Source organism: Pristiophorus japonicus, chromosome 4, assembly GCF_044704955.1.
Source record: "Pristiophorus japonicus isolate sPriJap1 chromosome 4, sPriJap1.hap1, whole genome shotgun sequence".
Classification (NCBI taxonomy): Eukaryota; Metazoa; Chordata; class Chondrichthyes; family Pristiophoridae; genus Pristiophorus; species Pristiophorus japonicus.
In genome coordinates, this window is record NC_091980.1 from 118,324,723 (window position 1) to 118,468,901 (window position 144,179).

At 43.2% G+C, this 144,179-nt stretch overlaps 2 protein-coding genes and 1 non-coding gene across 6 annotated transcripts; 2 read left to right on the forward strand and 1 right to left on the reverse strand.

Annotated features, from left to right (window-relative positions):
* Positions 1-3,362: 3,362 nt before the first annotated feature.
* trnaa-agc (transfer RNA alanine (anticodon AGC)) lies at positions 3,363-3,435 on the forward strand. The gene has a single exon. It is a non-coding gene; the product is annotated as a tRNA-Ala (tRNA).
* A 313-nt stretch (positions 3,436-3,748) lies between these two features.
* kif20a (kinesin family member 20A) lies at positions 3,749-71,093 on the forward strand. 3 transcript variants are annotated; one of them, XM_070878527.1, is made up of 18 exons: positions 3,749-4,057; positions 24,815-25,105; positions 28,830-28,949; positions 36,422-36,560; positions 36,679-36,863; positions 46,036-46,153; positions 46,891-47,088; positions 47,815-47,926; positions 48,980-49,048; positions 51,400-51,543; positions 51,991-52,156; positions 53,480-53,638; positions 54,835-54,974; positions 56,537-56,693; positions 57,409-57,607; positions 62,938-63,029; positions 66,595-66,732; positions 69,338-71,093. In XM_070878527.1, the coding sequence occupies exons 2-18, from the start codon at positions 24,839-24,841 to the stop codon at positions 69,659-69,661; spliced, it is 2,727 nt and encodes a 908-aa protein (XP_070734628.1). In that variant the 5' UTR covers positions 3,749-4,057; positions 24,815-24,838; the 3' UTR covers positions 69,662-71,093. The 3 variants fall into 3 exon arrangements, with proteins under 3 accessions (XP_070734628.1, XP_070734627.1, XP_070734629.1); XM_070878526.1 differs by lacking the exon at positions 3,749-4,057 and adding an exon at positions 4,083-4,436; XM_070878528.1 differs by lacking the exon at positions 3,749-4,057 and adding an exon at positions 4,735-4,756.
* Positions 51,609-112,090, reverse strand: cdc23 (CDC23 (cell division cycle 23, yeast, homolog)). Of its 2 annotated transcripts, XR_011593028.1 has the most exons (19): positions 111,947-112,090; positions 109,566-109,638; positions 108,870-109,007; positions 107,143-107,185; positions 104,259-104,364; positions 101,890-102,022; positions 96,652-96,829; positions 94,113-94,210; positions 89,825-89,906; positions 88,563-88,716; positions 87,387-87,506; positions 86,001-86,076; positions 80,679-80,740; positions 75,580-75,658; positions 74,158-74,277; positions 72,736-73,123; positions 55,258-55,440; positions 53,468-53,738; positions 51,609-52,847 (listed from the first exon to the last, which is right to left on the reverse strand). XR_011593028.1 is itself a non-coding variant. In XM_070878530.1 (16 exons), the coding sequence occupies exons 1-16, from the start codon at positions 112,048-112,050 to the stop codon at positions 72,956-72,958; spliced, it is 1,734 nt and encodes a 577-aa protein (XP_070734631.1). In that variant the 5' UTR covers positions 112,051-112,090; the 3' UTR covers positions 72,566-72,955. The 2 variants fall into 2 exon arrangements, 1 of the variants encoding a protein (XP_070734631.1); XM_070878530.1 differs by lacking the exons at positions 51,609-52,847; positions 53,468-53,738; positions 55,258-55,440 and having other exon boundaries at positions 72,566-73,123.
* Between the last annotated feature and the right edge of the window lie 32,089 nt (positions 112,091-144,179).

Genomic DNA, 144,179 nt, shown 5'->3' on the forward strand with positions numbered 1-144,179 from the left:
GGGACAGATTATAGAATAGTATAAACCAGGAGGGGAAACCCCACCTAGACAGCGAGAACCTAGGCAGCGAGAACCTAGGAACCACCCGCGAGAGAAGCTGGACCTTAAGCTAGGAGCTTAAAGCAGGACACAAGAAAAGCTGGACCTTAAGCTAGGAGCTTAAAGCAGGACACCAGTGGCAGAGACTGATCACTTCTGTTAACGGGTAATACGAGCACAAGTAGTGAGGCTTATGTGCTATTCTATACATTGTTTGTACTTTAATTCTATTTTGGAAAATAAAGTTTATTTGGCTTAAATGTAACATTTGTCAACAACTTTCTTTCAATACTCGAAGTCCCACCAAATTGTTGTGACTGTAGTGACTATACGCACCGGGTAAACTGTCTACAAACCTACAGTGAATTTTGGGCAACTACAGCACTGAAGGAGGCCTTTCGATCCATTGTGTCTGTGCCAGCCAAAAAAGAGCTATCCAGCCCAATCCCACTTTCCAGCTCTTGGTTCATCGCCTTGTAGGTTACAGCACTTCAAGTACATATCCAAGTACTTTTTAAATGTGAAGAGGATTTCTGCCTCAACCACCCTTTCAGGCAGTGAGTTCCAGATGTCCAGGTGAAAAAAGTTCTCTTCAACTTCCCTCTAATCCTTCTACCAATTACTTTAAAGCTATGCCCCCTGGTTATTGACCTCTCTTCTAAGGAAAAATGACATTGCTATTCACTTTATATCCCTCATAATTGTCTATACACCTCAATCAAGTCTCCCCTCAGCCTTCCCTGTTCCATAGAAAACAACCCCAGCCTATCCAATTTTTCCTCATAGCTAAAATTCTCTAGCCCTGGCAACATCCTCATAAATTTCCTCTGCACCCTCTCTGCAATCAAATCTTTTTTGCAATTTGGTGACCAGAACTGTATGCAGTACTCTAATTGTGGTCTAATTATTGTTTTATACAGTTCAAGCATAACCTCCCTGCTCTTATATTCTATGCCTTGGCTAATAAAGGGAAGTATTCGTATGCCTTCTTAACCACCTTAGCTACCTGTCCTGTTACCCTCAGGGGTCTGTGGACATGCTCTTCAAGGTCCCTCTTCCTCTACACTTCTAAGTATTCTACCATTTACTGTGTATTCCCCTGCCTTGTTAGCCCTCCCCAAATGCATTACCTCACACTTCTCAAGGTTCAATTCCATTTGCCACTTTTCTGCCCATCTGACCAGTCCATTGATATCTTCCTGCAGTCTACAGCTTTCTTCCTCACTATCAACTACACAGCCAATGTTTGTATCATCTTCTTAACCATGCTCCCTAAAAATAACCACATACAAAATTCAAGAATACTGAAAAACAAATATGAAACTTGATAATACAGTTACTTTCCCATTACATACATCAACCAACATCCCCTTTCACTGGTCTTTACATTTTCAACAGACTTAATCTTACTATGTGCTCTGTTCCCAGAGCTTCGATTCTCTTCAGTCTTACCTCGCTGGCTAACTCACTGTTTCTCTTATGATCATTCTATGTGCTGTTTTTCCCATTCCTGCCCCTCATGCTCAATTTTTCACTCATCTGTGCACGTGACATGTCTGAAAAAGGCAACTTCTGCAAATCAACTTGATCTTTTTATGCAATGCAGTAAAGCTTTTCCCATACAGCATTCCAACCCTACAGCCTCTAGCTCTACCACGAATGTCAGCATGATCCCACTCTCTGCACTCTGCTTAACCACTGTTCTTAAGAAAACAGGAACGTGCATTGTTCCCTACAGACAAACAAAAATTATATGTTCTTTTAGCACTTCCCTGATTTTTTTTCTCTTATAATTTCCATAATTTGGGTTCTTTCTGATTGACAGAACCAAGATGGGCAGTACGCCTTTCCTCACCTGTAATTATCTTGTGATTCTTGAATAGCCTTTCTAAATCCTATATGCTATGATTATTTTTTTTTCATCAATATATTTGTCTTTCTCACAGTACTATTCAATTCTTCTCTTTCCTACATCACCCCACATTGTCTTCTTCTTTCGACAGATCCCACATTTTACTTTTGTATTTATATTTTTTCCATACAAGGACCAATGGAGTATAAAATGGCCCATGTTCTCAGTGCTCCCACATGCGCCGTCACGCGTTACAAATCCTAATTAATCCTGCGGATTTACGCTATTTAAATAATGCTCTCCACATGTTTTCATATGGGCAGCGATCGCGGGCAGAGAATGCAGCAGCTCTTAAAGGGAACACAAACTTATTTCTCCGTCCATTTGTCCACTGCTTCTGGACTTTATAGTGACCTCCATCATCGAAACCATTTCCTACAGAGACTGTATTCCCTGTTGGATTGTCTTGATTCTAGAGTTTATCCTGTTGCTCTTCTCTGCCGGGAAATGTTTCACTCTGCGCTGAGCTAGCTCTGATCTCTTTCTGCCGGTTTGCATTACTGGACCGAGAGCTGGAGAGTGGGTTCCGGCTGGATAGCTCTTTTTCAGCCAGCAGACACGATTGGTCGAATGGCCTCCTTCTGTGCTGTACATTTCTATGGTTATATATGTTATATAAATATGTACTTGGGTGAGCAACCAAAATACCGCTGAAAAATATCTGGGAGATCTGTGGAAAACGCTCAGACACAAAGAAGTTAGGTGTTTCTTTGTTGATTGGCTCCTGGGAAATTTGAGCCAATACACTCCAACTTCATGAACACGTTAAAAATGCTCCTGTACCTTACATGCATACCTTACAATCGAGCTCGCAATTTATAAAAGATTTGGATTTAGGAGAGACAGATAATACATTTATTTAAAGCCTTCTTAAGAGTGAGAAACACAAACAAATAGATATAACTTGATAAGTCTGTATTTTAACTCCAAGAGTTCATAATTTTGCAGTAAAATAACTCGCAATTCACGGACAGAAACAGGTAACAGCATAATTTAATGTCTAAATACTTGATCAACGGCTACATTTGTAACGTAACACTTCATTTATCATGTACTCCGTCATTTTTTTTATTTCAAAATATACTTTATTCATTAAAAAAATCTGTACAGTACATTCAAAGGCATTTCAATACTTTTAGCTGCGGTCAGCATTCCCGTCATACTTAATCACACACGTGTGTGTATGTGGGGTATTGAGTTAACTGTTACTCTCCCTTTGATACAACTGCTTCGACCTTCAGGTACTGCTGTGTTTGTACTGAGTGACAACCAGCTGCACCAATCACTAGGATCGCTGTATTGAAGACTCGCCCCTCCTGCCTACTTCCAGTTCTGATTGGTTTACACGGGCCGTACTGACTGTCGTGGTTATGATCTTCTAAAGGAAGTATCGGCAAGCGATGTAACCGATGGGGAATTAGCTCAAATGGTAGAGCGCTCGCTTAGCATGCGAGAGGTAGCGGGATCGATGCCCGCATTCTCCAAATTTATGCTTTTCTTCATTTGCTTTTAATTGTGTATATTACTATAAAATTACTTTAACCGCCTGCGATTGCTAACATTGGATTATTTTTATTATAACATTTGTGTCTGGTTTCAATATACTTTTAACATCTATAAATTGCAGGTTTAGTGTGTAGTGTTGCTGAAGCTTGTGCAAAAAACAGCGCACTGTTACTCATTTCAAGCATTATTTTGTAGAAGTTTACAAGATCTCTCAGGATAGGGTTTGATGCAGAGCGGATGTCATCAGCAAAACATTTATCACATGATTACTGCTTCCTGTAGATGTGCCATGTTACCCTCCATAATTGCTGTTTTTACCCCTCAAGGATACAAATTGCACTACTTCCACAATTTTTCTATGTAAGTCCAGTGCTGACATACTGGAAAACATTTTTTAAAAGCTGACCACCAACTTCCAAAAAGCTGCTACAGCCTTCAAAAATGCGGGCACCTCAAGTTCGCCCTGAGGCATACATCTGGAGACAAGTTGCTGCATGCTGTTGTCATTTACATTGTCAGCATACCCAACATGTCTTTATTGTACTGGAGCAAAAATGATAAGCCGAGGAAAGCCTGGAGGGGGAAATCCAGAAGCTGAAGGTATAAAATTGATGGTGCCCATTTCTAGGTGCCCATGTGTGGCTCCGGGATGGCGGGGGGAGGAGGGGGCGATTTTCAGGGTCGGCCTCCAGACTTCGTGTCCGCAATCGCAGCGCCGCAAAACTTGAGGGAGGCTGGGGGTTTTTGCCTTCACGAAATATGGCGGCACACATTCTCAAATCGGCACAGCCACACAGTGCGCATGCGGCAGAGTGAGGTCACTGGAAAGTGGACGGCGATTGGAAGGTGTCAGCAGCGGCGCGATGTTTGAAAAAGGCGAGTCGTTGGCGAGCAGCGCGCGAGGGTGAAGGACACGGGCAGAGAGAGACAGACAGACAGCCAGCCAGCCAGCGACAGCGACTGCGACTGCGACTGCCAGGTAGGTCGATTCCAGCTCCTCGTGGGAGAGAGGGGTGATGTTGACGGTTACCATCATAGGCAGTCCCTCGAGATCGAGGAAGACTTAAACCGGACAAATTGTACCCCGGCCTCTGCCCCCCAACTTGTGCCGGGGGCGCTATTTTATCACCTGCAGGCCGCCGCTCCAATACCCCGTCAGGCAGGAGGTCCGGCCCGGCAGCTCATCGCGCAGCGCCTCCCTACAACTGGGCATCCATGAGGTGCAGGTTCACAATGTGACTCGCCTTGAAAGGGAGGTAAAAAGCAAGTTGCTGCAACAGTATGCAGACTGGAAAACAGGTCAGTCAACATCTGCAGGAAGAGCAGGCAACATTTTTCAGAAGGGGTTGAGGTATTTGATCCTTTGTTTACCCATCTGCGGTAGCTGCTGCTTTGCTTGTCCATGTGGGGTATTTGATATGTTTGCCCATTTGAGGTTGCTTAACTCACCATTTCAGTGAGGGCTGGGATACTTTTAATATATTTTCAGTTTTTGGATGTGGGCATGGCTGGCATTTATGCCCATCCCTAGTTGCCCTGAGGTGATGGTGTTGTGCCTTCTTGACCCGTTGGGCAGGTGTTTTGATATAAGTGAGTTGCTGGCTCGTCCACTTCTGAGAGCAGTTAAGAATCAGCCATGTAGGTGTGGGACAAAAAAAAATGATTCAATTATAAGTCAGACTAGGTTTCCTAAACAGCATTCACAAACCAGTTGACAATCTGACTTTTTTATTTCCAGTTTTTGAAAACTGAATTTAAATTCTCAAACTGGCATGGTGGATGGTCTCTAGATTACTAGTTCAGTAACATAACCACTGCGCTATGATACCCTGTATGGTCTGTTGAGGTGTTCTCTGGGATATCTGATTTTTTTAAAAGTTGATCATATTTCCAGGGATTCTAGTTTTAAAAGCTCCAAAATTAGTAACTGCAAACCGCACTGGAGGCGATCTTCACAGGAGCAGGCAATATGGAAACATTTTGACAAAGAGACCACTACAAGTGAAGGGGAAGGAAGTAACCAAAAATAGAATTCAATTAAGTTTAACCATTTTGTCCTGTGGCAGTGCTTTCATTCAGGGTAAAATATAAAGCTGATTTTCTGAATCTGTGCTACTTGTAGAGAGTTTTGCCTGCTGGCTGTCCATATCAGCAAATCTTGGGCATGCTGCCTATGTTTTCTGAACATTAATTTTAATTGTCTGGAAAATTGTGGGCAGCATGACTGCAAAATTTCCTGATCTGTACAATTGATTGGTGAGATTACCTGCTGATGGTGTGCATTTGTAATATTGACTCTTAAATAATGAAAAATGTGATTCTCTTCTGTGGCTGGCTACACAGTAAGAATAGCTTTAATTTTGGTATCTGAAATATGCTTTTACAGAAAGGGAGTTCAGGCTACTACAGAACCTGCAGGGAGAATCACAAACAATGTGCTGTTAAATTAAGACCCTCTTTCAGACAGACTGTTTTTCAGCAAAGTACATGAAGTTGGTCTGCTGCATTTCTCCTCACTTCTTCCTGTTTTGTAACTGGGCCCATTATCATGACAGAGACTCTCATCTGATGCAAATGTTAAAAAGCCAGAATGACACATGGAGGTCACTCTCCTGATATTTTTTTTTAAAGTGCAAGAGTTCCTAAAATCTATTACATTGTTTATGACTTGAATTCATCTGTTTTAAGTGATGCAGCATCATTGAATAATTTGATTTGATGTTTAGCTGTAAGAGATGAACTAAAACAAGTAATGTCTTGTTGCACATCTTGTCCCTTCCTGGTGTTATTCCTTGCATGTTTCTGTGTTTTGATATTAAAAATTACCTATTGGGTTTAACTCCTGTGGGATTTTTTTTCAAACAATTTAAGTTTACCATATATCTGTATGCTGTACAGATTGGGTGTTGCAATAATTAAGTTTAATGAAGCTCATTTATATACAAGTTCTCATTGTGCTTGGCTTTATTTTCAAGAATCCAAGCCATCCCAGTCTATCAATCATGGACTTTGTAAGCAATTTTTTTTGTGTGCTGTGCAGCTAAGATTAGCTTCAGATTGTAGTCGGTTTATACTATCTGACATCCTTTGTGGAATTTTTGTATTTTCCTGCTGTGCCTTTCATGCTGCCATTGAGGAATGTGGAATCCAGCAGCAACTTTTGACATGGGGAAGGCAACCGAAAGGGAGTATTAAAATGATGGTAATGCACTCTATTCTCTAGTAAGATACCTTTGCTTTAAAGTAAGGAGGACAAGCTCCCTGTTCTCTCTAGGAATGAAGAGACAAATTGATTTGGGATGGTTTAATTCTGTTATTATTGGAATATATCTATTCTTGAACATTAGGACTGTTAATTTGACTCCCTGATGGCTCTGAGTTTACCTGGTAAGCAGCTGAATCACACACCAGGAAGATCCCAAGTTTTAGCCTGTGTGTCTGCTGAGTTGGAGAATGGAATGTATTTCCATTGTTTTCAAACTGCCTTTCAGTTTCCCTCCCCATGCCAAAAGCTACTGCTATATTCCACCCATCATAGGCAGTCCCTCGGAATTGAGGAAGACTTGCTTCCACTCCCAAAGTGAGTTCTTTGCTGGCTGAACAGTCCGATACGAGAGCCATGGACCCTGTTACAGGTGGGACAGACATTCATTGAGGGAAGGGGTGGGTTGGGCTAGTTTGCTGCATGCTCCTTCTGCTGCCTGTGCTTGATCTCTTCACACACTTTTTGTGTTGAGACTGAAATAGCACAGTGCCCTCCTGGATTGCACTTTCTCCACCTCGAGCGGTCTTTGGCCAGGGTCTCCCAGGTGTCAGTGGTGATATCGCACTTTACCAGGGAGGCTTTGAGGGTGTCCTTATAACATTTCTGCTGCCCACCTTTGGCTCATCCACACCACCACCATGGCAGCATGTAAGGCAGAAAAACACACAATTCCATAAAGGATGTCGGAGTATAAACCAGCTGCAGGTTCTACATATATACTGACGACACCCAGCTCTATCTCTCCACCACCTCCCTCGACCCCTCTGCCGTCTCAAGTGTCAGACTGCTTGTCCGACATCCACTCCTGGATGAGCAGAAATTTCTTCCAACTAAATATTCGGAAGACTAAAGCGATTGCCTTCGGTCCTTGCCACAACTCCATTCCCGAGCCAACGACTCCATCCCCCTCCTTAGCAACTGTCTGAGGCTGAACCAGACTGTTTAAAACCTTGGTGTCGTATTTGCTTCTGACCATATATCTGTGCCATCACTGAGACCACCTACTTCCACTAACGTCGCCCGACTCCGCCCCTGCCATAGCTCATCTACTGCTGAAACCTTCTATGCCTTTGTTACCTCTAGACTTGACTATTCCAATGAATTTCCGGCCTGCCTCCTATCTTCCATCCTCTATAAACTTAAGGTCATTTAAAACTCTGCTGCCCGTATCCTAATTCCCATTCTCCCATCTTCAATGATCTGCATTGGCTCCTGGTTAAGCAAGTCCTAGTTAGTTAGTTAGTTAGTTATAATTCTCATTGTTTTCTTCAAATCACTCCATGGCCTCGCCCCTCCTTATCTCTGTAATCCCCTTTAGCCCGACAACCCTCCGTGATATCTGCGTTCCTCCAATTCTGACCTCTTGCGCATCCCTGATTTTAATCGCTCCACCATTGTGGCTATGCCTTTAGCTGCCACGGTCCTAAGCTCTGGAATTCCTTCTCTTAAATCCTCTGCCTCTCTACCTCTCGTTCCTCCTTTTAAGATGCTTCTTAAAGCCTACATCTTTGACCAAGCTCCCCTAATATTTCCTTATGTGGATCGGTGTTAACTTTTGTTTGATACGCTCCTGTGAAGTGCCTTGGAATGTTATACAAGGAACTACATTAAAGGCGCTCTGTAAATACAAATTGTTGTTGAGTTGGCTAATCTTGGCTGGGCTGGGGTGGCGATACGGGTCCTATAATTGACTTCAGTGGCAGGAAAAAAAACCAAGCCAGGATTCCCCCTCCTGATCACTACCCCATGTGGATATGGATGTCTGGTAAGAATGAAGAAGAGCCACTTGGGTAAGGTACCAGAGGTGCTTGTGGAACTGTACAAGATTACATTGTTAGGAACAGGACTAGGCCATTAAGCCTCAAGCTTTTCCACCATTCAATTAGATTGTGACTAATCTGTATTTGCATTTCCCTGACTTGGTTCCATTTCCCTTAATATCTTGCCTAACAAAAATCTATCAATATGTTTTTGGGGGAGAGAGTTCCTGATTTCCACTACCCTCTATGCTTTCATTGTCAGTTTGGTTTAGACGGTATCACCCACCTGAGTCAAAGGTTGTAGGTGCAGGAACTGGAGCTTATAATCTCGGTTGAAACTTCCATGCAGTACTGAGGGAGTTTGCATTGTTAGAGGTGCCATCTATAATGGTTCTCCAGAGCAAGGAGATGTCCACATCTGCGTGTTGCAGACTGGCGCAATCCAAGATCCAGGATTACGTGCTGAGGGACGCACTTAAAATTGGTGCAGTCGCCGCAAAGGCACGGTGGGGAAGGGCCACAGTTTAAAGCCCTTCTGCCACGGAAAACCCAGGGGGCAGGGATCAGTACAAAACCCCCCTCGGGCTGTATTTGAAATTTATTTTTTGTGTACATGGAGCACCATGATCTGTAAACACTTATGTAGTGCCATGTACAATGCAAGGTCTGTTGCGAAATGCATGTTGAAAAGAAAAAAAAATGTAAATGTACCGTGTACTGTATAGTGACACATGAAATGTAATTTGTTTGCATGTATTACAAGGTATCCCGCATTGGACCGAATTGCACTTGAACTGGAAAACAAGGAAATGTAAGGAACGGAACTGCCGTCAGCACCCAAATAATAGTGTATGGGAATGCTGACCGCAGCTCAAAGTATTGAAATGCCTTTGAATGTACTGTACAGATTTTTTTTATGAATAAAGTATATTTTGAAATAAAAAAAATCTAAGATTAGATATTAAATTGACACTGTCTGTTCTGATAACTCGGGTGGACATAAAATATTGCACTTAAATGGCATTATTTAAAGAAAAACAGGGCGTTCTGTGTTGGGCAACATTGCTCTCTCAACCAACACCCTAAATGGATTAACTGATCATTCAGCTCATTTGTTTGTTTCACAAAAGGTTAGAGACCCCACTTTCCTCCATTACAGTTGCTGCCTGACCTGCAGAGCGTTTCCAGCATTTTCTGTTTTTACTAATGTTGTTTGTGGATTTTGTGCACAAATTGCCTGTGGTGATTTGGCAATTTAACAACAGTGGTTGTAATTTCAAAAGGAATGCATGGCTTGTGAAGCACTTTGGAACAGTTTAGAGAAGGAAACACACAGCTTTTCATATAAATATAAACAGATTATAATGATATAAAAAATGTTAACATTAAAAATTAATCATTTGGCAAATGTGAGCAGAACTCTGGGGTGTAGACAAGTATAATAGGGATTTGGATAACAAGAGATTCCATTGGGTTTTGAAAGCCCTGATGGCGTTCAGGGATCTTTTAATGTTTTTTGTTCAAATTTAATTGCAGGTATTTTCAATTCTATCTCAAAGCACACAGTTATTTTGTCATTTGTGGATGGTCTGTTTTCCTATTGAAACATTTCTGTCCTGTAGCATTGGCATTAGTTAAATCAATTGTCAAAGTAGTTGTTTCTTTTTAACCAAGTGCAGCCATTTACTGCTTCGGAGAGATCATTAGATAAGAGTTAATGACCATCCTGCACTGTGGATAAGGGGCAAAGCTCCAAACACCCCAAACACATTTGTATGTAATCACAGCAGGCAGTGTTACATGTCCTGGTGATTGAATTCTACTAATGAACTTTGCAGAACAGCAAATTACTGCTTCCTCTTTGAAATGTTTTTATTGTGTGGATAAAACAAAATTTGTTGCTGGAGCAGTGCTCAGTGTATCAGTTAGCAGTTGCCTAGAGCCTGGACCCCTTGGAGTGTGTGATGATTGATCTGAACAGAAACCGACCAACATCTGGTTTTACTCCAAAGACTGTTGAATGTGAAGTCATTATATTTAGTGCCTGGAGTAACTGAGCGCGTTCTTGCATGTATTTTGAATGTAATTGCTGTTTGGATCACTGACGAATGGGAAGCCTGGTACTGCCCACTTAAATTCGGTGTCCGCTAGATGAGCTTTTGAAGAATGCAAATAAAATTCATAACAGCTAACATCAGTGCCATTGTTCCCTTTTTTCATTTTGGCTGAGAACTGCAAAATTTCTACATGTATTTCTGTGCCTTGTGTGTTAATTATTCTGCTGACCTCTTGGTCTTTAATATAACTTCAGCACTTCTTGTAATAATTGACATTGTTCAAATTGAGTTCACTGAATGTCTGAAATGATGAGTGGAGCAGCGTGTGTCTTTTAAGTGGGTTTAGATTATGTGCTTCACTGTTGCAGTTGTATTTGTCTGGTCTCTTGGAAGTGTTGTGTTCTGTATGGCAGTCTGATCTCTCTCTCCCTTCCTCCCCCTCCCCCAGCATTTTCCATTACAATTCCACAGATGCTAGCAATCCTCCAGTAACTCACTGGCTATTTTTCATGTGCAAGTCCAAATGGTGAATGATGGATGCCACAATAGTCAAGCTCCATCCTGTGTTTGCATAAGAATTAAAATCTTGCAGTACAGAAGTAGGCCATTAGACCTGTCGTGCCTGTGTCTGCTCTTTCAAAAAGCTGTCCAGTTTAGTCCCATACACCAGCCTTTTCCCCATTACAATAACAACTTGTATTTATATAGCGCCTTTAACATAGTGAAATGTCCCAAAGTGATTTACAGGAGTATTATGCGATTAAAAATTTGACACCGAGCTGCATAAGTAGAAATTGGTGCAGGTGACCAAAAGTTTGGTCAAAGAGGTATGTTTTAAGTAGCGTCTTGAAGGAGGAAAGAAAGGTGGAGAGGTTTAGGCAGGGAGTTCCAGAGCTTGGGGCCTAGGCAACTGAAGGCACGGCCACCAATGGTTGAGCGATTACAATTAGGGATGCTCAGGAGGGTAGAATTAGGGGAGCATGGGGAGTGGGAGGTGTTGTGGGGTTATTAGAGATGGGGAGGCGTGAGGCCATGGAGTGATTTGAAAATAAGGATGAGAATTTTTAAATCGAGGCTTTGCTTAACCAGAAGCCGATGTAGGTCAGTGAGCACGGGTGATGGGTGAGCGGGACTTGGTGCGAGTTAGGACACGGGCAGCTGAGTTTTGGATCTCCTCTAGTTTACGTAAGGTAGAATGGAGGCCAGCCAGGAGTGCGTTGCAATAGTCAAGTGTAGAGGTGACAAAGGCATGGATGAGGCCTTCAGCAGCAGATCAACTGAGGCAAGGATGGAGGTGGAAATAGGCGGATATGTGATTGAAAGCTAATTTCAGGGTCAAATATGACAACAAGGTTGCGAACAGTCTGGTTCAGCCTCAGACAGGAGTTGGGGAGAGGAATAGAGTCAATGTCTGGGGAATGGAGACAATTTCTGCTCGTGTCTGACAATTTAGAGACTGTGGAGGGGGTCAAGAGAAGTGGTAGTGAGGTAGAGCTGGGTGTCATCAGTGTACATGTGGAAACTGACGCTGTTTCCGGGTGATGTTGCCAAGGGGCAACATGTAGATGAGAAATAGGAGGGAACCAAGGATAGATCCTTGGGGGACACCAGAGGTAATGATCCAGGGGCGGGAAGAGAAGCCTGCAAATAACCCTGCAAATGAATCCTCTTAAAGTACATGTCCAATTGCCTTTTGAAGGTTCCCATGGAATCTGCTTACATCACCCTTTCTGGTAGTGTGTTCCAGATCATAACAACTCTCTGTATAAAATAAAAATAAACATTGTCTCTTCATTTCCTCTCTCGTTCTTTTGCCAATTATTTTAAATCTATCTCTTCTGGTTACTAACCCACTTACTAGAGGAAAGAATTTCTTCCTACTTGCTCTACCAAAACCCCTCCTAATTTTGAATACCTCTTGGGTTTCCCCTTAACCCTCTCTGCTCTAAGGAGAACAATCCCAGTTTCTCCAAACTCTCCACATAATTGAAATCCATCATCCTGGTAAACCTTCTCTGTACCCTCTCCAAGGCCATGACATTCCTCTCAAACCAGATTTTTACATAATACTCCAGCCAAGGCCTAACCTGTGATTTGTAAAGGTTTAGCATGATTCTCTTATTTTTTTTGTATTCAATGTCCTTTTTACAAATCCAAGTATCCAATTCACTTTCTTAACTGCCTTGTCAACTTGCCCTGCCACATCAAAGATTTGAGAATATGCATCCCCAGGTCCCTCTGCTCTTGCAACCCTTCCTCACAATAGTGGCATTTAGAATATACTGCCTTTCTGTGCTTTCTCCCAAGGTGCATTATTTCACACATCTGCATTAAATTGAGTCTGCTATGTGTCTTCCCATTTCAACAGTCTCTATGTATTCTTAAAGTCTGCTATTACCCTGCTTATTACTTACTACATTGCCATGTTTTGTATCTTCCTGAAACTTCAAAATTGTACACCCTATACTCAAGACTAGGTCATTTATATACAACAAGAAAAGCAATAGTTCGAATACCGATCCCTGGGGGGGACACCTGCATATTTCTCGCCAGTTAGAAAAACATCCGTTCACCACTACATTCTGCCTCCTATTCCTTAGCCAATTACATAGAAACATAGAAAATAGGTGCAGGAGCAGGTCATTCGGCCCTTCGAGTCTGTACCACCATTCAATATGATCATGGCTGATCATGCAACTTCAGTACCCCATTCCTGCTTTCTCTCCATACCCCCTGATCCCCTTAGCCGTAAGGGCCACATCTAACTCCCTCTTGAATATATCCAACGAACTGGACTCCACAACTTTCTGTGGTAGAGAATTCCACAGGTTCACCACTCTCTGGGTGAAAAAGTTTCTCCTCATTCTCTGTCCTATATGGCTAACCCCTTATCCGTAGACTGTGACTCCTGGTTCTGGACTTCCCCAACATCGGGAACATTCTTCCTGCATCTAACCTGTCCAGTCCCATCATAATTTTATGTTTCTATGATATTCTCTCTCATTCTTCTAAATTCCAGTGAGTATAAGCCTAGCCGATCCAGTCTTCATATGTCAGTCCTGCCATCCCGGGAATTAGTCTGGTGAAACTTCGCTGCACTCCCTCAATAGCAAGCATGTCCTTCCTCAGATTTAGGAGACACTGCACACAATACTCAAGGTATGGTCTCACCAAGACCCTGTACAACTGCAGTAAGACTTCCCTGCTCCTATACTCAAATCCTCTTGCTATGAAGGCTAGCATGCCATTTGCTTTCTTTGCTGCCTGCTGTACCTGCATGCCTACCTTCAGTGACTGATGTACCATGACACCCAGGTCTCTCTGCACCTCCCCTTTTACTAATCTGTCACTGTTCAGATAATCTGCCTTCCTGTTTTTGCCACCAGAGTGGATAACCTCACATTTATCCACATTATACTGCATCTGCCATGCATTTGCCCATTCACCTAACCTGTCCAAGTCACCCTGCAGCCTCTTAGCATCCTCCTCACAGCGCTCACTGCCACCCAGCTTAGTGTCACCTGCAAACTTGGAGATATTACATTCAATTCCTTTGTCTAAATCATAATGTATATTGTAAATAGCTGGGGTCCCAGCACTGTACTTTGCGGCACCCCACTAGTCACTGCCTGCCATTCTGAAAAGGACCCGTTTGTTCCCACTCTTTGCTTCCTGTCTGCCAACCAGTTCTCTATCCACATCAATACATTATCCTCAATACCATGTGCTTTAATTTTGCACACTAATCTCTTGTGTGGGACCTTGTCAAAAGCCTTTTGAAAGTCCAAATACACTGCATTCACTGGTTTTCTCTTATCCACTCTATTAGATACATCCTCAAAAAACTTGAAGATTTGTCAAGCTTGATTTCCTTTTCATAAATCCATGCTGTCACTGCTTTCCAAATGTGCTGCTATTACATCTTTAATAATTAATTCCAGCATTTTCCCCACCACCGGTGTCAGGCTAACCGGTAATAATTCCCTGTTTTTTTTCTTTCCCTCCTTTTTTAAAAAAAAAAGTAGGGTTACATTATATTGTGTTCCTAATACAGATGAGACTGCACACAGGGAGGTTAAAGTAACAGTGACTTCAGTCTTTATTAAGACACTCCAGAGTGAGGAACAGGCCTTAGGGGGCCGGCTTATATACAGTGCTCCCAAGGGATACTGGGATCACTTGGGACTTCAGGGGATGAGCTCTCTGGTGGCAGAACATGGGAGTGCATGCTTTACAGATACACAACATCACCCCGCCCCCCCCCCAACCTCAAAGTCAAAGTGAAAACTATTTACAAGGTGAGGCGGTCAGGAGCCTTTCTTTCCCTGGTGGACCGCCTCGCTACAAATGACTGTTCTGGTGTGTTGGCTGTGCCCTCGCTAGGCTAGCGTGTTGTTGGCTCTGCAGGGCTGCTAGGTGAGCCTGGCCTTGCTGGGCTGTTGGGCGTGATGGGTTTGATTTCCTGGTCTGGCATGGTGTCGTTGATCCTTTGGGTGTGTATTGTGGGCTCAAAAGGTGGTGTCTGCTGTGGGTTGTTCAGGGCAGTCTGTGAACCACAGCCTCGTTTGGTCCACGTGCTTTCTGCAAATTTGTCCATTGTCTAGTTTGACTACAAACACCCTATCCCCGTCTTTAGCTATCACCGTGCCCGCGATCCACTTGGGACCACGTCCATAGTTTAGCACATACACAGGGTCATTCAGATCAATTTCCCATGACACAATGGCGCGACCATCGTTTACATTGTGTTGCTGCCGCCTGCTCTTTACCTGATCATGTAGGTTGGGGTGAACCAGCGCGAGTCTGGTTTTAAGTGTCCTTTTCACGAGTAGCTCAGCCGGGGGGCACCCCTGTGAGCGAGTGGGGTCTCGTGCGGTAGCTGAGCAGTACTCGGGACAGGCGGGTTTGGAGTGAGCCTTCTGTGACTCGTTTAAGGCTCTGTTTGATGGTTTGTACTGCCTGCTCTGCCTGCCCATTGGAGGCTGGTTTAAACGGGGCCGAGGTGACATGTTTGATCCCATTGCGGGTCATGAATTCTTTAAATTCGGCACTGGTGAAACATGGCTCGTTGTCACTGACCAGTATGTCAGGCAGACCGTGGGTGGCAAACATGGCCCTCAGGCTTTCAATGGTGGCAGTGCTTCCCGACATTATTTCACATTCAATCCATTTTGAAAAAGCATCTGCCAACACCAGGAACACTTTACCGAGAAACGGGCCCGCATAGTCGACATGGATCCTCGACCCTGGTCTGGAGGGCCAGGACCACAAACTTAGTGATGCCTCTGGGCGCGTTGCTCAACTGAGCACATGCGCTGCATTGCCATACACAGGACTCTTAAGTCAGAGTCGATACCATGCCACCACACGTGGGATCTGGGTATCGCTTTCATCATTACTATACCTGGGTGTGTGCTGTGGAGATCCGAGATGAACGTCTCCCTGTCCTTTTTTGGTAGCACTATGCGGTTACCCCACAACAGGCAGTCTGCCTGAATGGACAGCTCGTTCTTTCGCCACTGGAAAGGCTTGATTGGCTCTTGCATTTCAACGATGCTGGCCCAGCTCCCATGCAGTACACAGTTTTTTACTCGGGACAGCAAAGGATCTTGGCTGGTCCAAGTCCTAATCTGGCGGGCCGTGACCGGTCATTTATCATTTTTCAAACGCTTCCATGACCATCAACAAGTCTGTGGCTGCACCACCATCAACAAGTTTGCAGGCTACGCCATTTCCACCCCGTGGTGGGCAATGGTAGCCGACTGAGAGCATCCGCACAGTTCTCGGTGCCTGGTCTGTGGCGGATGGTATAGTTATACGCTGATAGCGTGAGTACCCACCTTTGTATGTGGGCTGAGGCATTAGTATTTATCCCCTTGTTTTCAGCGAACAGGGATGTGAGGGGCTTGTGATCGGTTTCCAGCTCAAATTTGAGGCCAAACAGGTACTGATGCATTTTCTTTACCCCGAACATACACGCTAATGCCTCTTTTTCAATCATGCTATAGGCCCTCTCGGCCTTAGACAAGCTCCTGGAAGCATAGGCGACAGGTTGCAACTTCCCCGCAATATTGGAGCATAAAATATTTCTGGCTTTCTCAAAAGCAATTACTTGTTTTTTTTCCCCCATACCCAGTTCTCACCTTTGCGCAATAACACATGTAGGGGCTCTAAAAGGGTGCTTAACTCCGGTAGGAAGTTACCAAAATAGTTGAGGAGTCCCAAGAACGACTGCAGCTCCGTGATGTTCCGTTGCCTGGGCGCGTTCCTGATGGCCTCTGTCTTGGTGTCTGTGGGCCGAATGCCGTCCGCCGCGATCTTTCTCCCCAAAAACTTCACTTATGTTGCCATGTAGACGCATTTCGACCTCTTCAGCCGCAGCCCTATGCGATCCAGTCGCTGGAGGACCTCCTCCAGGTTTTGTTGGTGCTCGGCGGTGTCCCAACCCGTGACCAATATGTCGTCCTGAAAGACCACCGTGTGTGGTACCGACTTGAGTAGGCTCTCCATGTTTCTCTGGAAGATCGCTGCAGCCGACTGAATTCCAAACTGGCATCTGTTGTAGATGAACAGTCCCTTGTGTGTGTTGATGCAGGTGAGGCCCTTCGAAGACTCTTCCAGCTCCTGCGTCATGTCGGCCGAAGTCAGGTCGAGCTTGGTAAACGTCTTGCCTCCTGCCAGCATCGTAAATAAGTCGTCTGCCTTAGGTAGCGGGTATTGGTCCTGTAGCGAGAAACGATTAATAGTTACTTTATAATCTCCGCAAATCCTGACCGTGCCACCACTTTTGAGTACTGGAACAATCGGGCTGGCCCACTCGCTAAATTCCACTGGGGAGATGATGCCCTCGCGTTGCAGCCTGTCCAGCTCGATTTCCACTTTCTCCCTCATCATGTGAGGTACCGCTCGCGCCTTGTGAATGGGTCGTGCCTCTGGGACCAAGTGGATCCGCACCTTCGCCCCGGAAAAGTTTCCAGTGCCTGGCTCAAAAAGGGAAGGAAATTTGTTAAGAACCTGGGTACATAAGGCCTCATCAACATGTGATAGCGCTCAGATGTCATCCCAGTTCCAGCGGATTTTGCCCAGCCAGCTCCTTCCAAGCAGTGTGGGGCCATCGCCCGGGACAATCCAGAGTGGCAATTCATGCACCGTGCCCTCGTAGGTGACCTTGACCATGGCGCTGCCCAGGACAGTGATGAAGTTCTTTGGTGTATGTTTTCAGTTTCGTGTGGATGGGGCTCAGGGCTGGTCTGAGTGTCTTGTTGCACCACAGTCTCTCAAACATCTTTTTACTCATGATGGATTGGCTAGTGCCAGTGTCCAGTTCCATGGTTACGGGTAAGCCATTCAATTTTACGTTTCGCATTATAGGTGGACATTTCGTTGAAAATGTGTGCACCCCATGTACTTCAGCATCTGCCTCCTCTCTGAGACTCGAAATTACTTTGATCCACCATGGACCGATCTTCCTCTGCCACGTGGTGGTTAGCAGATTTTGCAGAGCTTGCAGCTCATCTGCAAGCTCGTTGGAGGTGCCCCATTGTTCCACAGCTCTTGCAAACATACCCTTTGAAGTGGCATGAATAGGCTGAATGGAGGCCTCCACAACGCCAACGAGGTGTGAATTGCCTTGCATTCATCCTTTGTTGAGGACTCTGATTGATCTGGGTCACCTGCGGCCTGCTGGCAGTTGCAGACTCGTGGGTTCTGCCCTGTACAGTTCTGTTCGCAAACACAGTTCTAGTTAATTTATGAACATTGTTAGCACGCGTGTGGTGAGATTTGTTTGGTGTTATCATTGGTGGACATAAACGCCTGTGCTATCGCAATGGCCTTACTGAGGGTCGATGTCTCTACAGTCAAAAGTTTTCGTAGGATGGTCTCGTGGCCAATGCCCAGTACAAAAAAAGTCTCTGAGCATTCGCTCCAGGTAGCCATCAAACTCACATTGTCCTGAAAGTCGCCATAGCTCGGCGACGTAGCTCACCACTTCCTGACCTTCAGATCACTGGCACGTGTAGAACCGATACCTCACCATCAGCACGCTCTCCCTCGGGTTAAGATGCTCCCGAACCAGTGTACACAGCTCCTCATACAACTTATCTGTGGGTTTCACCGGAGCCAGAAGATTCTTCATGAGGCTATAGGTCAGTGCCCCGCAGACTGTGAGGAGGAGTGCACTCCTTTTTGCAGTGCTTCCTTCTCCGTCCAGCCCATTGGCTACAAAGTACTGGTCTAGCCGTTCGGCATAGGCTTCCCAGTCCTCGCCCTCCGAAAACTTCTCCAGGGTGCCCACACTTTGCTGCATCTTTGTGTTGGATTCGTATTCTCGTCGCCAGTTATTGTGTTCCTAACACAGATGAGGCTGCACACAGGGATGTTAAAGTAACAGTGACCTCCAGTCTTTATTAATATACTCCAGAGTGAGGAACGGGCCTTGGGGGCTGGCTTATATACAGCGCTCCCAAGGGATGCTGGGATCCCTTGGGACTTCAAGGGATGAGCTCCCTGGTGGCGGAACATGGGAGTGCATGCTTTACAGATACAAAATACGTTAGCTACCCTCCAATCCATAGGTACTGATCCAGAGTCCATGGAATTTTGGAAAATGACCACCAATGCATCTACTATTTATAGGACCACTTCCTTAAGTACTCTGGGATGCAAACTATCAGGTCCTGGGGATTTATTGGCCTTCAGTTTCCCTAACACCATTTCCTGACTAATAAGGATTTCCCTCAGTTCCTCCTTCCAGCTAGACCCCCTGTCCCCAGTATTTTCGGGAGGTTACTTGTGTCTTCCTTAGTGAAGACAGAACCAAAGTATTTATTCAGTTGGTCTGCCATTTCCTTGTTCCCCATTATGAAGTCACCTGATTCTGATTGCAAGGGCCTATATTAGTCTTCACTAATCTTTTTCTCTTCACATACCTATAGAAGCTTTTGCAGTCAGTTTTTATGTTCCCTGCAAGCTTACACTCCCTCTATTTTCCTCCTCCTCTGCTGAATTCTAAATTTCTTCTCCTCCTCTGGTTTGCTGCTTTTTCTGGCCAATTTATATGCCTCTTCCTTGGATTTAGCACTATCCTTAATTTTCCTTGTTACACACCCAAGTTACCACCATCCCTTTAATCCCATGTGCTTCTATTTTTCGAATCATCATCATAGGCAGTCCCTCGATCGAGGAAGATTTGCTTTAACTCAATGAGTTCTTGGGTGACTGTACAGTCCGATACGGGAATTACAGTCTCTGTCGCAGGTGGGACAGACAGTGGTTGAAGAAAGGGGTGGGTGGGGAGTCCGGTTTGCCGCACACTCCTTTCACTGTCTGCGCTTGATTTCTGCATGCTCTTGGCGACAAGAGTCGAGGTGCTCAACGCCCTCCCAGATGCTCTTCCTCCACTTTGGGTGGTCTTGGGCCAGGGATTCTTAGGTGCTGCTGGGGATGTTGCACTTTATAAAGGAGGCTTTGAGGGTGTCCTCAATTTCCTCTGCCTACCTGGGGCTTGCTTGATGTGTAGGAGTTCTGAGTAGAACGCTTGCTTTGGGAGTCTCGTGTCGGGCATGTGGACGATGTAGCCCGCCCAATGAAGCTGGTAGAGTATGGTCAGTGCTTCGATGTTGGGGATTTTGGCCTGAGCGAGAACAGTGACGTTGGTGTGTCTATCCTCCCAGTGGATTTACAGGATCTTGTGGAGGCAGTGTTGGTGGTACTTCTCCAGCGCTTTGAGTGTCTACTGTATATGGTCCGCATCTCTGAGCCATATAGGAAGATGGGTATCTCTATTGCCCTGTAGACCATAAGCTTGGTGCCAGATTTGAGGTCCTGGTCTTCAAGCACACTTCCTTAGGCGACCGAAGGCTGCGCTGGCACACTGGAGGCGGTGTTGGACCTCGTCATCGATGTCTGCCCTTGCTGGTAGTAGGCTCCTGAGATATGGAAAATGGTCCACGTTGTTCAAGCCCGCAGCGTGGATTTTGATGACTGGGGAGCAGTGCTGTGTGGCAGGGTCAGGTTGGTAGAGGATCTTTGTCTTACGGATGTTTAGTGCAAGGCCCATGCTTTCGTACGCCTCGGTGAAGATGGTGACGATGGCTTGGAGTTTGGCTTCTGGGCGCAGACACAAGCATCGCTCACATACTTTAGTTCGATGACGGAGGATGGGATGACCTTGGATCTAGGCTGGAGGAGACAAAGGTTAAACAGATTCTCATTGGTTCTATAGTTTAGTTCCATTCCAGCAGGGAGCTTGTTGAGAATGAGATGGAACATTGCAGCGAGGAAGATCGAGAAGAGGGTTGGCGCTATGACGCAGCCCTGCTTGATCCCGGTCTGGATGTAGATTGGGTCTGCGGTGGATCCGTTGGTCAGGATCACGGCTTGCATGTCGTCGTGGAGTAGGCGGAGGATGGTGACAAACTTTTGGGGGCAGCTGAACCGGAGGACGGTTGACCATGTCAAAGCTGTTGGTGAGGTCAAAGAAGGCCATGGGCAAGGGTTGGTGCTGTTCCCTGCATTTCTCTTGTAGTTGTTGCGCGGTGAAGATCATGTCCATTGTACCTCTTGGTGGACGGAACCTACATTGTGACTCTGGGAGGAGCTCTTCAGCCACAGGGAGAAGACGGTTGAGGATTCTTACGATGACTTTCCCAGTGGCCGACAGCAGGGAGATTAGTCTGTAGTTGTCGCAAGATCGTCACGATTACGCCATCTTGGATCTCCTGGCATGCTCTCCTCTTTTCAGATACAAGAGATGAGGTCATGCATTTGTGCCAATAATGCTTCTCTACCATGCTTTAGTGTCTCAGCGGGGATTCCATCTGCTCCTGATGCCTTGTTCTTGAGCTGACGGACAGCCTTTTCTACCTCGTGCAGGGCTAGGGTTTTGCTGAGATGATGGCAGGTAACATGCTGCGGGATGAGGTCTAGGACACTCTTATCAACGGTAGAGTCTCTGTTAAGGAGATTACGCACCCAAATTATCACCATTCTTTTAATTCCATGTGATTCTATTTTCCGAATAACTCTATGTGGCACTCTGTTTTAAGAAGTTAAGAATCAGGAGTAGACTATTCGGCCCACCGAGCCTACTTCCCCATTCAATGAGATCACGGCTGATCTTCTACCATTCCTGCACTATCCACATATCCCTTGATTCCCTTAATATCAAAATCTATCTATCTCTGTCTTGAATATAAACAACTATGCCTCCACTGCGGGGGGAGGCCATTGTGCCCCATCGAGCCTGCTCCGCCATTCAATAAGATCATGGCTGATCTTCTACCTCAACACTTTCCTGCACCATCCTTCGATTCCCTTAATCTACAAAAATCTATCAATTTCTATCTTAAATATACTCAATGACTTGGCCACCATAGCCCTCTGGGCTAGGGAATTCCAAAAATTTACCACCCTCTGAGAAAATTTCTCGTCATCTCAGTCCTAAATGGCCGACCCCTTATTCTGAGACTGTGACCTTTGGTTCTAGACTCCCCAGCTAGAGGAAACATCCTCCCTGCATCTACCCTATCAAGCCCTGTCAGAATGTTGTATGTTTCAATGAGGTCACCTCTCATTCTTCTAAATTCTAGATAATATAGGCCCAGTCTACTCAATCTCTCCTCATCGGACAATTTCCCCAAACCAGGAATCAGTCTGGTGAACCTTCGTTGCACTCAATCAGTGGCAAGTATATCCTTCCTTTAGGTAGGAGACTAAAACTGTACACAATACTCCAGGTATGGTCTCACTAGTGCCCTATATAATTGCAATAAGATGTCTTTACCCCTATACTCAAATCCTCTTGTAATGAAGGCCAACATACCATTTGCTTTCTTAATTGCTTGCTGTACCTGCATGTTAACTTTCAGTGATTTGTGTACAAGTACACCCAGATCCCTCTGAACACCAACGTTTCCTAATCTCTCACCATTTAAAAAATACTCTGCTTTTCTATTTTTCCTACCAAAGTGGATAACGTCACATTATATTCCATTTGCCATGTTCTTGCCCATTCACTTAGCCTGTCTGTACCCCCTTTGCATCCTCCTCACAACTTGCATTCCTACCTAGCTTTTTATCATTATATATTACATTTGGTCCCCTCATCCAAATTCATTTGAGACAGGCTATGAATAGCTGGGGCCCAAGCACCGATCCTTGTGGCACCCCACTAGTTGCAGCCTGCCAACCCGAAAATGACCCATTTATTCCTACTCTGTTTTCTGTCCATTAACATCCTCGATCCATGCTAGTATATTACCCCCATTCCCATAAGACCTAATTTTGTTTAATGACCTCTTGTGTAGCACCTTATCGATTTGCCTTCGGAAAATCCAAATACACCACATCACTGGTTCCCCCTTATCTATTCTACTAGTTACAACCTCAAAAAATTCTAACAGATTTGTCAAACATGATTTCCCTTTCATAAATCTGTGTTGACTCTGCCCAATCCTATTATATTCTAAGTGCCCTGTTACCACGTCCTTAATAATAGATTCTAGCATTTTCTCTACGACTGATGTCCAGCTAACTGGTCTGTAGTTCCCTATTTTCTCTCCCTCCTTTCTTAAATAGCATCATTATCATAGACAGTCCCTCAGTTGAGGAAGACTTGCTTTCACTCAGGTGACTGTACAGTCCAATATGGGAATGACAGTTTCTGTCATAGGTGGGACAGACTGTTGTTGAAGGAACGGGTGAGTGGGGAGTCTGGTTTGCCGCAAGCTCCTTCCACTGCCTGTGCTTGTTTTTTGCATGCTCTTGGCGACGAGACTCTAAGTGCTCAGCGCCCTCTCAGATGCTCTTCCTCCACTTAGGGTGGGTCTTTGGCCAGGGATTCCCAGAGATTCTTAAATAGCAAGGTTACCGTGGCTACCTTCCAATCTGCGGTATAATAGTCATAATTGCTAGACATTAATATACCAAGATCCATTTAGTCCATTCTGATAGTTGCATGATGCAACAGTAATGGAGTTATTGACATCATAACAATCGATCTCAATCAGCTTTCACTGCCTTCCAAGGAGGCTGTTATATAAACTTACCACTTACTCTCTGTGGATTAGTTTTGAATGCACTGGAAAAACCGTGTAAAGATTTCATTCAAAAGCGCAATGCATGATGCACAGAAATTATGCAGCAATAATGTTTTCCATACTAGGTTCTCAATCGAATGCTGATTTATTTAGGATTAATAATAAAGTTTGAAGAAAGGCTTGAAAAATTTGGGAGTGAAATTGGGCTTCGATGTAGTGCAAAGCAGGCAATAACAATTTTCCAGCCTGTTTTACGCTTTGGAAAAGACAATCTAGCAAGCAGAGTGTAAAATAAGCTGCCGATTCACTAACTCCCATTTTGTGCTACTACCCAAGACCAATTTAACCCCCTTGGCCTTTTCACTGGATTTAAAATGGTCGATAACTTCAAGGGCACAGTAGATCAAAAAAATAGTGTGTGCTGTAAATTCCAGATTGAGTGTGACTGAAAACCTGTTCTACATCTTGCGTTGAATTTTGTGTATAATAGCCATAAGATTCGGTGATTTACTATGTGAAATTGAACTATAATTGGCTAATGCTACTGAAACTCAGAATCAGCAAGATCTGATAGATCTTCACGAGTTAGAATTGATATAGGTGATTTTATTTTTCTATGCATTGTTCAGCAAATGGACATTTTTGGAGGGCTAAAGCCCAAACACACTTTTTAAATTCAATGTAGAGGATTGTCTTATTTGGTATAAACATGTAGGCTGGATTTGTCTGAATTACCCCCTTTATCTAGTGGGTGGTTCACAAAAGAATAGGTGGGGGTGGGAAAGTGTCTGTCATCCTCTTTCCTCCTGCTCCAGCTATGTACTGATAAGTTTCAAATAAAAATAAAGGGAAATATCTGCACATGTATGTGATGTTTTTGTGAACAACTCCTCTGGTTTATTTCATTCAAAATAGTTTGTCTCTGAACAAGGTAGTTAACCAGACAAAATGAGCATCTTCTTTCTCCAAATGCTACATGAGCTTTTTTCTTTCATGTTGCTCTACTAATTTTTTGTGTCTTTTTTTTGTTCTCTCTAACTTGGCTTTTGTTGAGCCTCTGCTTGGTCACTTTGGCTCTTAGAAAGGTAGAAAATAAAACCAATGGTTGAGTCTACAATGCAAAACTGATTTGGTCTTCAAAGATGAGTTACATTTTGCTGGATCCTCTAACTCATTTAAGAGACAGCATGAAATGTTGTAAGCCAGCATTGTAATTATACAATTTTGTATTTCAGTGCAGGGACAGTGGCTGAAAGGAAATGGCTACAGGAATAATATCTCCAAATGCAATCTCCGATGATGAGGAGGCTGCCATTTGGGAATCAACTGCTGTTGATGCAGGGAGTGGTGCTGTTGTGAACAAGCAATTGCTGCCAGAACTCTCTGTCATCTCATCAGGAACCAGCACACCAAGTTGCCCTGATCAAACGCTGTCCTCTGCAGAGACTTCTACAGAAGACAGAGTGAAGATTTACCTCCGGGTTAGACCTTTCACCGAGACTGAGCTTGAGAAAGGAGAGTCACAGGTCAGTGGCAAACTGCAGAAAGTTTTTTCCTATTTAATTCAATGATGTTTCTTTTCATTTCATCGGTGGAGACGTTGAACTGAGGTCAGCTGTCCTATCTCTCATGTCCTGGGCAATATTTATCCCTCAACCAACATTACTAAAGCTGACTATCTGGTCATTATCACGTTGCTGTTTATGGTGCTTACTCTGTGCAAATTGGCTGCCGCATTTCCTACATGCAACAGTGAGGACCCTTCAGAAGTACTTAATTGGTTGTAAAGCACTTTGGAACATGCTGAGGTCCTGAAAGGCACTATATAAATGCAATTTCCTTCCTTTTTAATTTGATGAATTAAAAATATTGTAACTATTTCCTCCCAATTTATTTTTTCAAAACTTTTGTGTTTTTAAACTGCTGTTTCACTTGCGTTTGAATCGTAGAAAAACATAGTCACAATAGAAATAGGCTAAACCAATTCATGTTGGTGTTTATCCTCCACATGAGAAAATTGTTCTATAATATTTTACCCACCCTGTTCCCGATCGCTTCGGCCCCTTTCCTTCATCCACCTGTCCAACTTAATCTTGAATGTTGAATAGTTTCTGCCTCAACCACTAACCTTGGATAAATTCACAGCTTCACAATGCTGTGAAAAAGGTTCTCCTGCCCTCTGATCTAAATCTGTTACATTTACTCATATCTATAGCTTCTCAATCTTGACCCCTCAACTACTGGAAATAGTCTGCTTCTATCTACCCTGTCCTATCCTTTCATAATTTTAAACACTTCTGTTATATTGCCCTCCTAATCTGTGTTGTACTAATTAAAAAAAAAAATACCTAAGTCTATCTTTGTATTTGTATTTCCTCATACCAGGCAGCACTCTAGTGAATCTGCATTGAATCCTACAAATCATTCCACTTCACCTGCCCCATCCAGATGTGGTGCAGCTATGTACACAATGTACCCACCTGCGTAGTCCTTGGGAGGCAAATAACCGTAGGCCAATTTGAAGAAAAGGTGCTGGGAAATTTCTCTCCGACCCCTGAAGGCAATCTAAGGAACATTCCAGGATTCATGAATATCTCAATTACCTTTTATCTGTTTTTAAAAAAGAAATACTTACTAGCATTAACAATTCTTTATATATTTTGTATGCATGCCCCCTAGTTCTCCCATAGAATCTAATCCTGTCATTATTTAAAAAAAAACTTCATAGACTTTCTGTAGGCCTGTATTTTTCTAAAATAGACCTGACTTACCGTATCCTGATAATTAAGAGCCTTGAGACTCCATATCATTGTAGTTGCCCTCTGTATCATCTCCAAGGCCTTGGTTATCCATGCCATGCTTGGGGACCAACACTGGACTTTTGTTTTACTCCGTGGTGAGAATGTGGAACGTGCTACCACATGGGGCCCAAGTTTCCACATGATTTGCGCCTGATTTTTAGGAGCAACTGGTGGAGAACGGACTATCTTAGAAATCGTAATTCTCCACTTTTTTTTTCTGCAGTTCTAGTCAGGTAGAACTGTTCTACTTTGGAACAGAATTTTTTCTTCAAAAGGGGGCATGTCCGGCCACTGACGCCTGATTTCAAGGTTTCCACAGTGAAAACATACTCCAAACTAACTTAGAATGGAGCAAGTGAAGATTTTTGTAGAACTGAAAAATCCTGTTCTACACATTAAAAAATCAGGCGCAGGTTACAAATTAGGCGTAGGAAACGAGGGGGGGGAGGGAAGGGAAGTCATTAAATTCTACAATAAATTCTTAGTTATACTTATACAAATATTATACAAATAAGTCCAACCTGAATAAACATTTATAAGCAAAGAAAAGATTAAATAAACCATGTTCCTACCTGTGTGAAAGTTCTTCAGGCAGGCCTTTTGGAAGCGGTTTGCTGTCTGGACCGAAGGCTGAACGGGCCGGGCCCGAGATTTCGGGCAGGGCCTGTCCCCAGCACCAGAGGTAGGTGGCGTTGGTTCGGGTCGGGGAGAGAGGTTCGGGTCAGAGAGAGAGAGACAGAGAGAGAGAGAGGTCAGGTCGGATCCAGTCCGGGGGCGAGAGTAGAGTCGGGTGGGAGCGGCAGCGGCAGACGCCGTCGAGTCGGGGGGGGGGGGGGGTGGGGGACGGACGGAAGCAGGAACGGCGGGGAAGCAGGAGTGGCAGCGACAGTCGGGTCGGGTCCGGTCGAGGGGGGCGCAAGCAGGAGCGGCAGCAACAGCGACAGGCGGGTCGGGTCGGGTCCAGTCCGGTCGGGGGGGGGGAAAGCAGGAGCGGGAGTCGGCAGGAAGCAGGAGCTGGCTGTGGGAGGAGCCTTATTCACGCAGCCCCAGTGAGGCCATTCGGCCAGGGCTAGGGGCTGCGTGCTTCGGGCCTCTCCCACACAGTTTCGGGCGCCTGCAGCTACTGCACTTGCGTGCCCACTGTAGCGTGCATGTGCAGAGCTCCCGGCACTGTTTTCGGTGCAGGGTCCTAGCTCCGCCCCCTACAGCTCCTGCTGCGCCGCGCCGAGGGCCAGAGGACCTGCAGGGAGGTGGAGAATACGGAGGGTTTTTTTAGGCGCACTTTGTGGCGCGAAAAACGGGTGCCCAGCCCGTTTTTTATCATGTGGAAACTTGGGCCCATAGTGTTTTTAGTTTTATGTTGGGCTGGGTGCTCTTTGCCTTTCCGTCATTGTTCATAGGTTTATATGTAACCTTTAGGGCTGCTGACCAAGGGCCGTGCGGCTCTTTGTCGGCTGGCGTGGACACGATGGGCTGAAATAGCCTCCTTCTGCGCTGTAAATTTCTATGTTGTATTGTCTTAGCAATACAACCCTAAACTCTCTGACATACTGAATGTGCTGTCAAGTGATTTATCAGCTCTGGTCCCCAGGTTGCTGCTCTGCTCTGTAATCTTTAGCAAGAGCCTCTGCATTGTGTCTCCCAGAACCAAATGTATAACATTGCACAGACATGTTGATGGACATCTGCTACACATGTGCCCATCCGCTAATTTATCTCAATCAGCTTGGAACCTATTTGATCTAAAATCCCAACCCCTGTGCACATTTTTGTCACTTGTAAGTTTGTGGATGATTCAATGTTAATGTCCTTACCAAAATCATTAAGATTCTAAATAGAAATGGTCCCAAAACAGAGCCCTGCGAGACTCCACTTGTGAACTGCCCCCCTGCAGTTTATTCCCATTGATAACTATCCTCTGAGCTTGTCACCAAGTAAGAGGATCCTATACAAATTGAGTCTGGGGCTATCTCTAGCCAGGTACTGGTTTGAATGGGCCTGCAGCACGCAATTACCTATAATTCGACACTCATCCTCTGGGTATTTTCTGTCTCACCACCTCCATAATTATTCCAATTATGTATATTTTTTTGTATCTAGTTCACCTTCAAGATTGTATATGGCATCCATTGTACTGTTGACTAAGCTCTGTATGAATGTTATGATTTCTGGAGTTACTGGGCTAGTTCATCAAATGTGAAGCAGCAAGTTCAATGCTAACCATAGCACCAAGTCATATAAACAAGGCTTTGTTATCCAAGGGGAAACCAATTGGAACTGAATCAGTTCTTTCTTCCCTGCTTTTTTTCAGATTTGCCCTGAAGATCTGTTGTGCTGAAATAATGAAACATTACCATGAGTGAACCCAATCTAATTGAAATGTTAATACTTGTAGGTTTAAATTCTTAAAACAGTTACTCAATTGTGAATATTTCTGAATTCTCCACAGGGTTGTGTTCTCATTGAGGGTTCTGAGACACTTGTAGTGCGAGCTCCCAAGGACTCATTCGCTATGAGAAGCTCTGAGCGGGGGATTGGCCAGGCTGTGCACAAATTCACCTTCTCCCAGGTTTGAAATAGAAAGATGTTTTAATGAGCTGTGTGTCAAAGTCATCAGAAGTGAAACAATTGGTCTGTTGAATGCTTTTAGTACATTGTTGTAGTTGAATTGTGATTAACTTTCACGACCTTCTTTGTTTTTCCTGCCTTCTGTTTTTGATACATGGAAACCTCGTTTAGCTGAAAACACAGTGGGGGAATGAAAGTAATTGGGGTACATGGGAGTTCAGCAAAACAAGTGAATGTACTGTGTACAGTCCATTCGTTCTTTATTGCAGACTGGTCTGAATCATTCACTTGATGTGCTGACTTCACTAGAGAATCAGAAAATTAACTCTAAATATGCATCTAGTAGTATCTTCCCATCTGTCTCTCTAGTTGTCAAGGAACAGAGAGCAGGCTCCTCTAATATCATTTCAACTGCAATTTCAATTTTGTGCTTCTCGCCAATTCCTTGAGGACCAGCAGATCTTTAGTACCTACATAGCTGTAATTGGAGCTGCTTTCTGAAATTGACATAAGAACATAAGAAATAGGAGCAGGAGAAGGCCATACGGCCCCTCGAGCCTGCTCTGCTATTTAATACCATCATGGCTGATCTGATCATGGACTCGGGTCCACTTCCCTGCCCGCTCTCCATAACCCCTTCTTCCATTATTGTTTAAGAAACTGTATATTTCTGTCTTAAATTTATTCAATATCCCAGCTTCCACAGCTCTCTGAGGCAGCAAATTTCACAGATCCACAACCCTCAAGAGAAGAAATTTCTCCTCATCTCAATTTTAAATGGGCGGCCCCTTATTCTAAGATCATGCCCTCTAGTTCTAGTCTCCCCTATCAGTGGAAACATCCTCTCTGCATCCACCTTGTCAAGCCCCCTCACAATCTTGTACATCTCTAAGATCACCTCACATTCTTCTGAATTCCAATGAGTAGAGGCCCAACCTACTCAACCTCTCCTCATAAGTCAACCCTCTCATTTCTTGAATCAGCCTTGTGAACCTTCTCTGAACTGCCTCAAAAGCAAGTATATCCTTTCGTAAATATGGAAACCAAAGCTGCACACAGTATTCCAGGTGTGGCCAGGTGACATGCTCTTTAATTACCTGATGGCCACCTATGGGAAGCTTTTGATTATTTGTTGGCCTCCTGCAGGTGATCATTAACAGGATTTAAGAAATTACATCTTGCCAATCTGCATAAGTACTACTGGATAGATTCTAAATCAATACGCAGTGCTTCAATTACATTTATCACAATGAAGAACTATTTAGAGCAGTGACACGGCTCATATTTTTGGAAAAAGCTGCTTTTATAATGATCCTGAGTTACCAGCTCCCAATACATGGATCTTGAGCAGTTGCTGGCAAAATTGAACTAAACCTACTAAACTTTGACTTGTGGTGTGGAAGGTCTGTTATTTTTATTGGGTTTTCCTGATTGCTTCCATTTAAAATGCTCTGGCGTGTTCTCTGTAGTAACATAATGTCATACAAAAAGAAAGATGAGGAAAGCCGGTTTGAACCTTCCATCTGAGGGGGGTGGGCAGCTCCTGAGGAAATTTCTCCCCCACCCAACTTCCTAATGCAATCAAGCAAGCTTGGAGATTTTGGTTACCCATGACACATCATTGGACATTCTTGAATAACCCATGTCTTTCTCTTGTTCCTATCCCCCTCAGTTTCCCTAGGGATAGAACTATACTGGAACAAAAATGGCCATCTCCAACCATTGGGCTGGTTTGAACGGTTACAAGCTGCTTTGCACACTTTACTTCTGATGCCCTTCAATATCCCTGTCCATCAAACACTTATTTATCATACTACAGGCAACTCTCGATTATCCACACACTGATGTAACGGGAAACCGTTGTAACGGCATTTAAAATTCCATGTGTGTGACGTCACTTTGAAACTCTGATGTTTCTTTCGAATGTTGCCTGTTGAGCCTTGCTTTTAAGCGCTCCACCCTGCCTCAGCTCCTGCTCCTGCTCACACACGGGTCCAATGCCTCTATCGAGCCTGCACTTGCCGCACTGCTTTAAAGTGCTCTGCCTTGCCTCAGCTCCCACTGCTGCTCGCACACAGGTCCATTGCCTCTCATAATTCATTAAAATGCCATGAACAGTTACAGGAAGTAATCAACAAGCCTAATGGTCTTTAGATCTAGAGGACTAGAATTCAAGGTTTAGAAAATATGCTACAGCTATTGGTTAGAGCACACCTGCAGTACTGTAAGCATTAACTGTAATGTCAACTCGCTCTAACGGAGAAATCGTTTACCCGGCATAGCCCAATCCCCGAAGGACCTGGATAATCGAGAGTTGCCTGTATTAAAATTTCTAACTTCCTCCACTTCTGCATGTTTACACTCCTTGTTTAAAATTATGTATTTATCGTGCATTCATTATTTTCTCATTTGTTTAAATCATGTTGCCTTGTACTGTAGATTGTGTCAAGCTCACAGGTCCATAGTACCTTGGAGTACCCTTCCATCACTTATTATAAATTGGTATCACGTTTGCCTCGTGCCAGTCCATAAACTCCTATAATCAGCGATGCCAAAAGTGTCTGATTTCTTTTGCCACCTCCTTTTAAAGTCCTTGAAAGCACCCTCTCATGCTTGTGTGTGTGTGTGTAGGATTTCAATATTATCCATTTTGCTTTTCAAATTCCAATCATTTATGGGAAAGGCAATCTTCTACTTATATTGTAAATACTGCCACAAAGGAATTAAGAAAATTGGGACTGTCATTCTTGACTAAGTGGTAGACTCTTCTTTGAGTCAGAATGTTGTGGGTTCAAGCCTCACTCCAGAGGAATGAGCACATAATCTAGGCTGACACTTTAGTGCAGTACTGACCAAGTGCTGCACTGTTGAAGTGCCGTCTTTCAAATGAGACATTCAACCGAGGCTTTGTTTGCTCTCTGGTTCTTCCTGGTATTCTGGCCAATAGTCATCCATCAACCAATACCATTAATAGATTATCTGGCCATTCACCTTGCTGCGTACAAATTGGTTGCCACATATCCTACATTAAACAGTGGCTACACTTTTTTTTAAAAAGTACTTCCTTGGCTGTAAAGCGCTTTGGAACGTCCTGAGATCGTGAAAGGTGCTAAATGAATTCAAGACTTTTTTTTCATGTGTACTTGTGAACATTTGTATTTTTTAATCTAATGAGATATATTTGTACTGCAGTTCCCTAATTATGTCTCCGAATATATATTTCATTTACTCTGTACCTAACCCATCTCGCAGTCTATGCCAATCCATCATTCTTAATTCCTTGCTCAACCCATCTGCTTTCCTGAAGTTAAAAATTTGCATTGTATACTCTTTTTATAATTCATTTTATTTCTATTGCATGTCTTGGTGGCTAAATGTCCCAGAATTCCCCCTTTTTTCCTTACACCTTGATATATTTGACTCATCCTGAGCAAGTGTTATTTCGGAACATAGAATCGTTAGACGAAAAAAGACCTCGGTCCATCTAGTTTGCCTTCTATCATCCTGGTAATTGCATTGCAACAGTAATGGAATTGACTAACCAAGGCAATCAATATCGTGAGGTGAGGAAAACCCCATTGGTAAGAAGCTTTGGAAACTATGGCCCCAAGTTTCCACACGCGGCAAAACAGGCGCCTCTCCGAGCTGGGCGGCCATTTTTCGCGCCGAAAACGGCGCCTGGAAAAAAACGCGCTATTCTCGAGCACTTTGCAGCTCGATGTCTGCTTGGCGCGGCGCACAGGGGGCGGAGCCTACCACTCGCGCCGATTTTGTAAGTAGGAGGGGGCGGGTACAATTTAAATGAGTTTTTTCCGTGCCGGCAACCCTGCGCGTGCGCGTTGGAGCGTTCGCGCAGTCTGAAGTAAACATTGGCACTCGGCCATTTTAAAAAATGTTGCAGAAAAAGTGAAAATTTGTTTATTGAACCCTTGCAAAGGCTTGCATTTTAATTTTCTTGATATTTCTGTGTGTGAGGGTGAGGGAGTGCATTCTGTAATTAAAGATAGACTGTGATAAACACATGAACTTGTTTGAGACTATTCAAATTCTTTGTAGCTGTTCAATTTAAAAAAATTTTTAATAAAACCACATTGCCCTTCCATGATCAGCACTGAGGCTTCTTGCAGCTTTCTCCCCCTGCTGTCCGTCGGGCCCGACGGCAAACGGCTGCCTCAAGTACTGAGGCTTCTTGCAGCTTTCTCCCTCCCTCCTCCTGCCGTCCGTCGGGCCCAACGGCAAACGGCTGCCTCAAGTAATGAGGCTTCTTGCAGCTTTCTTCCTCCCTCCTCCTGCCGTCGGTCGGGCCCAACGGCAAACGGCTGCCTCAAGTACTGAGGCTTCTTGCAGCTCTCTCCCTCCCTCCCCTTGCCGTCGGTCGGTCCCGACGGCAAACCGCTGCCTGAAAGGCCTGCCTGAAGCACTTTCACACAGGTAGGAACATGGTTTATTTAATCTTTTCTTTGCTTATAAATTTTTATTCAGGTTGGATTTATTTGTATAATATTTGTATAAGTATAACTAAGGATTTATTGTAGAATTTAATGACTTCCCCTACCCCCCCCCACCTCGTTCCCGACGCCTAATTTGTAATCTGCGCCTCATTTTTTAATGTGTAGACAAGGTTTTTTCAAGCCTACAAAAATCTTCACTTGCTCCATTCTAAGTTAGTTTGGAGTACGTTTTCACTGGAAACTTTCAAATCGGGCATCAGTGGCCGGACACGCCCCCTTTTGGAGAAAAAAATTCTGTTCAAAAGTGAAACTGTACTACCTGACTAGAACTGCAGAAAACTTAAATGTGGAGAATTCCGATTTCTAAGATACTCAGTTCTCCACCAGTTGCTCCTAAAAATCCGGAGCAAATCATGTGGAAACTTGGGGCCTAATGTCACTTATTGCTCCCAACCTATGTCATGTCTCATATTGCGAGGCCCTTGGGGAAGAGTGACCATAATATGGTGGAATTCTGCATTAGGATGGAGAATGAAACCGTTAATTCAGAGACCATGGTCCAGAACTTAAAGAAGGCTAACTTTGAAGGTATGAGGCGTGAATTGGCTAGGATAGATTGGCGAATGATACTTAAGGGGTTGACTGTGGATGGGCAATGGCAGACATTTAGAGACCGCATGGATGAACTACAACAATTGTACATTCCTGTCTGGCGTAAAAATAAAAAAGGGAAGGTGGCTCAACCGTGGCTATCAAGGGAAATCAGGGATAGTATTAAAGCCAAGGAAGTGGCATATAAATTGGCCAGAAATAGCAGCGAACCCAGGGACTGGGAGAAATTTAGAACTCAGCAGAGGAGGAAAAGGGTTTGATTAGGGCAGGGAAAATGGAGTAAGAGAAGAAGCTTGCAGGGAACATTAAGACGGATTGCAAAAGTTTCTATAGATATGTAAAGAGAAAAAGGTTAGTAAAGACAAATGTAGGTCCCCTGCAGTCAGAATCAGGGGAAGTCATAACAGGGAACAAAGAAATGGCGGACCAATTGAACAAGTACTTTGGTTCGGTATTCACTAAAGAGGACACAAACAACCTTCCGGATATAAAAGGGGTCGGAGGGTCTAGTAAGGAGGAGGAACTGAGGGAAATCTTTATTAGTCGGGAAATTGTGTTGGGGATATTGATGGGATTGAAGGCCGATAAATCCCCAGGGCCTGATGGACTGCATCCCAGAGTACTTAAGGAGATGGCCTTGGAAATAGTGGATGCATTGACAGTCATTTTCCAACATTCCATTGACTCTGGATCAGTTCCTATGGAGTGGAGGGTAGCCAATGTAACCCCACTTTTTAAAAAAGGAGGGAGAGAGATAACAGGGAATTATAGACCGGTCAGCCTGACATCGGTAGTGGGTAAAATGATGGAATCAATTATTAAGGATGTCATAGCAGTGCATTTGGAAAGAGGTGACATGATGGGTCCAAGTCAGCATGGATTTGTGAAAGGGAAATCATGCTTGACAAATCTTCTGGAATTTGTTGAGGATGTTTCCAGTAGAGTGCACAAGGGAGAACCAGTTGATGTGGTATATTTGGACTTTCAGAAGGCTTTCGACAAGGTCCCACACAAGAGATTAATGTGCAAAGTTAAAGCACATGGGATTGGGGGTAGTGTGCTGACATGGATTGAGAACTGGTTGTCAGACAGGAAGCAAAGAGTAGGAGTAAATGGGGACTTTTCAGAATGGCAGGCAGTGACTAGTGGGGTACCGCAAGGTTCTGTGCTGGGGCCCCAGCTGTTTACACTGTACATTAATGATTTAGACGAGGGGATTAAATGTAGTATCTCCAAATTTGCGGATGACACTAAGTTGGGTGGCAGTGTGAGCTGCGAGGAGGATGCTATGAGGCTGCAGAGCGACTTGGATAGGTTAGGTGAGTGGGCAAATGCATGGTAGATGAAGTATAATGTGGATAAATGTGAGGTTATCCACTTTGGTGGTAAAAACAGAGAGACAGACTATTATCTGAATGGTGACAGATTAGGAAAAGGGGAGGTGCAAAGAGACCTGGGTGTCATGGTACATCAGTCATTAAAGGTTGGCATGCAGGTACAGCAGGCGGTTAAGAAAGCAAATGGCATGTTGGCCTTCATAGCGAGGGGATTTGAGTACAGGGCAGGGAGGTGTTGCTACAGTTGTACAGAGTCTTGGTGAGGCCACACCTGGAGTATTGTGTACAGTTTTGGTCTCCTAACCTGAGGAAGGACATTCTTGCTATTGAGGGAGTGCAGCGAATGTTCACCAGACTGATTCCCGGGATGGCGGGACTGACCTATCAAGAAAGGACTGGATCAACTGGGTTTGTATTCACTGGAGTTCAGAAGAATGAAAGGGGACCTCATAGAAACGTTTAAAATTCTGACGGGGTTAGACAGGATAGATGCAGGAAGAATGTTCCCAATGTTGGGGAAGTCCAGAACCAGGGGACACAGTCTAAGGATAAGGGGTAAGCCATTTAGGACCGAGATGAGGAGGAACTTCTTCACCCAGAGAGTGGTGAACCTGTGGAATTCTCTACCACAGAAATATATTCACTAAATATATTCAAAAAGGAGTTAGATGTAGTCCTTACTACTAGGGGAATCAAGGGGTATGGCGAGAAAGCAGGAATGGGGTACTGAAGTTGCATGTTCAGCCATGAACTCATTGAATGGTGGTGCAGGATAGAAGGGCCGAATGGCCTACTCCTGCACCTATTTTCTATGTTTCTATACTGTATCTCAAAATTCTATCTTGTGAAAGAAATCTGATTCAAATGACTTTTAAGAAATCTTGACGTGATAAGGCACTCATCAATACAAGCATTACATTTTATTATTTACACAGGTATGCAATAACAATGTAAAATGTTGTATTAAAATAAAATGATTAATCACCATGAATCATTTTAAAAACAAAATCTTTGAAGAATTGTTCTGAATAACATATAAACCCACATACCATCTATTTTGTTTGTTCCTTCAGATATTTGACCCTGAGACGACCCAGAAGGTGTTCTTTGATGTTGTCATGAAGAACCTAGTAAAGGAAACCCTGGAGGGACAGAATTGCTTAGTTTATACCTATGGTGTATCAAACTCTGGAAAAACCTATACCATTCAAGGTAAAATGCATTTAGTGTCTGCTTTAATGTGATTGGAGCAGCATTCCACTAACATGGAAGAGGTGCTCTATGGCACTGCACAAGAGGTAGGGTTTATTGGATCCTGTTTTATTTGTAGGCAGTAGGCATGATAATGGAATTCTCCCTCGATCACTGGCAGTGATTTTCAACAGCCTCCAAGGAAAGCTATATCCCAGGATGGACCTGAAGCCTAACCTCTGTAACGATGTAATCAAGCTGGATAACAAGATGGTGAGACACGAGGAGCTGAAGAAACTCTCGTTACTGGGCATTGTCAGAGAGGTCGGTGTTGAATTTCTACTGCATACGTAAAGTTACATTGCTTAAAATGAGGCTATGCCAATAGTGGACCTTGTAGGTGAGCCATTTAGTATGCCATGTTGAGCACAATATGTAGACTCATAAGAACATAAGAAATAGGAGCAGGAGTAGACCATACTGCCCCTCAAGCCTGCTCTGCCATTTAATATGATCATGGTTGATCCGATCATGGACTCTGGTCCATGCCCGCTCCCCATAACCCCTTATTCCTTTATCGGTTCAGAAACTATCTATCTCTGTCTTAAATTTATTCAACGACGCAGCTTCCACAGCTCTGAGGCAGTGAATTCCACAGATTTACAACCCACTGAGAAGAAATTCCTCCTCATCTCAGTTTTAAATAGGCGGTCCCTTATTCTAAGATCACGCCCCCTAGTTCTAGTCTCCCCTATCAGTGGAAACATCCTCTCTGCATCCACCTTGTCAAGCCCCTTCATAATCTTATACGTTTCGATAAGATCACCTCTCATTCTTCTGAATTCCAATGAGTAGAAGCTCAACCTTTCCTCATAAATCAACCCCCTCATCTCTGGAATCAACCTAGTGAACCTTCTTTGAACTGCCTCCAAAGCAAGTATATCCTTTCTTAAATATGGAAACCAAAACTGTACGCAGTATTCTAATTGCGGCCTCATCAATACCCTGTATAACTGTAGCAAGACTTTCCTGCTTTTATACTCCATCCCCTTTGGCCTTCCTGATCACTTGCTGTACCTGCATACTATCCTTTTGTGTTTCATGCACCAGGACCTCCAGGTCCTGCTGTACGATAGCACTTTTTCTCTATTTAAATAATAACTTGCTCTTCCATTTTTTCTGCCAAAGTGCATAATGTCACATTTATCAACATTATACTCCATCTGCCAAATTTTTGCCCACTCACTTACTCTATGTCCTTTTGCAGTTTTTTGTATCCTCCCCACACATTGCTTTTCCTCCCCTCTTTGTGTTGTCAGCAAACTTGGCTATGTTACACTCGGTCCCTTCATCCAAGTCATTAATATAGATTATAAATAGTTGGGGTCCCAGCATTGATCCCTGTGGCACGCCACTAGTTACTCATTGCCAACCCGAGAATGAACCAATTATCCCGACTCTCTGTTTTCTGTTAGTTAGCCAATCCTCTAGCCATGCTAATATATTACCCCCAACCCCGCGAACTTTTATCTTGTGCAGTAACCTTTTATGTGGCACCTTGTCAAATGCCTTCTGGAAGTCCAAATACAACACATCCACTGGTTCCCCTTTATCCACCCTGTTTGTTACATCCTCAAAGAATTCTAGCAAATTTGTCAAACATGACTTCCCCTTCATAAATCCATGCTCACTCTGCCTGACTGCATTATGCTTTTCCAAATGTCCTGCTACTGCTTCTTTAATAATGGACTCCAACATTTTCCCAACCACGGATGTTAGGCTAACTGGCCTATAGTTTCCTGCTTTTTGTCGGCCTCCTTTTTTAAATGGGGGATTTACATTTGCAGTTTTCCAATCTGCTGGGACCTCCCCAGAATCCAGGGAATTTTGGTAAATTACAACCACTGCATCCACGATCCCCGCCGCTACTTCTCTTAAGACCCTAGGATGCATCAGGTCCAGGGGATTTATCTGTCTTTAGTCCCATTAACTTACTGAGTACCACCTCCTTAGTGATTGGTTGTGTTCAGTTCCTCCCCTGCTATAGCCCCTTGACTATCCACTGTTGAGATATTTTTAGTGTCCTCTACTGTAAAGACTGATACAAAATATTTGTTCAGAGTTTCTGCCATTTCCATGCTCCCCATCACTAATTCCCTGGTCTCGTCCTCTAAGGGACCAACCTTTACTTTAGCCACTCTTTCTTTTTTTTTTCTTTTTTATAAACTTGTAGAAACTCTTGCTATCTATTTTTATATTTCGTGCTAGTTTACTTTCATAGTCTATCTTCCCTTTCTTAATCCTTTTTTTAGTCATTCATTGCTAGTTTTTAAAAACTTCCCAATCTTCTGTCCTCTCACTAGTTTTGGCCACTTTGTATGCCTTGTTTTTAATTGGATTCCGCCCTTTATTTCTTTAGTTAGCCACGGATGGCTATCTTTTCTTTTACACCCTTTCCTCCTCACTGGAATATATTTTTCTTGAGAGTTATGAAATAGCTCCTTAAATGTACAAATTGTTCATCAACCGTCCTACGCTTTAATCTATTTTCCCAGTCCACTTTAGCCAACTCTGCCCTCATACCTTTGTAGTCTCCTTTATTTAAGCTTAGTATGCTGGTTTGAGATCCAACTTTCTCTCCCTCCATCGGAATTTGAAATTCAACCATGCTATAGTCACTCATTCCAAGGGGATCCTTTACTAAGAGATTGTTTATTAATCCTGTCTCATTATACAGGACCAGATCTAAGATAGCCTGTCCCTGGTTGGTTCTGTTACATACTGCTCAAGGATGCACTCTATGAACTATTTCTCAAGGCTACCCTGACCAATTTGATTTGTCGAATCAATATGGAGGTTAAAATCACCCATGATTATTGCTGTTCCCTTTTTACAAGCCCCCACTATTTCTTGGTTTATACTCTGACCAACAGAGTTTCTACTGTTAGGGGGCCTATAGACTTTGCCCACCAGTGACTTCTCCCCCTTATTGTTCCTTATGTCCACCCAAACTGTTTCAACATCCTGATCATTTGAGCCAATATCGTTTCGCACTATTGCAGTAATTCAATCCTTTATCAATAGAGCTACCCCACCTTTAAATTCTTTAATTTTTGAGGCATTGGGACGGCTTCTGGGGGAGATGGGACCTATACAAACCGGACGGGATGCACTTCAACAACGCTAAGAGCAATATCCTCGTAGGGAGTTTTGCCAGTACTGTTGGGGAGAGTTTAAACTAGTTTGGCAGGGGGATGGGGACCTGACAATAAATTCAATAGGGAAGGAAGTAAAGCAGAAATTGGATAGTAAGAATTTAGAAAGCAAATCTGTAAGACAGAGGAAACAAGGATTAGTAAATAGCAATCAAGGAGGTCTTCCTGTGCTAAATGGTATATACTTTAATGCAAGGAGTATAGCGAATAAGGCGGAATGAGCTAAGAGCACAGGTAGACACTGCCATTACAGAGACATGGCTGAAAGGGGGACAGATTTGGCAGAATAATATTCCTGGTTACAGGATTTTTAGACCAGACATTGGGGGGGGGGGGGGGGTTGAGATATTTATTAAAGAAACTATTACAGCGATGAGGAGGAATGATCATCAAATGAGGCGAAATGGGTTGAATTGAAAAATAAAAATGAGGCTATCACACTGCTGGGTGTGTATTATAGACCCTCGAACAGTGGGAGGGAGATAGAGGAGCAAATATGTAGGCAAATTGCTGTGAAGTCTAAAAACCGTAGGGCATTTTAACTATCCTAATATTGTTTGGGACAAATATAGTGTAAAGGGTATAGAGGGTACGGAATTATTAAAATGCATTCAAGAGAACTTTTTTAGTCAGTATGTAACAAGCCCAACATGAGAGGGGGTAGTTTTGGATTTAATTTTGGGGAATGAAGTTGAAGGTATATTAGTGGGAGAGCACTTGGGTGCCAGTGACCATAATTCAGTCAGATTCAAGTTCGTTATGGATAAGGACAGGGATAGGCATGGAATAAAAGTATCAAATTGGGGAAAAGCTAACTTTGCTAAGTTGAGGAGTGATTTGGCCACAGTGGACTGGAAACAGCTGCTTGTGAGTAAATCAGTATCTGAACAGTGGGAGGCATTGAAGGAGAAGATCTGGAAAGCTTAGGCCAAACATGTACCCTTTTTTTAAAAAAAGGTGGGAATAACAATTCTAGAGCCTCCTGGATGTCTAGGGACTTACAGGGGAGGATAAAAAAAAAGGGAAGCTTATGTCATCTACTGATGGCTAAATACTGTAGAATCTTTGGAGGAATATAGAAAGTTAAGAGGCAAAATTAAAAAAGATATTGGGAATGCTAAGAGAGAGCATGAAACACTCTTGGCTAGTAAAATTAAGGAAAACCCAAAGATATTCTATAAATATATTAAGAGCAAGAGGGTAACTAAATAAAGAGTAGGGCCTATTGGAGATCTTTGTGCGGAGGTGGAAGATGTTGGTAGTTTGCATCTGTTTTCACAAAGGAAAGGGGCAATTCAGATACTGCTATCGAGGAAGAGTGTGATATTCTGGATGAAATAAACATAGTGAGAGGGGAAGTATTAAGGGATTTAGCAGCTTTGAAAGTAGATAAGTCCCCAGACCCGGATGAAATGCATCCCAGGCTATTGAGCGAAGTGAAAGAGGAAATAGCAGAGGCCTTGACCAGCATTTTCCAGTCCTCTTTGGATTTGGGCATGGTGCCGGAGGACTGCTAATGTGGTACCCATGTTTAAGAAGGGAGAAAGGGATAGGCTGTTTAATTACAGGCTTGTCAGCCTAACCTAATGGGAAAATTATTGGAAAAAATTCTGAAAGACAGGATGAATCTACATTTGGAAAGGCAAGGATTAATTAGGGACAGTCAGCACGAATTTGTTAAGGGAAGATCGTGTTTGACTAAACTGATTGAATTTTTTTGAGGAGGTGTCGATGAGAGTAGTGCTTACGATGTAGTGTATATGGACTTTAGCAAAGCTTTTGACAAGATCCCACATGGTGGACTGGTCACGAAGGGTAAAGCCCCTGGGATCCAAGGCAAAGTGACTAGTTGGATCCAAAATTGGCTTAGAGGTAGGAAGCAAAAGGTAATGGTTGATGGATGTTATTATAACTGGAAGGATGTTTCCAGTGGGATTCCGCAGGGTTCAGTACTGGGTCCCTTGCTTTTTGTGGTATATATCAATGATTTAGATTTGAATAAAGGGAGTATGAGTAAGAAGTTTGCAGGTGACACCAAAATTGGCTGTGTGGTTGATAATGAAGAGGAAAGTCATGGGCTGCAGGAGGATATCTATCTACTGGTCAGGTGGGCAGAGCAGTGGCAAATGGAATTTAATTCAGAAAAGTGTGAGGTGATGCACTTTGGGAGGGCTAATAAGGAAAGGGTATACACATTAACTGGAATACTTTTCGTAAACTGTGACTCATTCCTTTTGCACGAATGAAAGATTACTGCACGTTAACAACTGCATAGAGTAGATGAACAAAGGGACCTTAGAGTGCTTGTCCACAGATCCCTGAAAGTTGCAGGCCAGGTGGATAAGGTGGTTAAGAAGGCATACGGAATGCTTGCCTTTATTGGCCGAGGCATAGAATATAAGAGCAGGGAGGTTATGCTTAAATTGTATAATAATTTGGTTAAGCCACAGCTGGAGTACTGTGTGCAGTTCTGGTCGCTGTATTATAGGAAGGACGTGATTGCACTCAGCATAGGCAGTCCCTCGGAATCGAGGAAGGCTTGCTTCCACTCCTGAAGTGAGTTCTTTGGTGGCTGAACAGTCCCAATACGAGAGCTACAGACTGTCACAGGTGGGACAGATAGTCATTGAGGGAAGGGGTGGATGGGACTGGTTTGCCACACGCTCTTTCCGCTGTCTGTGATTTCTGCATGCTCTCGGTGTTGAGACTTGAGGTGCTCAGCACCCTCTCTGATGCACTTCCTCCACTTAGGGCGGTCTTGGGCCAGGGACTCCCAGGTGTTAGTGGGATGTTGCACTTTATCGGGGAGGCTTTGAGGGTGTCCTTGTAGCGTTTCCGCTGCCCACCTTTGGTTCATTTTCTGTGAAGGAGCTCCAAGTAGAGCACTTGCATTGGGAGTCCGTGTCTGGCATGCAGACTATGTGGCCTGCCCAGCGGAGCTGATCAAGTGTGGTCAGTGCTTCAATGCTGGGGGTGTTAGCCTGAATGAGGACGCTGATGTTGATGCACCTGTCCTCCCAAGGATTTGTAGGATCTTGCGGAGACATCGTTGGTGATATTTCTCCAGCAACTTGAGATGTCGACTGTACATGGTCCATGTCCATCCATCACCTGTTCTTTAGGTCCCGGGTTTTTTGTTGGACCTCAGCCTTCAGCCGTCTGTAATGCTGCTTTGCTGCCCCCGCGTTGGGTTGTTGGTCAAGGCTCAGAAATGCCCTGCGCTTGCGATCTATTAGCTCTTGGATCTCCTGATCATTCTCATCAAACCAGTCCTGCTGTTTCCTGGTTGAGTAACCGAATGTCTCTTTGCAGGCACTGGTTATGGAGGCCTGGAGGGCAGACCAAGCGCTGTTGGCATTCTGCATCTCTGGGACGTCAAGGCACACCAGATTAGCTGTGAGGCGCTGACTGTAAGGGGCTCTCTTGGCTGAGCCCTTAAGTGCTCCTGCATTGACTTTTTTGTGGCACTGCCTCTGCTGCCCCCTCCGCTTTGGGGCTATGTTGATGTCGATGATGGATAGGATTAGGCGGTGGTCCGTCCAGCAGTCGTCCGCTACTGTCATGGCGCGGGCGATGACATAGTCGAGCAGGTGCCAGTGCTTGGAGCGAGAGTGTTGCCACGATGCCTTGAATTTGTCCCTCTGGCAGAACACTGTGTTGGTGATGACAAGTTCGTGCTCTAGACATTTTGTCAGGAGTAGGGTACCACTGGAGTTGGCTCCCCCCCCCCCCCCCCCCCCCCCCCCCCCCAAGAGGCCTGTGTCCTTGCCAACCCTGGCGTTGAAGTCGCTGAGGAGGATCAGTTTGTCACCCATGGGGAACCAGGACACGGATTTTTCGAGGTTGGTGTAAAAACCCTCTGGCCTAATCAGTTGTATCGAGTGTCAGGGCATACGCACTGATGAGTGTGGCGCACTGGTTCTGGGATAGGGTGAGTCGAAGAGTCATGAGGTGTTCGTTAGCCCCACAGAGGGAGTCTTTGAGGCGGTCAACCAGCTCGTTTTTGATGGCGAAGCCGACTCCGTGGAGGCGGCGTTCTTCTTCTGGTTTCCCTTTCCAGAAGGTGTAACCTCCACCTTGTTCCTTGAGCTGGCCTTCCCCTGCCCACCGGGTCTCGCTTAGGGCTGCGATGTCGATATCAAAGCATCTAAGTTCCCGGGCATCTATAGCGGTGCAGTGTTCCGGCCTATTGCTGTTGGGGTTGTCCATGAGCGTCCTGACATTCCAGCTCCCGGACTTCATGTTAACGGAGTGGAAGATGCCTGTGCGTGAGTTCCTTTAACTAGAGAGGGTGCAGAGGAGATTTACTAGGATGCTGCCTGGAATGGAGAATCTTAGTTATGAGGACAGATTGGATAGGCTGGGTTTGTTCTCATTGGAACAGAGGAGATTGAGAGGAGATCTCATTTGAGGTGTACAAAATTTTGAGGGGCCTGGATATAGTGGATAGCAAGGACCTATTTCCATTGGTGGAGGAGTCAATTACGAGAGGACATAGTTTTAAGGTAGTTGGTGGAAGATTCAGAGGGGATTTGAGAGGGGGGGGCTTCTTCACGCAGCGGGTTGTGGGGGTCTGGAACTCACTGCCTGGAAGGGTGGTGGATGCAGAAACCCTCACCACATTTAAAAGGTGGTTGGATGGACACTTGAAGTACTGTAACCTGCAGGGTTATGGACCTAGAGCTGGTAATTGGGTTTAGACTGGATAACCTCTTGTTGGCTGGCGCAGATACAATGGTGAATACGGCCAGGATGATCTGGACTAATTTCGATCGCCTGGATGGGTCGGAGAGGAATGTTCCCATATTTTTCCCCCAATTGACCTGGTTTTTTTTTAATCTGGTTTTTTGCCTCTCCCAGGAGATCACATAGCTCCGGTTGGGGTGGAGTGTAAAATGTTTGTGTAAGGGGTGTTGCAGTTGTGTGGGGCGGACTGGTTGGGCCGGATGCCTTTACGCAATTGTTCATTGTTTATAGGTTTATATGTAACCTTCAGAGCTGCTGACCGAGAGCCGTGCGGCTCTGTCGGCTGGCACGGACACGATGGGTCAAAATGGCCTCCTTCTGCGCTGTAGATTTCTATGTTTCACCTTTTCCTTTCTGTCTGTCCTTCCGAATTGTGCCAATCCTGTTCATTGAGAACACAAACCCTTGCACTAAAACTGCATCTGGTCTTCCATGGTGCCATGCTGCTATCAAAATATTTGAGGCAGTAATGCACATTGGATTTGTTTATTATGGTTAATGTGCATTCACTTCTTTTGTCATTCACATGGTTTCTCATTACTCCTGTGCTCGGGTTGAGACCACTTTGTGTACAGATGTTAATCTGTTCTTTTGTGTTAGTGATTTCTAGAAAGTAGTTTGGACTGACCATTCAAGCAGTTTATCCACTTAGTATTTTTGAAGCTTCTGAAATAGAATTACATAGAAATTACAAGAATGAAACAGGCGGTTCTTCCCAGCTGGCTGGTGTCTATTCTCCATATGAGCAATAGTCCCAATCACATGTGTCCTCTCTGAACTTGTATTGCTTGATTTCCCTTTTCTTCAAGCACCTATCTAACCTATTCTGAAATGTTGACCTGATCTCTGCTTCACTCAGAGATCTATTGGACGAAGTGAATTCTGCTCAAAGAAAAGAGATGTTTTGAACTTGATATGCTTTTAATTGTGATTGGTCAATAAATCTATTACTGATTAATGAAGCTTGATAATGAAAATCTTTTTTTCTCCTTTTTTAATGGTTTGTAAAGGAGAACTGACTTCTGGTAAAATGTGTTAAAGTTGCTATTACTAAAAGATACTGAAAATTGAACACACTTCGGTCATCGCAATGTTTGGGCCCTGACGGACTATGTATGGAATAGTGTGCATCTTTGTGCTTGAGATTTCCCCATGTAAAGAATTTTGAATGCTGTGTGGGATAGCAGGGATAATACTGAGTCCCTGAAGGATAACCATTTACTTTTGCACCTTCCAGAGGCTGGCTAGAGTGATAGCAAGTTGGACTGCACGCTCTCTCAGCTGGGGATTCCCAAAAGGAAACATTCTGTACTTAAATACAGATCAACAATGTGTTGTAGCTTTGGTGTCTCTTTTTTTTTTGCTCACCAGTGCATGCATTATATTGCAATCTGGTTTCAGTGTAAACTTTCCTCGGGCCAGGTAAAATTCTGCTCATTTTATTCCCTTAATGTACTAGGGTGGAAAACTTTTAAAATAATGTGCTCAGCACCAATGTTTATGATAATCTTAATCATCAATTTCTGATTAATTAGGAGGATCTGCAAACTCCAATGAAGAAGAACATCAGCACAGAGTTTAGAATGAGGACAGTTCTCAGCTGTAATTCTGATAGTGGCATTGGGAGCATGTCCTCTGTCAGTCATTTTGAGGGTAAGGTGGTCACTCATTTGAAATGTATCTGGTTTCAATGTTGTGCTTAAATGGTGATCTGTGACCAGCGTTCAATTCTGGAGCAATTTAACTTGTTTGTGCCTTTTGTACAGTGATCATGGAGCAGTCTTCCCATAAAGTGCCTTGAAGGAAGAACTTGCATGTATGCAGTGCCTTTCATGTCCTCGGAACATCCCAAAGTGCTTCACAACCAATGAATTACTTTTCAAAGTGTAATCACTGTTTTGTGATATTCAATTTGCAAACAGAAAGATCCCACAAACAGCAATAAAATGAATGACTGGTTAATTGGTTTTAGGTGGTAGAGGGATTAATATTGGCCAGGACACTAGAAAACTTTTCCCAGGGAAAAAAAAACTCGTTCCCAGTTATCAAATCAGGCATCTTGATGTATTCAGTGTCTGGATCAGTACCAGCATATTATTTGTTTGTATCACTTCTAAATGAATGTATCTTTTTTAAAGACCTGTTGCAGTACAGATACTTTGCAAGTCTTTCTCGGTGGTTAAACTGATGCAATTTAGGAGAATATTTTAGTATTGCTTAAAATGTCTACATATTTAAAATTACTTGTGTTTAGTGCTATGCAAAAATTTAAATGTAGCTCATCACTATGCTTTATCAAAACTTTCATAACTAATTATGGAAAGATTTCATTGCTTTCTGCCATCTTTTCATTCCTTCTCTTTTTTTTTTTCCTTTCCTTGCTCTCCCAGAGTCTGCATCCCGCTGGGCTGATCATGATACAGTTGTTTTCTGTCAGGAAGAGCACATCCAGTACTCCATCTGGGTCTCCTTCTTTGAGATTTACAATGAACTGACCTATGACTTGCTGGACACTCCTCCTGCTGCAAACCGCAAACGACAAACCTTAAAACTGTGTGAGGATAAGAATGGAAATACATATGTAAAAGGTACTTTCCCTAATCTGCAAATGGCGCTTTACTTTTTTTGCTTACATTTTTGGAAGAATAATGTGTTAATCTTGGTATATTTGTGTTTCACATTCTGGAAATGGAGATTGTGCTACTGTTTTTTTTTAAAGAAGCTGAGGATGTAGTGAGAAGAGTGAGAATATGGATGCCATGTGCTGGGGCTGAACACATGATTCTATCCTTGGCTTTGGGCTTGATCCACTCACTGAAACAGTACAGCTCTTCCCAGAAAATCAGTTCATTGCACTGTCTTTGTGAAAGTGTTCTGCACCCGACTGCCTAGCCTGTTATGGTTGAATGTACTATAGTGAGTGTCTGTCTTATGCTGGAAAATTAGGAATTGGTTTGGGGAGATTTTGTTTCAAGAGTTCCCAAAAACAAGGCTGAGATATAAACCCTAGATTAACCCTTGCAATATGATCTGATTATGATCTACAGTTGTATTTGGCATGTATTTTTTTTAATGCTAGTATATGATGTATTCTGTGCTGGTAATTTGAGTTTGGGATTCCCCCGTCAAAAAAAACCCCCAAAGGATTGGAATTGATGCAAAAACCCAGACCCAAGTTTTTGATAAATTAGAACTAGAATCATGGACCCTTTGTGTGTGAACATTGATTACAGTATTCTGACTGTTAATGAATCAAAGCTTCCGTAAAGGGGTTCTTTAATCAATTTCACATCACTTTATTTGCTCCATTTCAGATCTGACCTGGATCAATGTGAGCGATGCAGAAGAAGCCTGGAAAATTCTCAAAATTGGTCGTAAAAATCAAAGCATGGCCAGCACACACATGAACCAAAACTCTAGCAGGAGGCAAGTGTTTTTATTCAGAATTTTGTCCAGTGGTCCATTTAAAGGCGGTTATTGGGGTTCAGTTAGTCGGGCCAGAGGCCGCATAGGGAGGAACATACCCCAGACCGTCAAGTGCAATGTTCCCATAATAAAAACATTCACATCTGATTGTTCTAAAGTATTGGATTTACCCTAACTCTAACTTTTTGTGGAATGGCCACTGATAGCCCAATTGCCCTTCCGAGGTTTCCCAGCTGTGCCCTGATTTTTTTTTTTCCTCACCCTCGATGAAATTCCGCTCTGAAAATCTTCGGCCCGCTGGGTGGTGCCAAAACAAGCCTTTCCCTGGTGGTCCACTGAGGCGGTGGCCTTCTGCAATGGCAGTGCGTCCTCCCTTAAAAGGGAGGATGTGCTGCCGCCATGTTTTTTTGCTGGCCGACTGCCATATCGGCCCGACATATATGCTCCCGGGTTCGGCCGGGCCACCAACAGCCAGCCTGGCACCCCCTCTTGGATGCCAGGCCACTGGTCCGGCCGAAATCCTCCCTGGTGGTCCAGTGGACTGAAGTTTTAAAATTGCGGAGACTCTTCCCTATAAATGAAGGGGTGATCCATGGTGTCGTGGCACCATGATGACTTCATTGCGGCGGTCACACCGCACCCCCTCCCCCCAACTTCCGCCCCTCAAATGTTGCCACCGCCGCGCATCCGCCCCTCTAGTGCACTCACTACCCCATTAAGAGCGACTTCCAGTTCCAAGTTTTAAAAAAAAAACAGAGTGGAATTTCGCTTGAAGCAACTTCAACCACCGCGGCAGTGAAAACACACAAAGCGGGGTAGGAATGCCCCATTTAGGGCGGGAGGCAATTTCTTAAATGAAATAAAAGACTGAAATTTGTTTGAAATTGGAGAGTATAAGTAACTATTTCTTGTAAGATCAGGCAATATTGGTAATTAAAAATGCAGTTGTGCTATAATGTACCTTATTGTATTCTGATGCATTGTTGAAGGGGAAGTGAAATATTCGGCATTTTGCCTTTACTGCTCATGGCTTTCTTTCCCTCTTGTTTATAGTCACAGTATCTTCTCCATTCGAATCCTGCATGTGTCTGAAGATTGGAAGTCTATTCTTAAAACAAGCGAGTAAGTATTGATCCAAGTAAATATATTGCTTTTATCCTGACTATCCTTTGCAGTGTTTGTTGTAGGATAAATATCTTTGTGGTGTTCCACATGAGTCAAGACCAATTTTGGCTTCAGGTGAAGGGTTAAAGGGCAGGGAATAATTGGGCCATGGTGTAATTCAGTCCCTATTTTAAAGTCATACATTCTGTACTTATTTTTATATAATACTTTTGATTTTATATTTTTAAATGGCAAAACTTCTAGAAATTTGGAACTCAAAACTGGGTGGTGCATTAGAGTTTCCTGCTCAAGTCATCCACCTTGGGGGGGGGGGGGGGAGAGAAAGAGTAAAAGGGAATATTATTTGAATGGGGAGAAATTACAATATGCTGCGGTGCAGAGGGACCTGGAGTTCCTTGTGCATGAAACTCTTTTGAGTTCCCAAAAAGTTAGTTTGCAGGTGCAACAGGTAATCAGGAAGGCGAACGGAATGTTGGCCTTCATTGCGAGAGGGATGGAGTACAAAAGCAGGGAGGTCCTGCTGCAACTGTATAGGGTATTGGTGAGGCTGCACCTGGAGTACTGCGTGCAGTTTTGGTCACCTTACTTAAGGAAGGATATACTAGCTTTGGAGGGAGTACAGAGACGATTCACTAGGCTGATTCCGGAGATGAGGGGGTTACCTTATGATAGATTGAGTAGACTGGGTCTTTACTCGTTGGAGTTCAGAAGGATGAGGGGTGATCTTATATAAACATCATATATAAAATAATGAAAGGGATAGACAAGATAGAGGCAGAGAGGTTGTTTCCACTGGTCGGGGAGACTAGAACTAGGGGGCACAGCCTCAAAATACGGGGGAGCCAATTTAAAACCGAGTTGAGAAGGAATTTCTTCTCCCAGAGGATTGTGAATCTGTGGAATTCTCTGCGCAAGGAAGCAGTTGAGGCTAGCTCATTGAATGTATTCAAGTCACAGATAGATAGATTTTTAACCAATAAGGGAATTAAGAGTTATGGAGAGCGGGTTGGTAAGTGGAGCTGAGTCCACGGCCAGATCAGCCATGATCTTGTTGAATGACGGAGCAGGCTCGAGGGGCTAGATGGCCTACTCTTGTTCCTAATTCTTATGTTCTTATGTTCTTAAGGCTGATGAGGTATAAGATATCAAACTGAGGTGCTACAGCACGACCACTGATGTGTGACATTGTGAGAAGTTTACGTGGGAATTTATAATGGCAAAAATTGACAGCAGAAAATAAAGTTTTTTGTAGACTGGAACTACACACTGATGTAAGATTTTTAAAAGGAGGAATAAACTTGCATTTATATAACTCCTTTCATACCTCAAAGCCCCAAAGATCTTCATAGCTGATGCAGTTACTGTTGTTTTGTAGGGAAATGCAGCAGTTAATTTGCGCGCAGCAAAGTCTCTCAAAAAAGCAGTGAGATAAATGTTTTTGGTGTTGCTGGTTCAGGAATAAATGTTGACCAAGGTACCATTGTGCCATGAAATCTTTAACGTTCAATGGAGAGGGCAGACTTGGTTTAACATTGCATCTGACAGATGGCACTTTGACAGTGCAGTGCTCCCTCTACTGTCAGCCTATATTATCTGCTCCAGTCCTGGAGTGGGACCTGAACGTGCAACTCTACAGCAAAAGTGTTACTTTTGAGCCAAGCTTGTAGCTGTACTTCTGGCTGCTGCAGGTACTCTGGCCTTCCAATAATGAAGTCTGCAGTGCAGAAAAGATTTGTGTAAATCTTGGCAAAAAGACAGTATGGAGGTTCATTTTAATGGGATTGGAATGGTCAGCCGTTTTACACACTGCTGGGTTTTTACTCTCCATTGTTTTTAGTGGATGCAAATTATACATTGTAAAATGAACCTGCACATCTGATGCTGCAGTGTATTGTCGACCCACCTTGCAACATTTCCATGACTCTTGTTGAGTATTTTTATTGTTTCAATTGTGAATTTTTTATTCTTGGTCTCACTGCCAGAACTCCTTCACTTAAACAATACTTAAAAGCTATTTAAGATGAAAAACATTTTGGTTTGGAGAATTATTTTTGATTCCATTTGGGGAGTAACTTGGAGAAGTTGCACCACTAAACAATGTAGATGAATTGCATTGGAGTTTCTATTGCCAGATACTTCAGTAACTCCAGTTGTTGGCAGTGCCAAGTACAGTGCATCCACTGTGTTGTCCATTTCCCCTGCTGTTTTGGGAGAGCGTTCTGAACAAAAACACTATATTTGAGGAGAGTGGGAAATTGGCATTATGCTGCTGATTTTTTTTTTGCTGTAATCAAGAATTTTCTGTAATCCAGGCAAAGCCAATAATTAATTCCTTTTCTTTACTCCAGACTAACTTTGTGTGATCTTGCGGGCTCTGAACGCTGCAAAGAACAGAAGTGTGGTGACAGGATGAAGGAGGCAACTAACATCAACACTTCTCTGCACACACTAGGCAGGTGCATCAGTGTCCTGCGCCAGAACCAGCAGATCAAGTACGTACACCATGATCGTATTCTTAACAGTCTACTCCATTTTATTTCATTGTTTCAGCTCTTGCAGATTTTTCAATCTTGCCTCGCGCCCACTGGAGCAGCATAGTTACGGAGCTAGCTGCCCAGTGGAAGTGAGAAATTAGAATAAAGACATCAAAACTTGTGCATATGTAATGAAAACAATTCTATTTGTACAGCCACTACAAAACAGAACATAGATATTGAATGACAAATTTGAGATTTTTATTATTCCTTATTTCAGAAAGTTGACTTCCCTGTCTATTGCTACGTGATGCACTGCTTGGCTGTGAAATGAATGTTTCTGACATGGTTTGGTGATTTGAACACTAGGCAGTCTTGCAACTAACTCACAAGTGCCATCTTCTGACAATTGACTTCCTTGTTCTGAGTGACCAGATTCATGAAGTATCTGTGCTGTATTTCCAGGTCAAAGCCTAATGTGGTGCCCTTCCGGGACAGTAAATTGACTCGCGTGTTCCAAGGGTTTTTCTCCAACCATGGGAAGTCCTGTATGATCGTGAATATTAATCAGTGTGCATCCACGTATGACGAAACATTGCACGTGATGAAATTCTCTGCTATTGCCAGCCAGGTAAGCAATCCACCACTCTCATAGTGACCGTATAATAGCTAGTGAACGGTGTAAGCTACTACGGGAATCCCATCAGAGTGATAATTGGGATTTGTGCATATTTGGTTTGGTTTTGCTCTTGCAATTGATGTGTAAAGGTCTACCATGGCTCTTGGATTGCACTGTTCACTGAGTGTTTGTTTTATACAAGATGTGTGGTAGCCCGATTTTCTTTTAAAAGTATTATTGGGATTACAAAGACGCATTTATGCTCTGCGACTTGCCTTCGCAGGCACGTGCCACAATCATGACCATATCCATTTCACTAGTGTGTCACTAACAACACACTTTCATCTTGTAAGCTACTGTTATTTAAATCACTCCACCCCAAACTGACTGCTTGGTTGGGATGAGCAATTAGTCTTGTGGCATTTTTGGGGGTCTGGATGTATGTCCTCCTAAATGGCAGCAGATGCTGGAGCTCTGATGTTGGGAGCCATGCTATGTAATGCTGTTCTGTTGCATTGGGTTTAACACTACAGTGTCAAACATTCATAATTTGATAGTTTTCTCTGAATTAAATTAATATTGTGACTATGTTTTAAAACATAGTCAGCTAATTTAATGCTTCTTGCATGCAACCATTATTTTTATGTAAAAGTAATCTTCATCTTGGTCTCTAGCAGTTGGTTCTTGACAGACGGTGCAAGTCCTGTTGAATTAATGCACAAATTCAATCATTTAAATGTACTCTACATAATGTTACTCCTTTTGAAGAAAAGTGTACACAGTTCTTTGGCAAAATAAGAGGTTAGATGAAAAGTGCTTATAATAAGGGGTTACTATTGCTTAATATTGGACTTCTATAATATAATGGATAGTGCGCTCACCTCACAAATGAGAGAGCTTCTTGTCCGGGTGGGGCAAAACCTTGGGCAAGTTTCCTTGCTCCAAATGCCTCTGTTCACCTAGCAGTAAGTAGTAACCCAGTTTTTGGCAGATCATTTTCCAGGATAATCTTGGTCTGGTCGTTTTGGATTTTTTGACACTGTTTGTTATCTGTGAATATGCTTCAGCAGCTTCTACACTAAAGAAGAAATTCACATACCCAGGTGGCTACATGTCACATGTGTACGGCCACCTTCGACAATGAAGGGCAAACTATGACTATTATGTTGCTTAATATACTCAATAGTGAAGTCTCTGAATTGTTCCCATTGCTTGGTACCAGGAGGCCAAGCTTAATAGGTGATGTAGCTTGTGATTGAATCTTCTGTCACTGTATACCACACAAACTTAGTTTAATGAGATATATCTGATTGGTTGCTGTACCTTTCATTGCAGCTGATGCAGCCACCTTCATCCAAGCTGTTTTCTTCGTTCTGGTCACCACTCCGCGAGCATGATGGCTGGAACAACTGCAATGCTCGAGAACCAGTTCAGGAATTGGATGATGAGGATGACAGTGAAGATGAGACTGATATCAGTATACTGGACAAGGAGGTAGGTTCCTATTGCACATTGGCACCGAAAGCAGAATTTCTATCATAAGGTCAGTCCTTGGACTTCGGTGACTCTTGAGTCTTCCCTTGGATATACAGCTCTAGTTTATGTAGTGGGGAATAAAGAAAGCAAAGTATTCAATGCCAGTTTAACAGTGTTACAAAATATATAATGCACTAAATTTTGCTGTAGTAGGGCTTCTAACAGGCTCTGTTAGGTAGACTTGCCCCTCCACATTTAGGTTAATACATTTTTTGCGTGACCTGTTGCTAAAAGTGAGAGGGGAACAGGGCATCTGGGACCTGAGTGAACAGGCCAGCAACCAATCCGATTGAAGGATTGTGAAATTAACAGCCCAAAGATTGAGAAGGAAGTGTAAATTAGAGTGGGTGAATTCAAGGTACAGAAAGAGAAATAGAGAGGAAAACAAAGATTGGATTAAGAGAGAGAAAAAAGTGACTGAGTTTTTTAAAATCATTATTTAAAATTTTACCTAAAAAATCTTTAACAATTAATACCTGGAGGAATGCAACTCTGCACTTGTAATAGTTAGTTTTCAGTGCCAGAGAGTTTGATTGGCAGTAATTAACATTCATCACTTTATTAAAAAGGTACTTGAAATGACAAGACTTAACTTTCTATGACGAGTTTTGTTTGTATCTACTGCGTAAATACAGCAACTTCACGCTTTTCAATGGTGTGCAGACAGCAAGTTGCTGTTTTCGCGAAGCTGAACAGCTGAGCGGCGCAACTCTGACAGCAACTTTTGGATATTCGCGTTTAACCACGCATCTGCCAGTTGCTGCACCATTTGCGCATAAATAACTGAGTATCATTAGCCTCATGTTATTTTGAAAGGAAAATCTGGCCTGATTTTTTTAATAACTTGCAATTTTTAAAAATACACATTTTGTAACCAGAAGCAAACTGATAGATGGAGTGTGTTTTTATTAATATTGCGGTTTCCATGGAAGCTGCACATGCTCTGGTTGAAATACACTTGCACAAATCTGTTAGTTGGTGACTGTCTTCAGCAAATGCTCACTTACTGGCATTTAATAAATTTATAAAGCTTTTGTAGCCCCTGGCTGAGATGGGGTGACTTGTCAACAGTTCTGCAAAAAGCTGACTTGGTTTCTGAGTTTTTTTTTGTTTGTATGCTTTATCATTTAACTGACCATGAGTTTACTCCTCAGTCATTGCAGAAAATTATTGAGGGCCTACAGCGACACCTAATTAAGGAGAAGCAGGAGAAGCTGTTAATGGAAAGTGAGATCAGGCAAAGCGTTGTCAGTGAGATGATGGAACAATACAACACAATGGAGAGACACTGGAGGTAGATATTGCTGGGTATAGAATGATGCTGTTGCCTACTATTGTTAATAAGTAAATATTTACTTATCATTAAGGGTATGAAGATATGTTGTACTGGACTTATCAAACTTGTTTTGCATTTTGAGGTATGATAATTACTCAACTGAGCTCTACGATGAAAAGGCAAAACTGGCAACTGGAGCTGTGCCTATGTAAAGGAACGAACTGCGTTCATGTACTACTTTTCACATATTTGGGACATCACAATGTGCTTCACAGCCAATTAATTTTTGAAGTATAGATACCTTTTTTTGTAGGCAAGTGTAGCAAATTCCCACAAACAAATCCGATGAAAGACCAGTTAATCTGTTTTGGTAATTATGGTTGAAGGATGAATGTTGGCCAGGACACAGGGTGAATGAACTCCTCGCTGTTGTTCAAAAAAGTCTCACTGGGTCTCTTTTATGTCCAATGGAACAGGCAGGCGGCTTTGGTTTAACATCATCCGATAGGTAACATAGAAACATAAAAATTAGGTTCAGGAGTAGGCCATTCGGCCCTTCGAGCCTGCACCGCCATTCAATAAGATCATGGCTGATCATTCAATCTCAGTACCCCTTTCCTGCTTTCTCTACATACCCCTTGGTCCCTTTGGCCATAAGGGCCATATCTAACTCCCTTTTGAATATATCTAACAAACTGGCCTCAACAACTTTCTGCGGTAGAGAATTACACAGGTTAACCACTCTTGAGTGAAGAAGTTTCTCCTCATCTTGGTCCTAAATGGCTTACCCCTTATTCTTGGACTGATCCCTGGTTCTGGAACTCCACAGCAACGTGAACATTCTTCCTGCATCTAACCTGTCCAATCCCGTCACAATTTTATATGTTTCTATGGGATCCCTTCTCATTCTTCTAAACTCCAGTGGATACAAGCCCAGTTGATCCAGTCTCTCCTCATATGTCAGTCCTGCCATCCCGGGAGTCAATCTGGTGCAACAATCCCTCAGTACTGCACTGAAGTGTGGGCCTAGAATAGATCACCAGTTCTGGGGTGGGACTTGAACATACGACCTAACTCCGAAGTTGGCACTCAAAGGATGGCTTCAACCATTTTCTGTATCCTGGGTTTGTGTGCTTTAGTTTAGCTTTTATTGCTGGAGATGGTTCCAATTCAAGTTTGAAATCTGCCCTCCACTAACATTTTTATGTCGATCCCTGAGATACTGAGGATAACGTACTTGAACCTTTTTAACAATTTTACATTCTAGTTAACCGTGATCCAGCATGCGTGTTTTGGACCTTGGGTCTCATTTGTCTTGCAAGTGCTTTTTTTCCTGTCTTCTTCCGTATCTGTAGAGATGGATGTTGAACCCTTTTTTAATACTTCACCGGTATCTTTTTTTTTTCAAGCAGCCCTTGAAAACAGCTGACTTGTATTTGGTAATGAAAACCCCTTTCACTCCCTGACCACCAAAACACATACTGTGAAGGAAAGCCCTTTAATTTACATTCCAGTTTCCTGTGAGGGAAGACAGCATCCTTGTGGAATAGGGTGAAATTCAACCATTTATTTACCCTCAGAGAGCAACTTGAGGAACAAAAGGATCGTCTGGAAGATGCCTTTGAAGCAAAGATGAAAAACTATCAAGAGTATGTGAAATTTTATTATCAGCTATCCTCTGCTGAAGAGGAAGATTCTGATGATTCGGACAATGAAATGTGTGATGGTAAAGTATTGGTAAGAAGTGTTTCATTTTAATTACTAATATGATGTCTAGAATAATCTAGGAAGCAGTATTTTTGGTTTGTAGAGCAATGAGAAAAAAGTCAGATGTTTAGAACTGAGAATAGATGGGATTGTTTAGGTTGCTTACAAAGATTGAGTATGATTTTTAATACCTTCAGCTGCCAATCAGCTATGTATTTGTTCCAAATATATTAGTACTTTTTTATTGGGCGGGTTACCTTGGATGGTTTAAGCATTGGAGCATCCTTTGGCTTGCTATACTACCTTTCTAGGAGAATGTAGAAAGGTGTATTCCACTTTTGGGGACAGATATCATTCAAGGAACAGGGGTTTGGAATTCATTTGCTACTCCACTCAAAGTATCAGCTGAAACTATGGGAAAATTTTAACTCTTGTCTGGCTGGTGGGAGACCTGGTTTATTATGAGGCCATGCCTCCAGCAAGTTGCACACACTGAACAGACATCTGCAACTTGCTGACTCCAGGCCAGTGAATATCAGGCGGTCCAGAGGCTAACCCAGTTGGCAGGAAGGTAGATCTGTGAGGTTGAGGGTGGGGCGGGGAGGAGAGAGGAGAGCCCAAGGGTAGCAGCATCCTACATGGTTGGGGTACTTGTTTTAATACTCCTAGAAGAACACATGTGGCTGTAGTCTTTATTATAGCTCCTTGACCTGAATTTTTATTGAGATTGTTTTATCCCTCCAAGTCGAAGAAAATCAGTGAACTGGAGGCGACTATTCAGCAGTTGAAGGCAGAGCGAAAGTCCGTTGGCCGGCCAACAAGGCAGTCTGCTCGACTAGCCGGTACAAACCTCAGTAATGAACTGCACAATCTGCAACTGGAGCTGGTAAATGTAAAAACTGAGCTGGAGCAAACCAAAACAGAAGCAGCGTTCAGTGCAGAAGGTGAGTGCACCTCGGGGCTGGCACTAGTGTTTACTAATTTTGGCAAATAATAGATGAGTAAAGAGGGGAGAAAGAACCAATAGTTTTTTTTTTGTGGGCAGTGCTACTGAGCATTCCTACTGTTTTTTTTTAAAAGTAAAAAAGAATTGTGACATGGTGGGGTGGGTGAAGCCAATTTATCTTAATTAAGGCCTTGTTAATGATCATTAATGAATTGCTGCAGCATTCCAAGACTGCATAATCTATTGAAGAGTGAATATTTTACTCCAGGTAAGATTAACAACTGAGAAGATGTTAAACCATCAACAGAACTGAATAATAAGGATTTCTTACCTAGAGAATGCCATTGGTGGGTTCGTTGTAGTGAAGCAAAAGGAGAAGGCAGCTGCCAGTACCACCTGCTAAATAGAGTCTGCCACTTGGATATAGTGGATGAGAGCAGGCTGTGACAGGTGAGCCACCTGCACCATGAAAACCTGCAGTGAGAGTGAACCATCACCAGCACAACCAGTGGCAGTGAAGGTCACCACTGCCATAAACCTTTTAACCTGCAGGGACTGTCCAGGTACCACATCTGCAGTCGGTCACTTTGTCCAGTGAAATCTGAAGCCATGTATTCCCACACAGAATCAGTATAAACTCATATATTTTTATTTGAACATCATTAAATCTCGGGTTGGAGGTGGGGGGGAAAGCAAGGGACTTAAAAGAAAAGGAACAGTTAAGCTAAGTGACAGCCTACAATTATTTGAAGTTCACAGGCACCAATTTTATAGGGCACGTCATCAGACACTCACTTGACCCAAAATGATTTTTATTCATTAAAAGTAAAGTTGAAGTTTATTATTGTGGTCCTATCCACTTGCCTACCAACTTGAAGTTGGAGATTGCACAGGAACCATTGTAATACTGCTTTTAGTAAACAGCGCCTTGATGAATTACCTGATTCGGCCTATGATTGATGACTTGAGTCTTGTTCAAGAATCTGTGTGGTAGTTGTGCCAATGCACTGCTGCCCTTGCTCCATACCCAACTAGCAATGAAAGACTGCTATTTACTATAGTATAAAAGAATATGATCCTCCCAACAGTATCTAGAGTTGATCCAGGTTCTCTTTATAAAAAAAAATCAAAATTACACAGGCTTGGATTGCAGTGAAAATTAGGACCAGAGTTGTACGTGCGTCATGTCAATGATACCGGCATGGTGCGTATAGCACACCTTGCACATGCTGACATCAGCGACTCAATTCATGCACGTTTCCAGGCTGGATATTTTGGTAACAATAGGAAACTTTGTTTTCTTTTCTCATTTGAGAGGAAATTGTTTTTACCCGATTCACCACCCTAAAAAAAAAAGGAAATTTATTATTGAAAATAGGTAAAAATTGATGTTAGGGGACCTAACCCACATTATCTACATCTCCGCAAGAACCAGCAGCAGAACAGTGATTACAGACAGATATTTTCAGGTTCACAAGGGTCATATTAACATGTCCTCTCTCTCATTGATTGGGTACTATTTTCTTTTGCATGCATTTAGTCACTGACTACTATTTATCATCTCCATTTTATGTTTGACATTTGGACAACTGAAAATGTATTTCTGCACAATGATAAAATAATGCACTGCAATATTAATGAATTTGCATTGTTTTCAGTGTTTGTTTTGCTGCCATGTCTGCCCCTGGTCTGTCATGAACTTTTGTGTGTTTGGTTGGGGATATAATCTATTCAATGTTCCTGTGGTCTAAGCTAGCAGTGAAGTATGGCAGTATGACCAAGCTACAGGTGATGCAAAAGGCTATCCATCTGTACCTGCGACTAGCACCAGTCCTGCATTGTGACCATCATAGGCGGTCCCTTGAACGAGGATGACTTGCTTCCACGAGTTCACAGGTGTTTCGATGAAGGACCCGATGTTCCAGTCCTGAACTCCAATTGAGGAGGTGGAAAATGCCTGTGCGTGAATTTTTTTTAACATGTGGTGACCGTTTCACACCAGCCACCACACGTGCTTGACCGAGCTAGGTCTTGATCCAGTAGCAAGGATTAACCAAGACGACTGGAGACCTGCTCTGTTGCACGGACCTAGCGTGCGCACATATCACAGTGTGAGCTGGCCCATGCTGCCCCTGGGCCCTCTGCTCTTCTGGGCCCCTTACCCTCATCTGTCGCAACTCCGCCACAAACACTCGCCGCTCATCCGTCCTGACCTTCCCACTCTTCCTGCATTCAGTACCAGTTACCATTGCATTCAGAAGTGGTGCTTTGTCACTTGTATATAGCTGCATGATGGCATCAAGCTGTCACCGACCTGCATGGAAACGAGCTGGTCCTGCTCACGCATGCCATTGGTGGGGACATCTGATCTGCGTGTGAGCATCTCCTATTTTTAAATCCTAAAGTAGTGGATAGGGGGATATCTGTGGATGTTATTTATGTGGACTTCCAGAAGGCATTTGATAAAGTCTCCCATAAGAGACTGTTAATTAAGGTTGAAGCCCATGGAATTAAAGGCAAATTGTTGACCTGGTTAGGAAAGTGGCTGAGCGGCAGGAGACCGAGTAGGGATAATGGGCAGATACTTTAATTGGTAGGCTGTGACTAATGGCATGCAGGGGTCTGTGTTGGAGCTCAACTATTCACAGTATTTATTAACGACTTAAATAATGGGAGAGAAAGCCACATATCCAAATCTGCCGATAACAGATAGGTGGCATTGTAGGTAGTGTAGATGAAAGCATAACATTCCAGAGAGGTATTGATAGAGTAAGTGAATGGGCAAAACTGTGGTAAATGGATTTCAATGCAGGCAAATATGGGTCATCCACTTTGGACCTAAAAAATATAGAACACAGTACTTTATAAATGGTGACAAACTAAAATCCTTGGGGATCTAGGTACATAGATCATTAAATTTCATGAACAGGTACAGAAAATGATCAAAAAAAACTAATAGAATGCTGACCTTTATTAGTGGACTAGAATACAAGGGGTGGAAGTTATGCTACAGCTATAAAAAGCCCTGGTTAGACCACACTTTGAGTATTGTGAGCAGTTTTGGGCATACAGTGGCCTTGGAAGGAGTGCAGCGTAGGTTTGCCATGATGATACCCGGACTCCAGGGGTTAAATTACAAGGAGAGATTACACAAGCTAGGATTGTATTCCCTGGAATTTAGAATGTTAAGGGGTGACTTGATTGATGTTTTCGAGATATTAAGGGGAACAGATAGGGTAGATCGAGAGAAACTATTTCTACTGGTTGGGGATTCTAGGACTAGGGGGCATAGTCTAAAAATGAGAGCCACACTTTTTCAGGAGTGAAATTAGGAAACATTTCTACACAAAGGGTGGTAGAAGTTTGGAACTCTCTTCTGAAAACAGCAATTGATGCTCGATTAATTGTTGATTTTAAAGCTGAGATTGATAGCTTTTTTGTTACCAAAATGATTGAGATCTATGGAGTTGGGTTGCAGATCAGCGATGATCTCATTGAATAACGGAACAGGCTCGAGAGGCTAAATAGCCTCCTCCTGCTCCTATGTTCCATCATGGTTGCCTTGCTGCCCTTTGTACCCTCTTGCATGCAGGGAGAGCTGTCCTCCCCCATCACCCATCACCCACCCCCCACCCTAAAAATGTGCTACTGCTGCTCAATCACTCCACTTCCCAGCATTGCAGAGCCTTGCCCATGGGGTTCCTCATTGCTGGAGTTCAGTTCATTGCAAGCAATTACAATGCAATGCTACTTTTTCATTGCACCAACGTTGTCCCTTCGAATCCCATTTGAAAACTTGCTGTAATTTCTTTGAAATTAGCGAAAAAATATACTTTTCTCTTTGTTTAGAAACCAGTGTTAATTTATTAAAATTGCATTTGGTCATTCTTTGTGCATAGTCCGTTCAAATGTTAAACAAAAACGGGAATGGCCATTTTTTTTTACATCTGTCCCTCTTGGAGGTGTCTTGTTGGCTGATGACACTAACATAAAATTTGTTTTGTTTATTCGTTCATGGGATGTGGACATCGCTGGCAAACAACATTCCCGTTAACCTGCACAGCCGTGTGGCCACGCAGTGCTCCAGGGAATCCGCGCCTGCCAATGCAATTTGAATGGTCCATGCAGCCCCATAAAGGGACCGCACAGCGCCCCCAAAAAATTAGTGTACATTGCTGGCAAGGCCAACATTTATTGCCCATCCCTAATTGTCCTCGACAAGGTGGTGGTGAGCCACCTTCTTGAACCGCTGCAGTCTGGTGTGCAGGTACTCTTGTTAGGGAGGGAGTTCCAGGATTTTGACCCAGTGACCATGAAGGAACAGTGATATATTTCCAAGTCAGGATAGTGTGTAACTTGGAGATGTGGTATTCCCATGCGCCTGCTGCCCTTGTCCTTCTAGGTGGTAGTGGTCATGGGTTTGGGAAATGCTGTCTAAGAAACCTTGGCAAATTACTGTAGTGCAACTTGTAGATGGTACACACTGCAGCCGCAGTGCAGGTGGTGGATGGGGTGCCAATCAAGCGACCTGCTTTGATCTGGATGGTGTCGAGCTTCTGGAGTGTTGTCGGAGCTGCACTTATCCAGGCAAATGGAGAGTATTCCATCATACTCCTGACTTGTGCCTTGTAGATGATGGCGGTGGGGGTGGGGGGGGTGGTCGGGCAGTGAGACGCTCGCTGCAGAATACACAGCCTCTGACCTGCTTTTGCAGCCACAGTATTTATGTGGGTGGTCCAGGTTCAGTTAAGCTTTTGGTCAATGATGACCCAACCCCCCCCCCCCCCCCCCCAGGCTGAACTACTAATGGAGGCTAACTATGGGGTTCAATGTAATGAATGTTTCCAATATCCAGTTTTAATTTTATTTCTCCTTGCATAGCAATTTTAATTGTAATAGCTTTTACTTACTGTGAACTCCATTCCACAGTTCAGTTTGCCTGTGACCTAGGTTCTAACTCCTGTGGCAGTATAAGTAATCTTTACCTGTCTGGGATCTAAATTCTGGTTCAATTTCTGTACCAGTTCTTGCATACCTGCAAGTTACAATGAACTACTTTTGTGACTAGATTTATTTTTTTTACTGGCTTAAAAAGCAGTCTCTGTCCTCTTATCTAACCTTTAAATGTCACTTTTGAAGTGGATCTCTTAATATCCTAATTTAAATGTTTGCCATCCAGACTTGTGGGAATTTCCTCAATGGAAATTTCCCTAGGACATGTGTCTTTGGAATTTAAGTCATTGCCTAGTTTGGACTAAATGTGCTTGCTGATGGCTTTTCACAAACTCAGTTTTTTTTTTGATGGGCTGTTTCTCTGCCATGTTACAGAATTGAAGCGATACAAGGACATGATCGAGCCTCCTGCTGGAATGAAACATCTTACAGTTGATGCAGACCGAAAACTAGATGAGGGACAGAGAGTGAGTGGTGCATTTCCCTCTCCGCCTAATCGAGCATAGTGGGTTTTTTCTTTAACGTTTTGTGGCCAGCAGACTGCTTGGAGAGATTTTGGGTTCCCTCACATGGCTTCATCATGGCACCACTGAGGTACTGTGATGTATTCATCCAAGCAATGTCATCAAGGGAGGGAGCCTAGCTGGAATGCTTGATGTGCAATGCTGCTGTGCGGTGATTAAGGAACAAAGTGTTGAGAAACCATTGTGGGTGAGGTGGCCTCCCAATGGTTTTACAGTTTGAGCACTTAGTCTGTTTCTTGACTGTAGTGTCCTGGCTACTTTGAAACATAAACTAGCTTGTATGTGCTACTTGTAACCTTAAAATGTGCCTATGGACTGAGACCCCATTGTACAAATGCGAACCCCTAAAAGGGAACTACAATAAATAGAATGGAATCATTGAATTTTACTGCCTAGACGGAGGCCATTCGATCCATCAAATCTGTGCCAGCTCTCTGAGTTATCCACTTAGCTCCACATTTTTCTTTCCTTCTATCCTTTCTGATTTGTCTTCAGATATTGAGACAAGGCTTGGAAATGTAGTAAACAGTGAGGAGGATAGTAGCAGATTGCAGGAGGACATAGACTGATGGTGAAATTGGCAAATGTAATTTACTGCAGAGAAGTTGGCAGACTAACTAGCAGGTTGGCAGGCTGTATTAGCTGGATACTGCAAGGATCAGTGCTTGGGCCTCCTATTTACAATTTATATTACTGACTTCGATGAAGGGACTGAGTGTAACGTATCCATGTTTGCTGATGGTACAAAGTTAGGTGGGAAAGTAAGCTGAGGAGGATGCAAACAGGCTGCAGAGAGATATAGGCAAGTTGACTGAGTGAGCAACAACATGGCAAATGGAATACAATGTGGGGAGTGTGAAGTTATCCACTTCGATAGGAAAAACAAAGAAGTAGAACATTTTTGAATGGGTAGACTGGGAAATGTTTGCATTTAGAGGCACTAGGGTATCCTTGTACATGAATCACAAAGTTAACATGCAGGTACAGCAGTTAGGAAAGCAAATAGTATGTTAGCTTTTGTTGCAAAGGGATTAGAGTATAAGAATAAAGAAGTCTTAATACAATTATGCAGGGCATTGGTGAGGCCACACCTGGAGTACTGTACAATTCTGGGGCTGGATTTTTGGCTTTTAGGATTTTGGGGTGTTAATGACAACAGGGAGGTCCTGATGCCGCCTGGAAAAAGTTTGCGCCTCAGTCAGCAAAATTGGGCAGCTGGGTCTTGAGTGTGGGGTGGAGCGGTAATGGGGGGGTTGCACACCTTTCTTAGGGTGCTAGGCCGGCTGAGCATGCGGAAATCCCAAGCTAAAGAGCCAGACTGGGAGCACAGAGGTCTCGGGAAGAGGGAAAAAAAACCCAAAACATTCCCAATACATAGCCCACGCCACCACAACATAAATCTAAAAAAATGAAAAAAACAATCCCACTTGCCTGAGGTTGCCTCACTGCAGCTGCTACAGCTTGGAACGACTGCTTTCACAAGTGTTCCCACCAGAGCATGCTATGCAGCACTACGGGTTGGGCGGGAGTCAAAAGTCAAGCCGGTATCACAACCAGGGGTGTTGCATACTGGCTCGCCTCTTCTGGCGATGATGCTCTGCACCTTGCCAAAATCGTCTCCAAAAACCCCGGCGGGGCGCTGGAAGCTGGCTGCCAGTCCAGAAAAGCTCAGTGCTGCCATTGCCATCCCTCCGGGGCAAAAACAAGCGGGCAGAAGTGGAAAATTTACCCAAGTAAAGACATACTTGCCTTCGAGGGAGTGCAATAAAGGTTCACTAGACTGGTTCCTGGGCTGAGGGGATAGTCCTGTGAGGAGAGAGTGAGTAGACTAGGCCTATATTCCCTAGAATTTAGAAGAATGAGAGGTTTTAACTAGAGCACCTATCAAATTGTTAAGGGGCTTCACAGGGTTAAGCCGAGAAAATGTTTCCCCTCGTTGGGGAATCTAGAACACAGTCACGGTCTCCGAATAAGGGGTTGCCATTTAGGAATGAGATGAGGAAAGATTGAAGATGCTGGTTCTGTTTTCTTTGGAACAAAGGAGGCTAAGGGGAGACCTGATTGAGGTGTATAAAATTATGATGGGCGTGGATAGAGTGGATATGAAGGACCTGTTTCCTTTGGCAGAGAGGTCAATAACCAGGGGGTGTAGATTTTAAAGTAATTGGGGGGAGGTTTAGGGGAGATATGAGGAGAAATGTCTTCACTCAGAGGGTGGTGGGGGTCTGGAACTCACTGCCTCAAAGGGTGGTAGAGGCAGAAACCCTCACATGTAAAAGATACTTGAAGTGCTGTAACCTACAGGGCTACGGACCAAGAGCTGGAAAGTGGAATTAGGCTGGATAGCTCTTGGTCAGCCGGTGCAGACACACTGGGCGGAAATGGCCTCCTTCTGTGCCGAAAGATTCTATGAGGAGAAATTTCATCACTCAAATCTTTGGAATTCTCTACCCCAGAAAGCTTTGGATGCTTAGTCGTTGAGTATATTCAAGATAGAGGTCGATTAAATATGGGGATAGTGCGGGAAGGTGGAGTTGAGGTAGATGATTAGCCATAATCTTATTGAATGGTGGACAGACTCAAAGGATCAAATGGCTTACTCCAGCTCCTATTTCTTGTGTTATGTTCTGTGAGGTACTGTATTTTGGAAGGGAAAAATTAAGCAAGGCAATGTAAACTAAATGACACAATTTTAATGAGTGTGCAGGAACAGAGCTGGGATTTCACACATTCAAATCATTGAAGGTGGCAGGACAAGTTGATGAGGCTTTATAAATGGAGGCATAAGAGTACAAAAGTAAGGAAATTATGGTAAACCTTTCAAATCACTGGTTAGGCCTGAGCTCAAGTATTGTGTCCAATTCTGGGAATCACACTTTAGAAAGATTGTCAAGGCCTTTGAGAGGGTGCAGAGGAGATTTATCAGGGAGGAGGAAATTCAGTTATCTGAAGAGATGAGAGAAGCTGGGATTGTTCTCAGAGCAAAGAAGGTTAAGAGGAGATTTAATAGAGATGCTCAAAATGATGAGGGATTTTGATAGAGTAGATAGGGAGAAATGGTTTCCAGTGATGGGAGGGTCAGTAATCAGAGGGGACAAATTTAAGATAAGAAAAAGACATGAGATGAAAATTTTGTTTAATGCAGTAAGTTATGATCTGGATTATACTACTTGAAGGTGGCAGCAGATTCAATAATAGCTTTTAAATAGGAATTAGCTATGTATTTAAAAAGGAAACGTTTGCAGGGCTATGGGGAAAGATCAGGGGAGTGGGATTAAGTGGTATCTCTGACAGCCAGCACAGGCAGGATGGGCCAAATGGCCACCTGTGCTACACAATTCTATGATTGATTGATCCCTTCTTTAAAAACTGTTACAGGTTCTTCTTGCACTACTGTTTCTGCCAGGACATTCTCGATCCTAATAACCGTCTGCTTTAGTAAAAATTCTCCATACTTCATCTTCATTTTGGCAGAGATTTCCAATTAATGTATCTCATTAATTTTCAGGCTGCAAAAGCCCTGCAGAACGAGCTACAGAAAATAGGGCAGGCACTGCAGGCATCAGAGAGAGCGTGTTGCCACAAAACTGGAGCTGAGAAACTACGGCGGACTCTAGCCAAATGTGAAGACCTAATCGTAAAACAGGTGTGTTGACAATTATCCTTTGACTATAAGCCAGTGGCAACCCCCAGCCACATTGATCTTGGTTCAATACAGATTTCAAAAATGTAAATAGAAATGGGGATAAATGTTCAAAGCATTTGTTCAGCCAAATTGTCTCAAGTTTTTTTTGGTGGGTGGGGGGCAGAATTTTACGGTCGGCGGCCACAACTAGAAAAGCTCTTTTTTTTTTAAATGTTAAATGATAACGTGTATTTTACTTAATTGCTACCTATGGCGCTCTCTTGCTTGTGGATCTGTTCTCTTGTCGGCCTTGTTTTTGATGCAACAGCTTTTGCTTGGTTCCCCCAAAAAATCAGCAATTACTTGGTGTTTTTTTAAGCTTTAAATTTTAGATGGTGGTGGTGGAGGACCACTTTGTGTATAGCCAGGATTTGCTAATCAACATAGTAATGGATCATTTATATTGGATGCTAATCGATCCATCAGCTGCAAGAAAGAATCCTGCTGAAACCACTCTTATTACAAAACCGGGGTCAAACAGGGCTGCGTCATCGCCCCGACTCTCCTCAATCTTTCTCGCCACTATGCTCCACCTGACAGTCAACAAGCTCCCCGCTGGAATGGAACTAAACTACAGAACCAGTGGGAACCTGTTCAACCTGCGCCGTCTCCAGGCCAGATCCAAGACCACCCCAACCTCTGTCGTTGAGATACAGTACGCGGACGACGCCTGCATCTGCGCACGTACGGAGGCTGAACTCCAGGACATAGTCAATGTATTTACTGAGGCGTACGAAAGCATAGGCCTTGTGCTAAACCTCCGTAAGACAAAGGTCTTCCACTAGCCTGTCCTCGCCGCACAGCACTGCCCCCCCACCCACCAGGATCCACTACACAGCCCTGGACACCGTGGACCACTTCCTGTATCTCGGGATCCTCCTATTAACAAGAGCAGGCATCGACGACGAGATCCAACACCGCCTCCAGTGCAGCCTTTGGCTGCCTGAGGAAGAGAGTGTTTGAAGACCAGGCCCTCAAAACTGCCACCAAGCTCATGGTCTACAGGGCTGTAGTAATACCCGCCCTTCTGTATGGTTCAGAGACATGGACCATGTACAGTAGACACCAAGTAGCTGGAAAAATATCACTAATGATGTCTCAGCAAGATCCTACAAATCCCCTGGGAGGACAGACGCACCAACATCAGCGTCCTTGTCCAGGCTAACATCCCCAGCATTGAAGCACTGACCACACTCGATCAGCTCTGCTGGGCAGGCCACATAATTCGCGTGCCAGACACGAGACTCCCAAAGCAAGTGCTCTACTCTGAACTCATTCACGGCAAACGAGCCAAAGGTGGGCAGCGGAAACGCTACAAGGACACCCACAAAGCCTCCCTGGTAAAGTGCGATATCCCCACTGACATCTGGGAGTCCCTGGCCAAAGACTGCCCGAAGTGGAGGAAGTGCATCCGGGAGGGCGCTGAGCATCTCTAGTCTCAACGCCGAGAGCGTGCAGAAATCAAGCGCAGGCTGTGGCTCTCTTGGACTGCCCAACCACCAAAGAACTCGCTTCAGGAGTGGAAGCAAGTCTTCCTCTATTCCAAGGGACTGCTTATGATGATTACAAAACCGCAGTTCTAATATTTACACATTGCGTGCATTTGTATCTAACTGCCTGCATTGGAAAATAAGATGAAACTGTTATTTCAAATTTAATTGTCTTAACTATAATTAAGATTTTACACCTACTTTTCAGTCTCTCTGCCTTGCTACTTAATCTGGATTGTGAGCATTTTGAGTCGTTTGTGATTCTAGCTGATTTATAATCACTGCCTAGTCAGCTGTAGACAGCATTCCCTAATGAAGGTGATTTGGCCAGAGAGATTGAGAATAAAGCTGACGAATGTGTTGAAGGGACATAGCTACACCCATATAGAGCGTGCTCTCTCATATTACTCACATGGATGTTATGGAGGAATCTGGGTTCACATCTAGACCATGGTAATTTATCTTCAAAGGCTGCCGAGTCTCTTCGTGGTACAATTCTATGAGTGCCACCAGTCCTCGGTTACCCTGTTGAAATGGCTATTCTTCATGTCAGTAAATTATTTGATCATTGGAGGGCATTCCAGTTGTTGCCTCATATCCACACATGTATCTTTTGCAGCAGGAGTCATTGATTAGTGTCAGGATTTGCAACCTTTTTTCCCTCTTCAAGGGTGCAGAGTCTAATTGTACCTCAACTGCTCTTCTGGCTGAAAATGAGTTAAGTCAGCACAGACCAGAAATCCAAATTAAGGTCCGCTAGTTTGTATGGCTGAACACAATGCCTGGCTATGCTTTTAGCAACTGGGCTTTTCACTTGTTGACTTCCTGGTCCCAACCACATTGCTGTGAGAAGCTGCTAAGCAAAGATCTAGCACTTTTACTGAGCAGAGTTGTTATCCTGGGGCTGAAACTGCATGTTGCAATTTTAGAATGGTTCCCCTACACACACTGCTGGTCAGGAATTTGTCAAGGGAAGCCAAATGTTTTTGGGGAGAAAAAATTTGGGGTGCGAGTACATTTAGGGCATTTAATTTACACTGTAGAAAACTAAATTGAAGAGTTTTTCTTACTGACAGGATCACACCTTGGCAGAGCTGCAGAACCTGATGATTGTGCTAAAATTGGACCTGAAGAAAAAAAATGCATGCATCGCGGAACAGTATCACACGGTCCGGCAGCTCCGGGACGGTGTGGGCTGCAACAAGCGTCGCTGTGCTGGCAATATCGAAAATCAACCACCCCCAGAGAAGAAGCCATTCCTAACTGGTCTCCTGACCCCACTGAGACGTGCCCAGCAGCAGCAAAGCAATGACAATCCCTCCAATTATATTCTGCGATCCCGGGCAAGACTGGACAAGCCACTTCATCTCTGGAGTGGAAAATATCGAGTAAACTATTAGGGGAGTCATGGTCAGCTGGTTTTGCAGATATTTTTTAAAAAGCATCTTATTTGGAAATTAGGTCCAGTGAAATATATTTACACGCGATGACTTCCTGGTGTTTGCTCTGTTTTTATAACCTTGTGGTGATCCAATTTTTGGCAAAAGATTTGCATGGGATTGAGTGGCAATATGCTGGGAGATATGTGCCAGAAGTTATATGATCATTGGTTTTTATGCTGCTTGAAGAATCCACTCTTCAACCTGTTGTTTTTTTATATCTGGCCAGTATTTGTTCTTTGTAGCCATTTATTCAAATGTGGGTTTCAGTCTTGCTCTACACAAGACAGCCAATAAAGTTCAAGGAACAGTGGACTCTATTAATGCATTAGATATTTTGTAGGGAATATATTGTGTAAGGGTGAGTATAGGTAGAGATTGTATCCTCATCTGTCCTGACAGATTGAGATTCCCATTTTTTTTTAAACCTTGGAATTGAGAATTTTCTTTGGTCCAGTATGTTTTGTATAGAAGATTTGGATGGTTTTATTTGAGTTGAGTGCTGGATCTTGTGTTGTATTTGAATCTGCTATATGTGAATTAAGACTAGCTATTTAACCAACACTTTTTTGTCTCCTTTTAAGATATATATCTTGTATGAATGTTACTAAATTTCAATAAAGCCATATGTGTGAGTGTGGGGTGCTTCCTGTATATTCCAAAGATATTCACTTGAAGGGAAAGTTTTGCATCAAAAAATGTAAATTCAGTCTTTGTCCCTTTTTTTAAATAAGCTTCCACATGCTTTTTCTGAAAGTTTGAACAGTGCCTTGTATTGTAAAATGCTTTAACAGAACTAAGTAATTCCTCCATGTAATTGTACATGAGTGGCATTTACAGCAGATGCAACTTTGAAATTAAAATGGCATTGTGGAGTGGTACAATATTAGCTTAAAAATGCAGTGATGGTGCTTGTGATGTTCATTTTTAAACATGATTAGAACTGGAGCCAAATTGCAGTACTTGCTGCATGTATCTTCATTCTGCTGGGCAATTATTTCTTTACCCTGTTTTGATTTAAGGCAGTCTCTTAAAATACTGTCTTCATACTACATATGTAACCCTTGGACGACATGAGTCATTGTGCCTGATATACCAAAGAAATGAAGTCAGTAATAAGTGAAAATTTAAGCAAGCAGATTGTTCAGATGTATCACTCCTGCTATGATATTGTGAACAGGGCAGTTCCTGCAGAGCATAAGAATGTCTGCTTTGGTTGACTGAGGTTACTTTATTGTATTCCACAAGGATAAATTTGTTTGTAAAATGCAAAAGGTAATTTTGTACACTTGTACTTTACACACTACTGTATTAGTATAACTTTAAATATTTTTTGAAATGTCTACTCACCCTCTTGTCTCTTGCTATATCCATGTGAAATGAGGGAAATTAAAATTGAGTTTCATCTACAATTTGTAATTATTTTTATGAAAAATGACCCATGTTCTAAAGTACATAATGGTGTATCTTGCTCTTGGTACACTGCACATCTAGCACACCATCTGCATTGAGTGAGGAGTTCAGAGATGTCCTTGATTCTTAGGAGTTGCTGCTGATTTGTGAAATGAGCAAACCTTACTCAACCTATAAAGGAGTAGTAGAGTTCTGATTGCCAATATTTTTTCCGGATGTTGTTTAACATTCTTCTATAAAGTCAGATACTGATGGACTGTGGCTATAAAAATGAAGTTAATTAAATTTTTAATTAATTCATGGGATGTGGGCATCAGAGGCAATGCCAGCATTTATTACTCATAATTTCCCTTGAAGATGGTGGTGCTAAGCTGCCACCTTGAATTGCTGCAGTCAGTGTGGTGACAGGTATACTTTGTAATAGTGGTTTAATACAACTGAGTGGCTTGCTAGGCCAGTTAAGAGGGAAGTTGGCTATGGGCCTGGAGTTGCAGATAGACCAGACCAGGTCCTGATGGCAGATTTCTTTCCTCAAGGGTTTTCCAACAATCCAGTACATAACTTTTTATCCCAAATTTATTTAACTGAATTTAAATTCCTCAGCTGCTGTGGTGGGATTTGAACTCAATTCTTTAGATTATTACATAACCACTAAACTACCATTCCTGTGAATTGTTTAATGGTCTGCCATTGGAGGTGTTCACTGGCCAGGTGAAAAGGTGAGCGTTCTGCAGGATTGACTGGATGTACCTGTCCCCTCATATTTAGTTAGCTGAGAATTCTTGAGCAAGAGGAATTTGGGTGGGGGGTCCATTTATACAACAGGAGAAAGTTAGCTGTAACAAAGTTGTAAGAATTTGGTACATCTTCAGTGAAAGAAATCCTCAAGTAGGACCTGAAGTGCACTATTTAATAAACATGTTTAATATTTACACATGCAGATACTTGGACATTATGCAGTACACTTAAAGATAATCTGTTTCCCATGAAATACAAAATCCAACTGTCCTTTCTCTAAATCAATAGCTAGTGAGCAGGTTTAAGTTTCTTCCCTTTGCCAGTAGAGCAGCAGCAGCAGCACTGACTTTTTTTAAATAGGGAATTGGCCACATATTACAGGGAATGCAGACAAAGAATAGCAGCAACTTATTTGACTAGCTAAACACAATCCTCTCGTAATGTCATCTCCATCCTTTACATACACTCCTCTCTACCCCCAAAAGTACTGACTGGACTTCAATTGTAGCACTGCATCAGCTAACTGCACAGATCAGGCGATGAACCGGCCACCTTCCTGGTCTATATGCCTTAGCTGTGCATGGAGGAGCAGTGTTTTACACCATACATATCAACTATTGCAATGTGTCCACATACTCAACTTTTTGAATTTCTAACACCATACATTTCATTATTTTTGCTTTGCCATTACATGACTGTACAGCCTGAAAAGAATCAAAGTACCACCACAGATATTTATTGCTGGCTTGTAGCACAGTGCATCATGGCTTTCTTCATGACCAGATCGGGGGCTGCTGGTTACATGTGCATTAGGGTGAATCTAATAGACACAGCAGTTGTTTTCAAAGCACAGCAACAAAGATAGCAAACCAACTTTCACTTGCCTCTGACATCGGTGGTTATGAAGACATTTGAGGATCTCATTTAGCAAAGCACCATGTAGTTTGAAGAGTAGTAGAGTCAGATTGAGCAAATGGGGAGGGAGGGGTGACGAATCTATCAATTTAAATCCACACAGGAGTTGAACTTTCTTAGCTACTGAGATGTTGAGGCTGTAATGGGAAGAGTCAGTCACGTTGGTTTCAGATAGTAGCACTGACATTTTCATGGAGTGATGGAAGATAGGTTGAGTGGAGGTAGTTTTACAGAGGGGGTGTTGACTCCAGGGACAAATGTCCGTGATACATCGGCAGACATGGGTGTTAGTGGCACATCACCCTGGCTACGAAGCTGTGAAATCTGTCTGAGCAAAGCTTTTCCTTCTTCTCTGGTCTGGAACAAATCAGAATATTTAAGTCCAAAAATGTACTGCCCAACCTAAGTCAAAGGCAATAATGGTCTTTTATTAAAAAATCAACTTGTATTAATAGCAAGATCAGCTCATTTGTATAACCAGTTTGAAATATTTAAGAACAAACTTACAATATATATTGTCCTTCACTACCTCAGGATATTCCAAATTACTTTACAACCATTGGCTGTAGTTACTGTTGTAATTCAGGTCCCACCCACCCCTTCCCTCAACGACTATTTGGCCCATCTGTGACAGACTGTGGTTCTTGTATTGGACTGTACAGCCACCTAAGAACTCATGCTAAGAGTAGAAGCAAGTCTTCCTCGATTCCGAGGGACTGGCTATGGTGAAGAAACATAGCAAGGTCCTACAAACCAAAATGAAATCCTGTTTTAGGTGCTGGTTAAGGGATAAATTATTGGCCTTGACAGCAGAACTCCCTTGCTCTTTTTTGAATAGTGCCATATGTCCCGAGAGGTCAGATGAGCAGAAAGAAGGGCAAGGTGAGCATACTTGCAATCGTCAGCACATAAGTGAAGTGCTATCAAGTTAAAGTCTGTGCCAGGTGGTGTGTTTTGGTAGCCATAGAAGCCAGATTCCCAATAGCTTACTCGAGCAATCCACCAACAGTGACTGGCTGATTGATGTAATTCTGCTTTATCAGCTGGCAGCATTGTTGAGCCTCTTGAAGAAATGAGAGTGTTCCACTTGGTCAGAACTAGCCTAGACCGGTGCTATTTATGATTTGGGTTATCTTTCTAAAATTCTTAAAAGCTGATAACACCAGGTCTTTTAAATGAAAGATATTGAAATGAGTGTTTCCTACAGATCAAATGTCATGAACGTTAGCAGAAGAGACTTGCATCATGTTACTGGAATACAAGGACAAGTCTGACATTGCTTTAGTCAGTTATAAGATCTGGAAACTAAAACTAGTTCCCTCATTGCCACCTGCATCCAGCCAGCCAGCAAATTCCCTGAAATGGCTACTATAAAAAGACTTCAGACTTACATCATTGTAATCACAACACTTCTGTGCGCAGACTGATGCCTCATCCCACTGCTTACATTTGAAATAATACTGTGCTAGGGCTCGCAATGCAGTGCTCATTTCATGATGCTCCAGAATCTCCTAAGGATTTGAACAAAAATTAGTTAGTCCAGGGAATGACAAAACAAAGCTACTTATTTTTCATTTGTATGCATTTGGAATGACTTTCTGTGGAACAATGCAAAATGATTCTACCTATAATTCAGGTTTTAAGAGAATAAGCTATTCACTTAAACAGCTATAAGCTCCTAAAAACAAGTGATTACTTTTTTGCATTCAGAATTAAAACTAGGATAGTGCAGAGTTGCTCTCCTCTTCCTCACCTCACCCATGCGGCAAATTGCATTTCTGTAAATAAAATATATATTTTTTAAACAGAAGTGATTTTTTAATGTCTTTCTTTTTCTTTCCCTCCCTCTCCTCCTAAAAAGCTAGTACAGTTTGAACCTCCCTCGTCCAGAACCATTCCCAGCCACCGCATGGCGCATGCGCAGAACTCTGACATTAACAAATTGAAGTCCTTCCTCGCTGACGGCTCCCGCAATCGCTGGCCTGACCCCTGATCTCTCTGCCGCACTCCTAGCCCCAAGTCCGGCAGCCCCGATATCCCCTTGCTCAGTATCTGTACCATCTAATTTAACATGACCACTCCGCGTCCGGAAAAATCCCTTAGCCAGGCCAGGTCCCGAGGGTTCGGAATAAGGGAGGTTTCAACGTGTATTAGTAATGGTGACCATGAAAATACCAGATTGTTGTAAAAACCTATCTGGTTCACTAATATTCTTTAGGGTAGGAAATCTGCCATCCTTACCTAGTCTGGCCTATGTGACTCCAGACCCACGGCAATGTGGTTGACTCTTAACTGCTCTCTGCATTTGCAACTCTCCACCACCTTCTGAAGGACAATTAGGGATGGGTAATAAATGTTGGCCTTGCCAGTGCCACCCGCATCCCATGAACAAATAAATAAATAAAATCCATGCCTTTCTAAATGGTGATTTATACTGTCCCTCAGAATTTTTTCCAATTTGCCTACTACTGGGGTTAAGCTGACTGGCTTGTATTTACTCGGTCTATTCCTTTCTCCCTTTTTAAACAATGGTACAATGTTAGCAGTCCTCTGGCACCACACCTGTAGCTAGATAGGATTAGAAAATGGTCAGAGCTTTCGCTGTTTCCTCCCTTGCTTCTCTTAACAGCCTGGGATACATTTCAGTACCTACTGGAGGGCAAGGTCTAAAGTTTCCCTTTTAAACTTGATTGCAAATGAAACCCTAGCATTTTAAATGCTGCCATGGATCTAAAGCAACAGAAGCAATATAATCTATGCTAGTTTGGGCCTGCCAGTGCCAGCTCCACATGAACCCTGGAGAAGAGACTTACCCCGCAAGCACAGATGTCTTGGACATATTTGATGTAGCACTGAGCCGCTTGATCTGATTCACCCAACTGTTCGTGAATTCTGCAACATTATGGAAGGAAACAGACATTAAAGCAGTATGAACTAAATAAGCTCTGTGGCCCCTGCACTAGCAATGCTGGGAACATTGGACTATACCAAGTGAAACCCCAAATGACTGAAGGCTCTTTGCAGTGAGCCGTTTTGTTTATACTCCCCCTACGAATTCCACAATTTAGTGTAATTTCTATTCTACTACAAACAGATTAAATTTCCTTGCGTAAAAAATTCTCAACATAGCAGGATACCACCGAGATCTCAGACTTGGGAAACACATGCAAACAAAGTGGTGCTTAATGTTTCCTGGTGTCAGATCCTCTATTTAGACCCCATCCGGAAGGCAGTGTATTGTTATAGAGCAGAGGCACATTGATTTGATTTATCTTATGCCACTGAGTTTACAATCTTGGTTGTATTTCCCCCAGGTCACTGCAGACCATTTCTCAGCAACTGGTTAAGAATGGAACTGACAGTTATGAGGGCAGGTCAGTCAATAGTGGGATATAAATGGTCCAGGGAGACCATGGTTTAAAAACCACTCACTTTTTTTCCCTCACCAATTTTCTCTTCTGCGGTACTGGCTTCTTGCGATGCAGTTTCACAGGTACCAGCCCACCTCATCTATCTTACCAAGTGGTCAATCCTCATCTGTGAGCCTTCATTCTTCTAAATTCTATGTGCCCTCATGACCTTTCCGAGTTCATCCTGTCCATGAGACCCACTTTCAGCTCCCCTGACCCTATTCCCACCAAACTGCTGACCACCCAACTTCCTTTTCTGGCTCCCATGTTAGCTGTCATTGTTAACAGTTCGCTCTACTCGAGTACGGGCCAGCTCTCCCTCAAATCTGCCCTCCTCAAAAAACCAACCCTCGATCCCTCTGTCCTTGTAAACTACCGCCCCATCTCCAACCTCCCTTTCCTCTCAAGTCCTTGAACGTGTTGTCGCCTCCCAAATCCGTGCCCACCTTTCCTGTAATTCCATGTTTGAATCCCTCCAATCCAGTTTCCCCGCCTGCCACAGTACCGAACCGGCTCTCATCAAAGTCACAAATAGCATCCTTTGTGAATCTGACAACAAAGACAAACTATCCCCCCTCGTCCTTCTTGACTTGTTTGCAACCTTTGACACGGTTCACCACTCTATTCCTCTCCACTGACATCGGACTGCACTTGCCTGGTTCCATTCTTTATCTATCGAATCATAGCCAGAAAATCACCTGCAACAGCTTCTCTTCCCGCCCCTGCATCGTTACCTCTGGTGTCCCCCAAGGATCTATCCTTGACCCCCTCCTATTTCTCATCCTATATGTTGTCCCTTGGCGACATCATCTGGAAGCACAGCATCAGTTTTAACATGTATGCTGATGACACCCAGCTCTACCTCACCACCACTTCACTCGACCCCTCCATGGTCTCTAAATTGTCAGACTGCTTGTCCAACATCCAGTTCTGGATGAGCAGAAATTTTCTCCAATTGAATATTGGGAAGACCGAAGCCATTGTTTTAGGTCCCTGCCACAAACTCCATTCCTCTCCCCAACTCCTGCCTGAGGCTGAACCAGACTGTTCGCAACCTTGGTGTCATATTTGACTCGGATATAAGCTTTCAACCACATATCTGCTGCATAACTAAGACCACCTATTTCCATCTCTGTAACATCCGCCCTTGCCTCAGCCCCTCTGCCGCTGAAGCCCTCATCCATGCCTTTGTAACCTCCAGATTTGAATATTCCAACGCACTCTTGGCTGGCCTCCCACATTCTACCCTACGTAAACTAGAGATGATCCAAAGCTCGATCCTAACTCGCAGCAAGTCCCGCTCACCCATCACCCCTGTGCTCGCTGACCTACATTAGCTTCCGGTTAAGCAACACCTCTTTCAAAATTCTCATCCTTATTTTCAAATCCCTCCATGGCCTTGCCCCTCCCTATCTCTAATCTCCTCCAACCCCACAACCACCCCCCACTGTCCCGAGATGTCTGCACTCCCCTAATTCTGCCCTCGTAAGCATCCCTGATTGTAATCGCTCAATCATTGGTGGCCGTGCCTTCTGTTGCCTAGGCCCCAAGCTTTGGAACTCCCTGCCTAAATCTCTCTGCCTGTCTACCTCTCTTTCCTCCTTCAAAACACTCCGTAAAACCACCCAGCGCTAATTTCTACTTGTGCAGCTCGGTGTCAAATTTTTATTGATAATACTCTTATGAAGCGCCTACGTTAAAGGCACTATATAAATACAGTTTGTTGTTACCAACTGCTAACCACTGATAGATCTTTCACTATTTATCCTCTCAAAACTTTTCAGAATTTTGAAAACCTGTCACCTGAACCTTCTCGGTTCTATTGAAAAATGCTCCAGCTTTTCACGCCTTCATGGCTAGAACCGACCATTCAAGTGAATCTTCACTAACCTTCCATGACTGTTTTCACAAAGGAGAGGGGCAATGCAGACATTGCTATCGGGGAGAAGGAGTGTGAAATATTAGATGAAATAAACATAGTAGGAGAGGAGGTATTAAGGGGTTTAGTAGCTTTGAAAGTGGATAAGTCCCCAGGCCCAGATAAAATGTATCCCAGGCTGTTAAGCGAAGCAAGAGAGGAAATAGTAGAGGCTTTCACCATCATTTTCCCATCCTGGCTTCAGGTGTGGTGCCAGAGGACTGGAGGATTGCTAATGTGCTACCTCTGTTTAAGAAGGGAGAACATAAGAACATAAGAAATAGCAGGAGTAGGCCATATGGCCCCTCGAGCCTGCTCCACCATTTAATACGATTATGGCTGATCCAATCATGGACTCCGGTCCACTTCCCTGCCCGCTCCCCATAACCCCTTATAAGAAATAGACCGAATAATTACAGGCCAGCCAGCCTAACCTCGGTTGTGGGAAAATTATTGGAAAACATTCTGAAGGACAGAATAAATCTGCATTTAGAAAGACACGGATTAATCAAGGACAGTCAGCACGATTTGTTAAGGGAAGGTCGTGTCTGACCAACTTGATTTAATTTTTTGAGGCGGTACCAAGGAGGGTCGATGAGGATAGTGCGTTTGATGATGTGTATATGGATTTCAGCAAGGCTTTTCACAAGGTCCCATATGGCAGACTGGTCACCAAAGTAAAAGCCCATGGGATCTAGGGCAAACTGGATCCAAAATTGGCTCAAATGCAGGAAACAGAGGGTAATGATTGATGGGTGCTTTTGTGACTGGAAGGATGTTTCTAGTGAGGTTCTGTAGGGCTCAGTACTAGATCCATTGCTTTTTGTGGTTATACATCAATGATCTAGACTTGAATATAGGGGGTATGATTAAGAAGTTTGCAGATGATATTAAAATAGCTGTGTGATTGATAATGACGAAGAAAGCTGTAGACTGCAGGAAGATATCAATCAACTGGTCAGAACAGTGGCAAATGGAATTTAATCCGGACAAGTGTGAGGTAATGCATTTGGGGAGGGCTAACAAGGAAAGGGAATACACAGTAAATGGCAGGACACTGAGAAGTATAGAGGAACAAAGGGACTTTGGAGTGCATGTCCACAAATTCCCAAAGGTAACAGGCCAGGTGGATAAGGTGGTTAAGAAGGCATACGGAATTCTTGCCTTTATTAGCCGAGGCATAGAATACAAGAGCAGGGGGGTGGGGGGGGGGGGTTATGCTTGAACTGTATAAAACACTAGTTAGGCCACAGCTGGAGTACTGCGTGCAGTTCTGGTCACCACATTACAGGAAGGATGTGATTGCACTGGAGAGGGTACAGAGGAGATTTACGAGGATGTTGTCAAGTGGAAAATCTTAGCTATGAGGACAGATTGGATAGGCTGGGTTTGTTTTCCTTGGAACAGAGGAGGCTGAGGGGAGACCTCATTGAGGTGTATAAAATTATGAGGGACCTAGATATAGTGGATAGAAAGGGCCATATTTCCCTTAGCAGAGGGGTCAACAACCAGAGGGCATAAATTTAAAGTAATTGGTAGAAGGTTTTGAGGGGATATTTCTTCACCCAGAGGTTGTGGAGGTCTGGAACTCACTGCCTGAAAGGGTGGTAGAGGCAGAAATCCTCACCACATTTAAAAAGTACTTGGATGTGCACCTGAAGTGCGGTAACCTGCAGGGTTAGAGTGAGAATGTGTAAAGAAGGGTTGCGAATGTGGTAGATGGATAGAGAATGTGGCAAAAGGATGGAGATAGGGAATCATGGGAAAATAGCTAAAGAAATGTCAAGATGCAGACAACTGCAGAATCGACAGAAAAAAAGGGGTTACCAAGAGTTGAAGTTGAGGTTAAACACGGGTCATGAGAAAGACGCAAGGCGGCACAAAGAAAGAAAGCAATCCTAGATAGGAGGAGAAAAGTAATGGCTTTTACTGATAAGGAGGAAGGGAAACTAATTGGGTTCTTTACTGATAAGGGAAGACAGTGTAGCAAAGCTATAACTAACCTGACCCTGACACCAGCCCTAATTGGGAAACTTTCTTGCCTGCCATTGGACGTACTCGGCGGGGGAGGCAGAAAGAGATTGGATAGACCAAGTGCTAATCAAATGTGTTCTGTTTTGAAAATGTATAACTGTTGTTGTGTCGCGCTGAAAAGGGGCTTGTCCAGGGGAAGGTAAACAGGCTCTGATTGAGAGTGTCCCTTTGTCTTGACAAGTCCCGGCCGGAGAATCTTCAATAAAGGTCTTTTACAGAAAAGGCAGCAAGGTGTTCGGGTGTCAGTGTATTCGCTGAAACAGATTGAGGGAAAAAGAATCCGTATCAACAAGAGACCTAGAGCTGGAAAGTGGGATTAGGCTGGATAGCCTCTTGTTGGCTGGCACGATGGACCAAAATGGCCTCCTTCCGTGCTGTAAATTTCTATGATTACACTCCCTTTGGAAAAATAAAAACAGACTTCCTCACAACTACTGGAAATGAATACATTTAATTACAAAATAGTCTGCTTGAAACTTTCACCCTTTTATTAGGACTGTTCCAAATCATTTGCAATGCATTAACCGCTCCCCACAGATTAAGTACCTACTTTGCTAGTTTCACCAAAGCCATTTTCTCTACATCGCCAACAGAAAACGCCCTCCAGTAACACTGCCAATGAAAAATAGAAAAGATAAGTAATTAGTTTAATTTCAGGAGACTCTAGCGAGTAGGCTGGACAGCATAGAATCATAGAACAGGAGCAGGCCATTTAGCCCCTCAAGCCTGTTCCGCCATTTAATGAGATCATCGCTGATTTGCGACCTAACTCCATATGCATGCCTTTGGCCCATATCTCTTAATACCATTGGTTAATAAAAATCTATTAAGCTCAGATTTAAAATTGATAACTTCATGGTGGGGCGGGCAATAATCAAGGGAATAATGGAGGCATGTGAAAAAGGAACGGCAGTAGTCATGGGGGATTTTAACCTACATATGGATTGGTCAAATCAAATCGCACGGGGTAGCCTGGAGGAGGAATTCATAGAATGCATACGGGATTGTTTCTTAGAACAGTATGTTACAGAACCGACAAGGGAGCAAGCTATCTTAGATCTGGTCCTGTGTAATGAGACAGGAAAAATAAACGATCTCCAAGTAAAAGATCCTCTCGGAATGAGTGATCACAGTATGGTTGAATTTGTAATACAGATTGAGGGTGAGGAAGTTGTGTCAGAAACGAGCGTACTATGCTTAAACAAAGGGGACTACAGTGGGATGAGGGCAGAGTTGGCTAAAGTAGACTGGAAACAAAGACTAAACGGTGTATAAGGTGGCCAAGGTTAGTGGGAAACTAGAAGATTGGGAAAATTTTAAACAACAGCTAAGAATGACTAAAAAAGCAATAAAGAAAGGAAAGATAGATTAAAAAGGTAAACTTGCGCAAAACATAAAAATAGATAGTAAAAGCTTTTACAGATATATAAAAACGGAAAAGAGTGACTAATGTAAATGTTGGTCCCTTAGAAGATGAGAAGGGGGATTTAATAATGGGAAATGTGGAAATGGCTGAGACCTTAAACAATTATTTTGCTTCGTTCTTCACAGTGGAAGACACAAAAACCATGCCAAAAATGGCTGGTCACAGGAATGTGGGAAGGGAGGACATTGAGACAATCATGATCACTAGGGGGGTAGTGCTGGACAGGCTAATGGGACTCAAGGTAGACAAGTCCCCTGGTCCTGATGAAATGCATCCCAGGGTATTAAAAGAGATGGCGGAAGTTATAGCAGATGCATTTATTATAATCTACCAAAATTCTCTGGACTCTGGGGAGGTACCAGCAGCTAATGTAACGCCTCTGTTTAAAAAAGGAGGCAGACAAAAGGCAGGTAACTATAGGCCGGTTAGTTTAACATCTGTAGTGGGAAAAATGCTTGAAACTATTAAGGAAGAAATAGCGGGACATCTAGATAGGAATAGTGCAATCAAGCAGACGCAGCATGGATTCATGAAGGGGAAATCATGTTTAACTAATTTACTGGAATTCTTTGAGGATATAACGAGCATGGTGGATAGAGATGTACCAATGGATGTGGTGTATTTAGATTTCCAAAAGGCATTCGATAAGGTGCCACACAAAAGGTTACTGCAGAAGATAGAGGTACGCGGAGTCAGAGGAAATGTATTAGCATGGATAGAGAATTGGCTGGCGAACAGAAAGCAGAGAGTCGGGATAAATGGGTACTTTTCAGGTTGAAAATCGGTGGTTAGTGGTGTGCCACAGGGATCGGTGCTGGCACCACAACTATTTACAATATACATAGATGACCTGGAAGAGGGGACAGAGTGTAGTGTAACAAAATTTGCAGATGACACAAAGATTAGTGGGAAAGCGGGTTGTGTAGAGGACACAGAGAGGCTGCAAAGAGATTTGGATAGGTTAAGCGAATGGGCTAAGATTTGGCAGATGGAATACAATGTCGGAAAGTGCGAGGTCATCCATCTTGGGAAAAAAACAGTAAAAAGGGAATATTATTTGAATGGGGAGAAATTACAACATGCTGAGGTGCAGAGGGACCTGGGGGTCCTTGTGCATGAATCCCAAAAAGTTAGTTTGTAGGTGCAGCAGGTAATCAGGAAGGCGAATGGAATGTTGGCCTTCATTGCGAGAGGGATGGAGTACAAAAGCAGGGAGGTCCTGCTGCAACTGTATAGGGTATTGGGTGAGGCCGCACCTGGAGTACTGCGTGCAGTTTTGGTCACCTTACTTAAGGAAGGATATACTGGCTTTGAAGGGGGTACAGAGACGATTCACTAGGCTGATTCTGGAGATGAGGGGGTTACCTTATGATGATAGATTGAGTAGACTGGGTCTTTACTCGTTGGAATTCAGAAGAATAAGGGGTGATCTTATAGAAACATTTAGAATAATTAAAACCGAGTTGAGAAGGAATTTCTTCGCCCAGAGGGTTGTGAATCTGTGGAATTCTCTGCCCAAGGAAGCAGTTGAGGCTAGCTCATTGAATGTATTCAAATCACAGATAGATAGATTTTTAACCAATAAGGGAATTAAGGGTTATGGGGAGCGGGCGGGTAAGTGGAGCTGAGTCCACGGCCAGATCAGCCATGATCTTGTTGAATGGCGGAGCAGGCTCGAGGGGCTAGATGGCCTACTCCTGTTCCTAATTTTTATGTTCTTATGTTCTTATGACCTCGCATCAATTGCCATTTGAAGGAGAGAGTTTGAAACTACTACCACCTTTGTGTGTAAAAGGATTTCCTAATTTCACTCCTGAAATGCCTGGCTTGAATATTTCGACTATGCCCCCTAGTCCGAGACTCTCCAACCAGCGGTAATAGTTCCTCCCTATTCATTCCCTTTAATATCTTGACAACTTCAATCAAATTGCCCCTTAACCCTTTAAATTCTATGGAATACAACCCTAGTTTGTGTAGTCTCTCCACATAATTTAACCCCTGGAGTCCAGGTATCATTCTGGTAAACTTATGTTGCACTCCCTCCAAGACCAATATATCCTTCATAAAGTGTGGTGCCCAGAACTGCTCACAGTACTCCAGGTGTGTGTGGTCTAACCAGGATCTGTAGCTGTAGCATAACTTCTACCTCCTTGTATTCTAGTGCTCTAAATATAAAGGCCAACATTCCATTAGCCTTTGTGATTATTTTCTGTGCCTGTTTATGACATTTTAATGGTCTATGTACCTGGATCCCAAGTCTCTTTCGGCCTCCAATGTTTTTAGCTTTTCAAAATTTAGATAGTACTGTGTTCTATCCTTTGTTGAGTCCCTGCCCCTGATTGAATATTAGTTTCCTTGGGATTTGTGGCATGCTATCCATTTCCTCTACAGCACTATGTGCTACACCTCCAGGAGATAGGCCTCTTCAACATACTGGTGATAGTGTGGTTAGGTGGCTAAACACAAACGGGTGTCGTCACAATTTTGTTTACTGTATTGAACTGAGTACAGACATAAATGCCTGCAGTATCTAACCTGTTCACCCCAAACTTAACATTTCTTAAGAGTAAATTGGGAATAATCAGAAATATTATGGTAGAAAATAACATCCAAATAACAGTCAAGGATTATACAGAGCAGCTCTAAAGATAGTGATTGAACAAAAAGGAAATAAAAATGACAGAACTTTCCATTTTAGCAGAGAAACTTTAATCAAAGAGCAAAATTGCACCCGTAAGGTCTGACTGGGGTTTATAAAAACATAAGAAATAGGAGCAGGAGTAGGCCATTTGGCCCCATCGAGCCTGCTCCGCAATTCAGTAAGATCATGGCTGATCTTCTACCTCAACTCCACTTTCTTGCACTATCCTCATATCCCTCAATTCCCTTAATCTCCAAAAATCTATCGATCTCTGTCTTGAATATACTCAACAACTCAGCTACCACAGCCCTCTGGGGTAGGGAATTCCAAAGATTTACCACCCTCTGAGTGAAGAAATTTCTCGTCATCTCAGTGCTAAATGGCCAACCCCTTATTCTGAGACTGTGACCCCTGGTTCTGGACTCCCCAGCCAGGAGAAACACCCTCCCTGCATCTAACCTGTCAAGCCCTGTAAGAATTATCTACGTTTCAATGAGGTCACCTCTCATTCTTCTAAACTCTAGGAAATATAGGCCTAGTCTACTCAATCGCTCCTCGTAGGACAATCTCCCCATCTGAGGAATCAGTCTGGTAAATCGTCATTACACTCGCTCCAGGGCAAGAGACCAAAACTGTACACAATACTCCAGGTATGGTTTCATCAGGACCCTATATAATTGCAGCAAGACATCTTTACTCTTGTACTCAAATCCTCTTGTAATAAAGGCCAATTTGCTTTCTTAATTGCTTGCTGTACCTGCATTTTAACTTTCAGTGATTTGTGTACAAGGACAACCAGGTCCCGCTGAGCACCAACATTTCCCAATCTCTCACTATTTAAAAAATACTCTGCTTTTCTATTTTTCCTACCAAAGTGGATAACTTCACATTTCTCCATATTATATTCCATTTGCCATGTTCTTGCCCACTCACTTAGCCTGTCTATATCCCCTTGAAGCCTCTTTGCATTCTCCTCACAACTTACATTTCCACCTAGCTTTGTATCATCAGCATTACATTTGGTCCCCTCATCCAAATCATTGATATAGATTGTGAATAGCTGAGGCCCAAGCACTGATCCTTGCGGCACCCCACCAGTTACAGCTTGCCAACCCGAAAATGACCCGTTTATTCCTACTCTCTGTTTTCTGTCCGTTAACCAATCCTCAATCCATGCTAGTATATTACCCCCAATCTCATGAGCCCTAATTTTGTTTAATAACCTCTTGTATGACACCTTATCGAATGCCTTCGGAAAATCCAAATACACCACATCCACTGGTTGCCCTTTATCTATTCTGCTCGTTACAACCTCAAAAGACTCTAACAGATTTGTCAATCATGATTTCCCTTTCATAAATCTGTGGTGACTCTGCCCAATCCTATTATAATTTTCTAAGTTACCACATCCTTAATAATAGATTCTAGCATTTTCCCTATTACTGATGTCAGGCTAACTGGTCTGTAGTTCCCCGTTTTCTCTCTCCCTCCTTTCTTAAATAGTGGGTTTACAATTGCTACCTTCCAATCTGCAGGAACCGTTCTAGAACCTATGGAATTCTGGAAGATGGCAACCAATACATCCACTAGCTCTATAGCCACCTCTTTCAAAACCCTAGGATGTAGGCAATCAGGTCCAACTTCATTATAATCAACAACACCCATTTGATCATTTAACAGATTAAAAACCTCTACGTCTCACAGATGTTATATTTCCCTAGTTAAGCTGTAATATGCCATCATCGCTTGCAGTGCCACTTACAAAGTCAATTTACCTACCGAATAAAATAAAAACTGCAAAGTACCTTCTTGGCTTCAGCCAGCTGATTCAGCTTTTCATAACATTCACCCAAAGCAATGAGCATTCGAGAATCATTGGGTCTGTGGGGGAAAAGTCATCATGTAGTTGTAATGGAGATAACCTGGACAATAAGACAAGAGAGCATGGCGTGGAGACTATATGCAGCTTCAATTGTGGGAAAATAATATGGGCCTGGAATTTGCGGTCCTGGTGACGGTGACCTGGCAGCTTTGAAACTGACTGCAACTTCGAAATTAAGCACATGCGCAGCCTAACGCAGAAATCCTGCAGTGGTGGTCTGTCATTCACTGCTCCAACACGGGCTGTGCTGTGCGCACCGCGCCCCCCTACCCCCACAGAGCCGACAATCAGTGCAATCTCTCAAATCATGGAAACTGACAAAAACTTTGGCTCTTCCGCAGTAATTACACGGTTAAATATTCCCTTAACAAAGTTATACCCAAAAGGGATTAAGTGTAACTGGGGTTTAACAGCATATTGACTGCTAAACAAAGGTTATGGCCCTGAAAAACTAGTTTTAATTTTGTAGTGTCAAATTTATCCATTTTAATAAAAATAAAAATTAAAAATAATAAAGATGTTTATTCATCTTTATTTCAGATTTGCCTTTTTCCCCATGTGAGAGCCCCCATCTTTGTTCTGTCCTCGCTAACATTTTTTTTTAAAGTTAGAATTTTAAGTTTACCCACTTTCTGGTTTGCTGACTGTGAGAATTCTGCATTTTGACTGGCTACTTAGACAGCTTGTTGACGTCACAGCAGCTCGCCCTACGGGATCCCCACTATACTAATTTGAATTATGCATCGGAAAACCCGAACTTCTCGCGAGATCTTTGTGCGAAGCTTACTTCGGGGCCAGTGGCAAACTCCTTTGCTTCGCCACTGACCACAAATTCTGGGCCACTAATCTTTAAGATTATACATTATACCCACAGGAAAGATTCTTCTATTTTCTGCCTGTGCCCTTAAGCACCTTGGAATGTTTTTTCAATATTAAATGTGTTATATAACTCAAAGCTGTTGTTGAACTTATCAGGCTGCAGCTTTTTGTATTTCAAGGTCGTCATACATTACACAGCTAATTTCAGGGATTTTTTTCTGGCTCATTCATTCAAAGTCACCACCCCTCCTTAGAAGTGGTATAAAATCTTGACAAAAAGATATGTAGGTTTAGAATCAAAGCCTACACTTGCTCGGTGCAATTAAAAAGATTGAAATCTGTCCACTCAGTTCAGCTAATTCCACACAAACATCATTAAAAATCTACAACGGTGAACAGCATATTGATTCTGAATCTTTCCAAATTACAGATGGTATATGCTTATAGACGTTTTAGTTGAGCTGCAGTTTTGATCTCTTCAGTGGCTTACCTCAGCTGATGGGCTCGTCTGTAATAATACAAACAGTAAAATGGCATCTTGAGGATCTCATAGGTCTGTCCCAGTCCGTACCAAGCCCTGTAATCTCGTTTGTTCACCTCAATGGCATGTCTGCAGGGACACAGGAAGTTGAAGGTATGACACAAGGAATAACTGGTGCAGGCTGCTCCTTGGCGTGCAGTATAGGGAACTGAAGACATTTTCCTCAGAACCTTGGTCAGACCGCATCTGGAGCACTGTGTCAGTTTTGGGCATCGCACTTCAGGAAGGCTATATTGATCTCGGAGTGGGTACAGATTCACCAGAATTATATCAGGGCTTAAAGGGTTAAATTATGAGGACCGGTTGCACAAACTTCACTTGTACACAATTGAGTTTAGGTTGAGGGGTGATTTAATTGTGGTTTAAAATGATGAGAGATTCTATAGAGTAGATACTATAGAGTAGATAATCATAAAATTAAAGCTAAGCTTACAAGAGTTAAATCAGAAAGCATTTTTCTCACAAAGAGTAATGGAAATGTGAAATTCATCCCCCAAAAGGCTGTGGATGTTGGGCCAATTTAAATTTTCAAGACTTGAGATCGACAGATTTTTATTAGATAAGGGTATCAAAGGATATAAATGGAGTTGAGTTACAGATCAGCCATGATTTAATTGAATGTTGGAACAGGCTCAAGGGGCTGAATGACCCCAAGAATTCAGTATTTACTTCAATATTTTAATGGGTTTAAGTCACTGCCAGGATCAGAGGTATCAATTTAACTTATGGAGCAACATATTATTAATATCCTATGTTTGCCTCCAATAGAGGCAACTCTGAATTGTAAAGTATTCTTCCCTCTTGCTGTTGGAGACAAGGAAACCCTCTAACAGGGAGTTTGCCTCGGGTGCCGTGGACAGAAAGTCCCACTGGTGGCAAAGCTAAATAGATGCTGCCAGTGACACAGTTGCAACTTTCAAGCAAATGCAGGTCCCAGATCTTATATAAGCATAGTTCTCCTCTTGTGGCCAAATCTTCCCCACAGCATGGGGACCTAAGCACTTAGTCAGTAGAGTTTTCTGCTGTAAGTGAATGGAAAAGGGATGGAGTACACAGAAATGATATGCTTGGATATGTACCAGTTTAGAGTCAGATTTTCGATGCAAAGTCAATCGGATTGTGTACCTGTAGGCCTGAATAGCTGCTGATATGTTCTTCATCTCCATATACTCATGACCCATTAGTGTCCAGGCACCAAGGTAGCGAGGATTTAACTTCAGTGCTCGTTGGAAGTACAGAGCTGCTTTCTCGTGTTGGGACCTTAAACTGTAGTAATTGCCTTAATGAGAAGAAAAAGAACACTGAATTCACAATTCAGATAACAGCTCTAAGCCATAGAGACCTGAAGGTCCCAGGATCGAATCCTGATTTGCACTTAGTCAGGTAATTGAGCAGCGGTTGGGGTACAACAATTAACTTAAGAACCCTTAGCCAGGGAAGGGTTCACCACATCACTATTAAGTGACCACTGGTAGAAAGTTGATGTCACACCAGGAGAGAACAAGATCAGACTTGGATATTGTGCCCTCCATAGTTGAACAGCAGATGAAAAATGCCCACTTGGGTCAAGTACTGGCACCTGTGGAGCCATATCTTAACAACAGAAAGGAATAAAATATAGGCAACTTGTAAATAGAAATGTCACTATCAAATTCTTCAACTCTGGTAAAGTTGACGGACTTCAATAGTTTACTCTTCAGTTGTGTAGTGCATCAGAGTATCAACGTGTAGCACTACAAGGTAGAAGAATGAATCTATGCACCTCCAATTCCCCATATGGCAAGCTCCCTGATCAGATGCATCCAATTCCTACTGGTCTTGTGAAAGGGACAAATCTCAGTTGCATTCAACTCCCCAGTGGTATACCGGACAATTTTTCTCTTGATTTGTGGAGAATGGGTTTTGGTAGAAGAAAGAGAAAGAAGGTGTCTGTTCCATGGCGGACTTTCAGGTGACTTCGATTAAATTATTCTAAAGAACTGACTGCCAATTGGCACATTGGAGCCCAGATGCAGTGTCATCGGGCGGCAGGACAACGATGTGGACTCGTGGTCCTTTACGTAGAATTCCAAATCTCAGGCATGCCACCATCAAGCAGTGTACTGGCTCTTTCCATGGGAGGGGAGAAAGGAAGATACATAAATATCAAAGAATTAACCTGGACCATCCTCATACCTGATCATTGGTTTCAGAGAAGTACTGGCAAAAGCAGCTAATGCAAAAGATTGAAAAACTCAAGAAAACAGGAGCTAAAAATAAAACACGAGACTCATCCGGAGCACAAATTAAAAGTGGGTTAAATGGACAGTGATTGCAAACCAAAATGAGTGCTTTGGTTTTGATTTTATCAATTTAAAAGTCTCCTGTCTGGGACAAATTAAACTCACCAATCACACAACAGGTTTCCACTCGATACTTGTCAATTTCACAGAGATTGTGAGCCAGGTAGCTCAGCTCAGGCTTCATGTTCTAAGAGAAAAATAACAATGGGAATGGATTTATAATAAAAGCACTAAGTTCCACAACTACTGTAAAGCAAATTGCTCAATTAGGATTACAGTGTACTCTTTTTAATTCAAAGTTGCTTAAATCAAACTATCTGATAAATCAAATTCTTTTCACACAAATATTGAAATTATGAGTAGCCTGTATACTTATACATCAAGGGCAATTTCAAAGGAGGTCAATTTGATGCACTAGTGTTAGAGAAAAAAAATTGCTCAGATTTGGTACCTTTAGAAACAGGAAAGGAACATACAAAAATTGCTAAAAATAATTAGACAAACCACACAACGTATCCTTTAAGTGAAGATGCCTTTATAACTAGAGTTACAAAACTAATATATGCACTCCCAGGAGAGTTTATTTCAAGCTCAGCTTCATCATTGTCCTCGCTCCCTTGTTTGATTGTTAGTATTGCTACATCCGAACGTGATACTGACAAGAGATCTCATAACCTACAAAAAAAATGAGTGTGGCCTGAAGTCTCCGGTTTCTATTTGTGGCTGAAATTGACAGCAGGACCATGCATCCGCAGTCTTTAGCACTCCTTTAATGTAAAGCCACCTAAAGGCTCAAAGAAGGATTGAAGGTCATGGAACTAGCTGTCTCTGTTCCCCAGGGCTTTGCACTTGTTGCTTTGAACAAAAAGTTGCGGTGAAATTCCTTTTGGGTGTATTTGATCTCAGAGATGCTGCTCGGGAGCAGATGGTAACAGCGGTGTGGTAGCAGTTTTTCACAAGAATAATTTCAATAATGCAGAAGTGTACCACAGAACAGAAGAGATCAAACTGCTGCCAACACTCAACATTCCTGCTCCACCTCCACAACTCTCAAATCTACCTCAAAATAGAGTTGTTAAAAAAAAACCTTCAAAAGACAGAGATCCAAAGCGATGCCCTCAGATTCTGCGTGCCACCACACCCAAGATCTCCAATATTACGATTCAGCTCAGTGAAGCATATTGCTTATGACAGGTCCCCAGTTTAAAAAAAACATCAAAATGACTTAACTTTTGTATAAACAAGATTTAAACAAGGTGATCAGAGCTCTACATTTTCTTAGCTTATTTGCACTTTTTCAGTTGAAAATATAGAGACAATCTCAGACAGTACATACTTACTTTCTCTCCCCCTCTCAAACTTTCTGCAATGTTTATTCTTTGGTAGCTTACACTGCATTTTGGAAGTTGGGAAGGACTCAATATTTGCAGAAGGCCCCCCACACAGAAAGTTTGAAAATTACTCGTGCAAATAAGCCACACATGGGTCCAGGTGCGATACAACATTCAAACAAGTTTCTTCTCATTTTAACCAGCGCTCTGCAACATTCACCTTTATCAAATCTTGATTCTATTTGCTTCCATCTCCTGCCCTCTCAATGTCCCCGACAAGTTCTACTCCAACTTCCAATCCCAAGGAGGTACATCTTCATGGGGACTGCCTGTGATGACGACATCTTCATTTCCTTGCTGATGGCCTAGTTGCTTGTGTTAGCTCTGAATTGCTCAACTTCTACTTCCTGTGCCTAAAAATCTCTCACCCTCACATCACTGCAGTGTCTTTCACTCTCCTAACCTGGATAACTCTCTAGGATCTACAAATTTTTCCTCAAGCAAAATGAAATCGATCAACTATAACTTGAAGTGGACATCAGTACCTTATTCTGTTGAGTCTGCTCACTACTTAAATCCGGTACCACACCAGTTCCCATGGGTATCCTCCATTTGCTTAGTTATCCGTTTTTGATCTAACATGTGCCCTGCATCGTACAAGGCTGATTTACTCCCATCTCTTACATTAATTGCTAGGCATGCCAGCAGAGCCCAAAATGACTAACCCTCAGATTTTCCTCCCTCTAGTACAGAAGCACTGAGCAGCTTCCTACGGTAGCACAGCAAGGCCGGAAACCTGAGCATTTTCATATCAATTACAGCAAACAGAGAAAGGATTAATACTTTCCATAGTGTCACGAGAGTTGTCCTCATCTCCGCACAGCTGACAAGTAATCTAATTAATAAACCACTACTTCCACCATAGTCATAGAACTAGCATCTAACTCCTCACAAAATGTTAACTTTTCCCATCTGCCACTTCAACTCTGCAGAGTACTTGGAATTAAGCAGGAATAAACTATGATAAAAATAGAAAAAGACATGAAAGATTTCAATGGAGGTTGGAAGATGAGGGAAGGGTCACATCAAATCACAAGCTTTTTCTTGTACCCTGACCAGAAGGGAGAGATGTGTTGGAAGAACCTCCCAGCTTTGGAAGCATTATTCAGTCTTGTACAGACTTGGGGTTGATAGAAAGTGAGGAGTTGTTGAGAGGGGGGAAAAAAAAAGTGTTTAGCATGTGAGAAGAAACTGACCTCCATGGAGGGAGCCCTCCGGAGATATGGGAGCTCCAACCAAAGACAAGAACGCCAATAGATGAAGGAGGACTCAGGATGCAGGCACGTTATCAAGGCAAGAGCTGGTTGTTGTTGAGTAATTGTGCAAGAGAAATGAAAAAAACACTCCGATAAAGAATTGAAACAAGATTTCATTGCACCTTGACAGGCATGGAGAAGATCAAGATGTGAGAGCACTGGAGACTATAAACAAAGTTGACAAACAAAGTGCAATCATCAGCAAACGTTAGATAGCTTTGAATGATGTGAGGAGGTCATCACTGGTATAAACCGCTGACTTAATGGAAAAAGTGTTAGTGGATCAATCATCAACTAAAGCACAGACAGTGTGATTTGAGAGGAAACTAGATAGCTATGAACATAGCTTTGATGGGAGGACATTTAATGATAATTTATTAGAAATGCCTACAGGTCGACCTAGTCAAATGTGTTCAAGAGCAGAGTCCAAGAGTTTTGGAATGTAGCCAACACGACAACCAGTGAAATAACTATGCTGAAAACCATATTGACGAACATGGATTACACATGATGACAAAATATTACACTATAGCGAGAACAATTTGTCTGAAAAGATTTATTACACTTTTTGTACAATAAATATGCAGAGATGACAGCGGCTTGTCAGACTTGTATAATAAAAATAAATGTGATGGGTATGATTTTGTTCAAGCATTCAGGAAGATGCTAACTCTGGGTGGGGTATGGGTACAGAACACGTGCTGGTATCTCAGCAAAGTGGCAACACAATGAATGTTGGAGGATACACAGCCAATCCCGCTCCAGCCGTCATCCAACGTTCACACAAGCACTTTCCAGCAGGGCCTACTGAATAATAAGTAGGTAATCCAGGGCACTGAAAGAAAGACTTGCATTTATATAGCGTCTTTCACAATTACCAGACGTCCCAAAGCGCTTTACAGCAAATGAATTACTTTTTGAAGTGTAGTCACTGTTGTAATGTAGGAAACACAGTAGACAATTTGCGCACAGCAAGCTCCCACAATCAGCAATGTGATCATGACCAGGTAATCTGTTTTAGTGATGTTCATTGAGGGATAAATATTAACCAGGACACCGTGGATAATTCTCCTGCTCTTCTTTGAAATAGTGCCATGGGATCTTTTACATCCAACTGAGAGAGAGCAGATGGGACCTCGGTTTAACATCTCATCCGAAAGACAGCACATCCGACAGTGCAGCACTCCCTCAGTATTGCACTGGAGTGTCAGCATAGATCTTTGTGCTCAAGTCTCTGGAGTGGGACTTGAACCCACAACCTTCTGACTCAGAGCGACGGTGCTACCAACTGAGCAACAGCTGACATTGAGGCAAATTATACAGTTCCAACTATTGCCAGGACTGAGACCAATTAACTCAGCACAAACCTGGACCTAACCCAGGATTACTGCTCTGTATTGCTTAGTGTTATACTGGGTAGTGCCTTTACCCATTACGGCAGGGGAGCTCGAGGGTACAATTTTACATGACTGATGTTGATAACTAAATCTCAGCTTTTGCCACTAAGGATGCCTCGGTATTATGCGAATTTGAGGATACAATTACTCACAAAGTTGCTATCAGAACGTGTCACTGATTCAGATACTATGGAATAAATGAAAACTTCTAAAGTGTCTTGTAGCATTTCTATACAAAAGCAGAAAACATATCTAGATTAATATTGATTTATTCGAATAGATGGAACAGAAATCGGTTCCATGATTCTTAAACCTCCACAAACCCATAAACCAGAATAGCCAGCCTTACCCGGACATACAGCAGATTGGATAAAGTGTCCATATTCTCTATCCTATATGGGTCCTGATTCCGTAACTCATTGAAAAGGGTTAAAGCTCTATCAATATCTAAAGGTTGGGGAAAAAGAAAGAAAATGTTCAGCATTTCCTGCAATCTTGACAGTATCATATACTTACAAATGAACACAATAAATCAAATCAAAAGAACCCTTCATCTAATAAACACAGGATAACACACTCTGGCACACGTTATTCAGCAATAATGCACTGAAGGGTTCAGATGATTTAATAAGTCACAAAAGTAAACCTGGAAAGGTATATAATATCTTAATTCTAAAATACACTGCTGCACTGCAGAAATAAGTGTTTCAATAAAAAATTATATTTTTATTCAAATATACAGCGGCACTCTTTGCCTAATCAGATGTGTTTTTATTTGTACAAAAAGTAAAATATAAAGAAATTGTTCAAAGTTATGTATGAAGGAGCCACTATCTGCCAGCTGCCTTTAGACCCTGGCATTAAAACATTTCATTATTTTTACAATGCACAATAGGAATTCCTCTGATACTCCTGTGTGACCAAAAAACTAATGATTTAATTAAATTCAGATTCATCATTTTTAAAAGCCCAAACTTATGGCCTGAAAGTACTGCAGTATATACCAAGGACATCAAGGTGCAATAAAACAAATCCCTTTCAGCAACAAAAAACCTGTCAATCAAACTTCAATTTCAGCAAGAAAAACACAGATCCCACTTCAAGTGTCGCACATTTGACTCGTACGGTCTAGTTATTCCTAAGAAAGTTAGCCCTGATTTTCTTTTTTTTTTAAATGTTAAAACGGGGATTGGTCAGGAGACTTTGGCCTGGAGTTTCCACTCGATTGTGCTGTTATTTTCAGCACAATTCGCCCAAAATTGGCGTAACTGGTGCAAAAGATCACGGAATTGTAAGCGCAAATTGCGTTCAGCGCAACTCAAGTTTCCACAATATTTTGCACGAGTTTTCAAAACATTAAGATAGAAACAGGCCCCACCTACAAAGTGACCACACCCCCAGGGTGAATTAATCACAGTCAGGAGTTCCCACTAATTGCACTCGTTTGCAGACCTTTCAGGAGGCTCCAAAAATTAAGCTGGATCTTTTGGGCACAAGGACACTAATAGGTACATTTTAAAAAGGTTTTGAATGTAATTTTTTTCCAAGACTGGCATCATTTTGAGCGCAATTTGTACCAGAATCGCCAACTACACCCAAGGCGGGAACTCTACCCGTGGGACTTATGTATGAAATACAAAAGGATAGTATGCAGGTACAGCAAGTGATCAGGAAGACCAATGGTATCTTGGCCTTTATTGCAAAGGGGATGGAGTATAAAAGCAGGGAAGTCTTGCTACAGCTATACAGGATATTGGTGAGGCCACACCTGGAATACTGCGTGCAGTTTTGGTTTCCAGTTTTACGAAAGGATATACATGCCTTTGGAGGCAGTTCAGAGAAGGTTCACTAGGTTGATTCTGGAGATGAGGGGGTTGACTTATGAGGAAAAGTTGAGTAAGTTGGGCCTCTATTCATTGGAATTCAGAAGAATGAGAGGTGATCTTATCTAAACATATAAGATTATAAGGGGGCTTGACAAGGTGGATGCAGAGAGGTTGTTTCCATTGATGGGGGAAGACTAGAACTAGAGGGCAAGATCTTAGAATAAGGGACCATCCATTTAAAACTGAGAGGAGGAGAAATTTCTTCTCAGAAGGTTGTAAATCTGTGGAATTCATTGCCTCAGAGAGCTGTGGAAGCTGGGACATTAAATAAATTGAAGACAGAAATAGACAACTTCTTAAACCATAAGGGAATAAGGGGTTATGGGGAGCGGGCAGGGAAGTGGAGCTGAGTCCATGATCGGATCAGCCATGATCTTGTATGGCCTACTCCTGCTCCTATTTCTTATGTTCTTATGTTCTCTTTAAGCAATTGACACGTGCAAGCCAAGACCCGATTTGAACCTCATCTCTAGCAGAATTCCAAGCTGCAGTCCCCCTTCAGAGAGACCCCTGGGGATAAAGTGAAACGCAGCAAACCCAGCACCAAAAGTTGCCACACGTCACATCATTGTAGAATGTCAGGGGATCAGAAGCGGCCTCATTATCTCCCTAGACCAGGTGCCAGGGTCACAGGTGCTGCGATGCCACACAAGTGAAGACAGAGAGGCACATTAGTGAAAATATCCAGACACCCCGCATCAATAATAGGACTGTCCAGCACAAAACCAGATGAATGGCAACCCCAACTATACACTGGCCAAGTCTTGCATTGGATTTTCTCATGTACAAAATGATCTCGGTCAAACAAGTGAAGGATTTCTGACGGGACTGAGTTGGATCAAGACCAGATACACTTGGGAGTCACTGCTGAGGCCAGACTCTTGGGCTTACTGCAAACATTCCTAAACTTCAGAGAAGGTTGACTGGCAGGAATGTGGGACCATTTCAATTTGATCTTACAATACAAAAATGATGACACTGCATCCCAACACCAACACTGACCTCTAACATTGTGATAAGCCACAGCAATTTGGGAGATAATGTAAGTGCTTTTGGAGAAGCCAGCATCAATTAGGTTCTGATATTTTTGCAGTGCCTCCTCAATCAGCTGCAGCTCTGTATATATGTGAGCAAGGAAGAACTCTTTCATCCATGTACTGGGCAGCACCATGGGCTTGAGCTGGAAGAGAAAAGCAAAGAACTGGTACAAGCAGCATGCACAAGTTAACATTAAAAGTAATTGCGATCAGAGCTTTAATCCAAGTGCCCGGGAGACATCTCTCGGACTTCCAGGCAAAGAAGTAGAGGCAGAGACCCTGAAACAATCCAATGCTGCAATAGAGGAGTGTAGGGTTATTCTGGATAAATGAATTAAAATAGGCCAAAAGGCTTTCTTTCCTGCAAGTATTGAATTGCCCCTAACATTGGATCCATTAGCATACCCTACTCTCAGGACCTCCACGAAGAAATTACCCGAGGCAAATTGAAGGGCTTTCAAGTGAGTTAGCTCTGAGGAAAGATTGGATAGGCTGGGGTTTTCTTTGGAGCAGAGGAGGCTGAGGGGACTTAACTGAGGTATATAAAATTGAGGGGCCTAGATAGAGTGGATAAGAAGGACCTATTTGCTTGCACTGCTAAGCCCGTGCGGTAGCCGGTGTGCAAAGACCACCCCATTTTAAAAGAACTCACATACAGGCATCTTCCACCCTTCAAAATGAAGTTCGGGACCTGGAACATCAGGACCCTCATGTACAACCCCAACAGCGACAGACCGGAACATCGCACTGCTATCGTTGCGCAGGAACTCAAGATGCTTAGACGTCGACATCGCCGCCCTAAGTGCGACCTGACGGGCCGGGGTAGGCCAGCTCAAAGAACAAGGTGGTGGACCAGAAGAAAGCCGCCGCCATGGAGTTGGCTTCGCCATCAAGAATGAGCTGGTGGGCCGTCTCAGAGACTCACCCTGCGGGATAAGCGAACGTCTCATGAGTCTCCCGCTCACCCTAGCCCAGAACCAGTGCGCCACAGTCATCAGCACGTACACCCCGACACTCGACGCAACAGATGAGACCAAAGAGGAATTCTACTCCAGCCTCGAACAATTCCTGTCCCGAGTCCCTACAGACGACAAACTGGTCTTCCTCGGCGACTTCAATGCCAGAGTCGGTAAGAACACAGACCTCTGGAGAGGCGTGCTCGGCAGAGAGGGGGTAGGGAAAACCAATGCCAGCAGTACCCTGCTCCTGATAAAATGCCTAGAACACGACCTTGTCATCACCAAAACCTTGTTCCGTCGGAAGGACAACACCCTCGCTCCAAGTACCTGCATCTGCTCAACTAAGTCATCGTCCAAGCGAGGGACTGCAAGGACATACGCATCACCCACGCCATGACAGGAGCTGACGACTGTTGGGCGGACCACCACCTAATCTGCTCCATCATTAATATCAATATAGCCCCAAAGCAGCGACGGCAACAAAAACATTGCTACAGAAAAATCAACACCGGGGCACTCAAAGACCCAGTTAAGAAAGCTCTATAAAACCAGTGCTTCACTGCCAACCTGGCGACCCTCGATGACCCCGAGACGCAGAATGCCCACAGCGCCTGATCTGCCCTCAAGGCCTCCATAATCAGAGATGCTCGGTCACTCAACCAGGAAACACCAAGACTGGTTCGACGAGAACGACCAGGAGATCCAGGAGCTAATAAGCTGCAAGCGCAAGGCATTTCTGAACTTAAAGCAGCAACCCAACTCGGGAGCAACAAAGCAGCTCTACAGGCAGCTGAAGGCCGAGGTCCAACAAAAAGCCCGCGACCTAAAGAATAGATGGTGGGTGGAGAAAGCACAGGAGATGCAGCAGCTGGCCGACAACCATGATGTGTGAGGATTCTTCAGCGCAGTCAAGACCATGTACGGCCCAAGCACCCAAGGCCACACCCCACTGCTGGCCAAGAGCAGAGAGACACTCATTAAGGACACAGAGGCACTCAGGGCCCGCTGGAAGGAACACTTCGAAGATTAACCGAGACTCTCGCCTTCGACACGAGTGTCCTCAACTCCATCCCGCAGCATGCTACCTGCCACCATCTCAGCAAAACCCCAGCCCTGCACGAGGTAGAAAAGGCCATCATTCAGCTCAAGAACAAGGCATCAGGAACAGATGGAATCCTCGCCGTGGCACTAAAGTATGGTGGAGAAGCACTATTGGCACGAATGCATGACCTCATCTCTCTTATCTGGAAGGAGGAGAGCATGCCAGGAGGTCTCAGAAATGCCGTAATCGTGATCATCTTCAAAAAAGGGGACAAGCCAAACTGCGACAACTGTAGGAATCTCCCTGCTGTCGGCCACTGGGAAAATCATCGCAAGAATCCTCCTCAACCGTCTTATCCCTGTGGCTGAAGAGCTCCTCCCAGAGTCACAATGCAGATTCCGTCCACGAAGTGGTACAACAGACATGATCTTCACCACACGACTACTACAAGAGAAATGCAGGGAACAGCATCAGCCTTTGTACATTGCCTTCTTTGACCTCACGAAGGCCTTTGACACTGTCAACCGTGAGGGACTATGGGGCATCCTCCTCCATTTCGGCTGCCCCCAAAAGTTTGTCACCATCCTCCGCCTGCTCCATGACGACATCCAAACCATGATCCTGACCAACGGATCCACCACAGACCTAATACACGTCCTGACCGGGAGTCAAGTAAGGCTGCGTCATCGCACCAATGCTCTTCTCGATCTTCCTTGCTGCAATGCTCCATCTCACTGTCAACAAGCTCCCCGCTGGAGTGAAACTGAACTATAGAACCAAGGGGAACCTGCTCAACCTATGTCACCTCTAGGCTAGATTCAAGGTCGTCCCATCTTCTGTCATTGAACTACAGTACACGGACGACGCTTGCGTCTGCGCACACTCAGAGGCCGAACTCCAGTCAACACCTTTACTGAGCCGTACGAAAGCATGGGCCTTACGCTAAACAGCCATAAGACAAACGTCCTCCAACCTGACCCCACCACATAGCACTGTCTCCCCGGTCATCAAAATCCATAGTTCGGCCTTGGACAACGTGGACCATTTTCCATATCTCGGGAGCCTACTATCAGCAAGGGCAGACATCGATGACGAGGTCCAACAACACCTCCAGTGTGCCAGCGCAGCCTTCGGTCGCCTGAGAAAGAGAGTGTTTGAAGACCATTACCTCAAATCTGGCACCAAGCTTATGGTCTACAGGGCAGTAGTGATATCTGCACTCCTATATGTCTCAGAGACGTGGAGTATATACAGCAGACACCTCAAAGCGCTCGAGAAGTACCACCAGTGCTGCCTCCCTAAGATCCTGCAAATCCACTGGGAGGATAGATGCACCAACGTCAGTGCCCTCGCCCAGGCCAACATCGAAGCACTGACCACATTCGACCAGCTCCATTGGATGGGCTACATCGTCCACATGCCCGACACAAGACTCCCTAAGCAAGTGCTCTACTCGGAACTCCTACACGGCAAGTGAGCCCCAGGTGGGAAGAAATGCTTCAAGGACACCCTCAAAGTCTCCTTGATAAAGTGTAACATCCCCACTGGCACCTGGGAAACCCTGGCCCAAGACTGCCCAAAGTGAAGGAAGAGCATCCGGGAGGGTGCTGTGCACCCAGAGTCTCGTCGCCGAGAGCATGCAGAAACCAAGGGTAGTCAGCGGAAGGAGCGTGCGGCAAACCAGGTTCCCCACCCACCCTTTCCTCAACCACTGTCTGCCCCACCTGTTAGAGGCTGTAATTCCCGCATTGGACTGTACAGCCACCTGAGAACTCATTTTTAGAGTGGAAGCAAGTCTTGATTTCGAGGGACTACCAATGATGATGATTTCCCTTGGTAAAGGGATTAGAGGGGATTTAAGGAGAACTTTTTTCACCCAAACGGTGGTGGGGGTCTGGAACTCACTGCCTGAAAGGATCGTCGAGGAAGAAACCCTCATTGCATTTAAAAAGTAATTGGATATGTATTTGAAGTGCCGTAACCTACAAGGCTATGGACCAGGAGCTGGAAAGTGGGATTAGGCTGGATAGCTCTTTTTCGGCCGGCAGACACAACAGACTGAATGGGCTCCTTCCATGCTGTAAATTTTGTTGATTCTATGATAAATGATCCAGGCATTAGTGAACTTAGCCATGAACTCATTGAATGGCGGTGCAGGCTAGAAGGGCTGAATGGCCTGCTCCTGGACCTATTTTCTATGAATGCCTGGTTTGAAGAACTGGACTCAAATTAAAATCAGAAATAAATCCAACTTTTACACTAGAATGATCACAGAGTAGGTGAATAAAATCCACCGAGATACGTTGGCGGTGCAAGTTAAATAATTGTATCCTCCTACTTAAGTTGTGGGAATGCCCCAAAATGTGTTTTAATTTGGCACAAAGCTTGCACCATAATTTGGAAACAAAGAACTTGTATTTATACAGTATCTTATCACATCTCTCAAACATTCCACAGCACTTCACATTGTGAATTACTTTGAATTGCAGTCACTGTGATGCAGGCAACTGTAGCTCAGTAAGGTCCCACAGACAATAATGAGATTCAATAACCAGTTAATCTGGTGATGCTGGACGAGGGAACAATGTTGGCCTGGACACAAAGAACTCTTCTTCAAATACTGCCAGTACATCTTTAACTGCCACCTGAATGGGAAATTAGGCTGACAGACACCCCTGGCACCCCCTGAGCACTGAAATATGAGCTCCCCTTCTTGGGTATCACTGTTGTTATTACAGCAGCTATCTTAATAGCTGGGCTCCTGAATTAACAAGAGGCGTTATGAAACGGTAAACTCTCTCTCTCGCTCTACCCTTTCCCAGAACAGTGAACATCCTCAGGAACAGAAAACTGTTGAAGCAGCTCTGCTCTGACGAAGATCAGCTAACTCAAAATAGATCGGCAACTCAACTGGAGGCTTCCTTTTTATAGAGCTCAGAACCACACTAGTGGGTACATTCACCCATTAAACCGTCCAATGTAAGGATTTTATTCAGTTTTCATTCCATTTTTGGACCAGCAGCACTCCAGGTCACTGATGCCCAATAACATTTCATGATTTTTATTATGCCCAACTCGCGTTGAAATAAAACTTTTAATAATTCTGTTCTACATTGCCACTCAGTTGAAGAAACATAAATGCAGTCACTAAATTACCAGCCATGACAGAATCTCCCAGGAAAGGAATAGATTAGTCACTTACCATCTCCTTGTCAGTAATGAGGTTGCAGAGTTCGAGCCAAGCTCCCCAGTGCAGAGGCAGACTGTGTGTGGCTTCCACAAACACGTCGATGGCTTCTTTAATCAGGTCCAGCTTCCGCAGGACTACTCCGTACCTAATATACAAACTCTAACTGAATGTCATCTTATATAGATACATATATCAAACCTATGTATACTTACATATCACAGTTAAACACACAATGTAATGCAAAAAGAGAATAGGCATCCACTTACAAGGCAATATGTAACTGAGGTTTAAATAACTTGTGCCACAAGAGAAAACGGTGTGTAATTTAAAACTGTCATCTAATTCCTGAGCTCACACATCAAGCTTTGACAGCTCTTAACAAATAAATAAATGCCACTTCAAGGTGAGTGCTTTCCTCAATTCCCCCACCCCATTGTTTATCCCCTCCTTTTAAAAATGTTAGGCTGCTAACTTTTGCTTGTGTACTGTTCAGCAAATACTTCAGCCCTCTGTGTGCATCTGATCACTATATTTCATGGCCTGTAAAGCACTTTGGGAGGTCTTGGTCATAAAATGGCTATATAAATGCAAGTCTTACTTTTTGAAAATTTTCCTTTTAATGCTCCTGCAATGGGGCAGTCATTACTCACTCTGTACTATCTGTTGTATTGTGTCCTTAAAAGGAAAATAGCCAGTTTTATTAGACTGACAATGAATAGATACATTTCCAAGTAACTGCGACAATCCCTTGATAGTGTTAGAAATAAAGGCCTTTGAAACTGACCGCAACTTCACGTAGTGCACGCAGATCCCAACACAGAAATCCTGAAATTGCAGTCAGTCATTCACTGCTCCGACACTGGCTGCACTGCCTCCCTCATCCATAGCCAGCAATCAGGGAAAGCTTGGGCTTTCCAGTAATATCGCTGTTAAATACCCCATTAAAAGTTAGGCCTTGTTGGATTAGGTGTAACTGGGATGTTAACAGCTACAAAGCAAACATTATGGCCCTAAAAATCTAAATTTTTATTTTGTGGAGTGACAAATTTCTCCATACGATGAAAATTACAATTTTTAAAAAACTTATTTTAAAAAATTGTAATTTTTAAATGTTTGGTGGTATTTATCTCAGGTTTACCTTTACCCCATGGGAGAGCCCCAATCTTTATTTTGGTCTCTAATATTTTTAAAAGGAGGGGATAAAAGCACTTCTTCACTTCCTGGTTCCCGGTCTGAGAGAATCCTGCATTGTGATTGGCTGCTTGGACAGATTGTGCTATGGGATTCCCACTACACTGCACTGATCTCAATTGCGCGTCGAAAAAAAGCAAACCTCACCAGAGATCACAATGGGTAGCTTTCCTCGGGGCCAGTAGCAAACGCCTTTGCTTTGCTACTGACTCAAATTCCGGGCCAATATATTCTACAGAATTGTAACAACTTTAAGTGTTATAAAGGGAGATATTTTGGTGTCTTTCACTCATCCCTTGTTGTCATACGATAGATTCTGATGGGAATTGCCATTTTGCTCACCAAGACATTCATCCAAAACAACCTTCAGATCTCCTCTGATCACAGCATCCACCAGTTTTGATAATTACAGATTTTTCCCTCCACTACCCTATCCTGGAGGTCCATTCCATATGGATTACTCTTAACACAAAGAGGAACTTCCTGACATTATTCCCAAGTTTGATTTTCACCGGTTTAAATTTGGGCCCCCTATTCTTATGATTTAGTTTGAAGAAGCGTTAAGATTTACCTTTTCTAAACCATTTGCTATCTTATATGGCTTTATGAGGTCAGCTCTCAGTTACCTCCTTTCAAAGCTTAAGAATCCAAGTTTCTCCAGTCTTTCCTCATAACCCAGTCCTCTGGCACCACGGGTCTTATGGTTCTTCTGTCCATCACCCCCTGCTCCTGAATGTCTCGGTGAGCAGGACTCAAAAACATTACTCAAGGTGTGGTCTGATCAAAGGACTGCACGCTGTAAGTAGGACTTCCTCAGACTTGCAATCTATTGTTCTGGCTACGTTTTGTACTTTAAAGAGCGACCTCATTGCTTTGGGAAACTCTAGTGATAATAGAAACGCGACATACTCCTACAGCTCGCTATCCCTGGTCACAATGTCACTGGAGTACAGCTTCACAATGGGACAGCTTCTACCCAAATAGTTAGTTTCCAGGCAGCCTCTTACCAATTCTAAAGTACGACACATGGCAACAAATGAAGACTGAGGTATGGGACAATGCACATTTGCCCCCCCTCCCCCTCCCCTGCTGTCCGTCCGTTCTTTATTATATACATGGTTATGAGGAAATTATCACCCGGCTTGTTCAGCACACATTGGAAAAAAAAACACACATAAGCCGACACATACAAGTAGAGTCCAAATCCGTCCAGTTCCCTGGCTTTGTGTTTTTTGCTCAGTTCCACTCGCAATTCCCTCAGAGACTCGTTCTTCACCTGTCCTTTCTCCAAGGGACCTGCCAAGCAGAAATAAAATAAATCACCACACCCACGGGCTTGGGGGAACCCAGATATAGCTTTGAGTCACTGATCACTGTTTAGCAGACCAATAATGCAGCATTTTATTTGCTCCCACACAAAGGACCTGTATAGTTCCATCAATTAAAATTGCACACAACCATGGTCTTTCAATACTGAAATACGCTGCAATAAACCATTATAAATGTAAATAATGGTCCGATTAAATATATTTCAACTTAAAGCATTACTCCCTCAATAGTTTAGCACCTCCCCTAGAGGTCAGTTTAGTCTCCCATAACAGATGTCAGGCAGATACACATTAGTAAATTAAAACTTCAAATACATATAAATGATAAACATATTGAAATTAATATTGTGTAATATTTAAAGAGGTAAAACAAACTAAAGGATTATGATGGATAAATCCGTGCGGCCCTCCAACAGACTAGATCCATAGTCTACAAGGTCAATAGATCACAAAATACTAAAGGCAGGCTGTAGAGAAGTAATGTCTTTAAAAAATGGGGCTATTTTCAACTAGTGCACTACATGTTCAGTACTATTGTATTTAATTAAGACTATATCACCTCCCTCAATGATTCAGCCAGTTTATCCAATGAGGAGCTGAGTCACATAGATCAGAAGTCCCCAGGTTTGATCCCTGGGCTGCACAGAGTTAGCTGATCCCAGCCAGGTTGGCCGTATGGTATTACAGTTGCCTGCAGTACAGCTGAAATTGAGCGTGGGGGGCAGGGGGTAGGTAGAAAATATCAGCGATTCCGTCTGATCAGTAGCCAGTGATTTCCCCCCCACCATCTTGCTGAATATACTGGTATGGATGTCAGATGAGAACAAGATTGTGCTTGACATCTGTAATGCGTCCAGCAGTCAAATATCCTGTTTCTTTCTCAGCCCAGCCTTCCACATGAATACTGGGTAGGTAACAGGGAGTGACCAGTACAGTTGGTACCATACTCCAGCCAGGAATCAACACCTTCAGGTGAAGAACATAGAAACATAGAAAATAGGTACAGGAGTAGGCCATTCGGCAACTTCAGTACCCCATTCCTGCTTTCTCGCCATACCCCTTGATCCCACTATTAGTAAGGACTTCATCTAACTCCTTTTTGAATATATTTAGTGAATTGGCCTCAACAACTTTCTGTGGTGGAGAATTCCACAGGTTCACCACTCTCTGGGTGAAGAAGTTTCTCCTCATCTCGGTCCTAAATGGCTTACCCCTTATCCTTAGACTGTGACCCCTGGTTCTGGACTTCCCCAACATTGGGAACATTCTTCCTGCATCTAACCTGTCTAAACCCATCAGAATTTTAAAAGTTTCTATGAGGTCCCCTCTCATTCGTCTGAACTCCAGTGAATACAAGCCCAGTTGATCCAGTCTTTCTTGATAGGTCAGTCCCGCCATCCCGGGTATCAGTCTGGTGAACCTTCGCTGCACTCCCTCAATAGCAAGAATGTCCTTCCTCAGGTTAGGAGACCAAAACTGTACACAATACTCCAGGTATGGCCTCACCAAGTCCCTGTACAACTGTAGCAACACCTCCCTGCCCATGTACTCAAATCCCCTCGCTATGAAGGCCAACATGCCATTTGCTTTCTGAACCTGCATGCCAACCTTCAATGACTGATGTACCATGACACCCAGGTCCCGTTGCACCTCCTTTTCCTAATCTGTCACCATTCAGATAATAGTCTGTCTCTCTGTTTTTACCGCCAAAGTGGATAACCTCACATTTATCCACATTATACTTCATCTGCCATGCATTTGCCCACTCACCTAACGTATCCAAGTCGCTCTGCAGCCTCATAGCATCCACCTCGCAGCTCACACTGCCACCCAACTTAGTGTCATCCGCAAATTTGGAGATACTACATTTAATCCCCTCGTCTAAATCATTAATTTACAATGTAAACAGCTGGGGCCCCAGCACAGAACCTTGCGGTACCCCACTAATCACTGCCTGCCATTCTGAAAAGTCCCCATTTACTCCTACTCTTTGCTTCCTGTCTGCCAACCAGTTCTTAATCCATGTCAGCACACTACCCCCAATCCCATGTGCTTTAACTTTGCACATTAATCTCTTGTGTGGGACCTTGCCGAAAGCCTTCTGAAAGTCCAAATATACCATATCAACTGGTTCTCCCTTGTCCACTCTACTGGAAACATCCTCAAAAAATTCCAGAAGATTTGTCAAGCATGATTTCCCTTTCACAAATCCATGCTGACTTGGACCTATCATGTCACCTCTTTCCAAATGCGCTGCTATGACATCCTTAATAATTGATTCCATCATTTTACCTACTACCGATGTCAGGCTGACCGGTCTATAATTCCCTGTTTTCTCTCTCCCTCCTTTTTTTAAAAAGTGGGGTTACATTGGCTACCCTCCACTCGATAGGAACTGATCCAGAGTCAATGGAATGTTGGGAAATGACTGTCAATGCATTCGCTATTTCCAAGCCCACCTCCTTAAGTACTCTGGGATGCAGTCCATCAGACCCTGGGGATTTATCGGCCTTCAATCCCATCAATTTCCCCAACACAATTTCCCGACTAATAAGGATTTCCCTCAGTTCCTCCTCCTTACTAGACCCTCTGACATAAAATATCGCAAAAAAAATTATAAATATGAATCTTTTTAATACTGTTTTAACAGGAAAATCTGATTATGAAGCCTCAGAAGCAAATTCATGCAATGGACCGAATCACAGATTATTGCCATTTATTCAATCCAGATTGACTGTACTCTTACCCAAACTGTCCACTGTTTCATCATCCTTCTTCTTTTCTCCAGACTAGAATACCAAAAACAATTATTAAGCATTTAATGTTCATCCCATTACAATCTGAGCATTACAGCATAGAAATAGAACTACAAGGAGTTTTTTTATTCCTTCACAGGATGTGGGCGTTGCTGTCAAGGCCTGCATTTATTGCCCATCTTGAATTGCCCTGGAGAAGGTGGTGAAGGTATTCCCAAAGTGCTGACTTTGTTGTAGCGGTTTGGTACATGGAGTGGCTTGCGAGGCCATTTCAGAGGGCAGTTAAGAGTCAACCACATTGCTGTAGGTCTGGAGTCACATATAGGCCAGAACGGGTAAGGACGGCAGATTTCCTTCCCTAAAAGGACATTAGTGAACCAGTTGGGTTTTCATGATCACTTATATTGTAACTAGCTTTTTTAAATCCAATTTTTTTTTTTTTTTTTAAATGAATTCAAATTCTCAAATTGCCATGGTGGAATTTGAAAACTCATTTTCTGGATTACTAGCCCAGTAACATAACCACTAGACTACTGTACCCACCAGTGACATGGTACGTCTGTGGCATAATGCAAATTTATGCCCCAAAGTTACCAATCTCTGCCATACAAAGTTGACGGACAGGAAAAGACCGGCTGGTTCTTCAAGTCATGCCACAAAGGGAGAGAAAAATGAGGGGACTAGGCATCCCAGGACACTTGTAAGGACTGAGTTCATCCTTAAAAGTAGAGGCTTGGGGAATATCATCTGCTTTCCTTCTTGGCCAGGTAACGATGTCTATAAAGAAGAAACTTGTATTTATATAATGCCTTTCACATCCTCATGTCATCTCAAAGTGCATTACAATTAATAGATACTTTTGACATTACTGTTATGTTGGTATGTCATGAGGAGATTGAGATTTGAGAGCAGGGTAAGGAAATTTAAAAACATTTGTGCAACTGAGTAAACAAAAAATTCTCGCAATCCCAGTCACACCCATTATCACTATGGGAGGCCCAATGCTTTCCTAAAGAGTGGAGATTAGGTAGGGATTCACCTTAGGCTGCTTGCGCATCTCCTTAAAAAAACGTAGCACCATCAGAGGTCGGCAAGCAGGCTGCCTGTTCTCGGTTTGAGATGATTCGTGGCATAGGACAGTTAAAGAAATGGAAAGGAAGATAATGCAGACGAATTTCCATTATATTATGTTCAATTATTTGACTTTTTTTCAAGCAATCAAGCCTTACACAAGATATCAATTCACTGCCAGTACCTCCGATAATGCAAAACTCCCATGCCTAGCATATTGCTGTACAAGTATAATTTGAGGACTCTTGATTATTGCCAATTTCCATTATTCACAGGTGGAAGGGGGGTTCCCTCCATTACAACAGATGGTTTCGTTCACACTGAATTTAGAAAATGGTATATAGTATGACTCTGTCCAGCAAAGATGACAAACTATGAATTTCATCCCATCAGTCTGGGCTGGATTTGAAACAAGCCCCAGAGGTGAAAGGGCAGCAACAAACCCACCGCACCACCTTGCAATCCAGAAATGTATTTGTAGGGTCACTGTTCCCATTAAACTGTGCAGCACTCTGGAGCTCCCGCGCAGCCAGTCCACCAGCTTTTAAATGGAAAAACCGTGCATCCGTGCAATTTTGAATGGGGGCCCCCAAAAAATTATAGGGAACATTGCCAGCGACCCCATCATTAACGCATGCTCCCTTACCAGATATCTGGAATACATATACAAGAAATAAGCCTTCTGACTCTGACAGCCTTTGAGAAAATACGCTGCTCGGTCATATTCCTTCAAGTCAAAGTACGACTTGGCCAAAGTGTAGGCATCCAAGTCCACCAGGTCTTCCTAAATATAAACAAGTTTTTATTAAAAATAAATATTTCAGGAACTTAAAAAGAAATCTCATGATATGTAGACACAGCTCCTATCCTGGATTCTGAACTGTACTGCAGTCGATTTTCTCTACTACACAATTACCAGGATTCCGGTAATAGAGAGATTAGAATGAACAGGGACCTCATGCTTCACCTCCTTCGCCATGCCGTACCCCCTCCACCACAACACCACACCCCTACACACACCCCACCAACCACCCCCAAAGCAAGAACCAGGATAGACAAGTGTAATTTATACTTTAATGTATTATTATTATACCCAGGCATTTCCCCTGCTCCATTAAAGCTATATGCTCCCTTTTAATAGCAGCAATGGGGAAGAGGGTCAATGCAATGTTACTTTTAAATACATTTTCTAATATCAACCTAGCAGAAGACAGAAGAAAAACTTCAGTTCTATGGGCTTCAGACTTTGTGATACTGTGACATCCTCATTTCTGAGCTGCTTTTATAGTTGCCTATTTAAAACAAATGTAATCTGTGTACCTTTTTTAAAAATCTGTCATACCTCTGATAATGGAGGGGTAGGTGGTAGCTCGTCCTTAGGAAGAGGATCCAGAGAGAAAGCCAACTCTGAAGCCCTGTGCAGAAAATAAATTGTCAACCTCAACTGCATCAGGACGTATCAAATTCAGACCTAACCCCCTCCACCAACACACCCATCACAATAACTGTTGGCTGTACACAACCTAAAGGACCAGGGACAACATTCATTTTGGAATATGTACCTCATCATCCTCCAAGGTTGCAGGAATATTATGATTTTAGAGCTTTACTAAATATTTCTCTCCTGCCCTGATCCAAGGACAACTCCCACTGATCAAGCCCAACACCCTACAATGTATATGACCTTATAGGCACAAGATCATTATGAGCTGCTCACTGGAATTCACACAAACCCTCTCAGGTTCTCTCAGTCTGTGGATAGCAGAAGAATAAACACTATGAGACAGTGCCAGAGGCTTTCAATAGTAAATCCTTGATTTAAGAGACCTGACCTGATTCGCAATCCAAAGTGGCAGCCAGAAGTTAAAAGCAAAAAGATTAATTGTGATATGACCCGATTCCCCGAATAACCATAAACATGGGTGATAGGAGAGCAGATAATTGGGGCTCTTCTGTTATGAAATCAATCTTCCACATAGATTTTCAGCAAAAAAATTCTGCTAAATTTACAATGACAGTTTTTTTTTGACAACAGCAATATCAAAATAAACAAAGATCACCCATAACAATACTGATGCACAAGGATCTGTGCACTGAAGGAATAATGGTTGCGACATGATTGCTGCAAATTTATAAAAATAATCAACAGTTTATAAATTGTTGATTATTTGTTTATGAAAAGTTAGTCATTGAGAGTTGAAAAAAGTAATTTGTAAGTACAAACACATAACTACACGCACAACTTCCAACACTGTATTCTAATTTTAAACAGTTATATTTTAGGACACCTGTACATCACAAACCAATCTGTAGCCCATTTCTGTACACCAGCACCAAACTGAGGGCTGAATAAACTGTTTTAAGAGATCCACACAGAGCCGAGGGCTGATGTATAAATGTGCTTTAGACCTTGTATCAGTACTGGGTAGTCAGCAGCCAGTTAATAGGGAACAACAAACTAATCAGTTAGCATAATGGGGGATGTTAGGAGTGAAATTTAGAATCTTAAAGGGCGAGACAGATTGAAAAGACAGTTAAATAAATACATGCAGTTGTGTTTATATTAAAGGCTACATTTTCAGTACAAGTGTAGCATTGGTGCAAACCAGTTGTAGTGTAAATCCAAAGTTTGGGTCCAACCAAGGGCAGACAAGGTCTCGATTTAATGGCCTAGAATTTGCGGTGTGCAATAACAGCCAACAGCGTTCACAGTTATTACCCCTTTGAAACTGACTGCAGCTTCAGGATTTAGCTCGTGCGCATCTAAACGCACAAATCCTAAAGTTGCTTCAGTCATTCACTGCTGCTACACTGTCCCCACACCTCCCATTATAGCCTGAAATCAGTGAGACTTGGTCTTTTCCATGGTAATATCGCTGTTAAATACCCCATTAAAAGTTAGGTGTAACTGTAGTTTTAACAGGATATCGACCGCTAAACAAACATGATGGCCCTGAAAAAACTAATTTTATGGAGTGTCAAACTTCTCCATTATGAAAAAATACAATTTAAGAACCTTTTAAAAAATGTTTCTGTATTTTTTTTTAAGTGCGTTCGTATTTATTTCAGGTTTACCTTTTCCCGCATGCAAGAGCCCCATCTTTGTTTTGCTCGCTAACATCTTTAAAAGGTCAGAATAAAAGCAACTCCTTCACTTTCTGGTCCCGTTTGTGAGAATTCTGCATTGTGATTGGCTCCCTAGACAGTCTGTTGACATCACATCAGTTCTCAGCTGTGGAATTCCCATTAACTGACACTGATCTCAAGTGAACGTCAAAAAAGCCAAACTTATCATCACAGAGATGGCGAGATCTTTGTGGGAAGCTTTTTTCGGGGCCAACGGCGAACGCCTTTGCTTCGCCTTTGACTGCAAATTCTGGGCCAAAGTCTCATCCGAAAGGCAGTGCCACATTCCCTCAGCACTGCACTGGAGTGTCAGCTTGGATTATGTGCTTAAACCTCTTGAGTGGAGTGAGGGCTGAGGGCAGCAAGACCGCTCGGTCTGGCCGGACACAACATAGACCTCAGTGGTGAAAGGAAGCCGAGAGTGAGGCTCATCCAAACAGGCGGCAGTTTTAAACGGCGCGCCTCAGCCCGAAGGCCCGAGCTCTGACAGCCCAGCCCGACACGGCCCGGCCCAATGCTGCCGCCCACGGTTGCTGTGTGGCCCCGGGCGCTGCGCTCTGTTTGTACACCGGCAGGCAGGCTCGCTCTGTGACTCACCACTTGGCGCTCTGCAGCAGGCCGCGCTCCCGGCAAAGACCGCTCACCGCCATCAGCCCGCGCTTCACCTCCTTCAACTCTGGGAACTCGTTCACCGCCGCCATCTTTCGCCCGCTCAGCCTCGCAGCCAATCGCAGCGCCGCTTCCTTCGCACCCGCTTGGCAACGTTTCATCCACCAACATCCCCTCACTGGATTGGTCGCCGCGCTTCCAGCGGTGGGGAGATGATTGAGAGCTGTCCATCTCCGGGAAGTTGCTGCAGGTACCAGTGCTCAGGTTACTGATGGGAAGGACTGAATAATGAGTGCACCGTTATTATTCATAATATCAATTGAGCATTTTAATATGTATATATACTGGGGGAAAAATAAAATGGAACCAAAAATAGACTACACTTAACACCTAGTTACCCACTAGGTAACCTCTTAGTGAGTGTCTAGTGGAGGTGTCGCCTCTTGCTAAAGCATAATCATGTTTAAAAGTGGCCGGTTGTGTGCAATGCAAACTTTGCAGAGTGTAGCCTGTCTTTGCTTTAATCCAAATAACCTGTCGTATTACTGCTGAAAGGACTGCTCCAAGTCATTGAACTTTTTCAGTTATTCTTCTAACAATTGAGTTGTCTTCTCGTCGCTACAGCAAAAAAGGGCTTTCAACCAATCAGAAATTCTGCTGTAATGAAAGCAGCGGGTGCAAAGTACCACCTAAAAAGGCAAGTTTTCGTTAAAAAAGAACTCTGGTATCACCATTCACATTTTAATGATTGAAAAGAACCGATTAACTTGTCAACTATTTTCAACGGTTGAAAATTGCATTGGGTGGGGTGGGGTTGAGAAGCCTGTGAGCAGAATTCTACGCAGGCAGCGAGGAGGATGTGTGCCACCTTCCCAGTCCCAACTTCTACAACTTCACAATAGGTTGAACAGCTTGAAAAATGTGGTCCTATTGTGCAAATAGAGTCCACAATGCATCCTTCAGTACAGTAAGAACATGTTTTTTTTTCTTCTCTTCTCCTTTTCTTTCTCCTTTTTTCTTTGCAACTACCAGGCAGCAGTTGTGGTACTGCTGTTATATTTTCTGTTACTTTCTCTAGATGTTGAATAGAACCTGATAATTTGTGCCATAGATGTCAGAATCGTCCTAAAGTTCTCTTGCACTCTCACTGATGAGATACATCGAACTGAAGTCCAAATTTACTGGAATTAAAACAGAAAATGCTGGAAATACTCAGCAGGTCTGACAGCGTCCATGGAGAAAGAAATAGTTAATGTTTCAGGTCATTGACCTTTCATCAGAACTTACTGATTTACCAAAATTTACTGGCATAGTCCCTCAGATATGAATCACAGCCCTGAGGTGGAAGGATATGAAGTTTCAAACTCGTGTGCCCTCCAAGTGGGTGTTTGGAGGCCTGTGATATGACAATTCTAACTACAAACAAACTTCAGTCATGAATTTTCTGGACAAACACCAATCTTAGAAAAAGCTATACAAAAGATCAACATTATTTTTTTAAATGATGGATGGAATTTCCTATTGAGCAGACAATAAGACTTATGTTGCGAATAACTGGTTTTGAATACAATGTCTTCTGTTTATTTCTTCACTCATATTTTTACTTGTTGGTCCTCCAAATTTCAGCCAGGACTTTACCAAACGAATGACAGCATTATTTGCAGATTTCTTCTGCTGAACACATGTTTTTGACTTTAGTTAGTACCACTTTCACCTCTGACTTGAGCACAGAATCTACGTCAACACTCCAATGCATTGCTGAGTGTGTATTTTGGAGTAAATACTAACCCAAGGTGGATGTAAAAGAGCCCATAGCATTTTTTGAAGAAGAGCAGGGAGCTCCTTTTGTGTCCTGGCTAATGTTCCTCTCTCAACCAACACCACCAAAAAACAGATCAACTGGCTATTCATCTCATTGCTGTTTGTGGAGCCTTTAGTGGCATGGAATAGTTGCTGTGTTTGTCTACATAACAACTGTCACCCTATTCTAAAAACCGTGTGAAGTGATTTGAGCCATTTTGACGCAAGAAATTTCTTTACACAGAGGGTTGTTGGAGCACAGAATGCTTTGCCACACAGAGTGGTTGAGATAAAGACCCTTGCACCTTTTAAGAGCAATGTGGATTAATTGCCCTGAAATTCCGGCCTCCCCGGGTCCCTACAGAGTGTAAGGACCTGGGAAGGCATCGGAAAAGCCGGTTTTCGGCGTGCAATGCATGAAAACTAGCTTTTCCAATCTGTCAAGTTTCTGGCTTGACAGATTGCACGCATCTCGGGGAGAAGGACATTCCCATGGCAGAGATTAGGCTATTTGACCATCTCTTGCCCTGTGAATATCCTTAAAACTCTTGCGCCTGGTAAAAGCAGGTGCATAGCCTACTTTTACCAGCATAAGTTTAAAAACATATCAAAAACATATTAAAATAAAATGTAAAAATACATATTTATGTGAAAAATCCTGCCCACTCAGGTAATTTTATTTTAAACCATAATTAAAACCTTATTTTTAAATCAGCAAAAAAAATGTTTCAAAAACATTTCTATTAACTTTAATTTCTATAATGTATTTATGTGAGGTGATTTTTTTAAATGTTTAATGTAGTGTTTGGGGGTGTTTCTCATTCATAGTAACAGAAGTTTCGGACTTGCGAAACTCCTATTACTATGAATGAGAAAATACCTTACCTTGATTGGGGGTCCAGGCCCACATGACATCTATGGACGTCCCAACGTGAACGCGCTCTGTTGCGCAAGAAGAGGAAGCCTCGAGTCTGGGATCAATGGCGAGCGTTCGACCAAAAGGTAAGTGCGCATCTTTTGTCCTATTTTTAGTCGAATGCATGTGGGAAGAAGAAACCGGGATTTCAGGGCCATTATTTCACACAGAGGAAGATATAGGGCTATAGGGAGAGAGCAGGACAGTGGAATCAGTGTTGGATTACTCAGGTAAAGAGCTAGTACAGATATGATGGGCTGAATTACAGCCTTCTGTGCTGTAAACTTCCATGGTTCTATAATGGGATAAGACACTATACAAATTAATATATTTACATAATATATCCTTAAATACTATGACTTATAGCCAAAGAAAATAATTATGTCATTGCTGCAGCCGAGTTCTTGTGTCAGTGCCAACAACTTTATTAAGATTATTTAATGTAACACTAGCAGGATTTAGAACTCACATGGCTGATTTCATGCAGAAGTTTTGATACCATCAAGCTTGAAAATATGGCTGATACTTTGCTGGAATTTCAGGTGGGGAGGTGGGGGGGTCACAGAGAACAACATCGAACAGCTATTTTATTTCCCTATCCCGCTTCTCTTGCCACCTATCTGTAGGTAATACAATCTCTGGAAAATCAGAGAAGATCAACATGGAAATTCCAGCCATGCTTTTTAGATACGGGATAAAGCATGATCAGGGTAAATAGAGTTGAGGTACCGATCAGCCATGATCTAATTGAATGGCGGAGCAGGCTCGAGGGGCTGAATGGCCTTGTCCTGTTTCTATGTTCCTATGATTGACAGTGTATACCATGGGCTCTGAGGTGATATAAGCTGCAAAAAGCAAAGCTAAAGCAGATTCATCAATGTTATTTGAACCTCACCGCATCTCTCGCCCCTGGAACACGCTCCAATTTCTATGTAATATATACAGAAATAGATTTCTAATCTTTTATTTTTCACATGGTTTATTGATTTCATTATTTTTGCTGGCAGGGAGTTGTCACAGTGACAGATTATTGCATTCTATCTGGATCCATTTGTATATTACCAGGACCTCAAAACTATTGAATCCCTCCCCTGCCTTGTACAATCTACATGCTTTAAAAAGGCATCACCCAACCACAACTGTTTGATTTTTTTTTCATTCTCAGGATGTGGCCGTCGCTGCAAGGCTGGCATTTATGGATGCATTTATTTGTAGCACCTAAAGCTCTGATTGGGACCCCTTGATCACCTGACCTGATTACTGATTGGTCACCTTGGAGAATAAGACACACCCAGCAAGTTCTCTGGAAACTCTTTTTGGAGTTCACCTGCAAAAACATAAAACATTAAACCGTGCCACCCGACCTGGGTGACACACCAGACATTTACAAGGCCCTTTTTTCCTTTTTTTATTTTTTTTTTGTGTTTTTCATTTTTTTTTGTTTTTTTTGGGGCGCTAAAATCACATTTTTCCAGTGCCCCCTATAAAAGGGAAGGGGACACTAAAAGCACCGGCAATTAAAACAAATTAAACTTTAAAACGTAAAATCAAATTAAAATTTGGTTCAAGTTCTCTGGAATGTGTAATTAGAACTGCCCTGCCTATGTAATCAGTGACTTTGCAAAGTGTAATTTGAGCCATTCTGACTGCCGACTTCAGACAGAACAGAGCTCACTCTCACGGGTAAAGACTTTCTCCCTCCCCACTGTGCTCTCCATACTCTACACTCTTTTCCCCCCCCCCCCCCCCCATGAGTTTCTGACCTCCTGTCTCCACCCCCTCCGATACTCCCTTTGATTCCCTCCCTCTCTGTCCCTTAGATCCCCCTCTCTCTCCCTCTCGATCTCCCCCTTTCTCTCTCTCCCATCTCCATCTCCCCCCTCTGCCTCACCGATCTGTCCCCTCTCTCCTCTTTTGATCCAATCTTCTTCGGGGCCTTTTCCCACGGAGCTGAGGAAAACTTGGAACGCGCTGTGCGATAACTGCAACTGTGGGGTACTGCGAATGTGTGGCTGGACCTCGGTGGCAGAGTGCATGCACAGAAGCGGATGGGGTACGCATGTGCAAAAAGAAGCTGGGCCAGCCGTGCACATGCGCAGAAGGACAAAAGAATGTTTGTGCAGATAATCACTCCGGGCATTTATTGCCCATCCCTAGTTGCCCTGAGAAGGTGCTGGGGGTTTTCTTCCTTGATACAACTGAGTGGCTTGCTAGTTGCTAGGCCACTAAGCAATTAAGAGTCAACCACATTAGCTTGGGATTGGAGTCACAGATATCTTCGACAGACTTCCCAAACCAAAACCTCTACCACCGAGAAGGATAAGGACAGCAGGCGCATGGGAACACCATCACCTCCAAGTTCTCCTCCAAGTTACACACCATCCTGACTTGGAAATGTATCGCCGGTTCCTTCATCGTTGCTGGGTCAAAATCCTAGAACTCCCTATTTAACAGCACTATGGGCATACCTTCACCACACGGACTGTAGCGGTTCAAAAAGGCGGCTCCCCATCATCTTCTCAAGGGCAATTAGAGATGGGCAATAAATGCTGGCCTTGCCAGTGATGCCCACATCCTGTGAATGAATAGAAAAATATATAGGCCAGACAGTGTAATGCTGGTGTGTTTCCAGGAAGGAAACCTGCCAAACTTTATGGTTACTTTTTACTGATACCAGCTTTTTATTTCCATGCTTTTAAAATTGAATTCAAATTCTGAAACTGCAATGGTGGCATTTGAACTTGCATTTTTCTATATTATTAGTACAAGCCTCTAGATTACCAGTCCAGTAATATAACTACTACACTACCATATCTCCGTTCCTCTCCTATTCTTTTCAAACTTAGTGGTGTCCTGAATTTATTGTACTTGGTCCTTCATCTTAGTTTCTTAATATGAAGAAAGGGAATGAGCTGATATAGGGGAATGCCACAGCTTCTAATAAGGATGTAACATTGGCATCAAATGATCTGTCTGTAAGTCCAATTTCTTCATCCTATCACTCACTGCCACTTTCTTCATCCTGTCATAAGATCCATTTATCATACTGCTGTATTGAAATCAAATCTGCGTCAAGCAGATCCGGCATATAAATGTAATACTTTATGGATTTATGTACCCCTGCTGCTCAGTGTTCACTAGTAATTACTTGTTAGCATGTTTCTGTGCTGTAGATTGTATGTAATTCTATGCATGTGATGCTCCTAGCATCCGGATCCTAAGCACGTGGGAGATCAAAGGTGCAAAGATAGGTCCCACCACTGGGTGGCAGAGTGTACTCATTATCCAGTGAGCTAGCTGCTCCAGTTAATTATAATTAAACCGGAGTTAAAGCTCAGGTGTGACACTGGCAACTGCAGTCCTGGAGTTTTCATAGTAGGTTATTCCATGTAGCCCAAGGGAACAACCCTTTTAGGGTGTAGTTATACAGCCACCCTTGTATCCATATATATCGGTTTGCACAGCAGATTGACGCAAGAGTGGCAACACACCTCTGGAGTTGAGCTGTCATCTGGCTCTATAAAATAGTGGTGGGAGAGTCCCTCAGCCAGGTTGTCTCACACTCAGCACGGCTGTCTCACCCTGCTTGGACTTAACACCATGTGGCGTGTTACTGCCCCAGGTCTCAAAAACTGCTCGGGTGGCTCACTGAACCACCTGGGCACCTTATCATAGAATCATAGAATGGTTACAGCACAGAAGGGGGCCATTTGGTCCATCGGGCCTATGCCAGCTCTCTGCAAGAGGACTTCAGCAACACACCCCTGTCCTTTCCCCATAGCCCTGCAAATCTTTTTCCTTCAGGTACTTCTCCAGTTCCCTTTTGAAAGGCACGATTGAATCTGCCTCCACTACCCTTTCAGGCAGTGATTTCCAGATCCTAACTACTCACTGCATAAAAACGTTTTTTCTTGCATCGCTTTTGTCAATTACCTTAAATCTGTAATCTCTAGTTCTCGACCCTTCTGCCAATGGGAACTGTTTCTCTCTATCTACTCTGTCCAGATCCCTCATGATTTTGAACACCTCTATCAAATCTCCTCTCAATCTTCTCCGCTCCAAGGAGAACAATCCCAGCTTCTCCAGTCTATCAACATAACTGAAGTCCTTTTGTTCCTGGAATCATTCCTGTAAATCTTTCTGTGCCTTCACATCCTTCCTAAAGTACAGTGCCCAGAATTGGACACAATACTCCAGTTGGGGCTGAACCAGTGTTTTGTAAAGGTTCAACATAATTTCCACACTTTTGTACCTCTATTCATGAAGCCCAGGATCCCGTAAGTTTTTTTTTAACTGTTTTCTCAACCTTCAACGATTTATGCACATATACCCCTATATCTCAGAAAATGCTGGAAATCTCAGCGGGTCAAGCAGCATCTGTGGAGAGAAACAGAGTTATTGTTTAGGTCTGTGACCATTCGTCAGCGACCTGAAACGTTAACTCTGTTTCTCTCCACAGATGCTGCCTGACCCGCTGAGATTTCCAGCATTTTCTGTTTTTATTCCAGATCTGGAGTATTTTGCTTTTGTACTACTAGGTCTCTCTCTTCGTGCACTCCATTTCGGATTGCATGTGAATAGAAATATGGTGGATAGTAAAACCCAAGCAATGTGGATTGAGCAGCTTAGTGGTAGAATTTAGGTGTAGCCTGTGAAGTTCATGTACATCAACCTTCTCTTATAATCTCACTGAGCTCTTCTTTAATGTTGGGACAAGAAAAAGGATGTTTATGATAAATATCAAGTTCATAATACAGTAGAGAATCCAGCTGAATACAGAAAGTGCAGAGGAAAACTGAAAAAGGAAATGAGGGGCAAAGAGAATGTATGAAAAAAGATTAGCAGGTAACATAAAAAGGAATACTAAAGTCTTTTATGAACATAAAAAGAGTAAAAGGATAGTCAATGAAGGGTGGGGTGATTAAGGACCAAAAAGGAAATCTTGTGGAGGCAGGAGCGTGGCTGAGGTACTAAATAAGTACTAATTAAAAAAGAGGATGCTGCTAATATTACAGTAAAGGAGATGGGGTAAAGAAATTGGATAGGATAAAAATAAAGAAGATACTAAAATGATTGGCAGTGCTCAAAGTAGTAAGTGACCCAGTCCAGATGTGATAAATCCTAGGTTACCGAAGGAAGTAAGATGGAAATAGCAGAGGCTGTAACCACAATCTTCCAATTCTCCTTGGGTATGGGAGTGATGCCAGAGGACTGGAGGATTGCAAATGATACTCTCCTTTTTAGAACATGGGTGTAAGATAAACCAGGTAACTACGAGCCAGTCAGCATCGATGGTGGGGAAACTTTTAGAGATCATAATTCGAGACAAAATTAACTGTCACTTGGAAGAACATAGATTAATAAATGAGAGCCAACACAGATTTCTTAAGGGCAAATCATGTTTGACTAACCTGATTGAGTTATTTGATGAAATAACGAAAGAGGCTGAAGTTGATGTTGTGTGTATTGACTTTCAAACAGTGTTTGATAAAGTGCCACATAATAGACTTGTTAGCAAAATTGAAGCCCATGACATGAAAGGAACAGCATGGATACGAAATGTGCTGAGAGACAGAAAGTAGAGAGAAGTAGAGAATGGTTGTTTTTCATACTGGAGGGAAGTGTACGTACAGTGGTGTCCTCCAGGGTCGTTATTAGGACCACTGCTGTGTTTGATGCATATTAATGACCTGGATTTGGGTATACAGGGCATTTTCACATTTTGTGGATGGCACAAAGCTTGGAGATATGGAGATATAGAGAATAGTGGACAGGATTGTAGCAGACTTCAGGAGGACATGGACAGATTGGTGAATGAGCAGACACATGGCAGATGAAATTCAATGCAGAGAAGTGCAAAGTGATATATTTTGGAAACAAAAATGAGGAGTGGCAATATAAACTAAATGGTGCATTTTAAAGCATGTGCAGGAACAGAGACACCTGGGGGTTCACTTTCACAAATATTTGAAGATGGCAGGAACATTTAAAGTTGTTGAAAAAGCATACAGCATTCTTAGCTTTATAAATAGAGGCACAGTTTACAAAAACAAGTAAGTGATGGTAAACCTAGATGGTTAAACCTCAGCTAGAGTATTGTGACCAATTCTGGGCACTCTGTAGAAGGGATGTTCAAGCCTTGGAGAGGGTGCAGAGGAGATTTACTCGAATGGTACCAGGGATGAGGGGATTCAGTTATGTGGAAAGACTAGAGAAGCTGGGATTGTTCTCCTTAGAGCAAAGAAAGCTGAGATTTAATAGTGTTCAAAATTATGAGGGATTTTGATAAAGTAGATGGCAGGAGGGTTGGTGATTAGAGGAAACACAGATTTAAGATAATTGGCAAAAAAGCCAGGGGGAGATGAGTAGAATTCATTTTACTCAGCGAGTTGCTTTGATCTAGAATGCACTGCCTGAAAAGCTGGTGGAAGCAGATTCAGTAATAACTTTCAAAGGTGAAGTGGACATGTACTTAAAAAGGGGAAAGAGCAGGGAAGTGAGAATAATCAGAGAGCTTTTTCAAAGAGCTGTCACAGGCACGATGGGCTGAATAGCCTTCTTCAAAGCTGTAAGATTCGATCAAATAATTAAAACAGTGAAGGGTACAAATTAAAAATATCTTTGAAATAAAGTTTCCCACATTACAACAGTGACTACACTCCAAAAGTACTTCATTTGCTGTAAAGCGCTTTGTGACATCTGGTGGTCATGAAAGGCGCTATATAAATATAAGGTTTATTTGCTTCAGTTAGTTACTTAAAAGCTGTACACTTTGGAAAACAATACTCAACTCTCACTGAGGTGACGCTACAGCTGGGTCAGAGCTGTGCTTTGTGCCCCAGTACCTGTATGATGTGAAAGACAGTGGGCTACTTGCACAGGATATTGCTTCCCTCTCCAGCTGAGGGTTAAAGTGAGGACTTGCAGTTACGTGTCTCCCATAATCCTCCAATACTTCGTCAGTTGCAGCAGAGGGCGCTACAAACTAGCTTTTGGCTGTCTCAGATTCATCACACAAGCAACTGGTACATGGTTGCCTTGACAACCCTGTGCACCGGACCAATTCATTTACTAAAAGGTTTTCTACCAGATGATGTTTTTTTGATTTCTGCTAAATGAACTGACACCTAGTTGCTCCTGCACTCGACAGTGGGTTCCTAGGAAAGTGATTTATATCTCCCTGTTTGCTGATATTTACAAGGGACAATGACTGCGGCAGCTGGCAAGGTAAACAGATGGGTAATCAAAGTATTGTTTACAGGCCCTGAACAGGTGTGTGCTGGTTCAAAGTTTCATTTTCTCATTGTCGGAAAGGTCACTCTGACAGACAGAAAGGTTTCAATCTGATTATAATTATAGTACTACCTTCTGTCGGTATATTGAGAAAGAGGGCTTCTTGTCTGATTGACCAACCGGACCAACACTAATCTGTAGTGAGGTCTGATCATGTTACCCTGTCTAATTAACATACTGGACTGATCACCACAGTGAAGTCTGTCTACGCAAGTCTGGTTTGCATTATAGCCTGTCACAGTCACTCACTCAACTACTCACTCAATCAGTTACAATTCCGCTATCCTGTGTGATATTAGTAACAGCGTCACTATCTCAGTGCAAGTTTAATTAAAATAATACAGACAAGACTTTCATACAAACTCATCAATGCTTTGTTGCTAATATCTTACGACGACAGTTCTACCTCGCCGTCTTGGAAACTTTGAAGTCCTTCCGGGAAGAATTGCCGTAAGCGCACACTCACAACATGATTGGTCAGGGTGAGGGAATTTTCTGGCTTGCAAGCCTGACCTGAAAGGTCCAATCAATGATGAAGTTATTTTATTGCAATGGGTCCTCAGGACTGTCCCTGATAACATTAGTGAGCTGATAATTAAAAAATAAATCAATTCTGATAGATTGAAAATTGATGCTCTTACTGTACTTTAATTACAGTGGTGACTGCCAGGCACTGTCTCAGTGACATATTAGAGCAATAACAGGAATGTGTATGTCATTTGTTGTGTTGATGGTCGTTCTGTTGTCAAATCTCTCTCTTCCTTTCCAGAAGGCAGTGACATTTTTGTTGGGATACATTTCCACGCTCCAGCACTTCACTGTTGTGCACTGTCTTCATCTATAAGCCTGGTTTACATGTACTGATAATTAAACTTGCAGCTGGTCCTGATCTCACTCTTTACCCACACCCATCCATGTTTCCAGCAGAGTTTTCCTGCTGCCTCACGCTGAAGTTGATTGCAGTGCCCCAACACTGCCTCGGTTGAAATCATCTAACTCAACCCAGACGAGGGACCCAATAAAATTCTCATCCTCGTGTTTAAATCCTTCCATGGTCTCACCCCTGCCCTCAGTAACTTCCTGCAACCCTCCGAGAATTCTGCGTTCCTCCAACTCGTGCAGCCCTAATTTCCTTTGTCCCTCCACTGGCGGCTGTGCCATCAGCTGTCTGAATCCTAAGCTCTGGAATTCCCTTCCGAAACCGCTCCCCCTCCCTTAAGATGCTCCTTAACGCCTACCTCTTTGCCCAAGCTTTTGGTCACCTGTTCTACTGCCTCCTTCTTTGGCTCGATGTGACTGTCCGATTACACACCTGTGAAGCGCTTTGGGATGTATTAAAACATTAAAGGTGCTATATAAATACAATTTGTCATTGGTCTTGTGGCTCGGTACCTCACTGTTGGCACCTTTACCTTCTCCGCCTGAAACAGACTATTTTCCAAATGTGTCCTGCCCCCCCCACACCAATTCTTCTTGTTTTATTTCAGTTTATTTAAAATTTCAACAGTACCAGACCTGCAGTACTGATGGATCCCCCATAGGTCAGCTACAGTGATGACAGAGCAACAACTGGCATTCACAGAGTGCCTTTAACGTTTGAAAAAAACACCTTGAGGTGCTTCACAGAGGTGTAATCAGACAAAATGGATGCCGAACCTAAGAAGGAAGTATTAGGTCGGGTGACCAAAAGATTGATCGTGGAGGTGTTTGTAAGCCGATTTACTGCTTCACTGGATGATTTCAACTTCCTACATATGCTTTCAGTGGGATGAGGAGATGGGGACATTAGCGCAGTAATAATGTGCCTTGGCTTTCCAAGCGACAGCTATCTCTTGGAAACCACATTGTTTAATTTAGGTATCTCATAGCCATGTTAAAGGGGGTGAAATTCCTCTCTTAATAAAGAGCAGGAGAATGCACATCTTCTGCATAATTAATAATCTGACAATGAAATTGCAGAAAAGTGCACTTTAAAAGATTTGATTTTTAAATATGTGATTTTATTGCTAGATCCTTTATTTTGGAGAAAGAAATTTCACCTTCAAGCCATTGCAGTTTTGACTTCGCATTACACTCATCCCCCCCCATATCATCTGTTGCTGTTGAAGGTGAGACACACGCTTCCTAAAGTACTCCATCCACTTCCCCATTTTTTGGACCTCTTTACAACCCTGGTTGAGGGAGAGTTGGTTGAGCAACTTGCTCCTGGAAGACCTGCATTTCTGGGGAAATCAGGCCTACAGTGTGAGGATCCTTGGTTTGCAGGGGCAGGGACCTAGAAAGGTTTGTGCTTTGTTGAACATAAACCCTGTGTGATAAAGGATTAGGCGACAACTAGCTACTCTCACAGGGTGGCAAGTGTTCGATGCCATCAGTGAAAACAACATTGGAAAGAATATACCATTCCATGCATCAGCCATGGCTCTGTGGTAGCACTCTCACCTCTGAGTCAGAGGGTTCTGATTTCCAGTCCCATTCCAGAGACTTGAGCAGAAAATCTAGGCTGACACTTAAGTGCAGTACTGAGGGAATGCTGTCAGAGGTGCCATCTTTTGAATGAAATGCTAAACCGAGGCCCCATCTGCCCTCTTAGGTGGACGTAAAAGATCCCATGACACTATTTTGAAGACGAGCAGGGGAGTTATCCCTGGTGTCCTGGCCAAGATTTATCTCTCAACCAACATCACTGAAAACAGATCAAATTGCTGTTTGTGAAATCTTGCTGTGCGAAAATTGGCTGCTGTGCTTCCTAGATTATAACAATGATTACACTTCAAAAGTACTTCATTGTCTGTAAAGTGCTTTTGGACGTCCCGAAGTAGTGAATGGCGCTATATAAATGCAAGTTCGTTCTTTTTTTCTTCATTCCAAAACAAGTGAATTGTGTCTTCAGCGACACTGCAATCATTCCTGCTGCTGACCTGAGCAGCTCGTCACTCAGACTATTGCTTCAGGAAAATATTGAATGGTTTACTTCATAATAAACGAGGGGACTGCAGCTAGCTTGACAGGCGATGTTCCCTATAAATCATAAAAGCAAGACATTTATAGCTGCTGAGAATTTTTAATATAAAAAAAGTGAGATGGATTGTTCTGAAGGATTCTTTCTGCTATGTAGTGGCAATTCTAAAAGCTCCTATAAATGTCTCATGAATCGGTTTTGTTTATTGCACACACGTAGATAGTGAGGTACAGAATAAACACTAAGGTGGGTCAATGCAACATCGTTCACAGGCTAACATGGGGCCTGTGAGTCTTCATTGAGTTCCTTTTTTACCCCAAATATTTTGCATTCTGCACAAGACCAACATGAAACCAGACAACACTTGGAGTACTGTGCACAATTCTGGTCTCCATATTATAAAAAGGAGGTATTGCAGAAAGCGCAAAAAAGATTCACAAGGATGATACCAGAACTGCCAGTTTATACCTGTCAGGAAAGGCTGAAAGGCTGGGGATCTTTTCTCTAGAAGATTGAGGGGTGACTGGATAGACTTTAAAATTATGAAGGGGTTTGATAGGGTAGACATAGAGAAAATGTTTCCACTTGTGGGGTAGACCAGAACTAGACGCCATAAATATAAAATAAGTTACTAATAAATCCAACAGGGAATTCAGAAAAAGCTTCTTAAGCCAAAGAATGGTAAGAATGTGGAACGCGCTACCACAAAGAATAGTTGAGGCAAATAACATAGATGCATTTAAGAGGAAGCTAGATAAGCACATGAGGGGGAAAGGAATAGGATGATATACTGATAAGGTGAGATTAAATAGTGTGGGAGGAGGCTTACATGGAGCTTAAACACTGGCATAGACCAGCTGGGCCAAATGGCCGGTTTCTGTGCTGTAAACACTGGTAAAAATTGTAACTTTCATACTGTTTACTTGAGTTTATGTAGGTGCCTGGCCTTGCCGACCCCTGATACCGAGCCTCTCCTACAGTACCCAACCTTACTGATATGCACTATGCCCCTCACTGACCAGTAGTACCCAGTCAACTGACCAGCAGCACCGATCACCTTGAAGCAAAATCAAAGTCCAGCCTTCACAACAACACATCCTTGTGGCCTCTCAGTGAGATTGAGTGTTACCAGGTGATGTGAACAAGAGGTTTGAAGGACGAAGGTCCTCATCAAACCTCTCAGTAATGTCTTAAAGTGCTTCCCATACAATTGCTAAGTGTAGTGACTGTCATCGTATAGACAAGTCACTGTCTTCTGATACTAAACCACTTTGTGTGTGTGTGTGTGTCTCAGTGTCAGCTCGTGTACATGAGCTGCACACAGCAGTATAAAAGGATAAAAGGGAAGATGTCACTCCTCTCCAGTCCTGTACGGCTCCTAAAAGCTCCTGTATATTTGTGCTGTACGTTGTGTAAGAGCAAAGAAAACGCAGCTAGGGACATGGTGTGCTGGTGAAGGAGGAGGAGCTACTCACTCATCTGACACCTCAGAGAGGCGCAGCAACTGCAGAAATAACGTGCAGCTCCCTCGAACCATATCTGCCATCCTGTACCGATGGAGCCTGTTCAAACTCACCCCATGGTTTGAGATTGGTGGCTGCAGGCTAATGACGAGGCTCAGTCACTGATGGATAGACTCGCCACAACTGCCATTAGCTGATGAAAAGCCTGTTTAAAACCGACACTCATTAATGTTGTGCTCAATTAGTCTCAGCAGCAGTGTTATCAAGTTCCATCAGACAAAGACAATTACAAACAGTGAATCGATGCTCTAAAAGGACAGGCCAGCCAATATATTAAAGGGGAATGACTCCCTATTCAGCTGAGTGATCACATCATCCCAAAACATTCCAAATGCTGGACTGTTCCTCATAGTTGCCTCTTGTCGCTGGGCTTAGAATTTGCATTTATATAGTGCCTTTCACGACCTTAGAAAGTCCCAAAATGCTTTACAGCCACCAAAGTACTTTGTAGTCACTGTAGTATTGTGGGAAACTCAGCATCCAATTTATGCACAGCAAGGTTCCAAAAACAGCAACACAATACGAACAATGACAGCCAGGTAAAGACCATATGGACCATCGAGACTGTCCCATATAATTGCGATAATTGTGTATCACAGCATTTACACTTCACCCCACCTGAAACCATGTGATCTCCTGGAAGAGGCAAAAAAACCCAGGCCAATCTGGGAAATTCCTCTCTGACCCATCTAGGCGAACGAAACTAGTGCAGGAGATCATTCTGGCCCTGAATTCCCTGCAGTACCTCTAAGAGGTAATCTTTGCCCCAGCCAGAAACAAATACAGCTTTTGTTCACCTCACGAGACGGCAGCATGTTCCAGAGGTCCACTATTTTCTGGGAAAAGAACCACCTCCTGACATCTAACCTAGATTTAAGCGTACACAACTTAAATTTGTGACCCCTCGTCCTGCTTAACATATTTAATTGAAATAAACTGTCAGTTGAAACACTGTCTATTCCCTTCATTATCTTATAAACCTCAATCAGATCCCCCCTAAATTTACACTTCTCTAAGGTATAGAGTCCCAACTCTTTTAACCTATCTTGATAACTAAGATGCTTTAGACTGGGAATGAGTCTCATGGCCCTCCTCTGCTACTTCTCCAAAGCCTCAATATCACCCCCGTGAGGAGACCAAAACTGGATACAGTATTCCAAGTGCGGCCTGACTACGGTCTTGTACAAGTTCAAAACAATATACCTCGTCTTGTAATCAATTGTCCTATGGATACACCCCAACACTATTCGCTCTAGTTATAATTTCACGGCATTGCTCATGTACCTTTAAGGATGTATGCACAAGACTGTCAGTTGAAACACAATCTATTCCCTTTGTCCTGCCCAAATGCATAACTGCACTTATCTAAGTTATACATAATGAGCCCAGTCTCCCAACACATTAAGATCTGTGTGAAACAAACGAGCATCATTTGTAACACTCGCACAGATCTTGGTATCATCTGCAAATTTTCAGATTGTGCCCCAACATCTTCATCCAGATCATTAATAAAAGAACGCGTTTATTTGTACTGTAAAAATGACCGGCCTTTGTCTCTGGTCCCCTTGGAGGATAAGCCACACCCTGAAGTTTCTCTGGAATGTGCAACTGGAGCCACCCAGCCCAAGTTCTCACTGACTTCGCAAATTGTAACTCGATCCACTTTGACTTCCAGAGGCCACAGAGGATAGATCTCCCCAGAAGCCACCAAGTGCCAGCCGAAATCCTTTACGCCAGCACAAGTGCTGTCTCCCCCAGCCGAAATCTCTCTTTACACCAGCGCAAGTGCATGACCTTACCATCCCCACTCCCACCCACCCACCATAGATGGGGCATTGTGTACGGATTGTTGACAGGTTTATTGGGTATGAAGTAAATAGTGACTGTGGATTTCATCCACTCCAACGATGTCCCTTGTAGGGGGTGGGAAGAACATGATCCATCTTTCCTGAGTTCCCTCTCTCTCCTCTGATCGTCCCCCACCTGCCCCATGTCTCTCTTTCTTCCCCCTCTCCCCCCAGTCTCTTTCTCTCCCCCACACCCTCCTCCCCGCAAACTCTCTCTATCTCCCTCCCACTCCAGGCTTTCTCTCTTCCCCTCCCCCCCAGTCGCGCTCGCTCTCCCTCCCACCCCAGGCTTTCTCTCTCCTTCCCTTCCCCCCCCCCCCCCCCGCAGGCTCTGTCTCTTTCCCCCCCCCCCCCTCCCACCCCAGGCTCTTCACCCCCCCCCCCCCCCGCCTGTCTCTGTCTGTCTCTCTCTCTCTCTCTCTCTCTCCTGCTCCAGGCTCTCTTTCCCTCCCACCCCAGGCTCTCTGCCCGACTCTCTCTTCCCCCACCCCCTAGACTCTCTCTCCCCTCACCCCTCCAGACTCTCTTCCCAAGACCCGACCTACTCCCCAGATTCTTCCCTCCCGCTCCAGGCGCTCTCTCTTCACCCACTCCCTCTCGGATGCCCGTCGAGTCGGGTCGGGGCTGCTCGGTCAGGGACTCAGCGAGCAATGTGGTCGGAATGATTCAGGTTCAGGACCACATGTCTAGTCCAGCACTTTCAGTTCAGGCGGGAGGCATCGGGGGCGGAGTCTCGACAGACGCATGCGCAGAAGGACAGAAAAAACACAGTACAAATAGTCAGTCCCTTAATAAAAATAGCAAAGAGCAATGGTCCCAACACTAATCCCTACGGGACACCACTGGTGGCTGGTCTCCAAATAAATCCAAATCCATCTATAACTACTTTTTGCTTGCGTCCTGCCAGACAGTTCTGAATCCAGCTTTAATATATTACCACTAATATCAGAGGTTTCAATCTTATAGAGAAGCCTCTTGTGCAGTATCTTATCAAAAGCTTTTTGGAAATCTAAGTAGACAATGTCTACTGGACATCCCTCATCCACCAACTTTGTAACTTCTTCAAAAAATTCAATTAGATTTGTAACACATGACCTTTTTTTGAAGTCATATTGGGTGTCCCCAATATGTCCCTAATAATAACCAGATTATCTATTTTTAGGTTTTGGTTGAGGGATAAATATTGGCCTGGACACCCAGGAGAACTCCCCTGCTGTTCCTCGAAATAGTGCTTGGGATTTTTTTACCTGAGAGGGCAGACTCTTGGTTTAAAGACTCATCCAAAAGACAGCAACTCTAACAGTGCAGCACTCCCTCAGTACTGCACTGGAGTGTCAGCCTAGATTTTGTGCTCGGGTCCCTAGAGTGGGATTTGAACCCCAAATTTTCAGACTCTGAGGCGAGAGTGCTACCCACTGAGCAATTATAATATGAAAGAAATGGAAATAGTGACTGCAATTCCACAGCAAAACTAGTTCATCAATTGGAGCTAATGGGTCCAGTTATTTCTATCTCCATTGAAGTGCAGCTGATCTACTCACCTAAAGGCCTCATTAAAAACCTCGGAGTCTCAACATACATGGACAGACAATCTAGTGTCAGTCTATGGCAACTACAGTTGTGTGACACTGGCTCGAGGACTCTAATTACCAAGGAATCAAAGGGACACCATATTCATGAAAAAGGGTTGCCAAACACAATCGCAGAAATGTGCCAGTGTGTGTCTTGCATGCAATGTCTGCTATAGCTGGTTTCTGAAAACTATTCAGTTGATTACAAATGCAGGTAACTCACCATAATGGATAAACACACCTTGAATATGTCACACAACTGGTTCCTAACCAGGGATGCTCCAAAGGACCCCAATAATTAGCCTGTAGCAGGGGCCATTTTAGTAGACTAAATGCTGTCGAGTGGTTAAAAAAAAATAATTTCCCCAAATATTGTAATCCTGCTAGTCCAGTCTATCACAATATTCATTATAACAATACTGATGCATGACTGCCCACCACCCAAAGAAAAAAAGAAACAGCTTGGGAAACACTTCCTCATGAAGAAACTGCCCCTTTAATGCCACCCTGATCAAACTACAAACATTGGGCGAGGGCGAAACAAGGCATCCATTAGTCTTAAACTGCTTTAAAGGAGACAAAATAAATCACATAGTATTTATAAGGCATTGCATTAGTCAGGTTCAGCTGTGGCTAAGGTCAGCTGTCGTTGTTGTAAAAAAGGAGGTGCTGTTGGATGACAGACCAGGGGTGGGGGATTGAGGAAGTATGTTTGTCTAATACATAGAAGCACATTAGTAATTCAACCATCTGAAGTGTAGTTTAAACCAAAAGATTTGAGTCCTTGTTACTTTATGAAAACGGCAGGGAGTGGGGCCCACACTGTGACTTGCACTCAACAGAGCAGCTCTTAATCCTAAAAGCCAATTATATGCTCCCAGCAGTCTTTAATCAAATAAATAACATTTGTATTTGCAGTAAGTAAGCAAATGTGATTATTAATATTCTTCTGATTAGGACCTGCCATTACCACAGGCTGTTCAGAGGTAATTATTCAATCCTCTAAATGCGCTTACCTCTGAGTAACATTCCGGATGGATTCGTAATCATTTTCTATTTAGGCCAGGGAAAATTAATGAATTTGTGCTTGGATGTAACCATCAAGGGTAAGGAGAGGCCACCAGGACTTTTTTCTCTCCATCTCGTGTCTAAATATACTGAAGTGAAAGAAGCTCAGACTGCAGGTTAGTACGCTGGGAAAGATTTTCCTCCTTTTCTGAAAACAGAAGAAAGGATAGTTTTTTATGGTAAGCCACGACCCACAGGTGAAGTTGTGGGAACCTGCGACTTTGAAGTGCACAATTGCCAAGAGTGCAAATTTATCGGTCGCAGTGAAAACCTAGCAACCAATCAAGAATCACCTGCAAATAGGATCCCTTAACACTGCTCAAAGGGCTGTCAGGCACTAAAACAGATTAAATGCTCATAAATTCATTAATCCAACTGTAGATTGTACAAATTTCTGTGGATAATGGCTCAACTGTAATTGCAAATCCCCAAATTACTAACGATGTCCCAGAATTTAAAGAAGTGCACAGAGGTAAGCTCCGAATATTACTATAAAGTAGAGGTTTATACGGACATGAGGGAAAGTAGTGGCTGCTAAAGGTATTTGCTGTCCAGCACAGAAATATTAGCAAGGTTTTTTAAAAAGTAAAACTTGCATTTATATGGAACCTTTCACGACCTCCAGACATCTCAAAACATTTTACACCCAATTAAGTACTTTGCCTCGGAGTCACAAGGTTGTGGATTCAAGACCCCTCGAGACTTGAGCACAAAATCTAGGCTGAAACTCCCACTGTAGTACTGAGGGAGTGCTACATTGTTGATCTGCCATCTTTCAGATGAGACATTAAATCGACGTCCCGTCTGCTCTCTCAGGCAGATGTAAAAGATCCCCTGGCACTGATTCGAAGAAGAGCAGGGGCGTTCTCCCCAGTGTCCAAGTCAATATTTATCCCTTGACCAACATCACTGAAACAAAATATTTCGTCAAATATCACATTGCTAGTTGCAGGACCTTGCTTTGCGCAAATTGGCTGCCTTGTTTCCTACATTACAATAGTGACTACACTTCAAAAGTAGTTAATTTTTTTGTAATGCGTCTGAGGTTGTGAAAGGCGCTATATAAATGCAGTCTTTCTTGAAGTATATTCACTATTGTAATGTAGGAGAAGCAGCAGTCAATTTTCTGCAGCACCTGTTGCAGAGGTGTCAGTAGTCATGGTTGTGCAGAGGTGTCAGTAGTCATGGTTGTGCAGAGGTGTCAGTAGTCATGGTTGAAGGGCAGAATACATATCTCTGATGACCCAACCATTGTTTCATTTCCTTTAAGGAGCTGTGTCCTGTTCAATTGCCTCAGAACAAAAACATTATCCTGATGCAATCATCCTCCTTGGGGAACTGTGCATTACGGCACATTATTTTCTTGTAGGGATTGGGCCATATACTATTTATAAGAACATAAGAAATAGAAGTAAGTAAGCAAATGTGATTATCGAGCCTGCACCGCCATTTAATAAGATCATGACTGATCTGATAATGGACTCAACTCCACTTCCCTGCCCGCTCCCCATAACCTTTTATTCCCTTATCGCTCAAAAATCTGTCTATCTCCGCCTTAAATATATTCAATGACCCAGCCTCCACAGCTCTCTGGGGCAGAGAATTCCATAGATTTCTCTGAGAAGAAATTCCCCCTCATCTCAGTTTTAAATGGGCGGCCACTTATTCTGAGACTATGTTTCCTAATTTTAGTTTCCCCTAGGAGTGGATATATCCTCTCTGGATCCACCTTGTCGAGCCCCCTCATTATCTTATATGTTTTGATTAAGATCACCTCTCATTCTTCTGAACTCCAATGAGTATAGGCCCAACCTACTCAACCTATCTTCATAAGTCAACCCCCTCATCTCCAGAATCAACCTAGTGAACCTTCTCTGAACAGCCTCCAATGCAAGTATATTCTTCCTTAAGTACAGAGACCAAAACTGTACACAGTATTCTAGGTGTGGCCTCACCAATACCCTGTACAGTTGTAGCAGGACTTCTCTGCTTTTATACTCCATCCCCCTTGCAATAAAGGCTAACATTCCATTTATATAGACAAAATAATAGCCTCAATTATTTAGGTATTTCATAGGTTTGTTGGTGGGTACAGGCATACAGTGAACGCATATAGATACGATGTATCTTAAAGAAGACAGCAATCTGGAAAATCTTGCAGCTTATGCAGCTGTTGATGAACTGTATGTTGAACAGACTACATGGCAATAGATGGCTTCAATTGTCTCATTGGGGCAGTGCATGGCACATGAGCAGCTCTATGTAACCTTCATGATCGTCACCTAGTCTTGTTCAAGACTGCTTCTAAGGGTGCATTTGCAATACAACTTAGGGTTGGTGTGAAGCAGAAATTGTTTTGCACCGACGCAAAAGTAGATTTACAAATTCATGCTACCGGCAGAGGGAATTTGGGCACAAAGGGTAGCAGTAAATGGAAAATCCTGCGGGCTTGGTGTTCTCAGTGCCTGAATTCCTAATGGAAAGTGCTTGGGTGCCAACGTACCACAGCTTTAACCTCAATCTCATGGTTAGTAGTTACAGTACTTCTGAACAGGGTCATACTATAGAGGAGCCAGAGCTATTGGAGAAGACAATGACTCAATGACTGACATTTAGGATCTGGATTGTATTTAAACCCAGACAGATGCAATGCAAAGCCAGACAGCTCTCACAAAGGGATCGGGCAAAGAGCTATCCCATATTGCATATCACAGTCAGCGGTTCCACATTATATATCACACAGACAGCTACATCATCCAGTCTACAGCACAGAAATAGGACAATAGACCCAACTGGTCGATGCCTGCATTTTTGCTCCAACCCAGCTTCCTCCCATCACTCTTCATCTAACCCTATCAGCTTATCCATCTATTCCTTTCTCCCTCATGTGCTTATCTCGCTTCCACTTAAATGCATCTATGTTGTTTGCCTCAACTACCCCTTATGGTAGCGAGTTCCACATTTTACCATTCTTTGGGTTATGAAATGTTTTCTGAATTCTCTATTGGATTTATTAGTGACCATCTTATATTTATGGCCTCTATTTTGCGATTCCCTACAAGTGGAAACATTTGCATCATGGCTACCCTATCAAACCCTTTCATTATCTTAAAGACCTCTATCAGGTTATCCTTCAGCCTATACTTTTTTTTTTAAAGAGTAAAAAGCCCCAGTCTGTTCAGTCTTTCCTGATAGTTACAACCTTTCAGTTCTGGCATCATACTTGTGAATCCTTTTTGCACCTTGCCAATGCCTCAATATCCTTTTTATAATATGGAGGCCAGAACTGTGCACATTACTGCAGGTGTGGTCCAACCAAGGCTCAATACAAGTTTAATATTATTTCCATGCTTTTCAATTCTATCCCTCTTTAAAAAGTGCTTGGTTTGCTTTTTTTATGGCCTTATTAACCTGCACCGCTAATTTTAGTGATTTGTGTATCTGTACCTCAAGATCCCTTTGGTCTTCTACCCCATTTCGACTCTTATTTTCCAAGGAGTATGTGGCATCTTTATTCTTCCTACCAAAAGGCACCACCTCACACTTATCTATATTGAAATTAATTTGCCAATTAAACACCCATTCTGCAAGTTTATTAATGTCGTTGTGAATTTTATCACATTCTTCCTTTGTATTAACTACAACCCCCAATTTGGCATCATTCGCAAATTTAGAAATTGTACTTCTGATTCCCAAGTCATAATTGTTAATGTAAATTGGGAACAACAATTTTCCAAGAACTGATCCCTGTGGAACACCACTTCCCACCATTTGCCAGTCTCAGTAGCTGTCCGTGACCCCTGTTTTCTGTCTTGAAGCCAGCTAGCTATCCATTCTGCTATCTGTCCCCTGACTCCATACGCTCTGATCGTAGTCATGAGTCTACTATGTGGTACCTTATCGAAGACCTTTTGAAAATTCCAATTTATTGCATCTACTGCATTACCCTATCTATTCTTTGTTACTTCTTCAAAGAATTCAATAAGGTTACTTCCCTTTTGAAATCCATGCTGACTACTCTTTATAATATTCTTGGTTCCTAGATGTTTTTCTATTACATCTTTAAGTAAAGATTCCATTATCTCTCCTACCACCGACATTAAGCTAACTGGTCTATAGGAATAATGTTAGCTGTCCGCCAGTCCTTTGGCGCTATTGCCTTTTCTAATGAATTGTTAAATATATGTAATAACTTCCCTAACTTCTTTTAATATACGCACAGCCAGCTAATCAAATCACTTTCTTTATATATCACACAGCTAGCTGATCAGATCCTCCTTTATATATCACAGCCAATCAGGTCCCAAATTATAGGCTCAATTTTCCCCAGGCCCCTTTTCTGCCATATTGCCAGAGTTACGCCACTTATTTAGGTCCAGAAATGCACCAGAAAAACATGTCCAAACTTTCCCCGAAGTTTCTATTGTAATCCGGTGCCGCGCAGTGTGGCCAGTCGCCTCGGGAGGTGGAGACTGCGGTCTGCGCCGAAAAACGCAGCTGGGCCTTCTGCGCATGCGTGGGGAAAAAAACTTGTGTTCTTGACGTCGCTGAAATGGCCGCGCATGCACAGTAGAGCTCCAAGTTGGCAATTGGCCATTTTTAAAGAGCAAGTTGTGGATCGGCTGTCTGCGACCCTCTCTGACCCCCGAGTGCGTGCCGGTCCCGGTCCGCTGTGACCTCCGCTTCCCATCACTAGCCCTGGCCGAATGGCCTCCGATTTACATACCTGCGCCAATTTCTTTCCGCAAGGGTTTTCTCGAGAGGCCACATACGCTGGCCTAACCAGAACTGGAGTAAGTATCAGCTGGCCAAAGTTCACTAAATGGCCAGAATTGGCGTAGGTGGCTGGTTACGCCTCCTTTGGTTAAACAAAAACTTACCTAAAAAAAACTTAACTAATTGAGTTACGCTGTTGCAAATTGACTGGGGAAACTGTGGATTTCTAAGTTAGGCCAGAAAAAGCAGCATGCTCCAAAAAAAGGCGCAAGTCACTGGGGAATATTGAGCACTATGTCATGCAGTCAACTAGTCCCATGTTACAGGACACATAGCTGGCAAATCTCGCATTACATACCAAGGAACCAGCAAGCCTCACATTACATACTGCAAAGCCAACCAGTCTTGTTATATATGTGGACTTGTATTTACTCTGTACAGCCACCAGAGGGCTCATCCGCTGGAGTCCCAAGGGATCCCATAATCCCTTGGGAGCACAGGTATTTAAGGAGGCTTCACAGGTTGGAGAGGCACTCTGGAGACCTGTAATAAAAGACTACGGTCACACTTTACTTTGCGCTCACAATGTTCAGTCTGACTCTTTCTCCATACACAAGAAGTCTCATGTTGCACACTGCAATCAGCTGATCAGGTCCTGTGTAATACACCATGTTTAGTGCTAAATATTTCAATCATGGTTTAAATGTTTCAAAAATAAGTGTGTTTTCAAAAAGCAGTCTGAAAGTCTGCCCTACAACGGCTAATGGCCGAGATGGCAGCAGAACTTTCCAGAGATGGCTGCCCAGAAACCAAGCTGAGCCGGACAGACACACCAATACAGTGGCGTGGCTGCTGTAATGTTGGTTATTCATGCCTCCCATTACCACGGTCGAAAAAACAATAATCACTAAAAGTCAGAATTATGAACATAGCAAGTGTTCTGATTGGAACCCTGAAGTCAATGCTCCCTGTAATAATCCTTCCTAGTGCGTCAAGCTCTTCCCTGATATCCTGTCACTATCACTGAGTTTGTTTACATGTCTTAGTGGATTCCTTGTGTCAATGTAACTTTACTGCACATAAACCCATCAACATTTCACTGTGATATTTTTGTACTGTGTTGACGCAGACTGATATATTTATAGCACTACCGAATGTGTAAATACACTGATAAGCTGTGAATTTACGTTAGTGGCGTGTGTACATTTGGCCATCAACTTCTATCAATTAGTCTGACTTTAGCCTAACAGATCACAGTTGTTGTAAACGGATGTGATAAGGTGTCAGGCTCAGTATAATGATCTACACGTTGACTATAAACTAGGATTACAGGTTAAATTCTATTGTTTTTTTTCATGTTGATTTGTCTGCAACACCAAACATAAATTCACGCCCTGGCCCACATTAATGGTGATCTATGGCATTCTGTGGAACAGCATTATACAGAGCAGAAAAGGAATAGCTGGCCTGGATCAAAAGATCACTGGTTTTGATCGCCTGTGAGGATCGAAGAGGAATTTTCCATATCTTTTTTTTCCTCTTATTGGCCCTGGGTTTTTTTTTGCCTCTGGCAGGAGATTACATGGCTGTGGTGGTGGAGGATCAGGGGGTTGGTGTAGTAATGAAAGAAATAAAAGAACTTGCACGGCAAGCTCCCACAAACAACAATGAGATAAATGAACAGATAATCTGTTGGCATCCACATGTGCCTCCTGTTGTCCAATCATTGAAGTGTCCTGAGCCCCAGGCTGTGCTGCACCCTCACCCCCCCCCCCCACCCCCACCACCATTCTTCATCCCAATTAAAGTAGAAGATGCAATTAAGAAATAGAGGTGAGAAAAAGGGCAAAATGTAACATTCAAAAGAAATGTGTAAAGCCTGATAGCTTTTGTTAATAAAAAGTAAGTAAATCCATAGAAAAGGACAAAATTGCTCTATTTCTCTGTTGCTCAATGTGATGATGTGATAGTTGATTACCTGTACTATATTAGCTCTGGTGTCGGAGGCTGATAATTGATTAACAGGACAAGAGGCTACTGCTCATACCCATAATGTTAGCCACACTGTCCCAGATACACATGTCCGTGCAAAGATTCCTACACTGATACCTTAACCATGGGATAGACTGGATCTCTGGGTAATATTACACAGAGTAACAGAAACCAACACTCCGATTAAAGAACCAGAAACCTCTGCTGCATTGTCACATAATCAACATTATGTATTATAAAAAAAGAGAAGTATGTCTTCTTATCATGCTCTGGTCAATATTTATCCCTCAACTAACATCACTAAAAACAGATTATCTGATCATTATCTCATTGGGTTTTTTTGTGGGACCTTGCTGTGCACACATCGGCTGCCCTATTTCCTACAATGCAGCAGTGGCTACACTTCAAAAAGTATTTCATTTACTGTAAAGCGCTTTGGGACATCCTGAGGTCGGGGAAGGCGCTATATAAATGCAAGTCTTTTTTCTTATCTTTTTATCTGTGCCACTTAGGCACCCCCAGTTAGTTTTATGCTTTGAGATGGTTGGAAGCAGATCAGTTTTTATGGACTATCCTCTGATATTTTGATGTAGGACAATGAGACTATGAGAAAAGACCATTCAGCCCAACAACCTTATTATTTTCATAGACTATTCACAAGCTACTCTAGCGTGGACTTGGCCTGGCCCATTTAAGAAGCTTTTGTTTTGTATTGGTGAAATAAGTAGAGAATAATGGTGCGCTTTAATGGGGTAATTTTATCTTTTTATCGCCGAGCTGCCATCACCTCTTTCTGGACTTATCTTTATAGTCCTCAGTCTTGTCCTTAGCCAGATAATCACTTTGCTCTTTGTAAAGTGTTAAACATCTGCGGACACCGTACTCACATCCTCAGTTACAGACACCGCCCTGCATTGGCTGAGTGGAACGCCATGATCTATGCTGCTGGGCTCTGCACAGAAGTTGTAAAAGGTATATTCACAATAAGTGTCCTCACCTTGATGCAATTGGTCTGATCGAGCAATCCAGGCTGAAGCTGCATTGCAGTACTGAGAGTGCTGCACTATCAGAGGTGCCATCTTTTGGATGAGATGTTAAACAGAGGCCCCATCCAACCTCTCAGGTTAACGCAAAAGTACCCATGGCACTATTTCGAAGAAGAGCAGGGGAATTCTCCCCAGTGTCCTAGCCAATATATATATCCCTCAACCAACATCACAAAGATCGATTATCTGGTCATTATCACATTGCATTTTGTGGAACCTTGCTGTGCAAAAATTGGCTGCCGTGTTTACTATATTACAACAGTAACAACACTTCAAAAAGTACTTCATTGGCTGTGAAGTGTTTTTGAGATGCCCTGAGGTTGTGAAAGGTGCTATATAAATGCAAGTTCTATCTTTCTGAATTACAACCGGATCCAATGCCTTGTACTGGATGCATCTGTGAAGAAAGTACAGACATAAAGACGGGGAAGCCACTCTTGTTCAAGCCCCTTGTCCTCTGGTGGCTTAGACGGTCCCTCACCACTCGTTTCGTATAATTTGTTCATGCTGTAATTTGAAATGATGTAAACCTAGTTCTAAACACATGTAGGAGGTTGTGATTAAACTGAGACACTGGAAACCCTTTGACAGTACCGAACTTAAATAATTAAAGGTTAAATTAAAAACTAGTAGTTAGGAGCCGATGACATCATGAATAGAGAATGCTACCTACCCTTAGCTCACGGTTCCTGTTCAGGAGGTCACTGAAGTGGGACTTAATGATATCAACAGAGGAGTTCAACACAAAGGGTCTGCTCCCATGCTGCCTCTAACTAGCAATTTTAAAGCATAAAACATTAATGGCAAGTGACAACGGAGAGACATTATTAAGTGTCATGTGTCTTTTTTCCTAACACTAAGGATTAGGTATCTGTTTCTTCTGCAACCATTGTTCCCCAATTTATTGTGAATTTTGTATTTTTGAAAATAAGGATTATTAGTACTTGGGAATGAAACGCTTTCCATTTCAAGCATCCAGAGTCAGCATTTGGCACTCCCAGATCAGATAAAGCTTAGGTTAGGTGCAGAGTGAAGCTCTGGTGGCAAAAACAGGAAGGCAGATTATTATCTGAATGGTGAGAGATTAGTAAAAGGGGAGGTGCAACGAGACCTGGGTGTCATGGTACAACAGTCATTGAAAGTAGGCATGCAGGTACAGCAGGCAGTTAAGAAAGCAAATGGCATGTTGGCCTTCATAGCGAGAGGATTTGAGTATAGGAGCAGGGAGGTCTTGCTGCAGTTGTACAGGGCCTTGGTGAGACCACACCTTGAGTATTGTGTGCAGTTTTGGTCTCCTAATCTGAGGAAGGACATTCTTGCTATTGAGGGAATGCAGCGAAGGTTCACTAGACTGATTCCCGGGATGGTAGGACTGACATGAAGAAAGACTGGATCGACTGGAATTTAGAAGAATGAGAGGGGATCTCAGAAGCATATAAAATTCTGACGGGATTGGACAGGTTAGTTGCAGGAAGAATGTTCCAAATGTTGGGGAAGTCCAGAACCAGGGGTCACAGTCTGAGGATAAGAGGTAAGCCATATAGGACCAAGATGAGGAGAAACTTTTTCACCCAGGGAATTGTGAACCTATGGAATTCTCTACCCCAGAAAGTTGTTGAGTGCAGTTTGTTGGATATATTCAAAAGGGAGTTAGATGTGGCCCTTATGGCTAAAGGGATTAGGGGGTATGGAGAGAAGGCAGGAGTGGGCTACTGAAGTTGCATGATCAGCCTTGATCATACTGAATGGTGGTGCAGGCTCGAAGGGCCGAATGGACATGATTTTTACTGCGTGACATTTGCAGAAAAATGCAGGGAATAACACCAACCCTTGTACATGGCCTTCTTTTGACCTTGCAAAGGCCTTTGACACTGTCAACCGCGAAGGTGTATGGAGCGTCCTCCTCCATTTTGGATGCCCCCAAAAGTATGTCACCATCCTCCGCCTGCTCCATGACGACATGCAAGCCGTGATCCTTACCAATGGATCCATTACAGACCCAATTCACGTCTGGATCAGAGTCAAACAGGGCTGCATCATCGCGCCAACCCTCTTCTCAAATCTTCCTCGCTGCCATGCTCCACCTCACACTCAACAAGCTCCCCGCTGGAGTGGAACTAAACTACAGAACCAGTGGGAACCTGTTCAACCTTCATCATCTCCAGGCCAGATCCAAGACTGTCCCAACCTTCGTCGTTGAGCTAAAGTACGCGGACAACGCCTGCGTCTGCGCACATTCAGGCGCTGAACTCCAAGTCATAGTCAATATATTTACTGAGGTGTACAAAAGCATAGGCCTTACACTAACATCCTTAAGACAAAGGTCCTCCACCAACCTGCCCCCGCCGCACAGCACTGCCCCCCAGTCATCAAGATCCACAGCGTGGCCCTGGACAACGTGGACCATTTCCCTACCTCGGGAGCCTATTATCAACAAGAGCAGGCATTGACGATGAGATTCAACACCACCTCCAGTGCAGCCTTTGCCGCCTGAGGAAAAGAGTGTTCAAAGATCAGGCCCTCAAATCTACCACCAAGCTCATGGTCTACAGGGCTGCAGTAATACCCACCCTCCTGTATGGCTCAAAGACATGGACCATGTACAGTAGACACCTCCAGTCTGGAGAAATATCACCAACGATGTCTCTGGAAGATCCTGCAAATCCCCCGGGAGGACAGACGCACCAACGTTAGTGTCCTCGACCAAGCCAACATCCCCATCATTGAAGCACTGACCACACTCGATCAGCCCCGCTGGGCAGGTCACGTTGCTCGCATGCCTGACACAAGATTATAATAGCAAACGCTCTACTCGGAACTCCTTCACGGCAAACAAGCCAAAGGTGGGCAGAGGAAATGTTTCAAGGACACCCTCAAAGCCTCCCTGATAAAGTGCAACATCCCACCGACACTTGGGAGTCCCTGGCCAAAGACTGCCCTAAGTGGAGGAAGTGCATCCGGGAGGGCGCTGAGCACCTTGAGTCTCATTGCCGAGAGCATGCAGAAATCAAGCGCAGGCAGCAGAAAGAGCGTGCGGCAAAACAGTCCCACCCACCCTTTCCCTCATCTGTGACAGTATTCTCGTATTGGACTGTTCAGTCACCTAAGAACTCATTTTTAGAGTGGAAGCAAGTCTTCCTCGATTCCAAGGGACTGCCTATAATGATGATGAATTGGATAGCTCTAACAAAGAGTAAGGGGTTAAAAATCAGATTTATTCACAGAAACTAATTCCCAGCTTAACTTGATACTTTGTTGCAACAATAGGTCAGTTTTTCTGAAGACAGGTGTCTGATTGAGAGGGCCAAGACATGCAAATCAAATACAAACATTTTGTGTGATTTTGTTTAATTATATTCTTGATTTGCAACTTTTTTTTAAATGTAAAAGAGTTGTTTAAATTATGCTTGGTCCTGTCACTGTTTTGTAGATGTTTATCAGCCTGTCTTTTTCAAATCAGAAAGTCTTTCTGGAACTTTGAAAGGGGTTCTACCTAGAATCTTGAAAAATAATTAGTCACAATTAAACACTCTCTGAGATGTAGGGACATAGGCCCCAACTTTGAGAGTGAAATATCAGAATAACAAAAGGTAAAATAAAGTAACAAGTGCATCATGTGCCTTAGCCCAACCTTAGAAGAACATCCCCACCGCACTGGTGTGACATTCTCCATTTTGCATACAAGACATCTTGAGACTTTTCTGGGTGACTTTGTCAAATCAGAGGCAGTTTTGCACTATCATGGGAAATGGATCGCAGCTACCCCAGAACTGAACAGTTTAAAAATTGCGTAAAAATAAAATTGGATGTACTGGAATTTCTTGGCTGAGATCTTGGAGATAATTTTCCAACTGATCAGTACTTTGGGGTCTTCCTGCACCAGACTTTTGAACTGCATAGTCAGAAAATGAGATGCATTGTTCTGAATTTCCAATATGCAATGCCTCTGGGTGAGGTTCCTTGGCAGGATACATAAAACAACCTCTGTCATCCTCACATAATGGCTAGAAATGCATTAGTAATTTATGATACAATAGCATAACATTTCCAGGAAAGTTGCGGAATGGACGGGAACCAAGTGTACCAGGCTTGGCACCATCAGTACTGCCTTGAGGTCTGGCAGATCACTGGATATGCTGAGCTAGGGCCTGGTGGATCACTGGGACGTAATGAGCCAGGGCCCGGGCGATCACTGGGACATACTGAGCCAGGGCCCAGCATATCACTGGGACATACTGAGCCAGGGCCCGGTCGATCACTGGGACATACTGAGCCAGGGCCCAGCAGATCACTGGGACATAGTGAGCCAGGGCCTAGCCGATCACTGGGACATAGTGAGCCAGGGCCCAGCAGATCACTGGGACATAGTGAGCCAGGGCCCAGCAGATCACTGGGACATAGTGAGCCAGGGCCCGGCTGATCACTGGGACATACTGAGCCAGGGCCCGGCCGATCACTGGGACAGACTGAGCCAGGGCCCAACGGACACTGGACAGACTGAGCCAGGGCCCAGCAGATCACTGGGACAGACTGAGCCAGGGCCCAACGGACACTGGACAGACTGAGCCAGGGCCCAGCAGATCACTGGGACAGACTGAGCCAGGGCCCAGCGGACACTGGACATACTGAGCCAGGGCCCAGCAGATCATTAGACAGACAGAGTCAGGGCCCGGCTGGAAAGGTGCGGCTGGAGTGACAGGGATGAGGCTGCTGCCTCTCATTGGTGATACCACGCGAGATCCACCGGTCCTTCTCCCTAGGGTTGCCGACCCTCCAGGATTGCCCTGGAGTCTCCAGGAATTGAAAATCAATCTCCTGCACACAGATGGGAGCAACCCAGGAGAAAAAGTATGCTGATTTTTCAATTCCATTAAACACTTTCATTTATTACCTAAAAATATTGACTATGATTTTTAAAAAAAGGCTATTTGACTGGGCAGTTGGAGGTGGGAGATTGTGTGATGAAACCTCCAGAATACGTCCAACCAGAGTTGTTAACTGTACTTCTCCCTCAAAGGACAGAAGACATAACAGAAAGCAGACAGTGACTAGGCAGCCAACTCAGCAACAAGCAATGGACTATTCCAGGGCTATCTCTTCACCCAACACATGGAGGCAGAGGGATCCCAAGAAACTTCCAGCAGCCAGCTACATATTCCTGCCATTGCAAGAGCAAATCGAAGAGCACAAGAATGAGTAAAACATACAGCATCGCCAAGGGGACGTTCCTGGTTAAAACACACTAAGCACTGTGCACTGAGCATTTGGAGGAAAGTAAATTGGGTTTACTTTAATCACCACGTTGTTGAGAGAGTGTCTTTCTGCTTCTGCCAGCAAATGCCTCATTTCATCTTGTACCCATCATAGGCAGCCCCTCAAAATCGAGGAAGACTTGCTTCCACTCTCAAAGTGAGTTCTCGGGTGACTGTACAGTCCAATACGGGAATTACAATCTCTGTCACAGGTGGGACAGACAGTCGTTGAAGG

Excerpts from the sequence above, each read along its gene's own strand:
- kif20a (XM_070878527.1), top strand. The coding sequence starts at position 24,839 with ATGGCTACAGGAATAATATCTCCAAATGCAATCTCCGATGATGAGGAG. Across the intron at positions 36,864-46,035 it reads TACTGGGCATTGTCAGAGAG|GAGGATCTGCAAACTCCAAT; the intron begins GTCGGTGTTGAA and ends CTGATTAATTAG. Across the intron at positions 66,733-69,337 it reads AAGACCTAATCGTAAAACAG|GATCACACCTTGGCAGAGCT; the intron begins GTGTGTTGACAA and ends TCTTACTGACAG.
- cdc23 (XM_070878530.1), bottom strand. The coding sequence starts at position 112,050 with ATGGCGGCGGTGAACGAGTTCCCAGAGTTGAAGGAGGTGAAGCGCGGG. Across the intron at positions 80,741-86,000 it reads AGCTGGCTGAAGCCAAGAAG|TGTTACTGGAGGGCGTTTTC; the intron begins GTACTTTGCAGT and ends TTTCATTGGCAG. Across the intron at positions 73,124-74,157 it reads AGTGTTGTGATTACAATGAT|ACCAGAGAAGAAGGAAAAGC; the intron begins GTAAGTCTGAAG and ends GATTTGTTCCAG.